The sequence below is a fragment of the Chelonoidis abingdonii genome, chromosome 4, assembly GCF_003597395.2.
Source record: "Chelonoidis abingdonii isolate Lonesome George chromosome 4, CheloAbing_2.0, whole genome shotgun sequence".
In the NCBI taxonomy this organism is placed as follows: Eukaryota; Metazoa; Chordata; order Testudines; family Testudinidae; genus Chelonoidis; species Chelonoidis abingdonii.
The window spans coordinates 41,906,292-42,024,901 of record NC_133772.1 but is presented as its reverse complement, the minus strand read 5'-3'; the positions used below and the strand labels follow the sequence as shown (position 1 = coordinate 42,024,901).

Sequence of the window (118,610 nt, the reverse complement as noted above, 5' to 3'; positions counted from 1 at the left end):
TTCTAACTACTGTACATTGTACCAGTGCAAAAATCCCTAAAGGAGACAAGATGCTGATTCAAACTGGGAACTAAAGGACCCATGAACATCTGGGTCAGACTCATCATCCCCAGGAGCAGGAAATCAAGGTACAACACGAATTCATGCCTGCATGATAGGTGCCCCAAGCCACTAATGGGATGGGTCTTTCTTCACTAATTGTTCAATCACATCAGCACAATGCCGGCACTGTGCTATTAAGACCTAAATGGCCAAACCAATAGACCATGAAAGGGTACCTCGCTGAAAACTTAATTAGACTTCACCTTCATTAGCCTTCCTCAGCAAGAGTGCTCTGTTATGCTCATAACAATGCCGTGTGCAATTGCTATAAAATGCATTCTGGTAGAATCCAGTAAGATTACCCATAGCCTTTGCATGAACGATCACACCAGAGCACCTTCCACACAGCTTCTTCCCAAACAATTCAGGATTCTAGTCTAAAGTGACTGTATCATTCTTAAAGGCAACAGATTGACCAAACTGGAGAATAAAGTCTAGTTACAGCTCAGCTTTTCCAACTTCTCTCTAATGCCCTGCCAATATGCTCCAGCTCTAGCCTGGGCAGCATTTGAATGGGTGACCTAGAGATGGAAGTCCATTAATAACCTGAGCCATCTGCCTTCCTGCTTGACAAGAAGAAATTGATGATACTGGATTAGACCACAGGTCCAGCGACACTCTTATCCTGTCTCTGATAGATCTTGACAGGGGCGGCTCCAGGCACCAGCACGCCAAGCGCGTGCCTGGGGCTGCAAGTGACGGGGTGCTCTGCCGGTTGCCACGAGGGCGGCAGGCAGGTTGCCTTCAGCAGCATGCCTGCGGAGGGTCCGCTGGTCCCGCTGCTTCAGCGGACCTCCCACAGGCGTACCACCAAATCTGTGGGACCGGGGACCTCACCCAGGCAAGCCGCAGAAAGCAGCTTGCCTGCCGTGCTTCGGGCGGCAAAATACCTAGAGCTGCCCCTGGAACTTGATGAACTTTTTCAACCCAAAACCTTTTTGGACCAAAACAATGCAGTTTGAGGTGAACCGAAACATTTCACTGATTCCTGTCAAATCTGCCAAATTGTTTCACACACCGAAAAAAAAAAAGAAAAAATCTGAAAACGACAGTGCATTTCATTTCAACATTTTCTAAACAAATCATTTGATTTTTTTCTATTTGAAATGGCTTTTTGTGTCAAAATTTACTTCAGGTGCGTTTTTTTATTTTAAACCCTTTAAAAATAGCTCAAAACCAAAACAACATTTCACTTTGGGTCGAACAAAATGTTGCATTGGACCCAATATGATTTTTTCTCTTTTTTTACTTTTTGGTTTGCCAAAAAATTGTCTTGTCTCCAGTCAATCCAAAATGCTTTTTTAAAACAATAGTCAAAACAGCCAGCAAAACTGAAAAGTGTGTTAGAGTCGGTTTACACTAGAACAGAGATTCTCCAACTTCATTGCACTGCTGTCCCCTTACTGCACGACCCCAGGAAGGGGGACCGAAGCCTGAGCTCAGCTGCCCCGGGTGGCAGGGCCAAAGCCTGAGCCCTACCATCCCAGCGAGGGGGTGGGGGCAAAGCTGAAGCCCAAGGGTTTCAGCCCCAGCAGGGGGCCTGTAACCTGAGACCCTGAAGTCCTTGGCCTTTGGCTTCGGTCCTGGGTGGTAGGGCTCAGGCTTTGGCTTTGGCCCTGGCCCCAGCAGGTCTGAGCCAGGATGCAGTGTGTGACAAAGATCCAAAATGAGGGGCATAAATAAATCATTCATGCAGGACACTGACAGCTGTGTCCTGCATGAACCCCTTCCTTTAATATAAATGACTATAACCTCAGAGTTTTGTATTCTGATATAATCCACTTGCCACAACAAAAGTGAGGAGACACCAAGTTGGTCTGGAATGTAGGTAACTGTGGGATTGAATGGAAGGAGGAACACTACTAGTAGATATGTGCTGTTATGATTTGTAGTGCCACAGATTGTACTGCAGGATGCTTTCCATTCAGAAATCACATCGCATTACAGTCTATGAACTCTTGCAGGCACAGTGCTACCTCCGCAGCTGTCTTCATCTTAAGGTCTGGGCTTTCGACACTGGGTGGCAGGCATACTCTGTATAGGGAATGAATGAAACAGTTCAGACAAAATAAGAGCTGACACAACATTGGAACTAACCCAAGCCAAGCTTTTCCTTCCATTTAACAAGTGCAGCAAATGCGTTATGATCATCTCTTTCTGTGATGGATCATCCCATCTAAAAGACGGTGTTTTAAGGAACAACAGCGAATATTGAACTGGCTTCACGTCTTTTCTCTATGTATATACTGTTGGGGACTGAGAGGGTGGAATAGTAGTAGTAGTTAATAAAACTTATTAGATTTGTTATTTGTTTGCAGTAACATCCACGCTGCATTTGGTGTTTTCCATACAAAGGATTTGTCAGCCTGGATCAGACCTGAGGTCCAGGCTCCAGCCATGCCAGTATCCTCACTCACACAGATGCCTCAGAGGAAGGTGTAAGAATCACAAAGTCGGTAGATCTAAAATAACCTTCTGCCCAGTTTAGGTCTTACCCTAGAGATCAGGTGAGATAATCACAATGGTCCCTTCTGGCCTTGAAATCTGTGACTCCTGATCTCTAATAGTTCTGGATTACTTTTAGCCCAGAAAAATGAGGTTTAATTATTATCCCTTCCAACATTTTTGTTAGCATTAATTATAACTCTGGTGTAACAGGGTGGTTGGCCCTTTAATGGCCAGGCAAGGGGGTGAGGAAGCCAGGGGCCTGCCAACTCTGGTAAATTATCGCCCAGCTGAGAAGGGATGGAATGATTACAAAAGCCAGCACCTTAGTAAGTAGCAAGTGCTGAAGTTGGTGCCAGTGATTTCCCTAGATACCTGCCCCAGAGTGAGTGTACACCCCTCCTGAATTCCCCCAACAACCCCCACCTAGTTTTGTGAGCTAGTTACATACCAATTTAGTGACTGTTTGGAAATCTGAATTTAAACTGAAACATTAATACACACTTTAAAAGCTTATACAGTGTATGATAAAATATGTGTATCTGAAAAAGTATACTAGATTTGAAAAGTATGAACATAGACTAGCTCCCTTGCTTCCTTATATAGCTGTTTTGGTTTTTTTTATGTCAGTGCATTCATGATGCTGGCCAACCTAATAATATCAAATGATGATTTGTAAGCAAAGTCTAAATGAGCTCTCCCTGACAGCTAGTGATGAGCTGGGGCTGCGGGGCCAGATTATATTTACATTCACACCTAATCTATCTAGGTATCCAGCAAACAGAGATGTGTTGTCCAAGCAGGGGCGGTGCAACCATTTAGGCGGACTAGGCGGTTGCCTAGGGCACCGAGATTCAAATTTTTTTTTAAATGGTTGAGCAGCCGCTGCTGCTGGGACACAGAGGGAGTCTGAGCTGCCAGCAGCAGCCAGCAGCCCAAGATGTCCCCTGGGTCAGGGCGCCACCATGGCAGCCCGCAGCCCAGGGCATCCCCTGGGTCAGAGTGCTGCTGCGGCAGCCCACAGCCCAGGGTGCCCCCTTGGTCAGGGCGCCGCCTTGGCAGCCAGCAGCCCAGGAGGTCCCCTGGCCCAGGGAAACCTCGGCCGCAGCCGGCAGCCCAGGGTGTCCCCTGGGTCAGGGCACTGCTGGAGGGGGCGGCAGGCAGCTCCCATGGAGCTGCCGCAGTGGTGCCTGCGGGCGGTCCGCTGGTCCGCGGCTTGGGTGGAGCTGCCGCAGTCGTACCTGCGGGCGGTCGGCTGCTCGCGCGGCTCCGGTGGACCTCCCGCAAGCATGACTGCGGCAGCTCCACCGTAACCGCGGAGCACGTGAGCAGCTGATAGGAAACAAGCAAGGTGCCTTTCTTGCCCCACCTGGGTAGGTGTGCTATCACGTGAAAGCACCTCTGAACTCTGAATCTCCACTGACCAAAGACAACACCGGTGGAGTGGGATGCAGGTGGAGAGAAGTGAGGGACGTGTTTAAAGAAACATTTGTTTTGTTGGACTATATTTTAGTGACTTTGCTCCAGAATGCTAGTATTAGTGACTGGGAATGGAAACTTATATAAATATGTTTCCTAGTCGGCAAGATTTTTTTAACATGCATTAATTGCCAAAGGTTGTTATCTCACATTGTTGCTATCTTGAGAGGTCATTATGTTGGGGAGATTTCTGTACTAAACCTTTTTATTATTATAATTTAATTTTCTTACATAAGAGAAGGTCATACTGGGTCAGACCAATGGTCCATAATAGCCCAGTATCCTGTCTTTACAACAGTGATCAAGGCCAGGCGCTTCAGAGCGGAATGAACAGGAACAGCTATTCATCTCAAGTGACCATCCCCTGTTGCCCTTTCCCAGCTTCTGTGAACAAACAGGCTAGGGACACTCAGAGCATTGGTCGATTGCATTCTTCCCATCCTGGCTAAAGTTGCCCCAGATGGACCTACTTCTCCAGGAATTTATCTAAGTTCCTTTTATATCCTGTTATGTAGTTTGTGTTTTCACCCCCCCTTGGTAAGGGTTTCCCGGTTGCATGACTTATATATTGTGTGAAGTACTTCCTTTTGTTTTTTAAACCTGCTGCCTATTAATTTCACTGGGTGGCTGCTTCAGTTTCTTAGTGTTAACTGTGAAGGATGTAAATAAGATTTCCTTATTCCACTTTCTTCGCACCAGTTAAGATTTTGTAGATCTCTATCATATCCCCATTAGTCCTCTCTTTTTGGCTAGGCTGAAAAATTCCCAATCTTTTTCATCTGGACCATCCTGATTTCATTACCCCTGATTATTATAGTTAGCCCATCTCTGTACCTTTTCCATTCAATATTACATATTTAAGGATGGGTAGCGTGGACCAGATCTGCACTCCAGTATTCAAGGTCGTGTGCATGTACCATCGATATATAGAGGCAATATGATATTTTCTGTCTTATTACTCTATTCCCTTTCTTAACTAGCCATTCCCAAACTTTGTTTGCTTTTTTGTGACTGCTGCCCCTGCACATTGAGTGGATGTTTTCAGAAAACTATCCACAATGACTTCCAAAATCTCTTTCATGAGTGTTAACAGGTAATTTAGACTCCATTCATTTTGTATGTTAGTTGAGATTTGCTTATCCAAGTGCATTACTTTGCATTTATCAACACTGAGCAATTTCATTGCATTTTGTTGCCCCAGTCACCCAGTTTTTGTGAGCTGAGTGGCCGTACCTTGGAGGCATTTATGTGCCCTAGGCGAGTATTATTAAACTATTGCCCCTGTGCCTGTCTTGCTCTTAGCAACACAAACATAAGCTTACAGTATTGGAAAACTTGCCACATGCATGTTAATTAAAACCAGTTTAACTTAATTAAGCACACTGTAATGCTAATGGACTAGCACTAAAGATAGTAGCACTATAGAAAAATTCTGATTTGACAGAATGATGCAAATAATATAATTTTTTTATAATTTGTCAACATTTTATTGGAAATTTATATGAAGAGGTATTGAAACAAGGATTAGTTTTTTTAATTAAAAGCAATCTTTTGGCTTTTTTGGCTGCAAATCAGTAATAATGTCATCGTATGACAAAGACAAAGTGATGTCTTGTTCGATTGCAAGAATAGCAAGACCAGTCAAGTGTTCCTGACTCATTGTAGAGCGGAGATAGTTTTTAATGAGCTTTAGTTTTGAGAAACTCCGTTTCTCCTGATGCTACTGTTACAGGAATTGTCAGTAGAATAGAGTAAATGTACACACTTAGGAATATGTCAACAAGTTTGCTGGTATGAATAAACTGTACAATGTCCATCATTGATTTTGCATGTGGCAACATTGATGACAGTGTCTCAATTCTTCATACAGTTCAAGTCCATTTAAATCAAAATGATCACTGTGCTTCAGGAGGCTCTCTCTAGTCAGGGGTCCCAACGGTGCCCGAGGGTGCATCATGGCACCCACAGGGGCCTCTCAGTGCACCTGCATGTACTGGCCGGAGACTGAGCATCTGCCAAATGCGCCGAAATTCAGCGGCATTTCAGGCAGCCAACGCCTCTGGATGACACTGCTTGCCGCCAACATTTCGAAAGGCATCACGCATTTCGGGCGGATGCTCATCCACCACACGGTCCTTCATCTGGCACCCGCCAGACGAAAAAGGTTGGGGACCACTGCTCTAGGTTCTTGCACTTTGTCATTAGTTGCTCTTGTTTTCCTATTTCATTGAATTTAGTCCCACTCAGCCCACTAGCTGCCAGCTGAGTGAATGGAACCCCAGGCAGACAGCGGGTTGAGTGGCTCAGCTGGGGTCTCAGCGTGCCGACCTGCTCAGCCTGCTGCCAGCCTGGGGTTCCTTGGGGTCTCCCAGGCCAGCAGCAGGTGCTGAGGTCGGGCTGGCAGCTGGGACCCTGAGTGGCAATGGGGCAGCAGCCGAACCCAAAGCAGCCCACCACTGGCTGCCATCAAAAATCAGGCTCGCGTGCACCTTTGGCACGTGTGCCATAGGTTGCTGACCCTGCTCTATACACTAGTAAGGAGATGAGCATATTACAGTTGTTGGAGGGCTCTATTTAGCAGTAACAGGGCTATAGGAAAGTCAGTCAACATTTTTTGTTTCTCTGATGAAAACTGGCCACTCCTTCCCCATACCAAACTTTGTCACAAATAATTGTCAACAACTTAATTTTCTGTTTTTGGCTAAGATATTGATTTTTTTAAAAAAATATTGAAATTGAATTCAGGATTGTTAGCAAGCATTTTTATTTGGGCAAACAAATTTGTCAATGACAATCTAAAATGGCAACACAGTACTGCTTTCATGCTTGGCTCACCCCCCCCAGCCTGCTGGTCAACAGCTGCAGTAGAAGAGGAGATAGGTGGAAAACTGCAGGACCCCAAAATCCACCTCTTGGGGTGCAGAGTGGCAACAGCAGCAGCAAACCCTCAGGTCCGATCACACACCAATGGGGCACCACCTGCCAGCTCCAACAGACCATAGTGAAGTTAGCACAGCATCTGATCTCAGGACGGGGCACCCATGGAGCCACAGCAGCTCATCCTGCCCTGTGCAGCTCCCCCCGGATGAGATGGATCACTGCCAGCCGGGGAGAGAGATGCACTCCCCAGCTAGGGTGACCAGATCCAGATGTCCTGATTTTATAGGGCCCAGTCTCAATATTTGGGGCTTTGACTTATATAGGCACCAACTACCCCACCTAGGGTGACCAGACAGCAAGTGTGTGAAAATCAGGATGGGAGGTGGGGGGGAATAGGAGCCTATATAAGAAAAAGACCCCAAAAATTGGGACTGTCCCTATAAAAGTGAGACATTCTGCTCACCCTACCCCTGTCTGATTTTTCACATGCTATCTGGCTATCCCCAGCCCATCGTGTGTGACCATTCCAATGCCTGGCTGCCTGCGAGGAGTGAGTTACTTTCACTGTCATTCCTCAGCAGGTAGGCAGTCAGCCTCACCTCCCCCACGCACCTCACCCAACACAGCCCTGACAGCCCTCCGTGCGCCAGGGAGAAACATGGGGGGGGGTGAGTGGGGCACAGGGAGAGAAGAAATGGATTTTGGGGGACAGGTAAGCATAGGCAGCAGGTTTGTATAATTTTTGGGGGCTGCCGTTCCCAAATGTTGCCCTCCCTCAGACTGTGCTGCATTCGGCTCTCTCTAGGACCCAGCAGCCCTGCTCTTACATGCTCCACTGCTTCCCTTCTGTCTGGGCTCCCGGCAAGTGGTGCCCTCAGCAGAGTGGGCCCTACTGCGGCTGGCCTATTCTGCCTATGGCTAAGGACGGCCCTGTTTGTGAGATCCCTTTGTAGCTCTTCGCAGTCTGCCTGGGACTTAACTATCTTGAATAGTTCTGTATCATCTGCAAATTTTGCCATCTCACTGTTTACCCATTTTTTCCAAATGAATATGTTGAACAGTGCTTGGTCCAGTACTGACCCCCTCAAGGATACCACTATTTATCTCTCTCCATTCTGAAAACTGATATTTTATTCCTACCCTTTGTTTCCCATCTTTTAACCAGTTACTGATCCATGAGAGGACTGCCCTCTTATTCCATGATGGCTTACTTTTCAAAAGTCAATTTAAATTAAATACTTTTTTTATTTTTTTATTTTTTTTAGAAAATCTAGATCTGTTACGTGTTTTGATGTAACTTGCATTATTCTTATGTTAAATTTGCATAATCCTAACAAAACATTTACTTTATTCTTTTTTTTTTATTTGTCTCATTGGTCCTGACACCCCCCCTGTAAATTCGAACACTCCCCCTAATTTCAATTCCTGGGGAAACCACTGGTTGGTGCCTTCCCTGCAGCACTGAGAGAAGTCAGGGGAAAAATCGTCTGGGAGCTATAGCATGTCGTGAGCAGAGGTTTGAGTAAATGACTTGTGCCTAGGGTGACTAGATGTCCTGATTTTATAGGGACAGTCCTGATTTTTGGGTCTTTTTCTTATATAGACTCCTATTACCCCCCCTTCTCCCCTACACCTGATTTTTCATGCTTGCTGTCTGGTCACCCTACTTGTGCCCAGAGGGAAGTGCCCAGAGGGAAGTGAGCCCCTCTCCCAGACTTGAGGAAGAGCTCTGTGTGGCTTGAAAGCTCGTCTGTCATCCACAGAAATTGGTCCAATCAAAGACATTACCTCACTCGCCTGGCCTATCTCATATACAGGCTTGCCAGTGGCAGGCAAGGCCCTGTTACTTCAGTCACAATGTGCTCTTGCCACACTGATTGCCGAAAGTGGTGTTCTCATTTCCCAGTTGGGCCTTTTGTGACATTCCAGCCCTGCACCAAACTCCCAAGAACACACAGCTGAGACCTCACTACTAACAGACTGGGGTAGAACTCACTGACACATCCTAACAAGCAGCAGGACAGCTGCCCCTACTGCCTCTTCCTGCAGGTAGGGTCACTTGACTCACTTCACACTACAAAGAAGAACTAAGGGACCACCTGCTATCCACCAAGTTACTCAATCTCTTCTTTCACCGTTTGATGCTACCTATTCTATTGCACATGACTTCCTCCCTCAAATTCTAGTTTGTTTTGTTGCTTCAGGAACAATCCTTGTCTGGTGTAATTGCTTATGGGAGTGCTATTTGGGGGAAGGGGATGAGGTTTACTGGGGTGTGTGTGGGATTCATAGCGAACTACTGACTATAGCAATGCTGCAGCCTTTTTTTTTTCATTTTATTCTGTTCTAAATGCACAATAAGCCATGCTAAGGTGTGGGTTACTAGGCCTAATACAGACTGTGAGTAAGATCCACCAGTGAAAATCACAGCTTTCCTTGTCTACTCCATGCATCTGCATGGGTGTGATGTTGTCCCATCAGTTGCTGGAATCTGGACAAATCCCCAGTATAGACATAGTCCTAGGCCACTTCCTGTTGGGTTGAAAGGCCTCAGACTTTGCCCTTGTGCCTCATGTGGCACCTGAGCCTAGTCATGCTCTCCTCCAACAGTGCCTCAACTGTCTGTTTTGGGGGTTTTGTTTTGTTTTTTATCCTAAAATAAATGCGAAACCTAACCCCATAGTGCCCAGGTAGATAGGAGCTGCTTCTCCCATACTTTTATTACTGATAGCTGCAGTAATTGCACTGCTTTGCGACTGTTGAGCACAGTGAGGGCAAAGGACCATTTTGAATTGTTTTGGACTTCTATAGAAGAGAGGAAGTTTTGCTTTATCCAGAGAGCCAAAGTCTAAAAGACCCAAACTGTCCCTGCCCCTAGAGGAAGAATGCAGATCAGAGGGGAAAGTGAGGCCAAGATGCACCTGATGACAGAAAAGTAGAACCCATTATGACTCTGTAGGTGATTTATGGCTGATGGAACAGACTGTGGCTCTTAAAGCCAGAGCCGTTGGGAGTGGTTTGAGGATATCTCATTCGTAATAGTAACTTGAGTCATTCTATCCAGGGTACTTATGTGTTCCCCATTAGTGTAGTATCTGAGCACTTCATAATTCTTACTGTATTTATCCTCACAACATGCCTGTGCTGTAGGCAGTGCTTTTGATCCCCATTTTACAGATAGGGAACTGAGGCACAGAGAGCGTATGCCCAAATCCTCAAAAGTATTTAGGCACCTAAATGTCACTGAAGTGACTTTCCCAAGAGCACAGAACTGAGCCCAGGTTTCTCAGGCCAGCACAGTAAGAGCTGAACCAGCCCTTCTTCTGGTTGTAGAGTACTGGGTCAGGCAAAATGCCTCTGTAGGAGCAATTCCGTCACCTTCATTTTGGACGTGCAGCATGCCCCCTCCATCCTCAGCTTTGGATCTCCAGCTGGTGTGTTGAGAGGCATGAGGTTCTGGCTGTACCAAAGCCTAGCCGGGTATTGTTGCTGTGTGACCAGCTTATGTTCAAGGGGTGACAGCCCAGAAGGCCAGAACAATACCTATGTATCCCTTCAGCCTTCATAATGGGGTTTCAGTGAGAGGGAAGTAGTGCATAGGCCTCTAGGGTCCTGGCTGCCCTATATACAGATGTGTGAGGGTTGGAAAGGACTTGCTACACACAGACACTCTGGTGGAAAGTGTGCCACTAGGGAGATCTGGAGCTCAGATTATCTGCCGGGGAACAGCTACATGACATAGGCATACATGTGTCCATTGTGGATTCCAGTATCTCTGCTCACAGGGCCATCTCTTTAGTGAGAAAAGTGATGTGATGTTAATGCAAAGGACCCCTCAGTGTAGAATTCATGCGTTTTGCATTAGCCATATGTCCCTGTCTCGGGGAACCCTAAATGAAGGTCATGCCCTTTAAACTGGCAGCACTACACTGCCTGAGTGTGCTGTTAAGAGAAGTAGAGAAGGGAAGTTGCTCTCCAGAGCTGTTTATGAGGCTTCATCCATGGTCTAAGTGTGAGGTAGAGGTGGCTAAGCCCCCACTCTCAGTGGAGGTGCTCAAGCTGCTTCCCCTCAATTTAAATGAGAGGCTGCTAACAGGGCCTTCTCGATGAAGCCATTTTGCCTTTGGAACTTGCTTCTGACCCTTGGTCTGCCGGAGCCTAGACTGGCTTCCCAGATTTGCTCTCTCTTTCTGGGTATGTCTACACTACGGGATTATTCTGATTTTACATAAACCGGTTTTTTAAAACAGATTGTATAAAGTGGCCGCGTGCACTCGACACTAAGCACATTAATTCGGTGGTGTGCGTCCATGTACCAGGGGTACCGTCGATTTCTGGAGCGTTGCACTGTGGATAGCTATCCCGTAGCTATCCCATAGTTCCTGCAGTCTCCCCCGCCCATTGGAATTCTGAGTTGAGATCCCAATGCATGATGGTGCAAAGATAGTGTCACAGGTGATTCTGGGTAAATGTCGTCACTCATTCCTTCCTCCGTGAAAGCAAATGGGCAATCATATTTGTGACCCTTTTTCCCTGGATTGCCTAGGGCAGAATGCCATTAGCATTTTGGCAACCATGGAGCCCGTTTTGCCTTTTGTCCTGTAGATATGTGTACTGGATCCGCTGACAGAGCGGTACTGCCGAGCGCTACCAGCAGCACCCTATCGATTTCTGCAAGTGTAGCTAGAGACGTGGTCCAGTTGTTCGTACTTTGCTGCCTGCCGAGTGGTGGAAATTGGCGATGAGATTGTAGTTATCAGTCGTGTGTACGTCTGCTGCTGTCATGGAGTGCTCCGGGTCAGCAGGGCAGCGCAAAGACATAGAATGGGAATGCCCCCTGTGGTGTCTTCCTGTTCCTTATGGTTGGTGGATCGGTGAGTAGGAAGGGAGGTGTCGTCGAGGGTCACCTAGAATATGGCGGAGTGTGCTGAGACCAGTGTACCAGAGGGCATGCTGCTCTGTGTCAGATCCTGCAAGAAATGATGAGCTGCATGTTTCTATGGGGCGTGCCACCTGCACAACCCAACTTGTTGCTTCCCTGCATCCCAACTCTGGGCAACCATAGGCAGTTGTTCCCCCAATTTGTGTGATTGAATGTATAAAGAATGAGGAATTAGAACATTGATCTTGTAGTGAGATAAAACTGAGGAGGAGGCAGACTCCAGGGCTGCTGATGTAGTCGAGGCGGACATTGAAAATGGTCAGTCGGGAGAGGAGCCCAGCAACCCAGCTGCTATGATAGATCCAGGCCGTACGTTAATCTTATCTTACACATGAAAGGAGGGGGCTGATGGAGTCAGCCCAGCTGCTAATGATGAAGATGGATACTAGCCCATTCATGTCATTACTGTGAATGACCGGAAGTCATTCCTTTTTTACCTAGGCGCCCCCGGCCGACCTCACCTGATGGCCCAGACCACTCACGGGTGATGATGACAATAGGTGCAGTCATATTTTACCATCTGTCCACCGGGGAGGGGAGCGCGAAGGTTTGCTGTGTTCGTCCCAGCACCGTATTCTCCAGCAGATGCAGTGAACATAGGGTTGACATATAAAAAGTCAATACCCCTGATCTTTGTTCCCTTATTCATTCACGGTGGGGTAATAGGGAGTAACATTGGCCTTTACGCAGCTATTACTCGAACGGCAGCGCGGGTGGCAATTGTGTCTTGCCCTACAGCTCATTGGAGCTCAGACAATAATTGCAAAAGCTTTTCGGAGACTGCGGGATGTGGAGCGATAACTGGGTCCACTCAGTACCCCTCCCTCCCTCCCACTGGACGTCCATTTGATTCTCTTGGCGTTCCTGTACGCATTAGTCACACAGCACTATGAGTCACTGCTTGGCCTCTGCTCTGACGAATTTTTTCACAATGCTTGGTCATTTCGTCTTCTGGAACGGAGCTCTGATAGAACAGATTTGCCTCCCACCATACGCGATCACGATTCCAGTAGTCCCTACCGGTCCTGCATGGATTCTGTTTTGGATTATTGGGACTGCATCTGCCACCCATGCTGGATCCAGAGCTCCATGCCTTTTGGCAAACAGGAATGAAATTCAAAGCTTTTGTGGAGTTTTCTGTCTAACTGGCCAGTGGCATCAAGTTCAGATTCTTTGCCAGAGCATCACAATGGGTGCACCTCTGGGATACCGCCCGGAGGCCAATACCGTCGATTTGCAGCCACACTAACCCTAATCCAATATGGTAATACCAATTTCAGTGCTACTCCTCTAGTCGGGGAGGAGTACATAAACCAGTTTAAAGAGCCCTTTATATCGATATAAAGGGCCTCATTGTGTGGATGGGTGCAGCATTAAACCGGTTTAACTCTGCTAAAATTGGTATAAACGCGTAATGTAGACCAGGCCTCTTACCAGGCCTGCTGCAGGAGAGTCCCATTCTGACTGGAGTGGAACTGTGTGGTTATTATATCTTAACCTGCATCCATGTGCCCAGAACTAAGGTGGGGGAGGGGGAGGGAAAGTCTATGCATTGAAAGAAATCATAATTCAAGCCCTCGTGCTTAAAAGGCAGTGTGCTCTAGTAGACAGGGCCTTAGAATAAAGGTTCTGGGTTCTCTTCCAGGTTCTGTCATTAACCTGCTAGGTGAATGGGCAAGTCACTTTACCCCTTTGTGCTTTTTCCCCTTTTGTCAGCTGAGATATGGTTCCCTTGGTTAACCCTTTACAGGTAAAAGAAACATTAACCCTTAGCTATCTGTTTATGACAGTCAGCTTAGATAGTAACTTTGTGGCAGGGACTCTCTTACAACGTGTTTACACAATGCCTAGCATAGTGGGGTCTGATATTTGCTGAGGCCTCTAGGTGCTACCCTTATAAATAATATGAACAGGCCTTATCATTGGTTTTGTACAGATGAAAATTGCTACCCAGTTATTAGAACTGGTTGAAAATTCCTTTTTTCGCCACAAAAAAAGTTAACCAAACATCTTTTTTTTCAACTTCTGTTTGTTTGCACAAAATGTTTCTAAATTTCAGAATTGTATCCCCTTCTTTTGCCACTGAATGCAACAGAATGAATGATTCCAAGGGCTGGGTCTCTGGTGTTTTTATCTTTCACTTTTTCCTTTTGCTACTCAAAACTTTTCAACTTTTTCTCTAAAAACTCTCCAAAAGTGGGGCAGGAAACAAAACAGCCAATCAACCCTTGGAATCATTCACTGGCTGTGTCTTCACTAGGAAATCAAGATGTGGTCTTAATTCAAGTTAGCTAACTGGAGTTAAACACCTCGCAAAAACAAAGTGGCTGAGGTAATGTTTTATTGCACCAGCTTCTGTTGGTGAAAGAGACAAGCTTTTGAGCTTCTCAGACCTGAAGAAGAGCACTGTGTGTCTTGAAAGCTTGTCTCTCTCACCAACAGAAGTTGGTCCAATAGAAGATATCACCTCACCCATCTTGCCTCTAATATCCTAAGACCGACACAGCTACAACACTGCTAAAAAAAACAAAGCGTTTTTAGTTTTTCTTAACCTGCTAACTCTTGTGAGAGCTACAGAATTTTCGCCTTGTCTTTGCTAGGATTTTAACATGAGTTAAACATACTTTTTTTCCTAGTGAAGACAAGCTCACTCTGGCTATGTCTTCACTGCCAAAAAAGGCATGTGTTCTACAGCAAGATAGTTAACTTGTGTTGTCTATCTTGCTGTAAAATCCTAGAGGAGACAAGACACAGGTAGTTCTTACCTTGATGTAGCTAGTCAAGGTCAACAGTATGCTCCCTCCACCGAGGGTTTATCTCAACTACCTGCATCAAGTAAGAGAGGACTCAAGGTGGTGATCTCTCTGTAAAAACTTGCCTTGTGTGGCAGTGAAGACATGGCCTCTATTGCATTCAGTGGCACAGATAATAGGGAGAGACCCAGAATTTCAAACCTTTGAAAGGCTTTTAGGTTTTTTATACACATTGTTTTGAAATTACCTGGAAGGGGGAGCAAGCGGAGGCACCTTTGAGGCACTTTGGCTGAGAAACTTTGGCCAGTTCCACCAGTTAAAAATGATATTCTGTTCCTGTTTTCAGTGGAGTGTTTTCTACTGTCAGTTGATTTCCACTGAGTTCCTGTGTGGACCTACCCCACTCTCACTGGCAGTATGGTGCCATAGAATGACCTGCGCGTTTCTCTGCAGAGACTGTCTTGCTGGGAGGATGAGGTTAGTACTCCAGTGTGGGCTTGTCACCACTGGAGACGCACCAACCAGACAGCTGTTCTCTGTCAAACAGACAGAGGGCCCCCTCAGCCTGTTCAATGTACATACGAGGAACAGAACCTGCTCTGCGCATACCTTGAAAGGCCACCAGTCTTGAGGAGCTCAGGGAAGAACATGCCATTGATTTTTGCTTACCTGGCACAGACTCAGAGTATAGCTCCAGCCTCCAGCATTTAACATTCTTTGCATCATTGTTTACATTACTCTGAGGAGCCCACACCCCCTTGTGCTGTTCACGTGTGATTCCTTCTCTTGTTCCTGCACCCTCAGTGTGCAGGGAAAGCACATGCCCTGAGCCAGAGAACAGGGAAAGCTTGTTGGCTGAGTGAAAGGCTTGTGTAACTGGCAGCTACTGGAATGGGGCGGTTCTCCTGTTGTGCAAACATCCAGGAGTTGGCTAATATGTGACTACTGCAGCCCCTTCCAAAGACACTGACTTCGCATGTTTGTACTGAACACATACATGTACGTATTGATGTTGTCATGCACCCGCTAGGGCAGTGTGTGGAATTACAGATTAACCCCTTTGATGCCTGGGCAGGGGGGGACTGCAGTCTCCAAGGCCAACTAGAGCACAGATATGTCAGGCATGTGCACAAATACACACACCGCTGTTATGCAATACTTGGCTTGGCCATTTTCCTGCTGGCTCTCTGCCTTCCTCCTCCCTCAAATGCTCAGTGCTTGATGATGCCACTGTTGCTGCAAATGCTGTCAAGCCAGCTCCAGACCCTGGGCCAAATTCTCTCAGCTAATATAAACTGGTTGAGCGTGGTTGGAGTCAACTGACACAGTCTGTGAATCTGGCCCATCGGCCTGTCCCATCGAGGTCCCATAGGGGGAGGGCAGTGCCTACCCTGGAGCTGGTCAGAGGTGGCATGTGTGCTGTAGTGCCAGGGCAAAGCTTGGTGAGTCAAGAGAGGGGCAGCAGCAGACTTAACCCTCAATGTCCTGAACTCTGCACAAGTTGAGGCTGGCCTGTCATAGTAACATAACTTGTGCATCTAATTCCTGTTTTCTGGGCCATAAATAAACAACACGACAGTCTCCCTGCATCATAACCGTACTGCCTCTCACTAAAACACAAAATTCCTCAGCTCCACCATTGCTCAGTGAAGGATGTTCTGAGAGACCCTTAGGCAGCAGCACTTAGAGGCCATGTGGTTAGATAGGCAGGGCTGGGGCCTGGGATACTGGAGCCCTGGAGTCTATTCCTGCTTTCCCACTGACCTGCTGTGTGACCTTGGGTAAGTCACTTCACCTCAGTTTCTCCTCTCCCACTTTGTCTTGTCAGATGAGACTGTAGGTTTCCTGGGGCAGGGGCTCTTTATTTAGAGGTCTGTACAACTCCTAGCACTGGACCCTTATCTTAATTGGGGTCTTTCAGTGTGACTGTAAAATTAATAATGGGAAATGAATGCAAGCATTGCAGCCAGCAACAATAGAAGTATTGGCAGAAACTGCTTCTCCCTATGCCTGGGCAATGTGGGGTGGGATTCCATATCCATTTTAGTGGCGTTTTGCAAATCCATCAGTATGTGCTGAGGACCAAGGCACCTTGTTGCATTTCTGTGGCTGTCTTGGAGAACGCAGAGCAGAGACAGGACAGGCTCTCAGGGCAGCAGGCACTTTCAGCATTGAAAATGACAAACCTGGGCTATTGAGGTTCACCCAGGGGTGCAAATGGGTGGGGAGATTTAAGGCCATTCTCAGACATTCATATGGTTAAACTGATTGCTTTTTTGGTGGGTGGTTGAGAGAGAAGCTTCCCCACCCCCAACTTGTACATGAGCAGAGACCCTGGTAAGTGAAGGGAGGAAGGATTTGCTTTGCTCTGCAACAGTGAACAGGGAGAATCCTATATTATGACTTGGGCATGGGGATCCTAAGGTTTTAGGGTCTTTTCCCCTTCCCACAACTTATTTAACAGGTCAGAATGTTCTCAGGTGGCCTTTATTTACAGGGAAAACAAATCACTCCTCTGATCCCCAACTGTCTCAGGCAAAGCTACCAAACTGACAACTAGCCCTTAAGCTAGGGCTGGGTACTCTTGAAAGATGAAGCTAGCATGGACACTCTAGCAAGCTAATTACTGCCATTGGGTTAGAGTGGTGCCCCTGTGTTGAATACAAATATTTTGGACCGGCATTCTGCAGATCAGCTGTGTGGCACATTCTGTGAAGCTCTTATGTAGACTTGTGATTCCATTCCAAGGCCTGCTGCTAAGCTGGAAAAGAGATAGCCCCATGTATCTGCAGACTGAAGTACACTGAAAACCTCCAGGTAAACCAGGGGGTCAGTTAACTGGGAGAGTTGGCTCTTCTACAGCCTAAGTCAAAGTCCATTGTAGTCAAGGAAGGTCTTTTCCCTGACTTCAGTGAGTTTTGATGTGGGCCCTTAAAGGTTGCCAGCCAGCCCTAAACAGGAGCGGCGCCAGAATTTCTGGCACCCTAGGCAGAATTCGGGGGGCGGCATTTTGTGCGCTCCCCACGGGCGCGTGGGAGCTTCCGGTTCCACTCCCATTGCGCCGCCGAAGAAGGACCCTCCGCCAAAATGCCTCAGGCGACAGCGGCAGTCATTGAGCTGCTCAATTGCCTGCCATTGTTTTCCGCGGCACGTCGGCAGAAGGTCCTTTCTTCGGCGGCACAACGGGAGCGGAACCGGAAGCTCCCGAGTGCCCTGTGGGGAGCGCACAAAATGCCGCCCCCCGAATCCTGGCGCCCTAGGCAACCGCCTGTGGTTGCCTAATGGAAGTGCCGGCCCTGGCCCTAAAGGGAACTGCACTCCAGTGGGGCCATTCCTGGCTGATCCGCCATGTGGGCTAGCATTCACTGAGCTAAGAACCCAGAGCACTCCTTACTCTGACACCTCCCCATGCTGGACTGGCCTGCTTTTCTAGGACGCTACATTACATCCATTCAAGTCAATGGCAACACTCCCTATTGACTGAAATGGTGCAAGGCCGGAGACTTCAGAACACAGTGAAGACTAAAGAACAACTTCAGGGGAACCGATGGAACTTTCTTTAACTTTGTTTACCCAGGGTTTACCCTGCTTTCAGCCCTAGTATAGCTGCAGTGACACAAACTAGTGTAGCTAAAATACAGTGAAATAAGCCCCAAATAGTGCTGGTTTCAAGCTGCAGACAACAGCTCTGCCTGGCAATTCTAAACCCTTGCACTGATGCAGCTACACTGCTGGCTGCAACTGTGGCCACTCCTCCATAGTTCAGGGGAACCACGGTTCAGGTTGAGAAGTAATTCCTTTAAATGGTTGAGGAATTCCTGGCAAACCAGCTTTCTCTCCCTAGCTTTCCAAATGATCAGGTTGAGGTTTTTATTAAACGTACAGATAATAGGTGACCCAGATTTCAAGCTGTACATTTGAACTGAGATTAAGTTGATAAAATGTATGGAATCACTGGAAGAAAAGGATCACACATATAAGTGCATAACCTGTATTCCAGACATACAGTTCAGACATGCCTGAAATTCGGGCAAGAGGAAAAATGGGGAAAAAATGGAAAAGTAAGGTGAGGTGCTGTTTGTTTTTTAGGGGGGAATTGTGTGTTTGGGTCTGTCTGAAACAAAACCCTGCCCCTGCTCTCAAACAACAAACAATCCAGCTAGTAAACTGTTTTGAACAATCTCCATATGAATATGTTGGGGGAAACAGAGTGAGGCTGGCATGGTGATTAAGATAATAGACAAGGATTTGAGAGTTCTGGGATCAACTCATGACACTGCTCCCTCATTCTTGTGGGACCTTGGCAATGTCACTTATTCTCTCTCTGCTTCCATTCCCCATGCTAAAACTTGTCTATTTAGATAGCAAGAGGCAAAAGGGGTCTAAAGTGTGTATGCAGTGTTGAGTGCAACGGTGCCCTCCTGCAGTTAGGACCTTAGGTACTAATGTAATACAAATAGTAACTATTACAGAGTCACCTGAATGACTTCCCAGGGTGCCATGGTCAAGGGGGCACCGTGCGGCAGTGCAGAGGTGGGCGCTACTGGTGTAGAGTCAAAAACTGCTCCCAGGTGGCGGGGTAGTGCCACGTAGAGAGGCACCCAGACACAAGTGCCAACTCTGTGGGTGCTCCAGCCCTGGAGCACCCATGGGGTAAAATTGGTGGGTGCTCTGCACCCACCAGCAGCTCCCTACCCAGCTCACCTCCACCTCCACTCCACCTCCTTCCCTAAGCGCGCCGCGTGCCCCTTTTTTCCCCCTAGCTCCCAGCGCTTGTGCTGCAAAACAGCTGTTTTGCGCAGCTGGGAGGGAGGGGGGAGGAGGGGTGCTGGGGAAAGTTGGTGCCTACGCACCCACATTTCTCTCTGCTTCCTCCCAGAGGAGGAACATGCCGGGGGAGGGGCAAGCGGTGACACACAGATACTGCTCACCCTCTCAATGTTCCTCTGTGCCCCCTTAGGAGCTGTAAGGGGCTGGGGGGAAGCAAGGATCAACAACAAGGGCTCCGAGCATCCAAGTAATTTCCCCCACATGGGCTGCTGCTCTCCTGTCCTCCCCTTACACAGCCCAGGTAGGGTTGCCAACTGTCTAATCACACAAACCCAAACACCCTGGCCCCGCCCCTTCTCCAAGGCCCTGCCCCATCCCTCCATCACTCACTCTCCCCTATCCTTAGTCACTTTTACCAGGCTGGGGCAGGGGAGTCGAGGTGCGGGAGGGGGTGAGGGCTCTGGGCTGAGCCTGGGCAGGGGGTTGGGGTGCAGGAGTGGCTGCAGGGTGCAAGCTGTGGGAGGGAGTTTGGGTGCAGGAGGAGGCTCAGGGCTGGGGCAGGGGGTTGGGGTGTAGGAAGGGGTGAGGACTTTGGCTAGGAGGCACTTACCTCAGGCGGCTCCCGGTTGGCGGTGCAGCGGGGCTAAGGCAGGCTTTCTGCCTGCCCTGGTCCTGCGCCACTCCCGGAAGCAGCTGTCATGTTCCTGCAGCCCCTGGGGAAGGGGCGGGGGACTCCATGTGCTTCTCCTGCCTGCAGGCAGTGCTCCCACAGCTCCCATTGGCCACAGTTCCCAGCCAGTGGGAGCTGTGGAGTTGGTGCTGGGGGTGGGGGCAGCACGTGGAGTTTCCAGGCCCTTCCCCCCCTCTCCACCCAGGGGCCACAGGGCCATACTGGCCACTTCCAGGAGTGGTGTAGGCCCAGGTCAGGCAGCGAGCCTGCCTTAGCCCCGCTGCAGCTTGGCTTCAGTAGCCTCCAGGATATTGAGCCCGATTCCGGGAGACTCCTGGCAAAACTGGGAGGGTTGGCATCCCTAATCCCAGGTAGGAAAAGTCATCTGGATGCAAGGAGCCCTGACACTGCTCCTCGCTCCCCTTCCTCACAACCACCTAGGGGGATGCGGAGGAGCAGTGTTGGAGGTTGGGAGCAAGCAACAATGCCAGCTGAGGAGCCCACGAGGGCTGGGGAAATGGGGGGATGCCATAGCCACAGAAGCCAGAAGCACCAAAATAGAAATTCGCTCAGGACGCTATTTTCCCTGCATGGGTCTGAATCCCCTGAACACGGGAGGTTCAGCTCTAGGCTGTCAAAGCCTCAGCTCGATTGACCAGGTTTCGCAAGCCCATGTCACCATCTGTCTGATACCTCAGAAGTCCTGAGTACAGGTTAACGTCTGTTAATCATTTGTATGGGACTCTCCCGAGGGTGGGGGTTTGTTTGTTTGTTTGTTTGTTTGTTTGTTTATTTATTTATTACTGCAGTGAAGTGGATGGGATCGTGAACCTCATTCTCCACTGCCTTGTGTGACAGCTGTATTGCCACTAATGAGCTTCCCCACCATTGCTCTGGCACTGGTAGAGCAGTGGTCAGGCATGCTAGTGCAGAGCATTGGCATGAAGATTTGGTAAAAGTACTTGTGATTGATCTATTCTATTCCACCCCCTGCTAGCACCAACTGAGCGCCAGCACTAGGCATATCTCATCTCCCAAGGGTTTGTCCTCTCTAGTGATTTAGCATGAGCTGAAGCATGAGTGTTCCTGTTACTCTAACCCCCCTCCAGACATGCCCACCAGTCATTTATGTGCAGGAGTGGCATCACCTGAGCGAGCTAATACATCTGGAGGCAGAAGGAAGACAATGAGTTACTTCCTCTCACTATGTCCAGTGCAGATGCAGCAAGCCAGTACCACAACAGAGGGCCACTAGGCCTGCAATGCCTTCCCACAATCCCCTAGGACCCCTTGCCCCATTGAACTTTTATTACCGTCTCCCTATTCCTTGTTTTCTGACCAGAAGTCACCTACCACTACAAATAGGATGCTCAGCATCCTCATCCCCAGCTCATGCAACTCTGGTTCAGAACATAGTGCCTGCCATGATGTCCTCATCTCAGCCAGCTGTATGGAGAATTCTGAGCTGGATAGCATCTTGCTAGAACTAATTGGAAATCATGTTTAATTTTTTTCTATAACATTTTTAAAATCATCTTCATCCGATTTCAGAAGTCAATTACTTTTAATCTATTTGAATTTTTCACACTTTTTAAATCTTAAATCTTTGATTTCAAACATTTTCAGATTGTTCGTCCTTCCTCTGTCCCTCCTTACCCTCCCCCGCCTTTTTTTTTTTTTTTTGACATTAAGTTTCACATCAACATGCACAACATTTTGAAATTCTGGGTACCGCCTTTTTTTTTTTTTTTTTAATTTACCAGTGGAAAAAGGTGTGGAAAAAGGAAAAAAGGTGTGTGGGGGGGAAGGGAGATGAAACCTGAACCATTTTATGACAAACTCATTTGGTTTAGATTTTCTGAGAACAACCTAAAAAACCTTCATGAATTTTCATTGAAGAGAGAAAGCCATTTTTGGTTTGAAACATTCAATCTGCAGTGTGCTGCGTGCACTTTGACCAGGTATAAAGGGCTGCCTTCACAATCGCAAGGCAGTACAGAATTAAACCCCATCACTTTGCTGCTGGAATGTGCTATGAGACTGAGACTAGGCTGAAGGGGAGAGAGAATATATACAAATCCCGTTTGAAATGAGGGTGTTGGTTATACTGGGGATTTTAGCTACCAGTATAACTATACCAGCACAAACCCCTAGTGCAGACAGTCAGGTCTGTTGTAAGCTATGATTTGCACCTTCATAGCAGCTCTGCCTATTGGTGCTAGGGGTCCATACCAGAAGTGTGACTACAATGGTCTGGCCTGCGATGGTTGTAATCCAGGCCAATCCCTGGTGTAACCAAAGCAGCAACTAGCACAGTTATGCATTTTAGGTGCATATAAAATGAACTTTCCTCAAAAACTTTGCCCCTGCTACTCCCAGTGATGGTTTCTCTGCCCAAGTGCCCTGGATGTATCTCCCAGGATCAATTTCCTGTGGCTGTAAAGGAGAACTTAGGGGGACCTCAGTTCTTCCCAGCTGCTGGTAGTGGTGGTTTGCATCATGGAAGCACCTAAAGGCCAGGGCTGCTAGCTGCTGTACAAATGTATAAACAAAGGGCCGATCCCCTACAATCTAAGTAACTGTAATAGCTTGAAATCCTGACTTGGCCAGCTGATCTGTACATGTTTGGAGAGGAAAAAGTTAAAAAAATAAAATACAAAAAAATCCTTCTCTGTCCTCGTAAGGAGGCAGGGAAGGGGAGGGAGTCTGTCCTTGATTTCATAAGTATTAGCAAAACCTCAGGTTTTAAAATGTAATCCCTCTTTAAGATGGAGGCTGTCAGGCCACATCCAACGGCACAAAGGAAATGACTGCTATTTTTGCAGATCTCTTGGCTGGCGGGTGGTTCTGTGCCCACTAGAGTGGCATGGGGGTGGGGCCTTCCATCACAGCATGACACCCCCTCTGCAACATCACATGATGATGTTAGCTCTCCAAGGGGCCCAAATGTGTGCTGACTCCGAGGGCTGGCTTTTGGGTTTGGTGAGCCCTTACAGAGGGCCTTGGGAATGGATATCTTGAATCTCATCTCTCTCCCAGCCTTGTCTTCATTTTCTCTTTCCCTCTCCCTTCTAAATCAATGCAGTCAAATGACAACAGGCAGGCCCCAGAGTCTGTTCCCCTCAGACGCTGGTTTCATGGTTCCTGTGTGGTGTGTTCACTATTTACATACAGAAAGTAAGTCATGGCATAAAAATAGTAACTTGTCCCTGAATCACACAAAGCCCAATCCTGCCTTCGCTTGAATGGGGTTGGCGCTGATGGACTTCCATGGAACTTGCACCATTGTAACTGAAGGCAGAATTTGGGCCATAGGGTCAGATCCTGCCCTAAGCTCCCTCTTATTCACACAAACGAGGCAGCTGGGGATTGTATCTCTGCCCCTGCACCCCTCCTGCCCAGGAGTAGAAGTCATTCCTGAGTTGATCAGAAGCATGACTGATGGGGGCAGGGGTCATGGACAGTGCATGCTGCACTTTAGTAATTCATATGGGACTTTTTCTAAGTGATATAATTTAGAGCAGCCAGGGGTCTGCTCTAAATTAATCTAGGTGGTGGTTCAGATCCAAGATCAGCAAAGCAGAAAGATAACAAGAGTAGAATTGATCAAAAAATTGAATTTCTGTCCTGTGGGAAAATCTGAGATTTAGAATTTTGGTTTTATCCCAAATTTGTCTATCTCAGAAATATTTACAAAACAAAACACTGCAAAACATGTCAACCTTATCAAAACATTTCTTTCAACTTTATTTATTTAACTCTTCTTATGTTATAAAATGGAAAAGTCAAAGCAATCAAGTTGAAACAAAATGTTTCAATTTTATCAAATTGGTCTTTTTGAAGAGACTGTTCTGTTGGAAAATTCTCAAATAGCTGTAATTGAGAGCCACCTTCCCTTCTCAACACTAATTCCTACAACAAGCACAGCTTGGCCAGGCCTGGGAAGTTGGTCTACAGTCTTCAGTGCTTGTAATTAGAGGTTTGTTTGGGCATATCTCCAGATTTGGGGGTTGTTCAGATCCAAACCCAAACTTTGCAGCTTGGACCCATCTCTCTGATGAATTTTCATTCTATATGGTAGTACCTAGGGGTCCCAATCAGGGAACAAAGCCTCATTGTCTAGGCATTATTGTGCACACCAGAGGAAAAAACAGTCCCTGCCCCAAATAACTTTAAATCAAAGTACATGATGAGAGAAAGCAAGTGGATCAAATAAATAGGAGGAGTAGAAAGTAGATGAGACAGTTTGTTCATTACACCAACCATAATGTGGTCACAGCACCTCAGCTGCCCAGCCACTGCAGTGTGTGTTTTAAGCATGCAGTACAGGAGAGTCTCTCCTGTGCATTTGGAGCAGTATGGGAGGAAGGTGAAGGTGCTTACTGGAAATTTCCCACAGCTGCAGATGGGGGAGTGATCAGAGCTATTTCTAAGGTGACCTGACCAGATGTCCTGATTTTTCAGTCTTTTTCTTGTATAGATTCCTATTACCCTCCACTCCCTGTCCTAATTTTTCATACTTGCTGTCTGGTCACCTTACGATCCTGTGTTTAGGGTGAGATGGAAATACCACCCTCTGCTTGGCCAGCATGCTGCTTGTTGTGGGGGAAAGCCTGTGAGGCGTGGGGGACAGAAGTGCTGTAAAGAAGGGGAGTTGGGGAAGCAAACACCAAATTGTCCTCTTGTCTTTTTAACACTGCCCAATGTTCCCAAGGCTGAAGCATGGCAGGTCAGAGAGCAGATTATCTGAGCTGAAGGGAGTACCTATCCCATAGTGAGCACTCAACCAGCCACGCTAGTGTTATAGCAGCACCACTGAAAGAATGAAACCTTATAGCTCCCTCCTGCGTGTGGCTGATCTGTTTAGTGGGCAATAAAAATAAATGTCAAGGAGAAAAACAACCCTGCCCTACAGGAAATAAAGATGATTGTAAGGGAAACTTAAAAAAAACAAACCCAAATGATCAGGCCTTTGTTTCAGGGGAATTCCAGGAGGCAGAAGCCTGGAATTCCTGTACAGAAAGAGATGGATAATCTCACATTCTAAATTACATTCCACCCACAAAACAGGGACTTGGAGGGCTCCTTGCTCCCCTTTCCTTTGCCATTTTAAGGGCTTATCATTTAGCTGTATTTTTTCTTTCCTCCCAGAGCACCATAAACTGAGCAGGCAGCTTTGAGTCACTCCCTGCATGCAAAAACAAAGACTCTGAGGGTGGTGGGATTTTTTTTTTTTTTTTAGGGTAAAATCCTATAGGACACTAGGTGCATCGTTCCAAAATGAAATCTGATTTGAAAACGTAAGGCTGCTGCATGGAAGGTTTAGTCAATAATATTCTCCCCTCCCTTTGGCATTGGAAAATGTTTCCCAGTTCCTATTTGTGAACAGCAGGGCATATCTAGGTGCTGATGACACAAGCCCGCACACCCTTCCCTTGTAACAATAAATGCTAACTTGATTTAGCATGAGTGGCTTGCTTTACACCGCTACCTCGTTCTCCCTGGACCGCTCTCCCATCTCCTTCAGTAGATGGTAAGACAGTGCATTTCCCTTTTAAGCGCTTACAGCCTGGGAGGGAATAAGTAAAAGGGGAGGAACTAGACCATTATCCCTTTTAAACTGCAGCTCTGCCTGCCTGTCTCCCTTTAATCTGCACCCAAAGCTCCAGGATCAGAGGCTGACGTCACCCTGCCCCTGAGCCTCCCTCTCTGATTGGCTGGGGGTGACGTCAGGTGCTTTTTTTTCAAGGCATGACCTCATCCTCAGTTCATTTTTAGTTCTAAAGTGCAACCTTCTGTCTTCCTGGATCCCTTCGGCCCTGTTAATGCTTATCTGTGCCATCCACCCCCACCACCCCCTTTGTGCAGGGACATGCCTGCCCCTCACTTACTGGGCTAGTATTATGACTACATTTCAGTGTGGGTGCCTGTATGTGTTTGCAAGGGGCTAGAACTTGCATCATCAGCGCTGGCACCAGCCTTGCAGGGCTTCTCATTTGATCATCCTGTAATTGCGTTTAATTATCCTGACGAATGTGCAGAAATTTGCAATCAGCTGGAGAACCTCAGGAGCTCTGATTTCCACGGCTGCAGAGGAAACACGGGAGGGTAAGTGTTTATATTGTTGTAAGGGAAGAAGAAGGGGTGGCCTAGGATTTCTAATCATGCTTTGTATTTGAGTGACCCTGCAGATTTCTGCAATAGATCCTAAGGGCTGGTGCTGGGGAGAAAATTCTCATGTAGAGGTGTATTTTTTTATATAGATGCGTACTGCCTCTTCCTGATCCTGACACCAATTATATATAATGCAACACACACGCAGATATGCTGTGCGTTTGTATTCACATGCGGGGGTAGGATCAGGAAGATGCAGTAAGTGGTGCATGAATTGGTGATTACAAGGTATGCGTTGGAGGGAATGGTTGGGGAGATGTAATTGTGAGTGTGTCATTACCCAGAGTTGATAGACGTTTTAAAAAACATTTCTTATTTTGCAAAATGGACTGGAAACACCTTGCGCACGTACACAAAAACATAAAAACCAAATCTCGTGCTGGATGATGTCATGCAGGGAGCTGCTGACAGGGAACTGCATGCTTATTTAGATAGAAGTTTAAACAAAATCCTGATCATGCTTGGTGCAAATAAAATGACACGATCCTCCCGCGTGAACTAAAAGCGTGTGTGTGTGCGGGGGCGGCTGCAGAGTAGGGGAACATATGTTTGCGGTTTGCTATTCTAATGCCGTGGGGTTTTACAGAAGATCTGGGAAATAGCCGGGCTCCAATGTGGCTGGGCTTTGCAGGCAGTGTCTCACCAGTATTCTCCGTCCTGGGCTCGGGCTCAGCGTTTGGGAGGCTGCTGGTGTTAACAGCCCTGTGGTTTCCCAATGGGGTGTCGCCTTATGTCCTTTCCGTTCCAAGGAACCCAAGAAAACGGGCGTTTGCGCAGCAGGGGGGGTTTCGCGGTGCTTCCCTGCCATCGCTCGAAGGGAGCTGCTAGCGAACAAGGAGTTAAACTTGCCACTTAAAATGATTCCCCCGCATGAGCACGGATGGAGCATCAGCCTGCAACCAATGTGGTGTTTGTGCAGTGATTCAGCACGGAGAGCTGATGTTCCGAAGAGTTTAGATGAAAGATTCTCAGGTTGTGTGGTTTTTTGTTTTTTTTTTTGGCTTCTTGGTTAATAAATCCCTTTTAAAAAAATGAATGCTTTGTCAATACTTAAAAGCTGACGTCAGTGCTTCAGCCTATATTAGGGGAGATGCAGGGCTGTAATCTGTGGGTTTTGTTGTAAGGAAGGAGGTGCTGCAGCCCTGTTTTCTGTTTAAGGACGTTTGCATCTGCTGGGTGCAGATGATGATGCATGTTTATTATTTGTATTCCAGTAAGTGGGATCTTGGTCCCATTGTCCTAGGAGGTGTGAACGTACAGGACAAAAATAAGATGTTCCCTCTTACAATCAGAAATACACTGCAAAGTTGTCACCAGCGAAGAGGTTTCGGGCATGTAGCTGCAATGATGACTGAATGAGCTTTTGTTAAGCATATAAAACCAGTGAGGTCTAAGTTCAGAATGCTAAAGATTTTGATTGGCCATCTGATACACCTTTGCAGCTGAATAACAAGAGAGGTCACTGCTGGAATGAGTTTGTGTCAATTGACTTATTTAAACCATACTTACTTTCATATAAAGTAGAAGCCTTGGAGGCATGGCTGTCTACACATTAAAACAAACCCAGCCCATAAACTGAGTACCCAGTAGCTCCCACTTAAAAGCTTGGCCTTTTCAACTCCAGAAGGGGTTTGCTGTTACAGCTGTAGCCCTCCTAGTGCAGATGCAGCTTATACCAGAACAGGAGTTCTTTTGCTGGTATGGGTTATACTAGTAACCCTGAATAAAATAAGCTATACTAGTAAACTTAGACTGAAAGCCCTTTGGAGCAGTGACTGTCTTTTTTTGTGTGTGCTATGTTAGTACAGGCACTATATCAATACAAGTAACGGATAGGATTTTTTTTGTTTGTTTTTTTGCTAATGTAAGGTGCATGTACACTAGGGCTTTTGCTGGTGTGGTTATGCTGGTTGGTGGTGTGATTATTTTTTCACACCCCTGCAGATGTAATCTGTGTTGGTAAAACTGTCTAGTTTATACCTGGCTTCAGTCTACACCTAAATTTCGACCTGGAGTTAAATCAAGGTGGCTAATGTTTGTAAAGAGTAGGCTGGACACTTCACCAGATGTTTATTCTAAGACGCCAACACTGAACACTGGTAGGCTTCAACTTACTGCACTTATCACATCTGACCGGCTTGTCTACACTGACACTTTACAGCGCTGCAACTTTCTCACTCGGGGGTGTGAAAAACAGGGCTGGCGGGGAGTGTGTGTGTGGCAATTTGCCCTGGGCCCCATAGGGCCCCCCACAAGAATATAGTTTTCTATAGTATTGCAACTTTTTTTAATGAAAAGGGCCCCCGAAATTACTTTGCCCCAGGTCCCATGAATCCTCTGGGTGGTACTGGTGAAAAAACACCCCTCACAAGTTTCAGTGCTGTAAAGTGCCAATGTAGACAGTGCACCAGCGCTGGGAGCTATGCCTCTCGTGGAGGTGGGTGTTTTGCTATGCTGCGACTACACAAGCCACTAACATAGCTAGTGAAGATGTGCCCTTAGATTGCTTTGTTTTTGCTAGCCTGCTAACTAACTCTAGTCATCTCCTCTAACAGCATGCCTTTAAACCCTAGCCTACAAAAGGCCATAGATATGTACATAAGTAGCCAGATTTTTCAAAAGCACTCTGCAAAGGGAGCCGCTAGGTGCTGAGCACACTAGAAAATATGGCCCTTAATGTTTATTTACATAGCACTCAACAAAGGGTGCTAGGTACCCTGCAGGCAAATAATACTTGGCGCCTGTCTTGAAAGAGTTTATGATGTACCTTTGGACATCTCACACAGTTACTGATGATAAAATACAATAGGCGTTAGGGTGAGACTTCTTAGTCATCCATCTCCCTTATTGCCAAACTACCTCTCGGTAAATTGGAGAGTCCTAGATTTAAAAAAACAAACCAACACACCCCGGGAGACTGAACATATTCCTCCCCGCAAACTGAAGAAGCTTCTCTTGGTATGAGTGGGAAGGAGCGATGTTCCATCTCATTTTTCCCCCCACCTCCATCAATAGACTGATATACACATATGGAATGGTTATAGGGGGCACCCACTGGGTTTTTTAGAAGGCTGTTTGAGTCAGATCCTCAGCTGCTGTAAAGCTGGGTAGCACCATTGAAGTCTGGCTCCAAAAGTGGTGAGTGGGCTGTGCTAAGGTGCGTGCGATAAAGTAGCAGATGTGTAATGAACTAAAGATCCTGAATGAAACTTGGAAAAAGGCAATTGTATTCTGACTCTAGATGCCTTTGATTGATGACATCCACTCCTAGGGCACCTATCACTATTGTATTTGAACAGCTATTGGAAACTGAAACCTGTTGAGAAGGCAGAGGTGATTGAGGAAGGGAGCTAGTAAATAATGGGTTATGCTGATGGGGGGTGGGGCGGTGGTGGATAAAAATAGTCTAAAGTCTTCATAGATCTTTTATCCTGAGCTGTGGGTTCAATGGCAACTGTAAAAGGTGATAGCAGAAATCAACAGCAATGAGAAGTTCTCTCGCTTCCTTTCTGTTTAGCAAAATGCTGCACACAAAATGCCCAGGTGTAGTAGTGGCTTTGAAACTGCTGAGTGCAAAACCTTTGTAGTGATTGCCTTTAATATTGAGGTCCTGGCAGGGAAGAGTATGCATTGCTTGAAAACGCTTTTTGCATCCTAATGGCTGCTGGGTTTTAAAACTTGTTTTTCAAGCTCAGAATTTCTTCTAAGATGCACTTGTCACACCTGATGCTAAGTGGGAAGAGATGCCTGCCCTAATCAAGGGAGGGTGGGAATGGGAGGTGAACAGGCCAAGATAATTCATTTGATAAGAAGCTAAATTAGCTCTTCCTTAGAGATTTTCTCAGGCACGCCTGGGACGTGCCACGTATTTAGGAATGTGGTAGTAACTTGTCTCAGAACTGTGGTTTTTAATCTGTAGGTCACAGACCCATCGGGGTTCGCAGGCTATGTCTAAGATTTCCAAAGGGGCCCCTCCATTTGCAGTTTTTTAGGGGGCTGCAAATGAGAAAAGGTTGAAAACCACAGGCTTACAGAACACCTACTTTGCAAAAGACATTGTACCAAGGCACTGTGTGATAATATGATAACATCATGACTCTGTCCTAACACAGCTTGTTCCTCCATGGGTGGAGAGAGCTAGAGTTGCGGTTGGGTTGCATACCATAGTTGTAATATAGTGCAGTTCCATGCATGCAGGTGAGACCAGATGCTCAGGCACAATTGTACTGTAATAACAGACCACTCCAGCATAGTAAACATTAACATGCTAATGGTCACGGAAACTAGAATGCTTTTCTGAGTGCTCTTCTATAATGGCTTTGGCCTGTCCACATGCTCGAACCACATTAGACACTAGTTTGGCTGGAGTGCAATGAACCTATATTGAAACTGGCTTTTTTGTTTAAACATGGCTGGCAAAGCCATTATAGAGCGGGGGGTGGGGGGGTGGCATTATTGAGCAATGGCTGAAGCACACAGTTTTGCCACCAATTCTTTTATTTAATATACAATTTTACAAGGGCTGACAGCTTATCCCTTTCTGCTCCAGGAGCTGCGTATAGGAGTTCACCTCCTGTGGAAAGTGTTGCGAATGAGGGTTCTCAGGCTTTCAAACCTCGAAGCCTCATGTGGATGAGAGGGACATAAACCAAACATAAGGACTTGTCTACCTGGAGAAATTGATCAGCATGGGTATAGCAGAATAGGAACAACTTTCCTGCCTAGACAAGCCCTAAGAGGAGGAGAAGTCTGAACTAATGTGGGGCTCCCTTCTTTACCACATGTGAAGTTTTCTGCAGCCTCGCTTTCAAGATTTTGCATTTGTGAGTCACAATTGTCAAAAGTGGCCAGAGGCTTTATGTGCCCAACCTGAGATGCCTTGAAGGAGTCTGATATTTCAGAAAGTGTGAGTACTCATCCTTTCAAACTCGAGTCCTATGAAGGTACCCCCAGTTGGGACAGGGGGTGCAGAAGCTCTAGTCACTTTTGAAAATCTTGCCCCGTTATGTCGACAGTCTTACAAAAATAAACAGCAAGAGATGGTGTTCAGATTAAAATGAGGGCTGTGTGGCATTGGGTCTGAAATAAGTAACGTAGGCTTTATCTACCCTAGCACTTCTGTCGATCAGGGGTGTGGAGAAAAAACCACTCCCCCGACCGACATAAGTTACACCAACAAAAGCGCTGGTGTGGATAGTGCTATGTCAGCGGGAGAGCGTCTCTCGCTGGCACAGAGCTGCTATACAGGAGACCTTACAATGGTGCAGCAGCAACAGTACAGCTGTGCTACTGTAAGGTCCGTAGTGTAGCTGTAGTATATTAGTCACTGGGATGGTGCTGGAAGCATTTCCTTGACACGCTCTTTGTTTCCTGTTCCCACTCCCATTGCATGTCTTCTTTCAAGTGCTCCCTAGCACAAAATGCCCGGATGGTTCCTGTTCGCCAAGTCACCACCCTCTCCTCACTCACATCCTTGCTATGTATTCGCTTCCTCCAGGTTACCTACCAGGAGAAGTTTGGGTCATACCCCGCCCACACTTGCATGGCTATTAAAATGTGCACCTGCCTAACCTAGGGATGCTGGGCTCCGATTGTAACTCATCTTTTCTCACCTTAGTGTGTCTGTCTGTCTGTCCTCACTCATTGTCTCATCTAAAATAAACCTATCCATTCCTTGGGGCTGAGACCTTTTGTTCTTTTGGAACGCCTTTAGAGCACTTTGCGGTCCTGTAACAGTAATTGGCAGGAGGAATTCTCTCCATTTCCATGTAATGAGCTCAAGGGATTTACTTCCTGAGTTCTAAAAGTAAAAAGGAAGTTGTGGAAAGACTATAAACTCTCATATTAGGGCATAAGCCAATCTCCAGCTGGAGGTTTGAAGGCAGCTTTACTGTAGGAACAGATTATTCCACAATTGTCTGCTGCAGCATTTCTTCTGCCCTCCCTAGAAACATCTGGTCTTGGCCAGAGCCAGTGATAGGGTACTGGATTAGATAAACCACCGGTCTGATCCAGTAAGATCTACTGTAACTCTTGACATCTGCCCTCCTTCCCAGACTTGCCCCTGAGCCCTGTTGGTGACCTTACCACATATTTCCTGTTAGCCTCTGACTAGCAGTGTGAGTCATCTGGCTAGTAGGGTTGTGGTATGCCTACATACACTGTTTATAATAAATCTTAAAAAAACTAATTCTTTGAGGAATATTGCTGCAAAAAGTTAGCAAATTATATTTCAATTGAGGTTACAGAGGCTCTGGCAGAAAATATGGTGAAACTATACCAAGCTTTCAATCCGCTTATCCAAGTGCTTGTGGCCCCTGTGTCAAAGCGAGTGAAACAAAAATGCATGTAAGGCTGGGATTTCATAAGCTGCTCAACTCCCATTGACTTCCAAACCCTGTTAGATAGCGCTGACACTTCACAGCTGAAGTGAAGAGGGTCTATCAGTCTCCAGAGCAGTAAATAACCACTGGAAGCAACGTTAGTGGATGGGCTGGATTTGAGCAGCCCTTGTTTCTGAACACCTCATTAATATGACTTGTTTTCTTTGAGTTGTAGCTGGAGTATGTATTTATTCCGATGTCATCTGTCTTGGCCAGCAGCCGTCCTTGGAATACAGTTGTCCGCATGCTGAACCCTCAAGCTGTTGGGTCAAGAGATGGTTCAGAGATGGTGCCAGCACTGCTGACTTCAGGCCACTAAACTAATGCATGAAAATATGTACTCGAAAACCAAAAATACTTCGCTAGTTTTTCTTTATTCAACTTTCCCCACCCGGATTGTGAGGAGAGGGTTGCACTAACCTGGCTAATGTCTAGCAAAGTTCAGGCATGTGCTGTGGACTTGGTCTTGTTTCCATTGACTTCAGCGGGACCACCACTGAGTCCTATACAGTAGCCTCCCACAGCTCTGTCAGTCCACCTTGGCTGAAACCCAGAACTCTAGCACAATATCTCAGTACTGCCAAAATGGACTGAGTTCTTATTTACTTGTTGCCTGCTGTTCAGCATATGCTGTGCTGATCCTGGTGGAATGCAGCAGCACAGGCAAATGGTCAAAAGGAGCTTGAGACTCTGGTGTCGACCTGTTTAGGCCCAAGAAGTCTCCCACAAATTGTTATACATTTTTGGGTGGAAGGCAGGAAAAGGGCAGAATAACCACCGAATCCTAAGTTACACTGAATATCCCACAAAACTAATCTATCCATTTTAGATGTCTGCATCTGGTTGCAGATTTTGCAGAACCTCACTGGATGTACATTCTCACAAAGCAGTTGTGCTGTACCACTAAATATGGATGGTGGTGCATATTCTGTTCGCTCGCTAAACAATGACACTTGTAATTTCATGTCTCTTTGCAATACGTATCTTTTTATTTTGGCTGCCTGTTTTTTCTTTCTCAATTTCCATGTGTCTGGTGCCAGGGCAATCCTTTCCCAGGCAGTAATTGACACAAAGGTGGGCTTGAGCTATGGCTAAATCTGGAAGGACTCTGGTAGAGAAGTGGGAAGGAAAGAGAACTGATCTTATTGGGGAGGCAGCAATGGGTCCTAAAGGACAAAACTTCGTAAATACTTTTCATTACACCCGCTGAAGCACTGATGTTGGAAGTGGCCGGATCATGATGTAGAATCAGGTCACTCTTCTATTGCACGCTATGTTGTCTGCAACAATATGTCAATCATGTGTGCCTTGAAAAGTAAACACCCCCTGGAATTGGGAGGGGAGAATAGAGGTGTGTAGCCCCCTCCTTCTTTTGCAGGTAAACCGGATAATGAATGAAACACATTTTGCCAGCTATTCCACTACTGGCTTCTCAGGAGAGGGTCTGTGCTGGAAAGTGTGCAATATCCAGCCCTCTTTCAAAGGGGCAAACAATGAGATTTCTTAGGGTATGTCTATGCTATCCGCCCGATCGGCGGGCAGCGATCAATCCAGCAGGGATCGACTTATCCCATCTAGTCTAGACACGATAAATTGACCCCGAGCGCTCTCCCGTCAACTCCTGTACTCCAGCACCACGAGAGGCGCAAGCGGAGTTGATGGGGGAGCGTCAATCTAAGTACATTGACTTCAGCTATGTTACTCAAGTAGCTGAAATTGCGTAACTTGGATCGACATGCCCCGCCCCCAGTGTCGACCAGGGCTTATTCAGGAAAGAGAGCCAGCATGACAAGAGCAAGTCCTGACTGTGTGTGGCCACTGCCCATAAATTGGTCTGGGATGGACGGAGGGATGGAAGAGATGAGAAGTCACTTGGCTTGACCTCCATGATCTCAGAGTGACCAAACAAAACCACCCTATAATAAATCACAAGCCCTAAGCAAAAAGGTGAGAGTGGGATATCGCTGCATACCAGATGTTCCTCATCCTACCGAGTGTATTCTTCTAAATATAGGTGAGCCACTCAAAATCTAGGAGTGGTGGCTTCCTTTTGTGGTTCTGACAGGAGGGAAGAGCATCCATTGACAAGTACTAGATTGTTCCCCAGCATTGGAGTAAACTTTCTTTTGGTCTACAAGGATTTGGGCAGGGTGTAAACAGAGCCAAACTTCTTACATGTAACTAGGTTTGTGGATCTGCAGTCCCTTGGAAGATTACTGTAGCATCTTTTTTTGGAGTTGAATTTAATTTCTGGATTTTAGGATACCTGGAAATGGAGGGCCAGATCCTCAGATGATATAAAATGGTGAAACTCCCTGGACTTCTGTGCTGACTTACACTAGCACAGAACCCAAGCTGGAGTCCATTCATATGCCATGGTTTGCAATGGGTGTCATTAGAAACTGTGTAAGACCTTTCAGGGAGCAAGGTTGTTAAACTGTTGTTTCTGCTAAACAGTGGATTCAATTTTTTATCTTTTTCCTCATAAATGTGAGGAACTAATGCCGCCGTACAGTGCATGTGGGCTATAAGTATCATTGCACCACAGCCTTAACCTGCTGCACTCCGCTCTGTTTTTTCCAGTCCCCAGGTTCACCAGTCACTCACTCATTCTCAATAGCTCTAATTTAGACAACATACATTTGGGACTTGGTTGAGACCCACAAACTCATTTCACCTGTAATTGTTCTTTAGTGGTGAAATGCTGAGGCACTTACTCACCTACATCACCCAACCCTGAAGAGGTTCCATCTTTGACTCCTGCAGCTCAGACTTGTGCATCATTACCTCTCGTACATAAACCTTGTGAGGGATATTCTTAGGAACAGCTATGAACAGAACATTGTGCTCTTCTTTTCCCAGGAGGCTGAACATTTATCCGGTGTACGTTTAGGGTGTTCAGGGCCCCCGACAAAGGGAGATAGCCCAGTCCCACCACAATACGTCAAACCATTCCCACTGTGAAATGATGATCAAGCCACTGAAACCCTCCAAGATCAACCCTGATATCGCCACCTCTGGTAACATGTGGGTACTCAAAGGAGATGCAGGGGGCTTGTTAAATATCAAGCATTGGGGAGCCAGTATAGCAGAAGTGAGCAGGTGTAAGTCTGAATTATCTTTGTCCCTCACAGTGATATATACAGGCACAGGACAAATACTGCAGTGTAGCCCATTCCCTTACCCCAGCTAAGGTGTGTAGCTAGTGGGTTGGAGTAGGAAGTGCTTTCATTTCTGAGACATGGGACTTGACTGTTCTGAGTGTGGGGAGAGTCTTGTGTTAGAAAATGTAACTAGCACAGTGTTTTAGGAAGCTTTGCCCTTAGTGTGGGCAAGGACAATTGTGGTTAAAACATGGTCCTGGCAACCCCCTAGGGTCTCCACTGTCACATGTTTTAAACATGAGTGTCCTGGTCACACGAAGGCCTTTTCTCATTCTAGAAGTGCAAGATCATTGCTTTCTTTTATGGCCACACATGGCAGGGGCATGTTATCTAGGCCCCTACTAAACACCCTGTTCTCCCTGCAGCGCCTGATCCCATACCCTTCTGATTTCAATGTGTACTCCACATTGGCCACTAAGGGGCACACATGGAAAATGTTCTTATAGCCTGACTGGAGAGGGATCATCCTCTTCCTCTCATTGCTCTCCTTGTCTGCTCAGTGGTATCTCAAGATTTTAACAGTGTGCAGCTCAGCTGATTTTTGAGGTGCTTGAGGCACATCTGAGATAGTCCATAAAAACTCCAGTCTCAGATCGAAAGCCTGTGCCTATGCAAGTATGTGGCCAGAGTTTTTGACAGGCCTCTGTGCTGCCACTTCTTTGTGGTGCTTGATGCACTATTATCACATTGAGCAGATTAGAACTCCTTAGTGCACGTGTAACGGTTCTGCCCCTCTGAGTTGGCAGCAACAAGGGCCGGGTTCAGTATCCAGGGGTTCCGTTTCAATAACACAATGCAAAACTGGCTCGAGCCCCCACCCAGTGACCTGGGACAATTACATACCACCCCCACCCCCAGGCGCCTCTAGAAGGCAATACTTTCCCACTCGCAAGCACGGAGTCTGAGTCTAGCAAAATCCTTTTAATAAAGGAGGGAAACAATGCAGCATCACATTGGAGAAACACCACAAACAGGATTATAACACAAACCATAAGCAAAAACCCACCTCCAAGTACGTTTGGCAATGTCCTTTCCCCCTTAGGGTCTTAAGTCCAATCACCCCAAAGTCCAACAACCCGAAAGTCTCTGGTCAGTGCCACCCCAGAGTTCAAAAGTTTATCTGCAGAGTTTTACCCCCCAGCCTGGGTGGAAATGGGGGGGGGCACACACAGGGAAAGGGGGGGGCACACACAGGTTGTTAGGGGGAACCTTAGATGGGCACCATGGAGTTCTGCTGCAGCCTTCACCACGACCAGCTCCACTCACCAGCTGACCTTTGAGCCACTCCAGCTGTCCCCACAAACTGTTCCATGGGCTGCTCCAACATGCTGCAGACTGCTCTGCTCTGCCAGCTGCTTAGCGATAGATCTTCAGGCTCCCCCACTAGTTAACACAGCACTCAGTGTTCTCAGCTCAGTAAGCTTAGCTCTTTTGGTGATTTCAGCTTGTAGTAGGGAAGCCCTGGTGCTGGTGCACCATTGGCCCAACACGAATTGAGCTCAGAAGCCTCTAGATGGATTCCTAATGGAATCAAAATTAGCTCTGCTCTTCAACAATGGAGAGAGGAGGATGTGCGATTGGTGTTCCAAGCCCTCAAAAGGGCCCATACCATCAGGTACACACACCAGCCCCCAACCTCTCTCGTTTCAATGGGTTTTGGCACCCATGTCCCTTGTCTAGCAAGTGCTACTTAATTGATGTTGAGACATCTCTGTCATAAAGCAGTCTCCTAGTTCCTCATTCACATAATCAGGGTGACAACACTTTATTCCTCCTGCCCAATAGCAAAGAATTTTGGGATCCCAGAGCTGTCAAAATAACCATCCCAGGCTGCCGTGGGCTGTGCTAGGTGGGGTGGGTGTGCCGCTGCACATACCTAAAATTCCTTTCCACACTCCCCATAATTCACCACCAGATGTCAGGGTAGAGCTCATCCTGACTCTGCTTGTACATGTAACATCCGATGACCAGAAATACCCTTGTGCCTTTGGACTTAAGGGTTCAATGAGACTCTTACAGAAAACCCAACGTCCAAGAATTCTGTTGTGTGTATCTTGGTGCACAATTCAAACTTTAGAAGTACAGATCTAGATGGACCTGATCCATTTGCAGCAGAGAGTGGCATATTTAAAACACAGGAGGCTTCTGTTTCCCATTATGCATCCCTGCCAGCATTAAAACACCAGAAAGAAATCATTATAAGACTTGGGGGTGGGAATTAAACTATAAAGCAAGAAGAAATGCAGCAGCCTGGGGAAACAGGAGAGGGGAAACGATCCAGCAAGCAGCTGGGCCTGTGTATGTTCAAGGGGTGTACCGACTGCCACTGAGCTGCCGTGCTGGGCCAAAAATGGAAGCTCCCCTTCCAGACTTCTTAAGGTGAGATTTGTTTGCACAGATGGTGTGCTTCAGTGCTCTCACAAGTTGTAGTGCTTGGCCTTGGTGACGATCTTAAGGTGAGGGTGGTCAGGCAGTACAAAGGACCAAGTGAAAGATAGTCTCAAGTGAGAGAGAGCGTGGTGGTTTCTCCTTTCTGTATTGGTTCCTGTGCTCGTCTGTCTGTCTGTCTTTCCTGGGAGAATCCTGTCCAAGGTTAGAAAGGGCATTGGACTGTGAGACATGGCTTCTTTTCTCAGATCTCTCTCTGATCTGCTGTGTGACCGTGGGCAGGTCGCCTTACCCTCACCCTTTGTCTGATCTGATCTATTTAGATTGTAAGCTCTTGCTGTATATATTGTACAGTGCTTAGCACTATGAGGCCCTGAGCTGGGCTGGGGTCTCTAGGTCCTACTGTAGTACCTACCTATCCCTGTATGAGGATTTGCTCTGTTGTAGTTATCCAAATGCTTGAGGTGGAAAGACAATTTCCTGCCATCAGGCTTTTTTTGAGGGATCCATCCCTTACGCAACCTAGATGCAAGTCATTTTATCTTGTTGGGAAAGTAAAATATCATTTGTGGGTTTTTAATGGCCATTTGTTTTCATTACCCACCTTTCCCTTGAAGAGGCTAAGTCGATTTTTGTGCCTGAGCTGACAGATCTTGGTGACAATGTTTCAAGGTTCTGCTAACGAGGATCCTCACCCAGGATATGTTAACTACAGGGAATTTCCCCTCAGAAGGGGAGAGTCATTTAAGTGATGCTGAATCTCCTTTTTAAAGGGCATCCCAAGTTGACTGCTGACAAATCGCCAAGGGCCATCCTAGCAGTGGTACTTGATGCTTCCTCCTCCCATCACCACCCCATAGTCCTAACATGCCCCATGCTGGCTGGGTGTTTGGGTGTCGTTCTCAGAAGCCACAGCTGCCATTTAACCTGGGTTGTACGTGTTAGCCTCAGTGGCAAAAAGGGGAATTGCAGATAGACAAAGGCGGTAGACTGATGTCTGACAAAGGGGGTGGAAGCAGCCTGTAGTCCTCTCTCTGAGTTCAAATCTGAGTCAGGGCATTCCTCTACCCGCCCGTGCACCCCCCCCCCCGACCCAAGCAGATTGTGAGGCGGTTGGAGTCACCCAGGCAGTGCCAGTGCAGTTAAGACAGGGCCAAGGCTTCTGCTGCTTGCTAGGTGTCTTTACTGCAGAGAAACCCAGTTAATGTCTCCACAGGGCTTGAGACGCAGCAGTTGCCTGGCAGCTACGTGGTTGCTGTGGAAACCAGAGGTGCTAACTTGTTAATGAGCCCCATGTCTCTGATTGCTGCTGCAAAATACTAATAATTAGTAATAGTCCCATGATTTCGGGATCCCTCAGGTAGTGTGAGCTGGCAGAGGGGGTTTGCTAAGTGCCCAAGTACTAGGAGGGATGTGTGGGGGAGCAGGAAGGGGGGGAATCCTTGGCAACGGTGCCAGAATTTACATCTTAATAAGCACCTGGAGAGCTCTGAAGCTTAAACGCTCCTGCCAGTGTTTCAGGCCATAAGCTGACAGTTACTTTCTCAGCAGTCCTTCCCACAGATAATCTCCTGCCGTCCCTGATGGCTGAGCCAAGAATTACTGACAAGTTCTGTAAACACCTGCCCTCTGCGCACCTTGAGAGGCTGCGTAGCCCATTGGGTGGGCATGGCACTGGTCAGAGGGTAAAAAGACCTGAGTTCTGTCACTGGGTGATAGGCAAATCACTTCAGCTCTTGGTTCTTCAGTTTTCCCAACAGGGATATAATGATGCTTTTCTCTCATTGTAAAGCACTTTGAGGTCATGGATGAAAAGAGCTAGGGGGTATTCTCCTTGCTCCTTTGCTTCCTTGTGTCCAGATATGCTCTGACCGTGTTTGAAACTATTTGCTCCATCACTTGTTTTCTGTCTAGTCCACCCAATGCAGGACTGTCGCCTATAGTATATTCTCCAGTATTTTCTCCAGCACTACATCCAGGCTGGAGTTATCACCTGTTGCCTCTTCTGCCTGAGCTGACAGCTTTAAAGTCATGTCCAATGTTTAGGCTTGATCCTGCCCCTATCAAAGTCAATGTGAGTTTTGCTTTTGATGGTTGGACCCATGGTAGTCAAGTCTCTGGCATTTCAATATGGTTCTGCGGCAAGGGAGATCTCTGGTAGAAGGCAGAAAGAAGCGTGTGGATGAGCCCTTTCCATAGATGGCCCTTCTGCTTGCTACTGGCTGGGAAGAGGGAAGAGAAAATAGAGGGAGAAACACGAGCTAGTTGTTGGCCTGGCGAGGGTATAGTTAACCTTCTTTCGGATTGTTTCCCTTTCCCTGAGCCTTGGCTGCTTCCATCTGTATTTAGGACTTACGGGAACAACAAAGGGGAGCAGAAAACACCAGGGAAGGGAGCAGGAGTGGATGAGGAAAGCAGCAACAAAAGGGCCAGAAACAGGCTGGGTCATGAACAATGTTGAACCCGCTACTTCTTGCAGTGCAGTTGATTTGCCAAAGGTAGCAAGAGCGGCAGTTCTGAGTTAGACCAGTGTACTAAAGGGAAGAGCCATCATGGAGGCACAAGTGCTAGCGCAAAGCAATTTGGTGACCTGAAACTGGCTGCCTGGGGTTAACGGTTGCTACTCAGTACATCTGCAGAGGTTCCCTCGTTAACATCCCCCAGTGTGAGACCCTCTGCAGGAGCCAGCTCAGCACCCTTCCTATGCACATGTCCCCAGTAGGAGGCCTAGTGCAGGGAGCATTCTGATGCAGCCAGCAGGAGTGAAGTATTGAGGGCAGGAGCAGCCAGGACATTGCTATACCAAGTGGGTTTTTTTTTTTTTCGTGCTGCTGCAATGGCCCATTGGTGTCTAATTGCAGCCAGGGTGCAAGATAGGATGGACCTGAGAGGCTGAGCTCTGTCTCTGCAACAGCACAGGGATGAATTCAGGCTCTGTTCTTCTCCAGAGGTTCCTATGTGCTTGCCGAGCATGCCAAAACAGGTGCGCATCTAGAGCGCATGAACCTTTGCATGGCTTCTCTAAGTGTGTAGTACTGTGTGTGTGAAATGGGTGCTATGCTATATTATACGCAGGGGGGTGTGAGATGTTGATTACTCCAATTGTGGGGAAATAATCTGATTTGGATGTTGGTGTGGAGGCCAATACTGTTTGAATGCAGCTGCCCATGCATTGCCCCTCCTCAGGGACATGCCTGAGGGCCTTTTATGGGAAGGGAAAAGGATGAGGACAGATGGCTGCCTGTTGGCCAGAGATCCTCACCCAACATGTTCTCTGGCATTCTTCAAGCTTTCCCACAGCTCTCATCTTGAGGCTTCCTGGCTAGGTGTCTCCACCAAGAAACCACCTGTAATTTGTGAAAGGTGTTCTCTGGGGGGGTCCTGCACCAGCAGCAGGAAAAAGAAGTAGTCTGAGTCCTAAAGTAGTGAGGGGATATGAGGGCAGATGGGGGAGTTGGAGACCTGAATGGGCAGCCGAAAACCCTGGGCCTGATTTCCATTTTTTCCCACCAGATATAGCCGCTTGTGCACCTCAGCAAATGAGCACCCAGGGCTCAGGGCAGCACAATTCAGGCCCAAGGAGCTGAGTGTTTCCAAGTTACTCTATAGAAATGTTTGGCCCCACTTTGGGCTTGCATTGCAGGGCATGCTCTACTGTGTGTAGTTAAACCCTTGGTGCTCACCCCTGCGCGATTCCACTGATGCGTATTTCAATTGAGTCACATGCCAGGGACGAGTCTGCCCCACTGTCTTGAGATGGGGGTTGCGTGGGGAGTGTAAGGCACACATGAAGCTGTCTTTTTGTCCCTGAGCGGCAGCATGGCGCCGCCTGCTTTGCTGTTCCCATTCAGCTAAACCTGTGGCCCATCTCCTCATTACAGGCACTTCAGGGAGAGGTGGGATTAAAGGATTATGGTAATGTTCTTCAGGAGTGCTCAAAACGATTAAGGCAGCTTTAATAGAGTGATAAGAGAGGGACACAGCTTTGTTTCTGAAACCCCAATTTAGGTTTCAGGTTAACCTTTTCCCCTCCTTTGGACTTGTGGTCTCCTGTCATGATGGTGAGGTAATGGGAGACCTCTCTGGACCTTGCTCAGCAGCATCCACCAGCCATTCCTGCTCCTTTACTTTGACCCAGTTGGCAAGAAGGAAGAAGAGACTTTCCTTATTTCTCCTCTCCTGGTATCTCTCCAGTTAACTTCGTGTTAAAGTTCGTTTGTACTCTTAAGAGAGACTGTAAAACACAGCACTGCAGGGTTTCCTGCTCAGTGTCTTTCAGTAACTGTAGAACAAATATCCTTGGTTTACAAGTAAAAATGTTTCTCTTCTTGCTGCCAGCCCGCCAAGCCAAGCCCAGCCTGTGATGTGAGGAGTCAAGCTGGGCTCTCTTGGCCTTGCCTCCACTAGCTTTCCCTGCATGCTTCTCTCACAATTTCCTGCGGTTGCTGTCCCCACTGGACGGTGTAGCTCCACTGGCTTTGTCAAGGTTGAGAGCAATAACATAGAGCAAATAGCAGCCATTGGTGTTTTTACCACCGTGTCACCGAGACACACTCTCACTGTGGCTGCACAGCGTAGTGGTAAAAGCACTGACCGCCCCTTCTGCTACTTCCTGGTGGACAGGGCAGGGCAGGGCAGGGCAGGAACTCTGTTTTGTGTGGACAGTGCCTAGCATGATGGGGCCTTGATTGCTGATCAGGGTTCCTAGGTGTTTCTGTAATGTTAATAACTAGTGCCAGGAGCTTATGTCTGTGCTAGCACTACTGCTGCTGTTACCATCTGTACAGCTGAACCAGGGTGGGAAGCTTGTAGGGGAGATTAGTGAAGGGATGCAGCATTTTCTGGTTCCTGCATCACCAGCAATAAAGATTCTGCAAATGGAACTTAGTGTGATGTTCCAGCAGTATCAGACTTTAGCTTACTCTCCCATAGCAATGCCGGCACTGCAGGGCTATCCGCAATAAAATAAAATAAAGCTGTCAAAATTTGCTGTAGTCCTATGAAGTCAGCAGACGTGATTCTGAATTCATATGGGAAGCAGACCTACTTCTGCATAGTCTTTCTCCAGAGCAGAACCTCACTTGAAAGAGGATGCAGCCCTGATGCCTGCCTGAGTGGATAGCTTCCTGGTGTTCGTTTCTGTGGGGAGACAGGGAATATGTGATCAGAGATCATGCCAGCATCTCTGTTTGGCACCTTGTTGGCACAACCAGGCATAATTCAATTTTTTATATTTCTTAGCACCCAGAGGCTACAGCTGAGATTGTGACCTCGTTGTGCTGGGCACCCTACAAACACGTAGTGAGAGAGTCCTTGCCCCAAAGAGCTTACAGTCAAAGACAAAGGGTGGGGGGCAGGAGGAGGCATGGAGAGGTGAGATGACTTGCCCCAGGTCAAACAGCAGGTCAGAGGTGGAACCCTCCTGAGTCCCATGTCCCATGTCCCAGTGTAGTGCTACCTTATCCAATAGACCCTTCTGCCTCCCATGATGCTGAGTGGGTGGGAGTGCCCTAGAATAAACAACTCTCTAGGTGTCAAGGGATGGTGAATTGTCTGGACTGAGCTTCTGGGCTGTCCTTGCAGCCTTTGTTTTGGAAGAGCTAGAGTGTGAGGAGAGCACACCACCTGTGTACACCAAGTCCTCTCTGGGGCAGTGGGGGTTATTGGTTGGGACTGGCTGCCTTTCCCTGCGTCATGTTCCCCGCCGTCTCTAGCTTTGTCCATCTAAACGCTTGCTCGCCTCTCAGAACTGACCACACACAACCTCTTCCAAACTGGCTTTTCTTGGAGCAATTAGGAGATAAAGGGGGTGTTATCTTCCCCAGGCCCCTCTGATTGTGTTTGAAAACCCCAAAGCTACCCCTTCTTCGCAGTCTGGAGAGTGAGAGGAATGGATCCTATTATCTCCTTGGATAATAAGCTATCTTTCTCTCCCTTTCTCGTCTCTGGTGGACACCTTTCCATCCCACTCCAGTGTTTCATACCTATCCCTCCGTCTGAACCTTACCTCCACCTCTTTGTCTGTCTCTCTCTTCCAATTCCTATTTTTCCTGGCTGGCGTTTGAGGAATCAGGTGGGGAATTGGCAGCTTGTATTCCTTGATGGATAAGGGAGAGGGGATAGGAGCAGAGAGAGGAAGAGAAACCTAGCAAAAGCTGGCTAATTTGCATCCTTTCCGATTGCCCATGCTCTATAGCCCAAGTGCAGCGGGGGGTCTCCAGCGAGGCTGTTACTGCATAATGAGGTGTGTCATATCACAGCAGGAGCCAGCCTTCCCTCCTCCCGCTCCCCCAGGCCTCTTAATTAGAACTGTTTCAATTTTTGAAACCCTCCCTAGAAGGAAAAAAATTCGAGTATGTGAATAGCTGTGGTGGGGAGGGATTGTGAGCTGTCCATGGGAAGGGGTAGCTGAGCTCTGATTGGAATCCTTGTGCTGAGATATAAAGCGATGCCAGTGCACAGTGGTACAGGGGACAATTGCACAAAGCTGTGAGAAGCTTTCTGTGCTGTAAGGGGGCCATAATCATCATTTCCTGATGGGTTTTAAGCTAAATTTAATATGGCGATGGGTGGCTGGGTGTGTTTCTGGGTATGTGGTTTTTCTGGTGTATCGTTTCTGTTGTGTCCCTAGACTGGGAGCATGAATCTTGGTACTGGAGGTTTGGGGGTATAGATCCTAGTGATCCTAGTGCTTTGGGGTGTGGATCTTTCTGTGCCCAGAAGAGGGAGTTTATTATTTTAGGTATCAGAGGAGTAGCCGTGTTAGTCTGGATCTGTGAAAGCAGCAGAGAATCCTGTGGCACCTTATAGACTAACAGAGGTTTTGGAGCGTGAGCTTTCGTGGGTGAATACCCACTTCGTCAGACGCAGGGTTGCTCATCAGCGGGGTTAAAAGAAGTCTTCAGATGCTGGGGAAAAAACACCCATATTCTGAGGATTTAGGTCTTTCTGGATGTTTGCTGTGTTCTCTAGAATCACTTACTTTTTAAAGAGTGGGATTTCTCTCTCGCTCCCCCTGGTTGAGGAAGGGCCTTCACCATATAAATAGATATGGTATTGAGCCTTTGTCCTGTCTGCTGAGATGGAAAGCTCCTTGGGGCAGAGATGCTCTCTCACCGTATGTTTTTAGTACAGTGCCTCGCATGATGGGGCCCTGTTTTCGCTTGGGACCACTGGATGCTGCAGCTAACATGATACAAATAAACAATAAAGACTGAAATAGTAGCAGCAGTGGAAGAGTGATTTTTTTCCCCCTCCTTTTGGCTTTGAGTGGGAGTTGACATCAAAGCTGGTTATTACTGTTAAAATGAGAGCAGAGTTAACTATTTCACATACTTCTCTTTGTGTGTCTGGACTCATGTACCAGTTGTCATTTGAAAGGTTCTTCTATAGGAATAATGCTATGCATGGGGAAAATGTGAATAGTCTGATGTTCTGTGGATTTCCAGCTTGGGGGTGGGAGTTGGGGGAACAGCAATGTAGGGACATAACAACCCTAGCTATGCCCTTTCTGAATTGCTACATGCAGGGGAGAGGAGAAGAGGGATCAGAATATGGAAACGGCTGAGAACAACCAGCATCCTTTGAGTGACTGAGATACCTGTTACTGTCTTTGCGACAAATCCTGGCTCCAAGAAAGTCAGTGGACCTGACATTGCCCTGAACTGGCCCCACTAGAAGTGATGTTCACTTTTCCCAGCTCAGACACATTGGGCTGCCCTGGTATGGCCTGTGGGTTTTCTATACAATGTGATCTGCACTGTAATAACCTGGTTACTATTTCTGAATGGCTCTCCTTGTGTCCTACAGTGATGCAGGGCATTAAAACTGAAGAGGCCTGAACCTTTCCCCTGTGCCTGCCAGGCAGACATCCTGCAGATGTGAGCAGATTGCTCCCAGGTGCTGAGTTTTGGGCTTTGTAGAGCACTTAGCAGTTCTACGAAGCTTCCATGGAGGATCTCTGAGCACGTCACTAACACTAATGAGTCCCTCTCAAAGACACCCCTGGGGGAGAGTGAAGTAGTATTCCCATTTCACAAACTGAAACACAGAGCAGCTAAGTGACCTGCCCAATGTTACACAGCATATCAGAGCCGGGAATAATGTTCAGAGTCCAATATTTTTCAGAAGCTGCTAGCGATTTGTGGGTGCACAAAGTTTAGACACCTGAAAGGACCCCATTTTTCAGCAGGTATTGAGCACCCACTCTCTGAAAAGGCCCCTTTTCAGGCACCTAGAATAGCTAATCAGTCTGGCACAAGTGCTGAGTTCAAACCCCCTTGATCTCCCGAGTTAACTTTTGTGTTAAAGTTTGCTGGGCTGCTGCTTCTTCCAACCCTGGGGCCCAGGGCTTAGGTAATGCAAAAGCTGCTCATGCTGTGTGCTGGCCTTCGGCTTATGCTGGCTGGTCACTGCAGGGGTGCTCCTGATGAGAGCTAGGCTGCTGGACTGAATAACTTCATTTCCTTGGAGGAAGGGAGAGCACTTGCCATGAACCCAGCACCCCCTTGCAGCCAGCAACAGGGTGTGGACGAGGGGGTCATGAGCTGGGCTTTACCGGTCCATGTCCCTCTAACTTCTTTGTTAATCTCACGGTGGTCGGGGCCCCATGGCTCCTGCCCTTCACACTGGCCCTGCCTCTGACAATGTGCTTCAGTGAGCTGGGTCAGGTGGGACCACCTCCAGGCTAGCAGTGATCGGGAGAACGGAAAGATTCTGGTTACAGAGTTTAATGAAACTGCCCCCAATATGCTGAATCCTGCTCCTTTGAGCTGCCTCCTTCTATACCCTGGACTGGGTTTCTGGGGTGGCGGGGGGAGGGATTGAGGTGGAAGTTCTGTGTGTTTGTGAGGGGAGAAGCTGTTGTGTGGTGGTAGGGCAGGCTGTGAGAGGGAACAGGCCCTGTGGAGGGATACACTCAGGTAGCGAGGGAGTGCCGCAGGTATTGCAGAGACCTAAAAGACCAGCACTCTTGGCTCCATTCTGCAGTCTCCATTTTCACCTTTCTGCCCAGTTGGCTGATCTGACAGGTGAATGTACCTTGACATTCCATGTAGAAAGTAGCACAGTCCATGCCAGTTTCTCTCCGTGGCTATCCTGGTGTAAATCAAGAGTAACCCCATTGGACTCAGCTGTTGGCCCATGTGGCCAAGATAGGATTTGGCTCTTGGAAACTTGTTTCCAGGCGAATTCTCAGGGCTGCTTATGCTGTCTTAACACCTGACTCTGGGTTTTCTCTTTCCTCAACAGGTTCGGCATGATGACTTGGCATCCTGGGCTTTAGCGGCGTGGCAAGATCAGGACAGGTGCTGCCTTGCTCGCGCTGTATCCCACTCCCTCTCTCCTCTGGGAGATCTGTGCTGGCTTCCCTGCCCCTGGCCTTCCCTCCCTTCCTCCCAGTCACTACGGAGGGGACGGGCCCGTTATGGCCGGGGACAGACTCCCACGCAAAGTGATGGATGCTAAGAAGCTGGCCAACCTCCTGAGGAACGGGGCCGAGGGCACCTTGGTCATTGACAGCCGCTCCTTCGTGGAGTATAACTCCTGGCACGTCCTCAGCTCCGTCAACATCTGCTGCTCCAAGCTGGTCAAGAGGCGGCTTCAGCAGGACAAAGTCTGCATCATGGAGCTCATCCAGCCAGCCTCCAAGACGAAGGTACTCAATCTGGCCCTTGCCTGCCTTTCCACTAGGGCCCCCCACCTAGCAGATAGGGACCTGGCCTGAGAGGGCACGTGACTGTCATGGAGCAACAGGATGGAAGTGCCTGCTGCTGGCTCGCTCTTCTGCTGCTCATTCCAGTCCCTTAGAGGGGAACTCAGCCACTGCCCTCTGGCCCTGCCATCTCACAGAGGCAGAGCAGTCATCCCCCCGCAACTCGCTATGTCCATGGCCCACAGAGGTGTCGCCTATTAATGTGGCAAGGAGGGGGGTTGAGCCGTTAAAGGAGGCTGCCCTTTTGTGATGCTCTACTGTCCCTCACCTGAGGCTGCCACCGGAGAGACTAATGGGTGTGTCGGCCTTGGGCAAGGGGCATTGCATTGGCAAACAAGCCCCACAGCCCTCTAGTAGCTAGTACTTAATCCCCACTAAAAACTCCTCCCTCTCCTCTTCAGGGACCCATATTCCTCCTCCCTTGGGGCTCCAGTGCTCCTATCCAGTGGCATTGCTTTTTCTTCACGTATTCCCCTTGTTGGGCTCAGCCCCGGAGTTTGGATCAGGCTCTGATCGCCCCCAGCTGTGTGGGTTCAGGTCCGACTCGATTTAAAATGGCACTGGTGCCCTGATGGCTGCTTCAGTGCTGGCAGGAGCAAGTCCTACCAGGGTGGACTTTGCCGTTAGGCTCGGAAGCACTGCTGTACGGGATCTCTGTTCATCTCCTCACTCCCCTGCAGCCAGTCAACTGGCTGCTGCACTTACCTTTTGTAAGCTCTCTTTGTTACACGACTCTAGTTTCTCGCACACTGAATGGTGCAAGCATCATTTGTTTCTCTTAGCTCCTTGCCTGATGGAACGGTCCCTGCAAAAGCAGCTGTGCAAAACCCACCTGCTAGCGGCTGTCCCTTTGGGAGTCCAGGGGCTAAGGGGGGGATAATCCTTTCAAATGGGATTTGTGTCAATGAGAGCTAATTGCGTGCAGGGTGAATGGCGGGGCTGGGCTGCTGATGAGGTGCCATACCAGTCTTCCGCTCCTTTTGTGTGCCCTGCATTGGGCTAAGGGGCAGGAGGGAGCCTCACCTCTGCCCACAGAAAGGTCGTCCCTACCATGCTGGCCCTATTGGTGGGGTTTGGTGCTGACCTTGCCCCTTCCACCCTCAGAGGTATTCTGGGGCGTGGGGAAAATCCAAACCGATTGGGTCCCATTTGTTACCCGTTTACCCCAGTACTAATATGCCCATTTCTAAAGGGGGTGCCCAGGGCCTGAGATCCGTGGGGTCTCCCGGCTGCTGCTAGCTGTGTCGGTGCTTCACGGGATCGGCCCCGGCTCCTTGCTCTGCCAGGCGTGGGGTTTGTTGGCCTGGAACCTCCAAGGCAGACAGGCAGTGTTCACGCTGATGCAGCTCCTTGTGGCGGGTAATGTGCCAGAGGCCCGCCTAAGGGTGCATCCTCCTGCAGGGTGGCCCTGGCATTGGCTTAAATCAACATGCAGCTAGAAACCTGTCCACACTGGGGGCACGTGATACCCTAGCAGCAGCAACTGTTCAACCACCCGGTGCCTCCCCTGTTCTCTCGCCCCTGTCTACGGGGCTGTTCCCTCCATGCTTTGCATTAACCCAGGTGGATGCTGGGCCATTTAACAATAAGCTCTCTCCCGAGGCCTCTCCATTTGTGGCTTGCTCTCTGCAGTTGCTCCTGCTTTTACTGTTCATTCTTCTCCTTTCTCTGTCTTCTTCCCCCCGCCCCCATTTTATGGCAAAGTGAGGGTAATTCAGGCGATTAATCAAATGCTAGGCCCAGCTGGAGCCATCTGTGGCATCCTCACACCCCCTCCCCATGCACGCGCGCACACGGGTTTCCTGATTGGCTGCCGGTGACATCACCCTGCCTGGATCAAGGAGGTTTGCACTGCGGGGTGGGTTGGGGAGCCTTGCCTCCAGTCTGCGTTACTGATGCTTCAGGCCGGGGGATTGGAGGGGATTGCAGAGAATTCCTCCTGCAGGGATTTAGCTGTTCTTAAATCCGCTAGTGAATAAGGCCGAATAAGCAGTTTTTACAAACTGAGAGAGGAAGAGAGAGAGGTATATCCACCTTCCCCTGGTCTGGGGTTACCTCTGCAGTGGGCATGGTCATGTGCAACAGCAGCAACGGAGCACTGATGCCCTGCATGTGTGCATGGGGGTGGTGAGCAGTGTTAGGCAAGGAAGAGCCTCACCTTCTATCTGCAAACCTGCAGCGCTTCAGGAGTACAGCGTCTCTGTAGCCAGGCCAAGGAAATCCCTACAGCAGTAGCCAAAGGGAGCTGGGCCAGCACCCCCCCTTGCTCCTCTCTTCCCGCCCCCACCCACCAATGGACGCTTTAAAGTCACCGGTGTCACCCAAACTTCAGACTGGTGCAGGCATGCATGGCCCTTTATTGCTGTCCAGCTCACATCAATAATCCATCTAGCCCAATATCCCGGCTCTAACAGTGGCTTCTTCAAAGGAAGGTGTGGGAGACCCCCAGTGGGTAATTACATAGCGATGCGGGCATTGACGAGAGACAGAATTATAATCTCCTGCGAATGACACTGCGGTGCTGGGAGAGGAGGCACTTGTTGGTTTAGCTTCTCTTCTTACCTCCTTTAAGGCTGAAATTTGTCATGGTGCTTCCCAGGCCAGACACGAACATTCTTCCGCTGTACTTGCGAGCGAGCCATTCGTTAATATCCTCTAGCATGCTGTACCTCCAGAGCACTGGAGTTAATCCTCAAGGCACCCTCGGGGAGTTAAGCCACTTGCCCCAGGAAGCCGAGGGTTCTTGTCAGATCCTCCGCTGGTATAAATCCGGTCTAAAGCTCTGTTGGCTCTATTTGTGCACCAGCGGCAGATGTGGCTGTGGGTTTCCTGATTCCAAGTCCTGTGATCAGGCTTCTGAACTGCACCACTCCTAAGGAAGTGTACTTTGGGCTGATGAAAGCAGCCCAGCTGCAGTAACTGATAAGTCAAGAATGCACTTTGCTCCCAGTAGTTTCAGTCAAAGTGATGTTTGCCATCGATTTAAATAGGAGCAGGACTGGGCCTTATAACCTGCTGATGTCCCTTTAAGAGCATATTTTAGACCCCACTTCTAAAATTCTTCCCTCCCCGCCTTCAAAAAACCTTAAATTTGTGTGCTGCTGACTGTCGTTTTTATTGGGCATCTCAGTTTTGTTGGTCAGTTTGGGAGCTGGGGAGGGTTGAATATTTCACCTGGTGGTTTATTGCACCACAGGAGGAGTGGGGCCTTATGGGATTTGTGGTTATTAATAACTGGCCCCTTGGGGAAAGAAGGAGCTTCTGTGTCTGCTTCCAGAGGGGCAGAAGAGGAGATGATTGCTCCTTTAGGGCTAAGGATGAAAATTCCTGAATCCCCCAGAGCAGGGCTGAGGGGAGGAGCTGCCAGCGCCCCTCTTCGCTCCTTCACATCAAAGCCGTTGGGATGATGGGAAGGGCTCGGGACTGTTGCCAGTTGGGGATAGAGCACTTGTCAGATGCTTGGGAAAGGGGAAGGGATGGGATAGCAGGGGACCATTTAAGAGGAGGTGTTTGAGGGAGGGAATGGGACTTGGATCAGGATCTTGGGGTTGCAAGGAAGGTATAGGGACTGGCTGCAGGCATGAGTGGGCAGAACGGGCAGCAGAAATTGAATATGGCTGCAAATTAGAAGCATAAAACTAGAACAGGAAACATACATACTCTTAAAAAAGGAAAAAACACGCTCTTACCCGCTCTAATTCCCTATGCAGGAGCATTATGCACTTAAGGCCAGTTCTCCTAAGGCCTCCGCACCCAGCAGCTCTCATTGAGAACAATAGGAGCTGCTGAGCACTGTGAAAATCTCAGTGTGAACAGAGCAAGCCCCAAGGAGGCCAAACAACCCACTTTCACTTCCAGAGAAGAAACTGTTGCCCGTCTGCATATGTAGTAACCCTGCTCACTATTCCTGTAGTGGTTTAGGACAGCTTAACTAGTGTTAAGACTGAGCCTGATACATTTATAATCAGGATTATAAGACAGGGTTGCCTGTGATAGCCGGGGATTGGACTCCATGACCCAGGAGGTCCCCTTCCAGTCTTATGTACGAGCCAGTGGTCCAGCCTGCTGGGTTAATGGTCCAGGAAAGCTGACTGTGCAGTGAAGCAGCCGGGAATCTGCCCGAGGAAGCTGGTTTTGGAATGTAACGTCAGAACGAAGTGCCTGGTCTGGGCCGATGAGTGGGACGGGGTTGTTGCCTGACAGCGGTGGTAACTCTGAACCCAAAGTTCAGCTCTGAATTCCGGGTCTTCTCTAATGAGTCAAACTCAGCCCCTAGATCTGAACCCTCCTGTGCAGAGGAAGGTTTAGAAACAGTTTGAATTCCCAGCGGGTAGGTTGTCTCTTACAGAGGGGCTTGACCTACGACCTCTGACCCACAGCTGGGTTTACAGCCAAGTATTTGGACAGGGTCGGGTTGACTTGTTCTCCCCTGTTGTCTGCAGCCACAGAATTACACCAGCCACTGGGCCTTGGTGGAACAGCAGCTCCCTTTGGTGGCTAGTTCAGGTAATGCACAGTGTGTGCTCCCTCTGGATCTCTGTTCAACCCAGGTCCCCCTCCTTGTCTATTTCAAGGTACAGGCTGCTGGTGGGTTTCTTCCCCCTACCCCCCCTTGGCAACCAAGGCAGCACCATTCCTGGCACTTTGAACAATATCAGTTTAGTGTGTTAAATACATGCTCCCCCCATCACCACTATTTCTTGGTCCCTGGAGCGGGGGGCGCCAGCTGAGTGGCTCACCCTCACGTGATCCAGTGTGTGTGTTTGGTGGGGGAGGGGGCTGGGACCAGCAAAGCTGCTGCTGAGTAGCAGATGGCAGGAAGGGTGACATCATAGGCTTGATTGTCCTACCCCATTATTTTTCCTGACAAGCCTCCCGCCTTCTTTGCTGGTTTCCTGCTGACAGAGTTTGGAGCTGGAGAGACAAAGGCAGCCAGGGATCCACACTAATTCTCCCCTTTACTTTTCTGGGCTTGTGGGTGCCCTGACACACACACACTCTCTCTCTCTCTCTCACTGTCCAGCTCATTGAGGGAGGAGGGGGATTGCTGTGCTACCTGTGTGATTCCCTGATTGGTGCTGGCCCCAGGGTTGGTATGGCCTTTGCCCTACCTCATTGGGCAGTAGGCGGAGGCACGGACTCCAAGAGCAGCAGCCCCTACCAGACCACGCTCTCCCATCTACTGCAGAACCCAGGGGGTAGGGCAAGTTCACCTTGGAAGCTGCGTGCTACTCCTCTCTTAGGTAGGCATGGGAGCTGGTGGAGAGGGGCATGTGTCCCTTTCTGTCCCTGTGACGGCAGTTCTCCTGCATTCAAACACCTGGTCCCCCCTTTAGCGTGGCTGCCCTGATGTTCCCACTCTGCTCTCACCACACCCTCTTTCTGTCCCTCCCTGCCTGCAGCAAGAAGGGTAATAATCTCTGCCATGTTATCTTGGCACCAGGAACGTTTCCTCCTCCCCTCCCACCATCCCTTACACACCCTTTCAGATGCCCTGCTTTGGCTCGTTGCCATGGATGAGTAATACTGACACCTGGCTTCCCTTGTTAAAATGTGAGGCAAAGGGGCACGTTGGCTGAGCAGTAGGTACTTGAAAGTTAAAATTGCTTTTTCCAGGGCTTGTATTGAAACGTGCATATGCTTCTCCTGACCTGCCTGAGTGAGTGCAAGAAGAAAGACCATATCTAAGCCAGAGGTTTCTAACCCCATGTGCTCAATGGACCCACCAACATGGCAGGAGCCTCTTGCCCAGGAAATAGGAGAAATATCAAAGATCTACAACCCCCTTGGCCTCTTAGCCAACATCAAGCTCTGCTACTAGAGCTGTGTGCAAAATTGGGGATGGAACCTTTTTTTCCCGTTAACAAATGGCCTTTACTTGAGATTAAAAGGTTACAAAATATTTGAACTTTTACAGCTTTTTCAACAACAAACAACATTTTATTATTTTTTTTTAAAGGAAAATTTCTGCAATTTTTTTTCTTGGATGGGGGGAAGGAGGAATGAGAATTCAATTGCTTTTGGAACTTTTCACAGGAAATGCTTAGTATTTTGCAGCCAGCTCCACCTGCTACCCAGTTCTGAAATGCAGCTGCCTCTGGGGTGGAGCTGCAGTAACAGTTAAACAACTGCCGCTCTTGTGTAATGTTGCTGTCATCTTTTTTTGAAGGGCTGCTGAGGAAGTAACTATTGTCTTAGAGATGATGTGTATAGGGAAACCAGGGGATCGTTCTATTGTTTGCGCTGCCTGCACGTCATGAAGTGATACGGAGCTACTGTTTACTTGGTACAATGAGTCACTGTGTTTTGAAATATTTTTGTGAGGTTTCTGACGTGTTTGGGTAATACTTAGCTTTCATGTAGCCCTTTTCATTTGTAGATCTCAGAGCACTTCATGAGAGGGAGAAGTATCATTATCTCCATTTTACAGATGGAAAAACCAAGGCAGAGAGAAATGAAGTGGCTTGTCCAAGGTCCCCCAGCAGGCCAGTTGGGAACAGCACCCAGGTCTGAAGCCCCAGTCCAATGCCATTCTGCAATCTAAATCAGTGTTTCCCAAACTTGGGATGCCACTTGTGCAGGGAAAGCCCTTGGCAGACCGGGCCGGTTTATTTACCTACCCCGTCCGCAGGTTCAGCCGATCGCAGCTCCCACTGGTCGCGGTTTGCTGCTTCTGGCCAATGGGAGCTGCTAGAAGCGGTGCGGGCCAAGGGATGCTCCCATTGGCCCGGAGCAGTGAACCATGGCCAGTGGGAGCTGTGATCAGCCAAGCCTGCGGACGGGGCAGGTAAACAAACTGGCCCGGCCCACCAGGGGATTTCCCTACACAAGCGGTGTCCCAAGTTTGGGAAACACTGATCTAAGTCAATGAATACTTAAAATTACACAACTGCTTGGGCTAGGAGCTGTACCCAACTGAAACTGCAGGGAGAGTTTAGGTTAGCAGGAATTCGGCTAAAGCTCTTGGACTCACACCCTGACACTTATGCTTCTTTACATACTCGATCTTATCTGAAATCTCCATTGCCTCCTGCCATAATGCTGTGTCACTGGCTCAGTACTGACTTGCAGGGAAGCACCAATGGTACCTGGATGTTGTATGAAAGTCTACTATCTAAGCACGGGGTCTGACCTCCCTCCAGGTAGCTTGTGAGAGCTGACAGGATTGTGCCAAAAGTGGCTGCAAAAATCTACACACCTTGGCAGCATTTGAAAAAGTGTCAACCTCCTGCTTGGGTGTGGAGAGCTATGAAAATCAAAAACGCTTTTATGAAAGTATAGTTTTCAGACTTTTTTTTATGGGGTAGGGATAGACCCCCATCCGCATAGGATCCCCTTATCTGGCCCCCACCCTCATAGGATCTGAGTGCTACACAATCTTTTAATGGATTTATTCCCACAACACCCCAGAGAGGTAGGCTGATGCTGTTATCCCCATTCCAGCTGGGAAGTGAGACACAGAGCAGCTAATCGACTTGCCTAAGGTCACACAGGGAGTCTGTGGCAGAGTAGAAAATGGAACCCCAGGTCTCCCAAGTCTTAGTCTGGCGCCCCAACTTCTGGACAATTCCACCTCTTACCTGAGTGCTGACTCTGCTAGAGAGTTCTCACAGCCAGGTGAGGAGGGATGTGAGGATTTCTCATGGGGCACTTCTGCACCCGTCTGTGCTCCCTCCCCCTCCCCCTTTAGAAGGCCGAGATTATTATATTGTTCGTTTAAATAATAATCCCTAGAGAAGGATGTCCCCAGGTGCCCTCCAAAGGCTGTATTCCCCCGCCCCCGCAAAGCACTGAACAGCATCCTGTAAGCTGGTTGAGAGAACTCTCCTAAGCCAGGCTGCAGCAGGCAGAACAGCCCATAGGGAAGAGCCCTGCAAGAGCCCCATCCTCAGCACCAGCAAGATGGAAGGGAATTCAGTTTTATTACAGTGAATTGTTTGACGTGGGGCAGCATCTGAGTCTTCATGCTGAGAAAAGGGGGCTTGAGCACAAGAAGCTTGAGAAGCATTGTCCTCACTGCCATGGCTTTATCCTCTGCTGAGCTGCAACTAGACTCTGAACGGGTGGGTTCGTTCAAAGCTGGAACGAAAAGGGACGTGAACTCTTCTTTGAACCAAAGCCACCGAGCTGGAGACCTTTTGAGTCACACTCAGAAATACAGCTGGTTGAGGGGGTGTTGGCTTTGTTTTGTTTTTGTTTCCTCCCTCTTCAAAGGCTTCAGCCCAGGAACCTGAATGGGATTATGGAACTGTGGGTGAAAGGTGTCTGGCTGCAAATGTCCATCGCTCCTGGTTCACTGAGAAGGTTCCAGCCTGGATCATTTAAAAGTCCTCCTCTGCCCCCTTGCAGGGGGCCCTGTAGATACAGTATAGCAGTCATGTGATCCTGAATTCCCAGTCCAGTAAGTGGCCTGCTGGACGTGCAGCTCCACAGCATCCTGCTTGCAAGGACGTGGGTTGCTGAGGCAGTCATGGCATACATATGAGTAGCTTGTACCAATGGTGTAGCAAGAGGAAACTCCCTGTCTCCATATCCCATCTGACTGGTGGGCCGATGACTGTATCCTTTTGTATCTGGAAATATCAGCGGGGCTGCCTGTGATATGTGGAACTGCATTAACTGGTTGGCTGTGCCAAATGTCTCCCAACCTCTGGGAAGTCTCCATTACCTGGGATTCCTCAGGCAGCTAAGACATGGTCTTGGGAGAGAGAAATAGGTTCCTCCTCCAGTTGAAAGGGGGCTTACCTTTGTCTTGAGCCAAGGCGTGTTGGGGAAGACTGTAGAGTACTGTCTGAGCTACTGAGTCAGCTCAGTTAGAAGAGAACAGGTGTCTAGTGGGGATCACACATCCATTGCCACAACTGGCACCTTGGACAGGACATCATGTCTGGTATCTGTCGATGACCCTTAAGCAAAAAGAATCACCTGTTGGAATCAGCAGTTGGTGTGGGGTGGGAAGGTTTGAAATCGCTGCTCTTGTTTGCAAGCTGGTGCTAGTCCTTGTCTTCCCGCAGTAATTCAGGATGCACTTGGGGTGTGATCACTTAACTCCTTTGACAGTGTCAAACAGGGCACTTTCTGGCAGCAGACTACCATGATGATGGGCATTTCAGAATCCTAGGGGTAGAGCATCCTTCCATTCGGATTGTAACTTTAGGCAGTCAGGACCCAGCTGGATGAGGATTGGTCCTTGGGGAGAGCAAGGTGTATCACTTGGCGTGAAATGGTTAATTAGCTCCAGTGCTTCCTGATCCCTCTGCAGCATTGGGTCATCTCCCAGGCAGGTGCAGCTTTCCCTGGAGAGTGTGCTAGGAGGAGTCACCTCCTCTTTAACTCTCTTGTAGAGTTTCCTCCAGGTTTATTCTTGCTCAAATAGTATCCATGTAGACACAGATCCTGGCTTCAACACCTGGCTTCCCTATCAACTTTCCCCTCTATGGTTAGGCCCAAAGGTGGCCTAGCTTGCCATAGAGTGTCAAAAGCGTGTTCTACTGTAGACACACTCATGCCCTGGCATGGCTAAGGATAGCCAAGATAATCCACTAACACTTTTCCATCTCACCTCTCCAAGTCTCTTCAGCCAAGAGTCCAGCACTTCTCTGCCAAACACTTGCACAATGCCAGCTAAGGCTCTGGTCTTGTGTTCTTCCTTATAGCTGTGCTAGGAGAGGTTCTGCCAGTATTGTGAGCTTCCCAACAGCAGTGCTGTGAGACGCTTTACAATTCCAGCAGCATGATCCAGCTTTGCATATCAGTCCAGCCCTGTCCCCTTGTCCATTGCAGCAGGGGACAGAACAAGGGCTGAGGTGGACCTATGTCCCAGGAGTTCTATAACCCTGCAAAGTCCTTTTGGGTTGGGCAATTAAGGCAGCAGTGCAGCCTGCTTGGGGGAGTACTGGAGCGAGCAGCTGCTGGTCAGGGCAGGCCCAAACTGTCTGTCCTCTGTTCCTTCAAAGCACCAGCTCAAGGTTGAATTTGTCCCTTGCTGTTTGTTCCAAAGGAAAATGGGGCGGCGGGGGGGATTTTTAATACATTTAAGGAAGCTGGCCCTTCCGTCAGCCTGTTTCTGAGCTCTCCCCAGCAAACGCAGTGTTTGTTTATTGCAGCTAGGCCATGCGAGGCCAGGGCTTGTTTGGCATTTATATTGCCCGAAAGCTTATAACTTTAATAAGATGTAAACTGTGTCACATCTATCTGCCGTTGCCCAGCAACCCTTCAGTAATGGGCAAAACAAAGCCTCTCCGTGTGGAGGAACACTAAATCCTTTTGTGGGATAATTTGGCTGGCAAGTGGTTATCTCCCCTGGGGGCCCCCTGCACTTGAGGGAGCACCCTGGTGTGCCTGGCTAAGGTATCTGTTCTCTGGTGGGGCGTGTCCCCACCCTGTTGAGAAAGGATCATTTGGTGCATTCCGATGCTGTGGTGTGCAGGGTTGATGGGCTCCTGACAAGATCAGGGTTATTTAATAACAATTGGAGATATATCTATCTCCTAGAACTGGAAGGGACCTTGAAAGGTCATCAAGTCCAGCCCCCTGCCATCACTAGGAGGACCAAGTACTGATTTTTGCCCCAGATTCCTAAGTGCCCCTCTCAAGGATTGAACTCCCAACCCTGGGTTTAAAAGGCCAATGCTCAAAGCACTTAGCTATCCCTCCCTCACTATTGATGTCCTGGGGAGTAGAGGACACTTAGGGTATGTCTACACTACGGGATTATTCCGATTTTATATAAACCAGTTTTGTAAAACAGATCGTATAAAGTCGAGTGCATGCGGCCACACTAAGCACATTAATTTGGCGGTGTGCCTCCATGGTCCGAGGCTGGCATTGATTTCTGGAGCGTTGCACTGTGGGTAGCTATTCCATAGCTATCCCATAGTTCCTCCAGTCTCCCCCACCCTTTGGAATTCTGGGTTGAGATCCCAGTGCCTGAAGGGGCAAAAATCATTGTCACGGGTGGTTCTGGGGTTATGTCGTCAGTCATATCCTTCCTCCGGGAAAAGCAACGACAAGACAATCATTTTTGTGCCCTTTTACTGATTGCCCTGGCAGACGCCATAAGCATGGCAACCATGGAGCCCGTTCAGCTTTTTTTATACTGCCGTATGTGTACTGGATCCGCTGACAGAGGCGATATGTGCGCTACACAGTAAGCATTCAATTTGCCTTTGCATGATAGCAGAAGATGGTTTTATCTGTCGTTCTGTACCATCCTGCTGCTGTAATGGGTGCCCCTGCGAGGTCGGGCCGGGGCCAAAGACAAAAAATGGAAAGATTCCCCAGTCAATCCTCCTTTATGGTACTAAAAAAAATAGAGGTCAGTCACTGCCTAGAAATTAGGGCAAGTGTACTAAGAACCAATTGTTACAGAGAACCAGAGAGCACAGCTGCTCATGTCCAGATCCGCAGAAATTGATGAGCTGCATGCCCCATTCCATGGGGGTCCCCTGCAAAACCCCACCCCATATTGCTCCCTCCTCCTCCCAGACCTTCCTGGCTACTGTTGCAGTGTCCCCCCCATTTGTGTGATGAAGTAATAAAGAAAGCAGGAATAAGAAACACTGACTAGTTAGCGAGATAAAAGAGGGGGAGGCAGCCTCCAACTGCTATAGTCCAGGCAGGACATAAGCGATGGGGGGAGAGGAGCCCACATCCCGCGCTATGATAGTCCGGAAACAGTACAGAATCTTTTCTTTACACAATGAAAGGAGGGGGCCTGATGGAGCTCAGCCCCCAGTTGCTATGAATGAAGACAGTTACTGGCTGTTCTGTACCATCTACTGGGAATGACTGGGAAGTCATTCCTATTTTTTTACTCAGGCACCCCCGGACCGGCCTCAACCTGAGGCCGGCAGGAGCATCAGCAAGATAGCAAAGCAATATTGTACCGTCTGCCACCGGGGAGGGAAGAGGAGCGATATTTCTCTTAACTGCCGCAAGCATCGCATCTCCAGCAGATCAGTAGACATAGGGTTGACATGAAAAAAGTCTGAGAAACCTATTTTTTTCCTTTTCTTCACGGTGGGGGAGGGGTAAATGATGAGCTATACCCTGACCACTACCGGCAAATGTGTTTGACCCTACAGGCCATTGGGAAGTCAGCCAAGAATGCAAATGCTTCGGAGACGCTGGGGGACTGTTGGGATAGGCGGGTCCTCAGTACCCCCCTCCTCCCTCCATGAGGTCCATTTGATTCTTTGCTTCTGTTACGATTTGTCACAACAGCACTGTGCTGTGGCTCTGTTCAGCGGATTCAGATAATTGGCGTTTCGTCGTCTGGAACGGAGCTCTGATAAGAACAGATTTGTCTCCCATACGCAGCATTTCAGATCTAGTATCCCCGTATGGTCCATGCTGGAGCTCTTTTTGGAATTTGGGACTGCATCGCCACCATGGCTATATCAGAGCCCACGCTGGGCAAAGGAAATGAAAATTCAAAGTTCGCGGGCTTTTCCTGTCTGGCTGGCCAGTGCATCAGTTCAATCCTTTCCAGAGCGGTCACAGTGGTGAAAACACTGCTTGGGATACTGCCCGGAGGCCAATACCATCAATTGCGGCCAGATTAACCCTAATCCAATATGGTAGTACCGATTTTAGCGCTACTCCTCTCGTTGGAGAGGAGTACAGAAACCGATTTAAAGAGCCCTTTATATCGATATAAAGGGCCTCATTGTGTGGACGGGTACAGCGTTAAATCGGTTTAACACTGCTAAAATCGGTTTAAACGCGTAGTGTAGACCAAGCCTTAGTGTCTATCCGGGATGTGGCGGGGAGGCGTTAGGAAATGGGTACACAGCCAAGCAGCCGCGTTGTCCCATGTAGTGCTTTTGTTTGCGTGCCCTCCCCCCACCCCCAAGTTTTGGTCCACAGTTATTCCTCCTCCCTGCTTCATGGAGCACTGGCAGTTGACCAGGATCTGAACAGGAGGTTCCACCTGCATGGGTTGTAGTGTTGTTGTTAGTGGCATGAGACTCTCAGCTGAGATCGGGGCCCTGTCATGCTAGGTGCTGTACAGACATTGAGCAATAAACAGTCCCTGTCCCTACTTACAGTCTACATAGACAAAACAGACAAAGGAATTATTATTATTCCCATTTTATAGATGGGGAAACTAAGGCACAGAGGAACTAAGATGTTTGCCCAGGGTCACACTGAGTCTGTGGCTGAGCTGGGGATTAAATTGAACCCACATCTCTTGAGTCCCAGTCCAGTGTGACTACGAGACCATCATTCCTTTCTTTCACTGCTAGCTATGCCAGACTGTCGATTTGTCCAACAGCCAGGGAAGGTGGGCAGCCTACGAGTCTGAGGTGAGACCTGAGAGTCAGGTGCCTGAGGTTCTAATCCCTGTCTTTGCTCCATACTTACTGTGTGACACTTAGAAAGTCACGTATCCTTTCTTTGCCTCTGTTTTCCCATCTGTGAAATGGGACCGTACTTCCCTACCTGAGCTGGATGTTATGAGACTTAATTAGCTTCTCTCCAATGCTTTGAGTGCCACACATGAGAGACCCTATAGGGAGCGCTGAGTATTAATGAGGCGGGAAGTTCTCTCTTCAAACCATTCCTGAAGGAGCTTGGAGTGTACTATTGTCTTAGCCCTGTGAGGGGCTGAGCTGCAGATATTGCAGAAGGCTCATCAGCACTTAGGCTCTGTTTGGATTTGGGTTATTCAACAGTGCCGCTAAAGGGATGTAGTTAACTTTAAAAGAAAAAAAATCAAAGAAAATCCTGGGCCAGATCCTTCGCTGGTGGAAATCAGTGTAGTTCCCTTGAAATCACTGGAGCTATTCCAGTCTGTCAGCTGAGGATCTGACCCTGTAATATGAATCTCTGAACCTATATTACGAATAGCATCTTAGATTATTAAAAGTGCAAAGAACATTAAAGCTCAGACCTCCAAAGGTGCCCATTTCCCATCTCAGCTAGAAAGCCCAGTTCCTTTTTGTCCCATTCATGCTGTTTTCTTACCTTTTTGCATTTCTCTGCACTGACTTTCCGGGTCCAAGCTAAGTCAGTTTCTCTTTCTCCTTCATAGTGCTGTGGTGTCTGGGGTTCAGGTTGTCACATTGTCTGTAGTGACTCATACCAAAGACTGGCTTGTTTTTGACAGTCTTCCCCGAGTTTGGCAGACACCTTAAACTGGTGATAAGTTCTATAATTACATTTCACTAATCCAGTAACAAATGTGAACTCGTGGATCACTGCAACAGTCTTACATAGAATCACGGGCAGTCCCTTTTGGTTCTCCAGTCTACCCGGCAACCCAGGCAAGCTGGACTTGGTGATAAATGGTCACTTACACCAAAAACCACAAAATATTCAGGTTGCTTCCCGTTCCAGGAGACGAGTCGCTTACCTTAGATCCATTTGTGCCTTAGATCTCATAGCAAAGATAATCCTATAGTAAACTAACTAAGGCTTTATTAACTACGAAATGGAAATGAGAGGTTATTTACAGGTTAAAGCAGGCAACATATTTGCAAAATGAGTTCAGTCTGTGGTTCCAAAAGATGTAGTAATCTGTCAACACTCCGTGTCTTCTTTGGGTGGACCCGGGGGATCTCTGCTTTTTGTTTCTTGGCGCCAGCTCTTGGAAGTCCAAACTGAACAGGAAAGAGATGAATAATTTTCATGCCTGCTATCTTTATTTCCCTCTTCCAGAATTCAAGCTGATGGGATGTGCTTTCTCACACTAGCACCTTCAAGTGTGTGAGAGGACCATTAAACTAGCCTTTGTGCTGTGATGTTCCAGGATGGCTCAGTCAGTCTTCATAGTTCTTCTGGGTGAGTGGGGGAGAGCCACTCATCCTAAGTTCACAAGCTGGCCTCCAGAGGCCTCCCACCTCATGTGTTCTTGCAGGCCTGGAGCCTGGCAGTGCAGGCAGCCCTTGATCTCTTTACTGTTCAGGACACTGGAGAGCAACAGTGCTCAGCCCCCTGCGCTGCAGAGCAGAACTGAAGAAGCTGGGTTTGGGGTGGAGGGCTGAGTGCTGTGCTGGAGGGAGTTGGTTTCACTCAGCAGCTCAGGGTGAGATGGGTTGAAGGGCACCAGACAGGGTGGCAGGGGAGGTGCTGAGGTGAAGTATGCCTGGCAACGCTGAAGGCAATGGTCATTTGGCACCAAGCCCTGCGTGTGGCAGCAAAGGCACGTGGAGTGGGGGCAGGACTGCAGAAGTCACTGCAAGCACAATGGCAAGAGCTACCACCCATCGGGCTCTGCTCTCAGCTCAGATGGCCGTTGCAGGTGATGGGCAGTGCTGGGGCAAGGTCACTGATGTCTCTGATGGCTGAGAATAGAGATGGGGCAGGATGTGCTTGGCGGTCCAGGGAAAGGCATCTTGGATCTTTGTACGCAGAGCAGTCAGTAGGTTGTCAGGCGATGCTGCTGACCAGGGACTTCTGGCAAGCGTGTCGTTCTGTGGCAGTTGCTGCCGAATCAAAGCTCTGAATGGTTAGTGAGTGTGGCACATGGCAGGCACCTCCCCCCACTTGCCCCAAAACTGGATTGGAGCAGGTGAGTGACAGCCCCAGCTCTCCATACTTGGGAACTGAGATTGCCAACACAAATACAAGCACAGAGAACAGCAAACTCGCTACACAGACAGCCCTAGACTGTAAACTCCTTGCCCAGCTGCACAGTATCTGCGCTAAACTGCTCTTTGGGCTGTACTGGAAAGGGTTGTTCATTCCCTGCCTCCCTCCCTCCACCTGCCAAGTCCTGCTGGCAGGTTTCATGCTGGCTCTGCTTCACAGCTGCTGCCTCCACCTACCGCAGAATGACAAATGTACCTCGCCCCACAGAGCAGGAGGCTGCTAACTCACAAGGCAGGTGTATGTCAGCCATCTGCTATTCAGCAGGTGCACTGAGCCGTGGCACTGCAAGGATTTTATCAGCCTTTAACGCGTTAACTTTTCATTAGACACAGCGTGCCTCCCGCTGTCTCTGTAATCTTGCCATTAACTGGACACCATATAACCTCTCATCAGAGAGCGATCTCTTCCTCCCCCAGCTCGCCCTCCTAAGAATGGCTGATACCCTGGGTGCAAGCCCTGAAAGCTGGCACGCCTCACTGGTGCTCCTGAATTCACCACGTCTTGGACTGGGTTCCTGAGGATCTGGGAACAGCAGCTGGCTCTGTAAATTGCTCACTGCACAGAAAGGTGCAGTGAGCGGGTCAGGCCAATCTTCTCCCACACACAGTGTTCTCTGCTGTGTGCAGTCCCTGTTGTTAGGAATGCCTAGGGAAAGGGGGCAATGAGAGCCCACATGGCAAAGAGCTGATGTGGGGATGTTCCCATCACTTCTAGTACTAGGGCCAAGCTTGGTCTGCAGGAGGCTTTGACTTGGTAATGCTCTCCTAACAGAGGAGACTCTGAGCGAGCAGATGGCAAATTGTAATTGATTTGCATTGTGGTAATACCTGGGCAGGAGTCCCATTGTGCTAGGTGCTGTACATGCACAAAGTGAGAGAGCCCCTGCCCCAGTGACTTAACATCTACATGGGCAAGGCAGGCAAAGGATGCGGGAAGGGAGTAACTTGCCCAAGGTGGCAGAGATGAAGGGACTTACCTGCAGTCATACAGTTGGTCAGTAGCAGAGCCAGGAATAAAACCCAGTCCAGTGCCCAATCCACTGGACGATGTCGTTTCACATATGAGCTGATGTGCTATCAAAACAAATGGATGTGACTCTTGGGGTTGGCTGTGCAGAGAGATTATAAGGTGGCAATTACAGCCCATGTCTCCCTCTCTCTGGCTGGCCCTGAGAGCATCCCTGCCATGCAGGATTCAGTTCCAGCTACCTTGATACCAGAATGAGAGAGGCAGATTGGAGAAGAGCAGTACAAGGGAAATGGAGGACTGGAGGATTTGATTGTGCGGAATTATTGAAAGAGCTGAACAGTTCAAAGCTGGCTAAACGGGGAAGTGAGTGTTTGTCATGTGGATCTGCAGGGGAGAAATGGTTTGTGTGGGGGTGTAACTGGGAGGATGGGGATGAAGTCAAGCAATGGAAAATATAGGCAGGGTATGTGAGAAGGTGGGCTTGAGAGTGGGATTTTCAGAAGTGCTCACAATTAGCCTGACTGCTCCCCTGGAGTCATGGCAAAATGCTCCATGACAGAGCTGGGTGCGAAGTGAGGCCTATGCTGAGCACCTTAAACACCCTACCATTCCTGTCTGTAAGAGTTGCTAGCCTGGGGAGTGGTGAGCGAAGCCTCCTCACTTGGGATAGGACAGAGTCCTGCACAGGCTGAGGTGGCAGGGTCAGGGCTGAGGTAAATGTCATTGTCATCTGATTGCTTGGCTTCACCTAGATAATGGTTCCCATCTCTCATCTGGGTTATAATGGAGGCCAGGGGGCTTCCCTCTCCATGTCCATTCAGCATAGGCTTTCTCCATCCAGCTGTCTCAGTAGATCCTGAGATCTGACCTACAGGAACCATCCTCTCCTGGGGAGTTCAGTTTCCATGTCCATTCAGCTCTTGGTTTCTGTCAGTAGACCCCAGACCTGTTCTGGCAGAGCCATCCTCCTCAGACGTGAGTGGGAGAGCCACATCTCCATGCTCCTTCAGTTTAGAGGAGCAAAATTAATGTGCTCCATAACCTTACTGTGGCCACCAGCTCCCCTTCTCCCTCCCTTTCTAGCTCCCCTGCTTGTTTCTTGCTTCATCCCTGATCTGAAGGGACCGTTGCCTCCTGGGGTGTGGGCAGCAGGAGGATTTGCTCCATCCTACCTCAGGCTGGGGACTCTTCTCCAGCACTGAAGTCAGAAAGCCTTGGCGACACAGAGAGCAGTGGAGAGCAGCAGAACTCCCCATATCCGACTCCTGCCCCCCCCCCCCCGCTATCTGCCCCCTACATGCAGTAATGCTCTGTTGTGGTGGTTCCCTCCCCCCCAGGTGGAGGCGGAAGAGCACCAGGACGTGGTGGTCTATGACCAGAGCACACGGGACGTGAGTGGCTTGGCTGCCGACAGTTTCCTCTTCATCCTCCTGGGCAAGCTGGACAGCTGCTTCCACAATGTCTCCATCCTCACAGGTAGGATCTGGCTGGGATGCCATAGAGAAGTGGGAGCTCTGCCCCTGAAAGGGGGCGGGGAGGATGTCTCCCTTGAGTACATGTGGTTGTGACTAGTGTTTCTATCTCCGGGCCAGACGCTGGGTCACCAGCACCTTAGGGTGCCCATGGGAGTGCCTCCATGCCTTCAAGTGACACGTCTGGATGAACTGTGCCATCTCCCAGAGATGGGACGTCCTTAGAGGGTTTTGTGGCACTAAGAATGCAGACTGTCTGCAGCAGCTATCTGGCGCATCACCAATCCTGCTCATCCGTACCGCTGTCTAAGCCAGCGTTGGGTCCCTCAACCTGTAGGCAGGTGCTATACTGGGGGACTGAGACGTGTAGAGTCTCTCATCCCAACACACTTCTCAGTCTATCTGTGAGAGGCTGCCTTTTCACCTTCCACTGGAAGGCATCCACTTCTGGGGTGGAACCCAGCAGCTGTTTAATACCACACTGAAAAATACCACAGTGCTTCTGAGACAGGAAGTGAAGAATTCTAGACCTGGGAATGAAGACTAACATCCCCACAGATGAAAATGTAGAGGAAGTTTGCGTTAGGCAGTATAATTACCTGAGCTGGAATGTGGCCTGAGCACTGGGATTAACACTCTTTCTCTTGTGCCAGGGGATCTGCAATGAGTGCTCAGCACTCCCACTTTAGATTCTCTCTTAAAGAGAGTGCTTTGGTTCAATGCTGGGAGCTCAGCAGCCTGAGAGAGGGAAGAAATTCCACACAGAACCCAGCCACACCCAGTGCTGCGCGTATCATGAGGAGGCACCTGTGTGCCATGGTGTGGATCTGCTGCCTGGGGTCTCGCTGACACAGCCCACAACTAGCAATGCAGGGCTGTCAAATGTTCGAGGGGGTGCATCCATTCTTGGCTCAGGAATGGAGGGTGAATAAAGACACAGTCTTCCGTGTCCTAAGGTGCTGAGTATTGATGGCGTGTCTGTTCTCTGATACCCTACGGTGCTGGCCCATGTCAAACCTACTACATGGCTCATGATCTCTGCATAGTGCCCAGGTGTTGGTAATGTGACCCTAAAGAGGGGACTCTCTAAAGGTCTTGTTGAGATACAGTTGGCCAGGGAGGGTGGGTGTGAGTGAGAGGAGGGAGCTGTGTGTAGCTCCAAAGGACCAAATTAACTTGGAACAAAACTCCTTGGGTATGTTTAGTGCCTGTATTTTGTTCCACACAGACAGAGGCCCCATCCAGAATGGGATCTGAACAATACTAGGCCAAGCATTGTTCATCCATGACTGTTACTGCTATGCCTTTAGCATGATTTCTCCAGAGAGACCTTTGCACTCAAAATAGAATACTTCATAATTGTAGAGTTTTTTGTTTTTTTTTCTTTCTTCTCAAACTCTGTTGTAAGTAAACCATGCTACACACTTCCCTGGTAAGTGTTCTGTCCAGGCCACAGGTTTATGTCCTGGTTCTAGCACAGCAGAGCCCTTGTCCACTTTGCTCAGGGAGAAAAAAAATGCTAGAATCCTGCTGGGAGTGAGCACGTCTAGGCCTGGGGGTAGCCAGCACCGTTCTACTCCCACAGAGAACCTTGCCATATTTGCAGCTGTGTTTCTTGTGAGCATGCCAGAAGTCTCCAGTATCTCTTGTAAATGGGTTTCAGGGCAGGGAACCCTCTTGAGGGATTTGCCAGCGCCGCTCAGTTGTGCCCTTCTTAACGCAGAGGAAACAAGTGAAGCTGGGCTGCCCCCTCAGCTTGCGTTTCTGCAGGCAGCTGTCACTTGGGAACAGATGTGGGCCAAAGGCTGCGCTCTCTTGGTTTGGCTGGTGGCATGTTGTGCAACCGCGGGGTTTAAGGCCGACTTTCGGGGGTGGGGGGTGCACGGCACATCCAGCCAATAGGCTGGTGAACTTGCTCTCTGTGGAAGGGCAGCATGGCAGCCTGTCATGTTTCCTGGGCACACGCAGACAGGGATGATACAGTCTTTCTCTAGACTATACGGGGGTTAGTCTGCCTCACTGTTGTCTACTGAGCTCAAGGACAGCTCCCCAAGCTCAGTCAATAAAGGAAACCCATTGATTAAACATTGGTGTCTTTTACATATGTTCCTCCCAGTAGAGGGCAGTGTTGTCCATCAACACAAAAGAGCTCCATCCAAGCTCCCCCAAGAAGAAGCACAAGGCTGCAGGGATAGGGGTTTGCTTGCTCTTCTGGCTCTTTTTCCTCTTGTGTCTTCTAGCTCCCTGTGATTTTAGGGGACGTTCTCCATCTGTCTCCTGCTTGGAGCCAGTCCCACAGTAGGAGCAGCCAGCCGGGCTGTTGTGTAACAGAATAGCTTTGCTGAGGAGGGAGCATGCATGGGAGGATGTGGATGGAGAGGGCAGGGAGGTGGTTGAAAGTATCCCGTTACCCTCTCCCAGATGAAATCATCCACCCCATGCTGCTTAATATTTAAAAATTGAATGAATTACGAGAGCTCCACTCGGTCTCGTGCCTATTAAAAAAAAAAAAAAAAAAAAACAACCGGAGGGGGGAGGGATTCTTCATTCAGAAAAGGAGGAGTGGGAGTGGAGGAGTTATCACTGGAATGAATCGGGGTCCCCTGGGTGTTATCCAAGAAGACAGAGCATATGAGAGCAAGTGAGCATGATGTTCTAATTATAGGCTTGCTGCAGAGCAAGCGTTGCCCTCCCGGTGCCGGGACAAAGCTCACGAAAAGCTGAGTAGGGAATGAATGAATGAATCTCTCTCTCACTCTGGCAGGAAAAAGAGCTGGTGAGCAGGTGTTGAGAGGGTGAAAGCTCCTGTTCATTCTGGCAGTAGGATGGCAGGGCTGCCTGGCTTGTTTCCCATCAGGTAGCCATCCTGTGCATTCTTTGCTGCATTGGACTCAGGCGGCCGGCTTCTGCCCTTGGACACAAGGCGTGTGTACACGTGCAGCAACTCAAGCTGTGTTAGCGCTGGTGGGCACCTCCATAGGTCACGCTCTGGGGGTTAAAGCAGGAGTTCCCTGGCTTCTCTTCCCTACTCTGCCAGTGGCGTGCCGTGTGTTTTGGCAACAACTGTGTTTCAGTTTTGCCCTCTGTGCAATGGGGATGAAATTTGTTAGTACCTATGAAAGAGTCTGGCTCAGTTCCATGCTGGCCAGGTACAAAGGCTGTGTCCAGTTGTGGAAACAACATAGCAGCCACGGGGCTTTTGTCACAAAGGACAAGTCTCTGATGAATATCTGACCTTAGTAATCTGAACTGCTCTGAGATCCATGGGGCTGTGTTTGTACAGTGCCTAGCACAAGGGGGCCTTGATTTTAGGTGGGCCTTCAAGGTGCTACTGTTGTATGCAGAAGAAAGGCTCAAGGAGAAGGCTTTGATTGTACCCAGGGCTTTAAAAACCAGCAAAGCCACCTTTGAAATCCCCCTCCTCACTTCAGAGGCAGCCAGTGTAGTAGGGCACAGGGTGGGAGTGATGTGAAAGAGGACCTCAGGCCAACAAGCAAGTATACTGCTGCCTCTTGAACAATCCACCAGTGCAGAGAAGCCTGGCTGAGAGGAGATACAGTAACCCAGGCTTGTGGTCGGCAGGGCCTGTTCTGCAGCTCCAAGGTCACTGTGGTGTCAGTAAGTGCAGAACCCTGCATAAATTGCACAATGAGGTGAAAAGAATCCTCTTTACCAACCTCCCCAGAAGCCAGCTCAGTCAATGGGGATGTGTCAGGAGCATCCTCCTTGCCATGACCCCTAATGCACCAGCAACACTTTTGCTTTCCCAAGGTTGAAGAAGAGGAGGTTCCAGTGCATTTAGCTGGCAAACTCGCCCAAGCCCTCCCTCCAGAGCAGAGACCCAGCTTCAGGTGTGGAGTGGTAATTATTGCTAATGCTGCCCCATTCCAGATGTGTAGTGATCTGCATGCCACTGGCTAGGCATTGAGCAACCCACGTGAGAGCAGAAAGGTGTGAGTCACTCCCATCATGCTGGATTTCATGCTGAGGTAGGTCACAGTGGCACAGAGCCTCAAAGGTGTCTAGGAGCCTAACTCCCATTGCAAATAATAGGAGTTGGGTGTCCTAAGCCCCTCTGAGGAGCTATGCTAATATGCGCCTCTCCTCTCTTTAGCTCACAGGTTACATAAGGTGAAGTACAAAAAGCAAACTCTCCTGTGCTGGAGGGCTGCGGGGAATTGCTAGCTGGGGGCAGAGTACTTCTCACAGTACCCTTTGCTGTACCGTTGGGAGAGCTCACGTAGCATCTTGTCAGCTACAGTGCAGCATTTCGGACTTTTATGCATCTCCCCTTTTTACCTGTATACAGAACTACCTATTACCCCCCTTTTTTCCCCTCTCTGGTGCCACACGCTATGGGCCTATCGGCACTGGCGCTGGTAGGTATCATTTCCAGCTTGAGGAGATTTGCCAGCACTCACTCTGATCCAGCTAGCGCACTAAAAAGAGCAGTGTAGCTGTGACTGCATGAGCGGCGGGAAGAGCTTGCTGCCCTGCGTATGTCCCTAGGGTGTCAGACGGGATTAGCATCAGGACCGTTAGCCATGGCTGCACGGGCTACACTGTTATTTTTAGCACGGTAGTTCCATCTCTCATGAGCATGGGTATCTCTGCCCAAGCTGGAAATTTACACCTTTAGCTCCAGCGTAGACATAACCTCTGAGTGACGGCGTGGTTGGCTGGGAGGGTGGAGCAAAGAAATAATGGGAATAAAATTAAGCCTTGTGCTGATGGGCCGCTTCCGTTATCCTGGGTCTTGTCTGTGACTCCTAAAGCTGGCCTCCTCCCTCCAGTGTCAATTACTTGTGTGTGTCTCACTCTTTCCCCCCCCTTACTACAGCTGCTCCTTTTGCCCACGCTGTCTATAAATTAAAACTCCCCCCATTCGTTGACAGCGAGCGTTCGGTCCTGTGCTGCAATAGGTCTGTTCAGTTGCATGGGCCAAGTCTAGCCCTATGCATTTCCAGCTCCAAAACAATAGCTATGTACAAGAAACCCTGGAAGAGAAATTACAGCCAGCGGGGAGTGTGGGGGTGAATGTGTTCCCAGAAGTGGCTGGTAATTGCCTTGCTGAGGTTTTGGCAAAGCCTCTCATGCTCCTTTTGCTGTGGCATTTGTAAGCTGCACACCCTGGAGCCTGCCGGTTCGCTAATGGGAAGCGCAAACCACTAATGTGTGGAAAAAAGGAATCAAAATGTAGAACACTGGGTCATGGCTGCTGAGTTTTATATGGAAATCGTGACTCAAAAATACTGCTGAAAATATTCAGGAGGTGGGGGGTCTGAGCACGTGCGCACACTCATGCAGTTTTCTCCTTCCTGTAATGTGGGCAGCAGCCAGTTATTTTAGACACACGTTAGCAGCACTTGGGAGGTCTGAGGGGGATGTGTGGTGGGACTGATGCTGATTTCATCCCAATGGCAAGGCACTTCACCAAAAGTAGTGGCATCACCCACTTGCAAATCTGGCATAAGGGAGACCAGAATGAAGCCCTCTCTCCTGCTTGTATATAAGGTTTGGGGATTTGCTCAGGAATGCAGCCTCCAATGGCGATTTGCAGCCAGATTCTCATCTTGCTTATGCCAGTGTCAATCCAAAATAACCCCACTGACTTCAGTGGCTGCACTCTGGATTTACACTCGAACGAGTGAAATCGGATACAAGCTGTTAGTCTCTCCAGTGGAAGTGTCTTAGGGGCATACTTTGCTGCTCATGACTAACCCTTTGTCCACAACCTATTGCTCATTCTCAGTGAAGGTTTTGGAGTGTCTGCTCTTAGAGGTTTTAGGCTGAAACTCTTCCTGCAAAGGCTGGCCTCGTTGCTGAGGTATCGGACTTGGACTCAGGAAATCTGTGTTTCAGTTCCGCCACATATGTCCTGTGTTTGACCGTGCACAAGTCACTTCATCCTCTGCCTCCATTCTCCATCTGTAAAATGGGATTAGTCATCCTGTCTTGTCTGTTTGGACTGAAAGCTTGTTAGGACATAGATTGTGTCTTACTGTGTCTCTTAGCACAGTGGGGTCCTCATCCTAGTTGAGGCCACTTGGCAGTACTATAATATTAATAATAATTAATAATGACTTATCTCTGACCAGCCAATCTCACTTGCCAAAACACCCGCCTTCAAGAAACTGCAAAAGAAGAATGCCAGAGAGACTGAATAGGCTGAAGGGGGATGGGGAGAGAGAATAATGAAAGCATCCTCTGATCCCTTCTTGTAACTGGTGTTCTTGGTCCTGGCTTCTTCTTGTTTAATGCCATCGCATGCATGGATCTTTGCAGAGGGGTAAAGGACATGGGCCAAGATTTTCCAAAGTGACTCGTGATTCCAGATGTCTCCATTTTGGGGCGAGTGAAACACCTTTTAAAGGGGCCTGGTTTTCCGAGGGCGGGCGCTCCACACTTCCTGGAAATTGGGCCCCTCTAAGGTGTCTGAACAAAGGGACCCAAAATCACTAGTCACTCTTGAAAAATGGTAGCTCGTGAACCTGCTCAGCAACACTCCCAGTCAAAGTCAGAAAGGGCCCAGAGAATGCCAGTGCTGTGATTGTAGCTTAGGGGCTGCAGTATTTTTCCGCTGCTAGGTGAAAGAAGAAATAGTCCCCCTTTCCCAGGATCGCTTGGTAGCATGTTGTGCTTGGGCGCAGAGTGGGTATTTGCTGTTTTTTTCAGAGTGTGACTCTGAGCCATTATATAATGATGGCTAAACTGAGCACGCGTTGGCACTGACAGAAGCTCTGTGACCTTAGCCAGACCTTACCATCTGTTTATCAAAGCCGCCACTGCTGCTCTTCCAAGGCAGGTGAAATCATTGTTTAAAATGGAGGCAAGAAAGCTAATCTCATCCCAGGCATTTGGTCAAATGCCAGGGAACCCAACCTATGTCCCAGACGCAGGATCCCAGTGGGGAAGACTCACCCAGATGGTCTGATTTATCCTTTGCATTTAGATCAAAACTACAAATTCTGATATTAAAAACCAATCTCCCCACCCCTAATCTCAGCATTGGTCCCTTCCTGTACATGATGTATTAACGCCTGCATCGTGCCGGGGTGTTCTCCTGCATCCCCTTGGAGCGTAATGGTGCGTTTTCTCCCACTGCTTTTTGGAGATGATGGGAACTTTGGGCCTCAGTTCCCAAAGAATGACACTTCAGTCTGTGCTGAGGCCTTGTCTGCACTGTGCGTGTTGGTGATTGGTAGCTGGACCCAGCATAGCTGCACGGGTATAAGTCCCTAGTGCAGCTTGCCCTGGTTTCAAGCAGGCATTGGCTCCACCAGTACAAATGGCAGCTTTGCCTGTCTGCTTTAGGAGTTTGTGCTGATGCGGCTGGAGACTGAAGGCAGGGTAAATCCTCAGTGTAGACAACACCTCCACCCCGTGCAATTTTACAGGCTCAGGGGTGCTGAGGTGAAACAGAAAACCTAAGTCAAATTGCATCTGGTTTATTTTCTGGTTTAATCGGCACAGATGAGACCGCTAAACTCATTGCTCTTGTGACCTCCATGGAGAAGGTGTATCGAGAGCAGTTCTTGATAAGGACTAAAATCTTTGTGTCCTGTTCTCCCACCAATGATTTACTCCCAGTGGCAGCAGTATCTGTCTGGAATTTCCCTGTGGCTGATGCTAGTGAAACATGGTGGCTAATGAAACTTGCAGTAGTGTCCTGAACAGAAAAGAATTCCCCCGTTATAGACAAAGGCCTTTTATTTTCCCAGCATGGTCTAATAGCTTGAGCAAGGTTGGAGATGCCTGGCTTCTGTTCCTCATTGTGATGCTTTGGGCCAGTCACTTCCCCTTTCTGTGCCTGGGAGTATATCTACACTGCAATCAAAAACCCGCAGCACCAAGTCTTGGAACCCAGGTTAGGTGACTCGGGCTTGCACGGCTTGGGCTCAGGGGCTAAAAATTGCAGTTTAGATGTTTGGGATGAGATGGTGCCAGAGCTCTGAGAGCCTTCTTCCTCACAAGTTTTAGACCCTAGGCTCCACCCCAACCCTGAATATTTTATAGGTCCTCTGCCCGAGGCCTGTGATTCTGAGTCAACTGACCTGGGCCTGGGGTGGCCGTGCCACACAGGGGAGGCTCTATGTATTTTGGTGCCGCACAGGGGAGGTTCTATGTATTTGGTCCCACACCTTCGGTCCCCATGTATTTGGTCCCATGCCTTCGGTGTACGTGCCGCCAAATTGCCGCTGAAACTGCGGGACCAGTGGACCTCCCGTAGGCGTGCCACCGAAGGCCACCTGACTGCCGCCCTCACAGCAACCGGCAGGTTGCTCCAGGCACGCGCTTGGTGCACTGGTGCCTGGAGCTGCCCCTGGTGCCGCAAGCATTTTATTGCATTGTAGCCATACAGTTACCATATGATTCCTCAGCAGGGCCACCCTGGGGGGGCAAGTGGGGAAATTACCCCTGACCCCACAGGGGCCCCCATGAGAGTTTTTCGGGGCCCCTAGAGCAGGGTCCTTCACTCGCTCTGGGGGCCGCAGAAAACTCTCGCGGGGCCTGGGCCCCCAGAGCTTCTTCTGCTCTGGGTCTTCAGCGGAAATTTGGCAGCAGGGGGTCCTTCCGTCCTGGTACCTGCCGCTGAAGTGCTGGGTCTTTGGTGACAATTCGGCAGCAGGAGCTCCCTGCCACTGGTCTTTGGGGCACTTTGGTGGCAGGTCCCGGAGCGGAAGGACCCCCCGCTGCCGAATTACTGCCGAAGCAGGGCCCCCGCCGCAGACCCCAGGCCCCCTGAATCCTCTGGGCAGCCCTGCTCCTTAGCTCCAGTCTTCTGCATAAGAGTGCCATGCTGTGCGTGAAAGCAGCAGCAGTCACAGCCGCAGATGGGCCTGAAAGGAAGAGGGGAGGGGGTGATGGGATAGAGGGCGGGAGCCCCTAAAGAGTTAACAAACCAGAAGGCATGATGATTCCAAAGAGGCTAGGGGGGTGGAACCTTAGAGTCCATTATTCCCAGTCTTGGAAATCATCTCCCTGTTGCTTTCTTTTTTTTTTTTTTTTCTTCTTAGTATAAATAGTGCTGCTCACTGCCCTCCATCCGTGGGAGCAGAAAGCCTATTGATTTATATGATTTTCCTGACATCACATGAAGTGGTGGAAAACTGAATGGAGCCAGCATTTTTCCTGCATTACGTAATGCCCCCTTTTCCTCCCCTCCGAACTGTGCTATTCCAGCAGGAGCCTGACTGTTCTTTAACCTCTGTTTAGTTCAGCACAAACTCTTGCTTTTTTGCAAACTCTCTGTTTTTTGTTGATGGCTGTTTGTTTGTTCAGCAGAAGCTCTTGATGGCCTCGGTCAGTGCTGCAGGCTCTTGTATTGGAGGACTTGACACCAGCCATGGTATTATTTGGGGCTGAGCCACCATGGTGTGTCACCTGCTCCTCTCCTCCCTTTGTGTTCACTTGAGAAGGATGGGTGGGACTAAGGAGGTCCCTGGCAGGCTCCCATGTAAGTGTTCTCCCATTTTACAATTGGCATCTGCAATTCAGTGCTTGGGAAGCTTCCCCAGCTGGTTGCATCTGCATGGCACTTTGCACGCCTGGCCAACGCTGCCGTACAGCCTATTCCAGTTTGTTGTAGCGCCTCCCCCTCCCCAAACCCCAGAGCTAAGAGCTTTGTTCCTAGCTGGCCTCAGACATCCCTCTGAAAATCAAATCTGAAGCCACTCACCTACTAATAAGACAGGTGTACAGCCAGATGGGCGGGCAACACAGTGACCCCTTCCCAGTTACCGTGTAAAGGGGACCTTATGGATTGACACCAAGGCTGCTGCACCAGTATAAACCCCTGGCATGGACATGCTGCGTACAAAGCAAGTTGTACCTCTGTGGTTTACACTATGTGCAAAAGAGAGAACAGCCCCTGATGCTCGACAGATCATGGAGTCAGTGAAGTTACTCTAAATGTACATGAGATGACTGCGAGCCTTGCCCCTATAGGGTAGAAGAGGGAAACAGCCGCGGTGGAGGTGTGATTTTTAATTTGGGGGAGGTGTTTGGTGCCTATGAAGAAGAATCTAGGCCTTGTCTATGCTGAGAGGTTGCCCTGCTTCCAGCTGCTGGTGTATGTGCTGGTGCAAACCCTTGTAATCACCATAAGCCATAATTGGTGCCGGCATTAAGCAAAGGGGACTCTTTGCCCATTCAAATAGTATCTTTGCCTACCTGCACTAGGGGTATGGCGTGATGGCTGCCCCCAGGGCCCTCTGCCATGGTAGACTGGGTAGAACTGGGACCCCCTGGGATTAGAGGGGTTAGATGGGGGGGGGGGGGAGGAAGCTGTTCTTTCCCATCTTGTGCACTAACCTGAAACAGGCCCCTCGCTTGCTTTCTGAACTTCAGTCATGAGCTTTTCATTTGGCTCGGATGTACATGTGAGATCATCCCCAGTCCCCAGCTCCCTCCGTTTGTCCCAGGTCTGCAAGGAATTTTTTAAAACTTTCCAGTCCTGTTCTTGCTAAATTTGGAGCGTCTGTTTACTCCCAGGATTCGGAAAGAATGTAACAATATCAGCAGTGAGAAATCTCCCCTCCCCCTTTGGCAAGCAGATTGGCCCTGACAGAGCTGGCAAGGGGCCCAATGATACAGGAGCAAGCCTGCATCTTCCACAGAAGCAGCTTAAATGTCGACTCGCCCTCTCATTTGCTTCCTGCAAGAATATAAATATTAGGGGAAGGCTGCAGGCGTCCACGTGGCACGTTAAGAGCATCTCATGCTGGTTTGATGAGCTAGCTGCCAATATTTGGTTGGTCTATTTAATTGTTCCCTTTTTAGCCAGAGTGCTCAGCAGGAGTTTGCCTTCCAGCTTGGTGCAAAACAAACTGTCTGGGCCCTATTTTTGTTGAGTAGGTGTCAGTGACATAGTGGATGTGGGAGAAATAGTCAGTATGATTTATTGGGACTTTCCAAAGGCCTTTTTGATGAAGCCCCTCCCAAGAGGCTATTAAGGAAGTTAAGTAGCCATGGAGTGAGAGCTGAAGTTCTGTCCTGGACTGAGAGCTGGCTGAGACGCAGCAAACAATGTAGGAATGAAGGGCCGATCATCACCATGGCAGAAAGTTAACAGTGTGGAGTGGTCTCAAGGTTGTGATGGTGCTTAAATATGCTCTTCGGTGACTTGAAAAATGAGATGAACAGGGAGGGTTTGGCCACATTTGCAGAAAGCACACAATTGTGTAGGATAGTCAAGATTAGAGAGGACTAAAGAACTCCAGCAGGACCAGGGTGGATTTGATTTAAATCCAATTGATTTAAATCACTAGTCAGGAAGACTCAATTTAATCATGGATTTCTACATAAAAGTGCATTCTTGTTGGTTGTTATAACCTTCATACATATTCTTCACAACTCATAGGTGTAGGTTTCATTTTTAGAAGATACAAGCTATGCATTTTTAAGTGATTTATTTTGAAAACTTTTCAGATTAGTTTTACAGCTATATCAGAAAATGAATAATTTGGTTATTTCATTTACCAAAGGTAATTGAAGCAGATATTTATGAAGTCATTGGGAGGTGACCTATCTCCAATTCAACAGGTTAATCATTAATATTTGGAGGATTTTCTTGCCATGCTATATTAGGAGGAGAACATCACCAGACAGACATTTAAATTGTTTTATTTAACTAAAACAAGTGTTATGTATTCTGGATTTTTTTCTTCAACAGCAAACATATAATAATTTAACAAAACAAGCATATAAATTTTTGAATTTAGTTAAACATTCAGGTTTTTAAAATCAGGTTTGTTTTTGTTAAAATTGTTTTTAACTAAAATAGTTAAATGAAATATTTTTAAAAAACAAAAATTAAATCGACTGTCAGCCAGGTCAACATGAGAAACTTAAAATATTGGCTTCTGCAGCTGACTCAGTCATCTTCACCTTCATTTTCCTGTTTGTTCATAATCTGGAAATGAAGAACAAGCTTTTGTGCTTTTTCAGGTCCCAAACTATTTCTCAATTTGTAATGAATTAGTCCAAAGGACTAATATTCTTTCTACACTCGCAGCAGAAGCTACTGCTGTTAAAAGTGAGATTATCACTTCAACAGTGTCTGAAACTAAGTGCTTAAGTGACTTCCACCAGTTCACCGGAGTGACTGTCTTTAAAATATGATCAGCAAACATATATTTCTTGAATGGTTCTGATTCCCAAACAGGGTCTCTTTTATGGCCTGCTGCCATTATAGGTTTTCCCTTCTATTGAGAGAATGGTATGGTAAATTTCAAATCAATGAAGGCTACCCTCAAAGACCTCAAGATTTCTGGAATATGCTGCTCAAACAGTTTCACTTTTGTTTCTAGTGCCTGTCGCTCCCTTCTCCTTGCCCAGATCTATTCCATCCCCAACAATCTTCTGTTCATTGAACTTTTTGAAACTTTGCACTTGAGAGACGTAAGGGATTGACTCTGTGTACACACATTTGCAGAGGGACAATAGAGTTGCGATCTGTTATTTCTCACCTCTATATATCATTTATGTATTTAAAAACATTTTTGCTGTTAACAAGCATGTTATCTCTGGAGACACAAATCCACAATTTGAGAACTGCAAAACTAAGCATCTCTGATGATATCTTCTAGACTGAGCACTGAGTCCCATTGGGTAGATAGAAATGTTATTTAGGTTAATCTATACAGAAGCCCCTGGAACCTCATAAAATTGAGTCCCTAATCCATGAACTGTTGGAACTCATTTACAAAACTTTTCTTAAACATTACATTAATATATTGTCTCATACTATAGAATTAGAATTTATAATCCCTATTCCATGATGAGAGATCTTTGAGCTATAATATATCTTAATTAAAACTATCTTTAGGTAAAAGGTTTTTTGAGGAGAAAAACTTTTATCAAAAATGTCCTATTTAAATTTAAAAAATCTGTTTGTTTTTTTTTAATTATTTTTTAAAGAGTCATTGATTTTTATCCACCCTGAGAGCGATCCAGCCAAGCTAGGCGAATGGACAATGTGCTGGCAGATGAAATTCACTAGTAATGGATAAAAGAGCATTTGAACTGCCCATACATTTGCTGGGTTCTACATTAACTGTACACACTCAGGGGGAATGAGCTGTGTGTCAGTGTGAACAGCTCCATGAAAACCTCAGCTCAGTGGGTTTGGATGGGCAAAAAGGCAAACGAGCCATTAGTCTAACTGAAGATGTTCTCTGGGCTAATATACTGAAATTATTATCATGTTGTTATATAAGTCAATGGGATGCCCTCAGTTGGCATATAGTGTTCAGTGCTGGTCACCCTGTTTCAAAAAAGACAGGGCCAGGATAGGAGTCCAGAAGCAGGCGACGGAGATGGAGAGAGGCTGCCGTGTGAAGAGAGACTAGAACTGTGTAGTTTAGAGGGGAAATGGATAAGGGACATGCTGTATGTGTCAGAATAACCAATGGGGTAGAGATCGGAAATCAGGCGTGTCTATTTACCCTTTCTCATAGAACAAGAAAAAGGGTGCAGCCAATGGATTTGAAAAGCAGCAAGTTTAAAACAGAAAAATACACTTTTTTCACACAGAACTTAAGCAACTGTGATAGATATAGTTGAAGTTAAGTGCCTAGCAGGATTGAAGATCAGGGTCAGGGCACTACTGTGGATAATGAGAGCATCCACACTGACATTAGATAAGATAAAAAATATAAACCCTCCTGCTTCAAGTCATAAACCAGAAATTAACTAATGGGGGTGGGGGCACTGGGATGGAAACTGCTGTCTGGGCAGGTTATTCCATCATTGTCCAGAGCACTTTCCTCTGAAGCGTTTGGTATTTGCCACCAAGAGAGCCAGGTTTCCAGACTAGTTGGGGCCTTACTGGTCTGATCTGGTATGGTAGAGTCTAGGTGTAGCAGCCTGAGTTTCTTTTTTTATTCTGTGAGCCCAAGTGTGCGCTAAGCAGTGTCTGTCTAGTCTGTGCCATACCCCCCAAGTGTTTTTTCAGTTTCCCCAGGCAGTTCCCTTTGTCAGGTCACTGTCCAGGGAACTGAAGTGTCTTGCCATAAAGTGTCTTATGTAGCAGGAGTTCTCTACCTTTTTCTTTCTGAGGCCCCCCAACATACTATAAAAACTCCATGGCCCACAACAACTGGTTTTCTGCATATAAAAGCCAGGGCCAGCATTAAGGGGTAGCAAGGAGGGCAGTTGCCTAGGGCTCCATGCCACAGAGGACCCTGCAAAGCTACATTGCTCAGGCTTTGGCTTCAGCCCTGGGTGGTGGGGCTTGGGTCACTGGGCTTCAGCCCCATGCAGTGGGGCTTCAGATTTATGCCTTTGCCCCCACAAGTCTAATGTCAGCCCTGCTTGGCGGACCCCCTGAAAACTGCTCATAGCCCCAGCAGTGGGCCCTGGACCCCTGGTTGAGAACCATTGCTCTGTAGCATTGGTGCACATACACAAACCTGTGCTTGCTAACAGCTGGGCTGGCACTGGCCTGAGACTGGGGAAGCCCTGTGAGTGACCTGGATAAGCAGATGGTGATGTGATTGGGGGGGGCTAAATAATTATGCAATTTCAGTGCTGTTCTTCCTGCTGTGCTGCTCTCTTCTCGGTAACCTGAAAAGACCTGAAAAGCAGCACAGGTAATAACACAGAAGTGTCTCTCTTGCACAGATTTTACAGAGGGAGTCTCTTAGGCAAATGTTCTGAGAAGTTTAGAGCACTGGAATTCTAATTTTAACCCTATCCTGCCTGTTAATTAGTTGACATGTATGCCTGTAGGTGTAGTAGCCTGCATCCGTGCCACCTAGGATCATGTGATATCAGATCTCCAAGCTGAGCAAGGATCAGCCTTGTTGGGCATATGGATGGGAGATCTCCAAGGTAAATCCAGACTGATTTTGTAGGTGGCACTCTCTGCTCTGTGTCATTATCCAGAGAGTGCCCCAGGATAGTGCTGGAGGACATTGTACGACTGGGGGCCAGGGGATTCCATTTGTGGTCACTAAAGGTCCCACGGCAATTTGTCACAAAAAGATTTAAAATCTGATTTCATGGACAAATTCCAACTTCAGTATCTCCATTCTGCCAGCCTTCTCCCGCCTCTCCCCCCAATATTTCTTGTTCTAAACTATTGTAGTGCTGTTTGGCTGCTGAAATTGCTTGGCTGCAGTATTCCACGCCAGCTGCATCCCAGTGGTGCGTGACACTTCTGTAGATATGGTCTGCAAGGTTCTTGGAAACCCTTCAGTATTGTCTCTGTTGGGGACCATGGGTTCCTATTATTATTATTATTTTTGTAGAGCCAAGGAGACCCAGGAATGGACCAGGACCCCACTGCGCTAGACATAGAACGAAAAGATGATTCTGGCCCCAAAGAGCTGATCAATTACTTCACATGCAGATGTTAAATAATAATAGGGACGGGCTGACCGTGACTCCTCATCTGCTCTCTGAAGATGGAACTAAGGCCAGTGACCCAAAGCCTACAAACTCCATATTAATTCCATGGCATCTTTTCTCAGCCTGGTTCGCTCCGCCTCACACCGTAGCTTGGCAATGATGCTCCAGGACAGAGCCATAGTGTTATTTTCTGTAGGGAGGAGACTGTACAGTCCGTCCTCGAGGAGAATAAAGAAATTGTTCAGACCACTCGGTGAGCACCCCCCTTTTACCAAGCTGTCCATTTAAGCACGCTGGGCCAGATCCTTAGCTGGTGTAAATGAGCATACCTCCACCAGTGCGAAGTGGAATGCCACACGTTATGTTCTGACTTAGTAGTATTCTACGCCCCTTCTGCACTGATGGAAATCACACCCCAGGTGCCAAGGCAGTGGTGAGCCTGGCCCTTGGCAGGCACCTGTTCCAAGGAGTAGTGAGGTGTATTTAGACAAGTACAGTTCTCCCTGAGGGCTATGCTCCCTGCTCTTATCGTTGCTCTCTCCACTTGGAGTGAGGTCATCCTGTGTTTTTCATTGCAGAAGGGACTGGTCAAAAATAAGTGGGGACGGACTTTGTAAGAAAAAGATTTTCCAATTTGTATTTTTGCCAAGTAAGAAATTGCAGAGAAACTAGAAACGTTCCGGCCAAGGTTGTTGGTCAAAGAAAAGAGGCAGGGAGATTTTTTTTCCCAAAACTTTCTCAAAATATCAGATTTTCATCAAATTTTTAAACATGTTACTGAGTTATATTTGCAGATTGTCTGGTGGGTGAGTGAAGGACTGCTCTGGAAGGCATGTTGGTGTGGAGACTCACTGCCTGATATCTAGTGGCAGGGAGTTCCACAGCTGAGAGTCTACTGCAGGGAATACTTTCTGTCCTGAGCTCACAAGAGTTTTCTCTGAGCTCTTTTGGTTGTTCCCATTGCTGTTGCAGGAGGTCATAGAACGTGGTGTTGTCTGGGAGAAGCGGGACGTATCCTATCCAAGGCTCGGTAGATGCAACGCTAGGGAGCTGCCAGCGAAAAGACAACATTAGGAGTTGTCAGGAGCCCACAGGGCTCTGCTGGTTTATTTAATGAAATGCTCTGGACACGGAATAACTTTGCCCAATATTTATTATCATCTCATCCGCCTTGAAGGGGGAAGTGTGAGCAGTTTGGCTGAATGGAAACCTGCCAGCACTGTGCTAAGTGGATTGAGAGGTCACCTAGTTCCAGGGTAGCTTCTGTAAATATCTTTATATCCTCTGCTGAAATGTCCTTGTGTGACTAGCTACTGTTGTGCTCCTTCAGGAATCACAACAGATATTCCTGCTCCTTCAGGAATCACAACAGGGACTGTATTTCCTTTCTCCAGCAGTGGGAGAATGCTACTATCATAAATGCTGCTAAATCAGGGCAGTGGCCCTTTCTGCTCTGTTACGAATAGGGTCTGCACTTAATATAGGGACCTGAAAATACATGACCACACGTTAAGCCTAGTCCTGATGATTTAATACGCCACAGTGCAATTACTGTAGAGTATGTTTTCTGTCCAAGTCATTTACAGTTACTGGGCCAAATTCTGCCCTCTTTCACCCATGCAGCCCCCTTTCAAGTCGAACTAGTGCCTTTGAACCTGTTCAGAAATGTGCCTCCCCCTCATATGTGTACGTCTGTGCAAGTCTTTTAATGGATAATTACTGGGAGACTTCTAGCCCAACTAATTTGCTCACATCAGCCTTAGGACCCTGCTCTTCAGCTGCCTATAAAAAGAGAGCAAGAATATACCACTCAATACTGCAAGAAGTTTAGCTTTCAATCAGGCATCTTAATAGAACATCTAACTCCCACCTTAGGGTGCCAGTTTTAGACCCCCTTATGGCTGCATGGGTGTCTAGATGTGGAATGTCACTGGCCAGGGCAATTGCACCAATATTTTCCTCAGTGGTCCAGCAAGGGCATGTACAGTCAGGCTTCACCACCCACTGTTTCCAGGTGAAGACCCGCAGCTCTCTCCCTTCTGACGGGGGTATTTCCAGGCTGCCAGTTCCCTCCCTTCACAGTATTTCCCAGGACAAACAGGCTGCCCAGGACACTGGTTGGTGTCTGTTCGGTGTCAGTTAAAGGTGTAATTGCTACACTCAAGATTCCACACAGCATTTCCTAAGCAAACCTAATTTATTCTTAAGGTGAAAAAACATTACAGCTAAACCTCATTTAAAAACAATAAAAGAACCTACATTCATGCTAATAAGCTCAGCAGAATTCACCCCAACCTTAACATGGATTCTGGCAGGAACAGTCCTTCAGATCCCCACCCAAGGGGATTCCTTGTGGTTATAAGTTCATCACATCTTCAAGCTCAAAGCAAGCACTCATTCTTATGTGGCCTCTAGAGGCCCAGTCCTTCCAATCCTATCCTAAAGCTGGGGTCCTCTGTGGCTTGAGGGTCCTGTCCACTTGCTGAATCAGGAGGAAGGCCCTGAGCTTGCTTAAAACTAGACTATTTCTCCAAAAACCCGTTCTTTGTCGCTGGTCACTGGAGAGTCTAGTCTGAACCAGTATATATGTACCTGTCCACCTCAGTAGTTTACCCTTCCTATGGAAATACATAGTACCCCAATAACAAATATACAATTGTCTTTTTAATGCAATGGATCCCAAAGGTATTAACCTAATTCAATAAAGTTCATTCAGGATATTGCAGGAAAATGTCCTGTGACAATGCCTATGTTCGGTGGAGTGGTAACTGTCTGATGTATGTTTTTCCTCTTGCTTTTCCCCAAGCACCTGATTTTTCAGAGGGACTGAGAACAGCTGAACACAGTAGGAGATGCTGGGAGCTGGCACTTAAAAGAAAAAGAATCAAATCACTAGTTTGTGTCTAAATATGGGCTTAGAATCCTAACTGTGGGCACTACTTTTTTTCCGGTTGTGGCCCCATTGATTGACTAACTCTGTCACATGGCTGTTCTCTGTTTCAAAAGAACAGAGGAGCTGCTTTCTTTACTGCAGCAAAACCCTGTAAAACTGCTTAGATTGGGCCAGGCCAAAGATGCTGTGGCACTGAATGCTGTGCCTGCTGGGTGAGCCCAGGCTGTTAGGAAATGGAACCTTTCTAGGCTAGTGTTCATGAAGGATTCTACCTTGTGCTACTCCACAACCACTGCTCTGGTAGATACCTAAATCCAGCGGTGGTCGCTTGTTGTCAAAGCAAAGTGAGTGGGGACTGGCGCATAATATCCAAATCCCCTTCTGTGTGCTAGGAGGGAGTGGTTTCTCCAGGCTGAGGTGTAGCATCCTGGTAAGCTCTCACCCCTTCCCATCACACCCTACCCTTGCATTTGAACTTATGGATATCTTTGCCTGTTTTCTTCCCAGGGGAAGCAGCGGCTGCATTTCTGGGATGGGTTAAGCCAGGTCACATATGTATGAGCTGATTGTATTCCTGGCCTGTGTTCTAAACATCCCTGTTTAGTAACACTGTCGTCAGAGGACTTGTTTTCCTGATTCTATAATTACTTCTTGGAGCTACCCCCCCACCCCCAGCTGCATGTTTAACAATTGGACGAAGAAGGGGAAACAAGGGTGGGTGGGGGAAGAGGATGGGACTAGGAGAACAAGTTGCCAAGAGTTGCAAAACCATGTCATTTCATATCTCATTTCTGGAAAGCTGAAGTGGGGGAAGGAAACTTTTCCCAGTAAATGAGCCTGGCAGACAGGAACCTGTGCCCAGTTATGATTTCCTTCCTTTTGAGCAACCTAGTGCCCCCTCCCTTCCCCTATCATCCCCTTTTCCTGAGGCCCATGTGAAAGGTTTTGAAATTGCCATGATTATAAGTGCTCTGTGATGGAAGGGGGAGGGAAAAGCTGGCCACTAACCAGCCGGGTTATCGCTAATCCTTGCATGTGTATGTAAGTGCTTGCTCCTCAGTGTGGCAGACGCTTCATGCCAGTTTCCTCCCAAGTATAATGCTGCTGACTTCAGTCGAGTTACAGCCAGGATGACTCTGACCCTCATTAGCATTTATGATGATTATATGCTGCAGGAGTACCTAGGTGACCCAGCTGGGATAGGCAGCAGCAGGGCCAGCTCTAGTATTTTTGCCGCGCCAAGCAAAAAATGTTTTGGCCATTCCCCCCCCCTTTTTTTTTCAAGCCCCCGGCCCCTCCCCAACTCTACCTTTTCTGAACCCCTTCCCCAAATCCCCAGCCCCACCTCCTCCCCCAGGTTTGCAGCATTTCCCTCCCCATTGCTTCCTGGGGGCCCCCACGACCTCCCATCCTAGCTCCCCTCCGCTCTGCCTGATCCCTTGTCTGCGCCGCTGCTCCGCTTCTCCCCACTCCCTCTCAGGCAAGGGAGGGCGGAGAAGCAGAGCAGCGGCGCATTCAGGGGAGCAGGTGAAGCGGAGGTGAGCTAGGGTGGTGGGGCGTAGGAAATAACAGGGGGTAGAGGAACCACTCCCCGTTTCAGCTCACCTCCACTCCACCGCCTTCCCCAAGTGCCCGCCACTCGGCTTCTCCTCCCTCCCAGACTCAGGGCGGCTCTAGGTATTTTGCCGCCGCAGGCAGGCTGCTTTTGGGGACATGCCTGCGGGAGGTCCTCCGGTTCCATAGCTCGGCATACCCGCTGCTGAATTGCTGCCAAAACTACGGGACCGGTGGACCTCCTGCAGGCAAGCTACCAAAGGCAGCCTGCCTGCCCCCCTCACAGCAACCGGCAGGGTGCCCCCTGCGGCTTGCCACCCCAGGCACACCCTTGGCGTGCTGGTGCATGGAGCCACCCCTGGGCAGTGGGCACACACCAAGGGGGGGAGAGTTCCTACTGCAAGGAACCTACAGTCTAAATAGACAAGAGAGATAAGAAGGAAGCACTGTTCCCATTTTACAGATGGGGGAACTGAGACACAGAGAGTCTTACCCGAGGTCACACAAGAAGTTTGGGGCAGAGGTAGGACTTGAACCTGGATCTTCTGCGTCCCAGTGGCTTACTTACAAGACCATGCTTTCTCTCTGATCATCATTTTAATGTGTTACCTCCTTTGATGATGGTTGATTTTATCTTTCCCCCTTCTCTTCTTGAAGAGCCCCCTTGTCCCAACGCTGCATTCCTGCCCTTGCCATTATGTAGTTAACAAACAGGAGAGGCTTGTATGTAGGAAGTCCTATCCCTAGAGCCACTAAAAACTAGATGGAACCACCCACTGAGGCATACACCAGAGGGGCCAGTCCTGCAGTGGCCACCTCAAGAGAGAGCCTTCAGCAGGGTGAGGGATTCTTTTCATCTCTCATGTCTATGCAGAATGATCTAAAAGGAATGGTAAATATGAGAAAGGATGTCTCTGGCACTGAGGAAATTTCTCTTCCTCCCCCACATTAGCCCCCAAACAGCACCTGGTGAAGGAAAGGGGTGGAGGTTCAGGAGCAGAGCAGGGGAGAGGCAACTCTAAAGGAATGTCAACACTGCCGCTGAAAGCATGCTTCCCGGCTGGGGTAGGCAGATGCCCCAGCCACCGCCCATCTTATCCCATTTATACTGCTATGTTTAGCACACTAGCTCTGCTTGAGGTAGTGTGTATCTATCTACCCACACCTCCCAGCTGCAGTGTAGAGCTACTCTGAGGAGGGTGGGCTAGAGATGTTATTTCCAGGGAGAAATTTGCAGTTGGAATTGGATTAATTACTGCTTCCCGTGAAGATGGGTTCTGTTGCCTGTGAGCGCATTTGTCTTTTAGGAGGGTGGGCGGGGATGCAGAGCATAGGCCAACCTTTCATAAGAAGGGTTCTGCTAAAGCATCCTGCATTACAGATCTCAGCCAGAGATGCCCCAGCCGTGATGGGCAGAGCCAAAAAACAAGTCCAAACCCTTCCTGAAGGAACCTGCAGCTCCAAAATAACTTAGCTTTAGGATCTCTCAGCCATGAGGGAGTTAGTCCCTCCTGTTACTAGAGGCTAGCAAAGGAAGACAATATATTCATAGATTTCAAGGCCCACAGGGACAATTATTATCACGTAGCATAGGACAGACCATAGGATTTCACACACAATTCCTGCTTGGAGTCCATAATTAGATCTCATGGGAAATGGGGTTTCCAGTGCTGTCATCTGGATGTAATTTCACTCCCATCCATACTGCAAATGCAACTGAGTTGGAGGAACTGGTTGTAGCAGAGTTGTCCTCCAACATGGTTGCAGCATAGATGGGACCATGCAGTGTAGACAGGACTATGAAATTTCCCCATGATTCATCTGCCCGCCTGGGTAGACAGGAGAATCTACACTACATGATGGAAGCATGTTTTATGCTTCCTCCATCATCTTGTCAAGTGTAGCATAAACAGGACCACTATGAAGTGCAAAGGCATTTGTTGTCCCCATCCTCTCTGCTAGTCAATGTCGTGCTTGTTGGGAAGAGACCCTGGGTTGTGGGAACAACTTCCCAGGTTCCCAAGCGTTGCTTTTGGTTGAACACTGATCCTTTTTTCCAACCTGGTTTGAATGTGCTTTGAATGTTATGCAACCTCGGGCTCTGACCCACATCTGACAATAATAAAACTCACAATAACAAGCCTCATTAAAACACTGGCTCCATAAGCTGGTGGGTGGAATGGGGGAAAAGGGAGGTTCATTTAGTGCTGGTGACCTCATCTCACGTGATGTCACTTCTAAGGAAAAACATTGACTCGCCCATGTATAACCCAGCCTTGCGTTTCTCAGCCTATAAATCTTCAGAGTTTAAAGATACAATGTGTCCCATCTGCCTAGTCTAATCCTGAGCAATTTTCTGGAGGTTTGGGAAGAATTCAGAACAAGTAACCTTTTAAGGAACTATGATGAGATGTTTTAAAGAGTTCCAAGGGTTTGTGGAAGCCAGGGAAGGAGAACGAATGCGTCTCTCGCAAAAGGGGAAGAGGGTCTGCTCATGAGGTCATAATTCATGAATCAAGCCACATTGTGAATGAGAACAGACCATTCACGTATGTAACTTTTCACTGTATCTTACACCTGAAAAGAAGCATGGGCAATGTGTGCGTCTCCTCCAGTATACACGAGGGTGTACGTACAAAGGAATGCCTCAAACAGAGAAGAGGCAATGGCTTAGAAGAATGCAGATGGGATTTGGAGCCATTTGCATCTAGCCTGCAGGTTTGACTCCCCTGCAGATTGGGCGTTATTGGAAGTTGTCTTCTCATGAGTGTTTGGCCTGTGTGAGTTCTGAGGTTTCAATCCAGATCTTAATGAACGAGTGACCGTGTCACAAAATCTACCGCTGTTACAGGGCCACATTGATGCCTTTGTGGGGATGGCCTGCGTCACCACTCAGTATAGAGACCAAGAAGCACTTGGGAGAGAGAGTAAAGATGGCCTCATGGTTAGAGCATTGACTCAGGGCTTGGGAGAGTGGGTTCAAGTCCTTGCCCCACCACAGAACTATGTGACCCTGGGCAAGTCATTCAGAGCAGGTCTATACATAAAATGCGTGCTGCTGGAGCACTCCTCTGAAGGTGCTATTAGGGCCACTGGGAGAGCTCCCGTTGGTGTACTTAATCCACCTGTGTGAGAGGCAGTAGCTCTGGCAACAGGAGGGCTTCTCCCATCAACATCACACTGTCTACAGCGGGGATTAGGTTGCTATAACTGTATCATACAGGGGTGTGAAAAATCCACAGCCTGGAGCAATGTGGTTATACCAATGTACGTTATAGTGTATATTTGGCTTTTGAGCTCCACAGAGCTCTTCTTCGGGTCTGGGAAACATACTCGGTGTCCCAGCTCCATACAAGGTGGAGCAGAGTGTTGAGCATAAGCAGTTAACACATGTTTTAAGAGGCCATTCATTAACGCCAATAAAAGATGTTCCCTCATCAGCGGTGTCTCTTGTATCCTGGGACCAGTACAGCTACAACAACACTGCCCACAGAATCATTTAGACTCTGTTCCTGCTGATTTCGCTGACACTTAGGGCTTTCTGACAGAGGAAGCAGGTAGAACTCTGTGTTTAGTGGTAAGCAGTTACACCAAGTGCTGAGGTTAGGGGTGCAGTAACACTGAACTGGACTCAGATCCACCAAATCCTCAAACTCCAGCCCCACCTCCTGTCCTTCCTCTGCAAAATCAGTCAGGGTGTCCTGACTCGCCACTTAAATCCAGTGTAGCCACAAATCCCAGATCAACCCCTTCTCCATGCTCTTTCTACGGTACTTATATGGCCCACCTCACTGCAGTATTTGAGCACCTCCCAATCTTTACTGGATTTATCCTCATAACGCCCCTGTGAAGTAGGGTTGTGCTGTTATCCCCATTTTGCAGATGGGGAGCTGAGACACAGAGAGACTAAGTGACTTCCCCAAGGTCACACAGGCAGTCCATGGCAGAACTTGGACTCAGACCCAGGTTTCCCAAATCCTAGGCAAGTGCACTAACTGCTGGACCATTCTTCCCTTCTCATTATTGATGGGCGTCCCAGCAACCCTCACCTGCAGCCTACGTCTCTGCCAGATTATTCCTCCCATCCCTCCAGTTCCTTTTCTCAAGCTAAACCTTCTGCTCTCAGGCCTCAGTGAAAAAGAACATCAACGAGTTAAAAAGAAACAAGCCAGTCTCCTCGTTGTATCTACCCCTGAAAACACCGGGTGATGGGGAAGGGTTTGCTGTGCTCCATCCGGAATCATAAAATCACTATGCTTAGTAAGTGTGTTGGTGCTTAGGTACCATGGTGATGGACCCTGGATAATTGCATTAGATAGACAGTACAGAGCTTTCTACCTTCAACTCACTGTACAACTATTAACTCGCCAAAGTAAATCACGCTCACTTCAGGTGGAACAAAGGTCTGTTTGCTGCAGCTCCTCTTGCCTTCAGGGAGCTGGCCGTCCTCTGCAGGCTTTCAGGGAGCAATTATTTCAGAGAGCAAGCAAGGTCAATGGGAAAAAATGGGATGTTGCCCCTTTAAGCAGCTGAGGGAAGCATGTGTCAGTGGTGTAGCCTGTGAGTTAAACTGCGTGTCTGTGTGCTGAGTAAGGAATGCGGTTGCATGCCTGACCCCTTAGCTATGATCAGCAGGGTTGTTGCTCATGTGCTGAGCTCATTCAGGCTTGGGGGAGCTGGAGTTGCGGACACACACGCAGGGAGAGAGAGGAGAGAAAAGAAGCTGTAGTGCTGGAAAAAGGGTGTTAGGGTCTCTCTCTTCCTCATTTCTCCCCCCCCCCCTTTTATTTTAACTCCTGCTGGACGCTGGATTTTGGGGGGGGAGTTCGGGCTTTTTTTTTTTTTTTTTTTTCCGCCTGGCAGCTGTTGTTTTGCAAAGGCAAGCAGTGCCTCTGTGAGACTGCAGCCCAGCTGCCTGGATGCCTCTAGATGTTATGATTGCGCCCTCCGAGGACCAGTTCTGGATGGACATGCATGAGGGGCAGATGAAGCTGAAAATCAGGGTGCGGAGGATGAAGGAGAGCAGGGACATGCGAGGTTTGTTGGCCAGCTCCTTTCCTTTGGGTGCCGGGGGTGCTGTTTGTTGAGCCTGACCCATGCGGTAAGAGGCTGTCTTTGCAGAGCTGCTGATGTGCAGGCAATGTAAGGGTGTTAGACAGCTGGCATCTTGCAAGCATGAGGATCGAGGGATCCAGGGAGCATTTTTGGATGGGGGGAAATACCAGGAATTTTCAACCTTTGCAATTTCAGGAAGCTTTTTGCGGGGCATTTGGCCTGTCCCTCCAGGGGACGCGGGGGGTGGCAAAGGAAGAAATGAGATATTTCGCTGCAGAGCATGGCAGGTGAGGTTCTGCTGTTGACTGCAAGGGGAGAGGGAAGGATGAGACTGACATTAGGAGGTGGTGTCAGCTGGGTTTCCCCCTATGACTTGCTTGGGCTCCCATCTAGAAACCAGGAGTAATGCTTGTTTAGTGGGACTAGCTGGTGTTCAAAGAGACAATATTAAGAAAGTGACACTGCTTCAGCCCACCTCCAACCAACCAAATAGCCCCTGCTTCTGTTTCACTTCTCCCCACTGAGATGATCACTAAATTCCCCTCTTGCAAGTGCCTTTTTCAAAAATGGATTTTGCAATGTCTTAGCTCCACAGCACTAGAGTGAGAGGAGGAAAGGGTGAAATTAAATAGAGCGGCTTAAAATATGCCCAGCCTCGAATGACCTAGTTTACCAAATGGTTTAATCAAGCAATTCTCCCCCCTCCCTCCCCCACCATCGTCATCCCTTAAAATGGGAATCTGCTAAATGAGCTTGGCATGTTTTTGTGGCGTGAGCCACATAACCCAGTGATGGTGTAATTAGTAATAGGTCAGTCGTGGAAATGACACATTCTTCTTTACTTAGAACAAGTAAATCTGGTCCAGAGCAGGCGCAGTCACCAGAGGAAAATCAAGACAAGCAACTTTTGGGGGCTGGAGCTGTGGGTTTCTTTTTTTTTCTTTTTTAAGGAAGTACCAAAAACCCAGTTGGCAAGACTAGGGGAGGAGCAGGCAAGGCTTACCCGGTCTTCAGGCCTGTAGGATGAATCTACAAGGTCAGCAACTACTGGCATAAAATCAAGAATAAGTATTGGCCAGGACAGCCAAAGGAGGCTCAAGGTTGGTGGGTGGAAGCAGTTCGGGAGGGAAGGAAGTGACTAGTGGGGAATGTGCATGGATCAGTAATAGAGCGCTAGTTCATCTGCTTCTCATACTAATAGGCTGGAAGAAAGAACCTGCAGTGGGGGGTTGAAATCTCCTGATTGTGCCAAACTAAGGGAGAGGGAGGGTATAAAGACAGAGGTCAATCGATACAATACTGTGAGGTTCAGCATGACTAGGAGCAGAGAGGGTAGATGTATGTTTCTCTCCACTGTGATTAGGTTGGAGGGAATGGAAGAACCTGAATAGAGAATATATTCTCATAGGCTATAAAACACAGAGCAGAAGGAGGGTCCAGGAAGCCAGCAAACCCAGCTGAGGGGACCTTCTAATCTAGCCCCTGTATAAGGAATCAGTGAGGCCACATCTGGAATGCTCTGGGAGTTCTAGTGATGTCTCGTACAAAAAGGAATATTGGAAACGTATGTAGGCATTGTCCAGCAGAGGGCGAGTTGACCTGACTGAGAGGAGGGCAGGATCTTTAGTTAGTTGGGAAGAAGGGAAACCAGAACTCATTTCTTAATTACAGAGAAGATGACAGAAAGCCACAAATTTCCCACGCAGGTGCCTATACACTTCAGTCCTGACCTGCAGCGTCCCCTGCTATTGCAGTGCTGGGTCCTGACCAGCACTGATACTTGCTCCCCCAGCTAGGGTGACCAGATGTCCCGATTTTATAGGGACAGTCCCAATTTTTGGGTCTTTTTCTTATATAGGCTCCTGTTACTCCCCACCCCCATCCTGATTTTTTCACACTTGCTTCTGGTCACCCTACCCCCAGCTCTTGAGACCCAGCAGTAGCTGTAACACTTATTTCAGCAGGAAGCTTGGTGGGGTGGGGGTCGTTCTTATGCATTGAGACGGTCATTGTGCAAAATCAAAAGGGCTAAACATGGGACCTCGTCCAATGGAGAAATGATGAGGATGGCAGGGCGAAGGGGAAACCTAAAACTTCTCAGAGAGTAGGAAGCCCTGACTCACACCAAGAAACTTTCCAAAGGGTGATGAGTAAGGGTGTTCGTAAAGGCCCTTTCATCATCTCACTCAGCAGCTAGCAGGAATGGGCCACCACCAAAAAAAAAATGAGGTGGGAGCCAGGGGAGGTGATGCTGCAGTGAGGGATTTTCCCAGAGGCCAAGGAAATGATGCTACTTTAGTACTGAAGGCAGCTGTCCTGGTCCAAGCCCTCTGGTCTATGTGTTTTTCTCCCTTTTTCTGCCCTGATTCGAAGGAATCCTGGCCAGCGAGTTCAGCCATGTCACTGTCTAGGAGAACAGGGTAGGTTTAGCTGAGACTGAATGAGAGACAAAGGGCTGGTATTTTTTTAGGGGCCAGATCCTGCAGTTCTCAATTCTTTACTCTCTCGTTGACTTGCTGCCCAAGTAAGGACTGCAGCCTTTGTGCCCCAATTCAGCAAGGTACTTAAGCACATGCCTAACTTTAAGCATCTCTCATTGACTTCAGTGGGACTCGTCCTTTCACTTAGGCATGTGTTCAAATATCTTGCTGAATTGAGGCCTTGACCCTTAAGGAGGAAAGTGACATCTCTGTTACTCAGAGACGAGAATGCTTCCAGCTGTTTGAAAGCCTGTAATGAATATCCCTCGGCACAGCGGAGGCTGTAGATTCACTGCTGGCGCTGCCAAGCAGCTTGGGAACCCCAGGCAAAGTTACTAGCACAAGGCGATATCACAGAGGGACCAGCATGAAGAGCTGTTTACTATCGAGGGACAGGAGATCTGGAAGCACATGGCTTTATGTAATCCAGGAGGCAGAGCCAGCTCTGGCTGGGCTGTGCGGGAGCAACATGAGACTAAGTGTTCATAAGGCCGTACCTGACTTGTGTGAAACTGCATGCACTGCTGCACCTTTCCCACATCAGGGAGCATCTCTGAATCCTAAGCCCACTGCCTGCATTTACTGACACCAAGGCCCAGGGAGGGAGGAGTCTACTGTGACTCTCCCCCTCAAAGGCACAGAGATGTTGGGGGGCAGGGACTGTCTCACCCTAGAGCGGATGCGCTTTAGCACCTCCAGGTGGAAGCACGTTTTGTCTCCCTGGCATAGGTCCTGTGCCGCTCCAGGTCATACCAGAAGGTGGGGTTTCAGGCTGCAGTGCAGGCTCAGATACCCAACATCAGAGCCATACCAGGAAGGCTATTACAGCAGCCACTGCCGTTAAACAGCAGTTATTGGAAAGATGGGGACCAGCTGCTCCTATGCTGCCCCCAGAGAGAGAGGAAGATGAGGCAGAATGGCCCATGAGCCAGCTAGCTTAAATGGAGGCTGTCCCTCTGTGGCTGTGCCTCCATCCCCCTCCTCTTCTCAGCTAAGGACAGCTCTGCTTTTGCTGGTGTGAAAGTGCAACCCTCCTTCCCAGGCCCGTTCCAGAGGGCCTGTGTTGCATGCACAAAAGAAAGGGAGGGATGAGTACATGGGACATTTTTCTGCTATCCAGTATGGCTTACCACAGACAGCCCTTATGCTCTCCGGGAAAAGGGGTGTTTGTGGAAAGCATGTGCACCAGTGCTTCAGAGGCACCCGTGGGAGCTGGAGACTGCCAGAGAGCACCTCCAGGAGCAAAGCGCTGTCTCTGCACTAGAGCATCGCTTCAGTGTTTGTTACTGCACGGGGGCGGGTGTTGTTTTATATCAAGCTTAATCCTTCCCCATTGAAGTCAGTGGGAGTTTTCCGATTTATTCCAATGGGAGAAGGACCAAGGCCTCAGTGGCACAGTTAGGCATGAGGTTTCAGTGGAGACTTCGAGGTGTGAGCCCACATGGCTAGAAAAATAGGGGGAGCCCGGGGCCCTCAAAACAACAGATTAACAGGTTTTCAAGCCAAGATGACCCTGTTTCTCTTTCTGTGTGCTCCATGGCATCGGGTGTTGTTACCAGCCTGCAAGGAGACCTGACTGGGAGTAGCAAAGCATCACAGCTGGCTAGACGCAACACAGTCCCATAAGCCTGAGTGGAATGTCCGCCTGGTTCTAACAGTGGGGAATGTGGATGGCCCTGTTTAACGTGCCACATATCCCTTTTGATCTCACTTCAGCGCTTCCCCTCATTTCCCTGCCTTGCCTTCATATCTCAAAGGGTTTTCCAAGCCCTTTAATCCCTAGAGGAGAATGAGGATTACATTTCCCTCTCTCTCCGTCCTCCCTTGTGAAGTCAGACACTGGTATCTTTTGATTCTGAGTGCATACCTTTTATCAAAGTCCCCTTCCCCCTGCCCTAGCAGCTGCTTTCACAACTGCTGGCTTTTCCTGTGATCATAGTGAGAGCGGCAATGGAGTGGGTCTGTGCTGCCTGGCTGAGTGTGAATGAGGACAGCAGGGGATGTCTCTTGTTCTGCTGCACTGGAGTCTATTACTGTTCTCAATACTCAACAATACTCTTCCCTTTATGGATGTATATACCCACAAAGCTGGGGTTTACCACCCAGGAGGCGAAACAATGGGACTCTGCTCTTACCTTCACCTAGAATTTGTTACAGTTTGCACAGGGTCATATAGAACACACCATCAGGAGCAGTCCTGCCCTGGCAGAGAGATGGATTTGATGGCCCAATCAGTTTGTACTGTCCCAAAATTATTGGACATAATCTAGAATGCCGTGGGCATTGTTGATGTGTGGCGTTGTCTAGAGAAAAGTCCTCTGACTGTTTTATTTCTGTGACTGTTCAAATCATGGGCCAGATCTTCAGCTGGTGTAAATCAACTCCTTTGACTTCAGGAGAGTAACACCAGTTTGTGCCGGCTGAGGATAGTGGCTAGACCACTTGTGAAGCTTAAGTCTGCAACTGTCTCCTAATGCAGGCAATGGAGGCAGCTTCTTCTTTCAAATCCAGAGATCTGACGTTTGATAATTATTCAGCAGTGATTATGGAGACCCTCACCTATATTTATCTCTTTCCTAGGCCATGTCTGTGGGTGCATTTTCTTCCCCTGTGATGGTGGCACAAAGCGGCTAAGCACCATTACGAGTGTTCCTCTATTTTTGTCTTGGTGTTTGCTGAGATGTGCTTTGTACATTGGCTCTTAATTATCCAGGCGTGTAGTGAGATGATTGTACAGGGCTTCTTGTTCTCTTTGTAACCCTCTGACTGTTTTTATTTATCACCGGCCTGTCGTCCCAGGAGGGAAGCTCTCATGATTCTCCACAATCTGCCAGCAGGCTAGGTGGTATGAGAAGATGTTACAGCTCAAAGGGAATGGCAGCTGCTTTCTCTGACAAATGTCTGGGCTTTTAAAGAACTCCAAGGCCCACTGCCTTCACCCTTGAACTTTCACAGTTTTCCCAGTGAAAGTTGTTTGTGATGGGTGGTTGTCACTGATATCCTCTGTGACAGTCTGGGGCTGGAGTAAGTGGCAGGGGGATGGGGTTGAGAGTCTGGGATGTAGGGTAGAGGAAGAGGAGAGGGGGTGGAAGTAAGGAATAGCTTCTTTCCTTTCAGTGTACAGTAGGCAAACGCTCCATGCTGCTTCCCAAAGTGATTATGACTCCTGCCCCCAGCAGCAAAGTGTCTAGAGCATTGAGAAAAGCCTCTTACAGGGACGCTTGGGTAGTTTTACACAGGGAGGGAGGCAGCGGGGCCTAGTAGTGAAAGCACAGGACTGGGAGGCAGGGGGCCAGAGTTCTGTTCCCAGACTTGCTGTGTGACCTTGAGCAAGTCACTTAGGCACTCTGTGCCTCTGTTTCCCCATCTGCTAAATGGGAACAATAACAATTACATGTATGCCAGGGGTGCTACATTCCTTGCTGTCTGTAAAGTTCTTTGAGAGTCTCAGGTAGAAGGCACTAAGGGTTTTTCTTACTTCAAAGAAACTGACTGATCCATGAAGCTTAGGACAGGTGCGGAGTCCCACCAGCGTCTTGATCCTTTGATGCGCTCACCTCTTGTAATTTTCTCTCCTCCACTTCAGTGGGAGTAGCAGGTGTCAGCACTTCTCCTAGCCTCGGGCCCCACATCCACACACATCTCTCTGTTCGCTTGGGCTCCATCCTCGCATGATGTAGGTAACTCTAGAAGCCAGGACAACACTGGATTTAGTAGGGAATGTTTTCTAAAGCCCTCAGGAATGCTGGAGTCCAGGCCAAGGATAAGGTTCTGTGCATTGCAAGGCACCAGCTCCTTATCCAAGAGCCTCAGCCAGTGCTCCTGCTTGAGGGAGCATCTAGAAGAAACCCGAGATCTCTTTCTACCCACTCCACCCAAAATACAGATTCTCACCCCCACTCTTAGTTCCATGCGTGCCAGGAGAATCCCACTGCCAGCCCCAGGGAGTGTTAGCATTACAAATAAAAGACTAGAACGGCCCCTTCTTGTCCTGAATTAACACAAAAACGTGGAGTATTGTGTAGGTAAGGGAAAGCCCAAGTATTGCTTGGAATGCTTCCAGGGACAGTTACTGCCTTTGGGGTGATTTTTAAGAAGCTGCTTTGCTTTCCAAAAATGTAAGACTTGCTGTAGCTGCACGTTCTAGGGCTGGGTTTTGTATCCCTGAAAGTTCGGAGGTGTTGGGGCCTGATGTCCTCAGCTCAAGGCTATCTCCCAGATCCCTTTCAAACCCTGGGATTGCTCAATAGCTGTGAGCATTGATGTTTGGGAGGAAATAAGGTTTATGTGGAAAGAAGTTTATGAAGGGACAGAGCAGAAAATGGTAAAAGCTTTGCTCAGCTAGGACCCTGTCAAGCAAAGCACATAAGCATGATGTTAAAGTGAAGCACAAGAGTAGTTTAAATGACTTCAACGGGACGACTCGCATGCTTAAAGTTAAGCATGTGCTTAAGTGCTTTGTTGTGGGCCATATAGAGAGCATGTCTCCTCCCTAGAGGTGGTTGGGACATACAAACTTGAGGCAAGGGTGACTCTGTCCCTTTCAGTGAATCTCCCCCTGCACACTTCCCAGCCCCCTGTGCCACTAGTCTATGCTTTCCCCAGCAGAGCCAGCAAAGGATCTACAGGCAGGCAAGTGCTGGCGGGGGCAAGAGGAGGGGGAACATTGTTAGGAGAGTCGCCGCATGTGCCAGCCTGCTTTAGCTATGATGTCACCTCGAACGCTTCTGGCTCCTAAAGAGCGTTTCGAGTTGTATAGGCCAATAAGGAACATGAGCAAAGTAGAGGGGCCGGGGGCCGGGAGGCAGGCATTGATTTCCAGCCTGTACTCCAGGGGGAATGGCGCACACCTTGCTCCAGGATGAAAAACACCCGTTTTTGTGCTGTTAAGGCTTCCTAAGCCTTTTGAGAGAACAAAGCATTGTGGACCCAAGCCTGGCCCTGGTACGGCCATGCATTCATTGCAAGACTAGACCTCCCCACACATACACCCTCCAAATGAAAATACAGGAGATCGGTTTTTTCCTTCCTTTGGCACCGATACATAATAGAAGGAAAGGTCTCTCTGGGAGGGAGCAGCAGGTCGCCCTTCTGCCTGGCTGCCCATTGTGCTGCATTGTCCACTGAACCTCTTCTGCAGTCTCCAGATGTGGGCTCTTTGCACTCAAATCCTCATGTGCACATCCCACTCTGCCTCATGATTTATGCTTTCCGGTGAGATTGATGTGGCCGAGGAGGGAGCGGGAGTAACCAGAGCTTGTGTACACCTGTGTCCAGCATCTTTCTTTCACTCTGATTTAATATCCCAATTGAGGGGGGTGATGTCATGTTGGAAAGAACCGGGGATGAGGAAGTGTTGGAAGGTGTTTTAACTCTTCATATCCCAAGTCTCCAAAGTCTTGGTAGCTGTTCTTGGTGATAAGTGCCAGCAACACAGGGAAGCTTAAGCGGCCAGAGGAGACACATTGCAGGTTGGAGATCAATTTCTCTTCTAATATGTTGGCTTCCTTGGGCAAGTACAGCTGGGCTGCCTGCTGTGTGGCTGTGTTGGGAAAAGGCATTGTTTTTCAAAGGACTCAAAGTGAGGGCCAATGGCAAGGAGGTTGGTGTCCGTCCAAAGCAGCTTGGGGTTCCCGTGGCATGGAAGATGAGGCATCTCCCTTGTTTGGAGGACTGAGGACCTCTTCCCCATCTGAGCAGAGATAGGACCCAGGACTTGGGTATTCAGTCTATGAGGCCTGGCTGCTGCTGCTCTCAGACACTGTATGCTCGAGGGCTAAGCACCGCAGAGCCCATTGTGTCAACCCCTCCCCCACTTCACTCCAGAGCACTGGAGGTTTGGTTTCAGCACTAGTCAGGACTCATCAGAGCCTCACACGGGATCCAGTAAGGTAAGGATGGGGACTTTCAGAGGGGTTGCTGGGAAGTTGGCAGGACCCTGCTGAGTATGACCTGGGGGAGGGGGGACACGTTTCAGCCTCTTCCATCCCCCTAGATGGGGAGGGATTGGGTGGAAGGTCTTTAAGTGAACTTCAGTAGACGTTTTAGTTCAGTTATGGAGATGGGCTGCGTTCAAGGGCAGGGATTCTTATTTTAACTGAACTCGTCTCTACAGAAACAGAAACAGTCCCTATAGAAACAATGGCTGGGAGTTTCAATGGGATCTAATGGATTTAGACTAGGGTGACCAGACAGCAAGTGTTAAAAATCAGGACAGGGGGTGGAGGCTAATAGGTGCCTATATAAGAAAAAGCCCCCCAAATAAGGACTATCCCTATAAAATCAGACATCTGGTCACCCTATGTTAGACATCCAGATCTCTGTGAAAGTCAGTGGGAGTCAGGAACTTTGTTCAGCCTCTGTGAAACTCCCAGTCTGTATTACAGTAGCTATAATCCCTAGTATCAAAAGCAGAGAGTGGGGGCGTACACCACTCGGGACCCTTCGTATTGACACCAGCGCTCGGCTTGGTAACCTAGACCAGATGTAGTTCTCGCTAGGGGTTGCTAGGCCTAACTCTGTGTGTGGAGAAAGGAGTTGGTGTATGTTAAGAAACTCCCTCAAGAATGCAGGTCTCTTGCATATATAACAAGTTAAAGCAGTGCAAGGAGGGACCATGTTGTGTGTTCCTTTCGGTAAATCCTGCATTTGGCTATGCTGTGGCCTAGCAGAGGTGTAGAGGCAGGAAACCTGAGTTCCCATTCCCGGCTCTGCCACTGGTCTAGGGCATGTCGCTTCACCTCTCTGACCCTCAGCGTCCCCATCTACAAAACGAACTAATGCTGTTACCTAATCGCATGGGGAGGTGAGGATTTGTACAGGTTCATACTGCGCTTGGAGATCCCTGGCTGGAAAGTGCGACAAGATTCTCTGCTCTGTTTCCCCATTCCTGCTAGGTGAGCATGGCTATAATTTTCAGACTTGGAAGAGCTGCTCTGTGTTTGGACTAGAGTTCTCAGAATTCTAGCTTCACTTGTCATCCTCTGCCTGCTTCTGCCACCCCATAGCTGTTCCTCTGAATCTGGTGTTCGGGGCCGTCTGAGCAAAACTGACACAAACAGGGTTGCAGCCTGCGCTGGCGCAGTGAATCAGACACTACTTGCTATCACGTTTAGCAACATCTGACCATGAAAAATTGCTCAGGAATCTGTTTAAAAAAAGTCAGATTCCACCCTCTCTGTCCAAATACTTTCGGCATCCCAGCCGCCCACCTCCCTCCTCCTCTGTGTGCGGACTCATTTTTCTAATTATGCAGCCCTGTGTACAGTGCTAATCAGGCAGGCATTCATTTAGGAAAAAGACAGGAGCTGTGTGTTTGGGGCGGGGGGGTAAATGCCACTTAAAACACTGCTTGACTCTGACGCTGATCCTGCTCAAGTACAAAGGCCTGCAGCTGTTTGTGCTCTGATCCTGTCAAAAACCGCAAGCTAAGCAGGGTCCGACTCGTTAGATTGAAGATTGCCAAAGAACACCTAAGTCCTGCAGCGAGCAGATGCCATGTTCCCTAGCTGACCCTTTTCCCTTGAGCCACTGCCCAGCACAGTACTAGCAAACCACTGCGCTGCTAGGGTTGTTGTCATTTGGATCAGATCTAAAATCTTGGCACTGACCGCTTGTAGCCACTAAAAATCCCATGGACGTATTTATATGAGAAAGGATTAGCCATGGGGTCCTGGCGAAATTCTAACATAGGTTATTTAGTTCTGCCTCCCCCCAGCCCCTCCCTGCACTTTCAGTATATTTTATTTATCTGTAAGTTGACACTGATGCCCATCATTAAGCTACTTGGTTGCCTACAATCAGTTTAACACCAGGTCTCTTATGGGGCTGGCTTGATTATAATTGACTGTCGGTATCTTCTTCCAGTTTTATTCTAGCACCAAGAAACCCTGACCATGATCAGGACCCCATTGTGCCAGGCACTTTACAGACACCCAATGAGAGACCTGCTCTGTCCTGGAGAGTTTACATAGTCTAAATTTCCTCCTTCTGTCTGCAGGGGGCTTTGCCACCTTCTCCTCTTGCTTCCCAGGACTCTGCGAAGGGAAACCAGCTGCCATCTTGCCAATGAGCATCTCCCAGCCGTGCTTGCCAGTAGCCAATGTTGGCCCTACCCGCATCCTGCCTCATCTCTACCTGGGCTCCCAGAAAGATGTCCTAAACAAGGTACGGTCTTGCTGGTGGGGAGACACGCCTGCCCCACACTGCTGTTGCCCCTTACCAATTGGAACAGGCCTATCTGATCAAGGTGGCACATGGGGGAAGCTCGTTGTACATTTCGCATTTTAGGACAATGCATATGTAACATTCAATGGTTTGTCCTGCCCAATTTGGAGTGAATAAGGAGCTAAGGACATGGACCATACATACAAAGGCCTCGGGGGGTGGAGAGCATCCACAGGAGGAGCCTTGCATAGTTCTTGGCTGGCAGGGATGTTGTCCTGCTGTGGTTTGATTCAGTCCTGAAGGGATGTGTGAGGAAGGACCGGCCATCCCTCTGCAACTTCAGGGGAGCTGCCCGATTCCCCTGACTGCCATGCTCTGTGGTGGCAGAGGGTGAGGGAGCATGGGCAAGAATATGCACGTAGAAAAGATTTAAGCTCTTTGGGCTTGGTAAGTGGCATCCAATCCAGGAAGGGCAGAGAGGAGCAGTGGGGAAGAGACAGAAGGGGCACAATGGAGCTGGGAATGGGGGAAGAAGAAAAAGGAGCTGCCAGGGTGCCTCGCCCCAAGGGAGCCCCTGCGAGATTCACACCAAGGGAGCCAGCTTTTCCTCACTAATCCGCCCCTGCCAGCTGGGCTGCCAAAGCTGACTTCAGCTGCTGCAGGCCCAGCTTGGCAGCCAGAGGGAGAGGAGGGGTTAAGCTGAGATGTTTAATCCTGAGGGGGGAGTGGGGAAGGGGCCAGCAGCCACAGTCCAAGGCAAAAAGCTCTTTAAGGAGGCCTGGAAATAGACAAAGATTTGCTTCGGGAAGAAAAGGGCGGAGGGAAAAGAGGGGTACTGTCCTTTTAAAGGTGCCGGAATGCTTGGGCAGTGATGTCACCTCGGGGAAGAAATTTTGTTTTAAGAGAAGAAAAAAATAAATGAGAGAAGAAAGAAACAGAAATTGTAGTTAAAATTCCGCTGGGCGCCTACTGTGGGCAGGAGGGAGCCAGTCAGATGTTCTCGCCTGGGGAGAGGGCCAGGGGAGAAGCATCTGACAGGAGCATGGGGGTGGACCAGAAAGAGGAGAGAGAAATTTTTATATACAGGGAGTAGAAGGAAATGAAAGAGAAAAATGCCAAGAATGTGAGCTCAGGAGCTGGGCTGGCTCCTAGGAGCTGAGGTTAGGCTTCTAGGGAGCCTGCTGAGGAAGAGACTCTTACGTAAGCTTAGTTAGCATAGGAACCGCGGGGTGAATTACATGGAATTCAAGGAGGAAATCTTGTCCGTGTCCCCTGAGAGCTCTACATCAGGCGTCGGACTGACTAGGATTCAACTCTGCCCCCCACCCATCTCAGCATGACCTTTTGCTCACCCCTTTGTTCTGAGAGGTGTTTGTTTCCCTCTCTGCGCAGTGGTCATTACTGAGGACAAGAATCACTCCCTCCTCATAATCTAGGACATTAGAGAGCAGAGCTGGCAGAGAACAGTACTCTGTGATGGGATAGCAGGATCCCTTGTGAGCACGCAAACTTAGTGTGTCCATATTTCCCAAAAAGAGAACGGGACACCCCCAACCACTTGCCCAAGTCTGTCCCCCCCGCCCAACCCCCATGCTGTTGCCGGTCATGGGAAACCCACACACACACATACACACCAGGCTGTTGCCCAGTTGCTGGAACCCAGTGGGTTCCCCCGCATGCTGGAATGCTGCTCCCCCCAGCCTGCCTCCTCCCTCTCTGCTCACCCCCTCTGCACCGCAACCCACTTTTTTGACAAATGTGGACATTTGTCCTGTTTGCTCTTGCCAGCTGATCAAGTCAGCAAGAGCAAGATTAAAAGGGACAAATGTCTCCTTTTGGGGAAAAAAAAGTCAGGATGGCCGGGACAGAGCTTAGAAAAGGGACTGTTCGGCCAAAATAGGACTTATGGTCACCCTAGGCAAACCTCATATGGGAGCTCTGGACCTCACTGCTGCCATGGCACAGGGCTCAGCCTGGGGCAGGAGGGAGGTTTCTTTTCTCTCTCTCCATTTCCCTTATCATTGTCAATTTTATGGCACCTTTATTTCTTTCTCAGCTGCTTCCTTCCATTCAATTCTGTGTTCCTCTTCCTTACCCCGACATAGCACAGAACAGGCGTTCGTAGAACTAGAGCTATTGGATCTTTGGTATGGATGATCTCCTTTGTTTTGGATGATTTGGCTTGGATTTCAGCTTTCAGGGGGGAACGGGTCATATTCACCACTACACTCTGGCTGTTTTATGCTGCTCTGGGCATGCACACTGGTGAATCTAGCCTTGTCTCTGGGAAGGATGAGAGCTCACATACATGTGCCCAGTGAGCAGAACATGGCAAGAAACGATCCATGAACACTGACTTGACATTGTGAACTAGCCCTCTGACTTTTTCATTCACTTTTCATAAGCATGCAGGCGAATCAGGTTACTGGCAGAACGTTGGGAAGAAGTGGTGACTAGTAATGACTATGGCAGAACACTCATGGAAAGCTACTTCTCAGTTGGCTATTCCAAATAGTTCACTCCAGAGCCATGATTACATTCATCCCAAAAGGAAATCACATGACCTAAATGTGTCCCAAACAAAACATCTCATGTTCTGAATTGCCAGTCTCCTGTGCTAGGAATGATACCAGCAGCAAACCGTTTACAGGTCTCTTATAGACTGAAACTGGCTCCGGTAAACCATGGAGAGGAGAGTTGCAAACAGTGAACAAATCTGTAGGAAATCATGACTTGTTCCCAGGTGATTTGGAAACAGAAAAGAGGACTACATTCAATGAATACTAGCTCTGCTAGTAAGATGTTCTCTTCCCCTGAATCTGGCCCCTAAGCTTTCTTCTACAGCAGGTGTAACCCTTAGACTATTTTGTTTTTCTTCCTTAAAATTTCCCACCATTGTTCTAGCTCAGCGGTTCTCAGCCTTTCCCCTACCAGGAGCCCATCAAGCACACTCCCTGCTTTCTACCCAGGACCCACTTCTCTTTACTAGTACGGGAAGGGCAAGGTGGTCAGCACCCCCAACTCCTGATCAGGACCCCAAATGTGAGAACCTCATGCAATGTGGAAGCAATGGTGGAAGAACTAGTGCAGAGAGACTGCAGACAGCTTACCCATGCTCAGAGCAGGTCCGTATGACAATGGTTTACTCCTCATTGGCTCACCTGTGCTGGTGCTCCCCATGTTGCTTCTTTGAACAGCACTGGAGTTAGTGTGGGGAACTGCAAGGCGAGAACGCTGGAATGCGTGAGGCCTATGAGAGTGTAGATGGGAAGGTCCAGGTTTGTACTGACTGAGCCCACGTCGCTTGTATCTTCTCTGTCACCAGGACCTGATGACTCAGAATGGAATAAGCTATGTCCTCAACGCCAGCAACTCCTGCCCCAAGCCAGACTTCATCTGTGACAGTCACTTCATGCGCATTCCTGTCAATGACAACTACTGTGAGAAGCTGCTTCCCTGGCTGGACAAGTCCATTGAGTTCATTGGTGAGGCATCTCCCTGGCTCTCTGGGCCTTTATTTACTTCTTCCAGCTCCAGTCTTGATTTTGCTGTGGTGGCCCCAGACATTGAGAGCTGGACTCTTCACTCCTTGCCTATCCTACCCAACAAAACCCAGGCATTTCTTCCCCCAACTCCTCTCTTCGTCCAGAGAGCCCTTGTCCCTTCACCCGCAGTGAAACATGCACACTCAGCCACTAGGAGAAGCCTTTCCTCCCCTAGAAAACCTGGCACCTCAACCAGCATCAAAGTCATTTGAAAGTGTGACCTTTGCCACAGCCAACTCGTTGTGCAAATGATAATACTTTGCACTCCTGTAAGGCAGCCTTTTATCTGAGGGTCTCAGTGAGAAACAAAGGCCATTGTCCTTATGTCCATGTTATACATGGGGAAATGGGGACACTGAGAGGCGCAGAGGCTAGCCCAGGTCACATAACAAGTCATTGGCAAAGCCAGGGGGAGACACAGGAGTCCTGCCTCCAACTCCTTCGCGCTGGCCATTAGACATACAGCGTCACAAAGATATTCCACAGGGACAGAGGATGAAATGACTCTGTCCAACCTCTAGGAGCACCCCTCTGAAAGCTGTTCTTTCTGTACCATGCTGCAGACAAGGCCAAGGTATCCAGCTGCCAAGTGATAGTGCACTGCTTGGCAGGGATCTCCCGATCAGCCACCATTGCCATCGCCTACATCATGAAGACTATGGGCATGTCTTCAGATGACGCCTACAGGTAGGTGCAACTGGATGAGCAGAATGAGGAAGTACGTGAAAGTACCCCTGCTCTAGTAAAGGGAAGCAGGCTGGTGCAGGCAGAGAGAAGCTGTCAAAAAGGGTTTCAAAGCACTGCTTTGAATGAATTTTCTGAGTGCTAGTGGATTACACACTGCTAGGCTGACACTGGGTCCCGGGTGGGGTATATGCTTTGTGCTCTGCTACAGAGCAGTGCCCGTGCACACCCCTCATTGCTGCCCCAGTCAAAGGAAATGAAGGGCTCAGCTTCAAGAAGCAAAACCCTTGACTAGGTTGAAATCTGGAGTAGGCTGGCCTAGCAGCAGGTTGGTGCTGCCCTACATTCATGGGAGGCAGAGGGCTGTCCTTCGGGAGTAGTTTTGAAATATCACAATGGGACTACATGCCATGGGAGGTGGGGGGCTGCCCATGGGAAAGTAGAGTGAGGTGGTAAATTTCCTAGAGCCTGAGCAGTCCTGGCTTTTCTCTGCAGCAGGGCCAGCTCCAGGCACCAGATGAGAAAGCATGTGCCTGGGGCAGCACATTGTAAGGGGTGGCAATCCGGCCAATCTTGGGGCGGCCAGCCCAGCGCTGCAGGGACACAGACCCTGGCCGGGGGAGCGGCAGGAACTAGCAATCCCCGCCGCTCATTGTGCCGCCGGGCTCCTTGGGACGCGCCACTCCCCGCCTCCTGCACCGGCCTCCGCCTCCTGCGCCAGTCGGAGCCCAGCCTGGCCTAGCCGCCTTTAAAGGAGTGGCTGAGCCACCACTTCCTGTAGCACCCCAAGGCCGGAGGAGGGAGCCCCTCTCGCCCGGCTGTGAGCGGGCTGCAGCCCCTGGCTGCCCACGGGCAGAGGGAGCAGGCGGGTGCTGCCCTTCACCCCCCTGAGAGCCACCTTGACCGCCCTCCATGAGCTGCGGCTGCTGTTTTTTTGCTTCAGCAGTCCGACCGCCTTTTTTGTTTTTTTTGCTTCAGCAGTCCGACCGCCTTTTTTTTTTTTTTTTTTTTTGCCTGGGGCTGCAAAAATGCTAGAGCCAGCCCTGCTCTGCAGACTGCCCTGTGGCATTGTGGATAGCCCATCACCTGTTTGTTTCTGAGCTTTTGGTAGAATGCACTAACTTCTCCTGCTGAGGAGACCGGCAGAGCTAAGGTAGCCTAGCTGGTGGGCCAAAGACCAAGTGATGACCCCATCTGTTTGTCTACCCTTGCAGGTTTGTCAAAGACCGGCGCCCATCCATATCGCCCAACTTCAACTTCCTGGGCCAGCTCCTGGAGTATGAGAGGAGCCTGAAGCTCCTCAAGGCCTTGAAGGCCCAAGGTGATAGGAGTGAGGGGGATGCCCAACCAGACCCAGCTGAAGTGCCTGAGAGCAACAGGCACCTGAAGCTTTCTACCTCAGAAAAGGTCGAGGACATATCGAAAAGCACAAGCTTGGCATCCTCCCGCAGTGAGCCAGCAGGAGCTCCCAAAATTGTCTCACCCACTGCACTACAGCAAGGACTCAACGGCCTACACCTGTCCTCGGAGCGCATTCAAGACACCAACCGGCTAAAGCGCTCCTTCTCCCTGGACATCAAATCAGCCTACTCCCCCGGTCTGAGGCAGGACACCCCAGGCCCTGCTGACACCGGGGAAGCCCCCAAGCTTTGCAAGCTGGACAGCCCTTCTGGACCTAACGGCTTGTGCCAGTTCTCGCCCGTGCCAGATAGTCCCGACTGGCCCAGTGGGCCGGACTTCCTGCTAGAAGCCAAGGTGAGGCAGAGGCGGAAACACAGGCATCAGGCGGGCTCCCCTGCCCATGGGATGAGCCTCAATTTCAGCGGGGTGTGTGCCATGCACAAAAGCACCAGCGTGGAGGACAATCTCAAGCAGACACTGCGCTTGAGCCTCCCTGGCGTGGGACAGCAGCCTACACAGCCAGCTGTGGCACCAAACTCTGCCGGCGGAGGGGGGGTAGGTGCCTGGGGTGTGCATTTGGAATCACCCAGCACCCCATTGTCAGAGAACCCCTGGTACTTTAGCACAGACTCAGCAGTGGGCAGCGGCAGCGGCGGAGGGAGCGGGGCCTTGTTTGCCAGTGCTGCCTCGTATTCCTCCTTCAGCTGCAGCACCCTGCAGGGCAGCTGTGAGATCAGGTTGAGGGACAAGCAGAGGGCGGAACAGAGGGATGGGCGGCACAGCTGGCACGAGGATGCTGCCGCGGAGAAGCAGTTCAAGAGGAGGAGCTGCCAGATGGAGTTCGAGGAGACCATGTCAGAGGGCAGGTCCCGGGAAGACCTGGGCAAAATAGGCAAACAGTCTAGCTTTTCGGGCAGCATGGAGATCATTGAGGTGTCCTGACATTCATCCTGGGGCATTGGAGAGTGAGGGGTGGATATTTAACTGGGAAGAGGCCAGGTGGGGTTGGGGTGGGGACAGTATTTATACCCGTGTGTGTATTCGCAGGTGCACACACGCCAAAATGAAACAAAGATGAATGAATCCAAAGTCAGGAAACCTGACTGTGCATGCTTAGTGCCCCTCCCCCTTCCCCACCTTGGCTGCATTCCCTTTTGGGAGGGATGAGCCTATTAACCCTTTCACCCCTGGATTCTTTGCCCCTTGGGCAGAAAGTGACTCACTGGGGTGATGGAAGAGCGGATCTTTGACCTGAAGTGGAGGAGATGCTCATCATGTCTGAGCACCCCAGCGGTGTCATTCTCAGCTTAAAATTCTGAGCAGGGTTTAATATTTTCTCTGCAGATGTGCAGTCAAAAAGTAGGAGTGTCTTCATTTAGAAGAGAGCGTTATCCTGACCAATGGGAAATGGCAGAGGCTTTGCTCACTCCAGCTCTCTGTCCTTTTGTATCAGAGTGGGGGACGGAATGTAGGTGGCTCCCTCCCAAGGGTGGGGTGGGGATATTTGCATTAGCTCCTCCCCCTAAGCCTTTTTCTCATCCTGGTGCACTAAGCATGCTCTGCCTGTGTTTTTTCTGGCTAAGTATCTTAATAATGCTGCACTACCGCAGCCCTATACATATATAAATATATATTATATATAATATAAAAAAACCCACACAAAGAAAAAGGTAAATGGTTTTACTGCAATTTTTATTGAGACGTAAATAATATTTCAATGGTTTTGTTTTTAATTTATTGAAGCTGTTCATTCTGGCAATGATTTGCAGACATTGTGGGGCGGTACTTTCAGCTCTATTTTTACTGTCTATGGTATTTAAATCTGAAACACGAGTTTCTAAGCAATATCCGCGGCCTGTGACTCCTTCTGTAGCGCACATCAGCGACACGGACTCCCCATTCCCTGTGCGCAAAGCAAAAACTGGGCAGGAAAAATCTTTCATGCACTTTTTAAAAATGACAACAAAACAAAACAAAATATCTTCTTTCAACACAAACTGAGCAGGAAATTCTCTCCTGAAAGCTGCTGCTTTACCTTTTGGTTCCTATTTGATTCTCTCTTGTCTCCATCAAAACCATAGAATCTTTCCCTCTCCCAGTTTTGGGATAGAAGGTCTGGCATTGGTCTATGGAAAAACCAGGGGGGAAGGGAGAGACTATGTAAAAAACAGAGGATGGGATGTGGGGAATGAGGGAGGAGAGGAGGCTTTTCATTAAAGGGGCAGCAACCCATACTGGGTTGTGTTGGAGAATTTGGGGGTTACTAAGTCCTTTTGGAGAAAAAATCACTCCCTAGATAATGCTCGAGTGGTTCTGGGTGGGCTGGACTATCATGAGCAACTGCCTTGCCACTTGCTCAGGGTGCTTCTGGGGAGGAGGTGGGGGCGATAGTGTCCTGGAGAAATAGGGAACACTTCTCACCCTTGTGCATGGGTGAGATTGTAATGAAAAACCCTGGAGGCCCTGCTTTCCCCCTTCCAGTGTTACTCCACATGGCTGTCCAGAGGGGCTGCACCCTGGCGGAAAATACAGGCCTCATCCTTAGGAACAAATGGAGTTATTTATTGTAGTACCAGAATGAACCCCAGGGGGTCCTGAGAACAGCGACAGGTTTGCCACTGCAAGATAGTTAGACAGTTACCTCTGAGTGCTTAGCATAAAGTATTGCTCAGTACTCCAGCACCAGTTCTCTACACGTGTGTGTGTGTGTAAGCATGATCATGGAGCGTATCCAGCACTGGGGCTCCAGTGGGCGTGCAGGTGACATGGGGCAGAGGAAAAACAGTCCAAAGACACAGGTGAAGCCAATGAAAGACCAAACTGAATGGCCACTTCAGGAAGGAAAAGAGAGAGAGGAAACGCCAGGAAATGTATTGAAAGGCTAAGAGCCAAACCCAATATTTGGGATATTAGTATGAGGACAAGCCACTCCCTCCTTACCCCACCCCCATCTCCTGTCTCCAAACCCACCCACCCTCCTGCAGCAGCATCCTCCCACCCTCAGGTGTGTTGCTAAGAAGATTGGTTTCACTGTTTTTCTTTTCCTGTTTTTTTTTCTTTTCCTGGGATTTTGCTTCGGAGAGTTTCTGTTAATTGACCTTTTCAGAGTAACTGAAGCGAATAATGGTTCGTTCTTACCCAGCAGAAGGCAGGGTGCCAACCTCCAAGGGAATCTCTGCCAAAAACCCGTCTCCCTCTGGGAGTTCGGATGGGTAAAGGGTGAGGATTTCCTAGGGAAGGCCTCCTGCGTGGGGTTCTTCTCTTGATTTATTTTTTTAGAAGTGGCGTCGGGCCCAGGTGGGACCTTTACGATAACACAGGTGTTGAGGAAGGGCCAGGTCCTGCTATTACTGAAGCCAAGGGTACAAGAGAGAGCCCTCAAGGAGGCCAATGAGCACAGTGCAGAAAGCTTCCATAAGTTAGCAAGCGCAGTCAAGAGAAAAATGACAAAGGGGCACAAGTGGCTTCTGTTCTGATTCTCAGACACTTTTGGCTGCTTCTCCTCTTTATGAAAGCCCCTGTTTTAAAGGGGAGCAAAGCCCTCGCCCCCAAAACTGTGTTTCTCCCACGCAGCGGGATGCTTAGACCTTGCTGCTGAGACACTGCTTGGTGTTATGGGCACAGATCTATCTCTGCTGCAAAGCACATTTCGCTCTCTGTAGCTTTCCTCCTTTTAGTATCATGCTGGTTTCCAAGCCAATACCTCAGGGGTTTTTGTTCATGTGTGTGTTGTGTGTGATTTTAGACCCCCCCCCCCAGCTCTTTTTTTTTTCACCTTCCCTTCTTTTTCTTTTGTGTTTGTTTGTGTTTATTTTCAAAACAAACTACACAAGACAAAAATAATGATCTCAGGTTTAAAACATAACCACAGACCGAAGCCGTGAGGAGCTGCAATAATAATTATAATGTTCTGGTGGCATCAGATTGTCACTTTCCTTATGATCATTGTCTGTCTCTGCTGATGTGCGTGTGTCCTTGGCGGATGGGAGAGGGGAATCTCCAAGGAGCCTTATGACTGGCATTAGGCTTCTTGATTATTTTTTTTTAAAGGAGTTAAGTGAGAAGCATGGAAACCTCAAATAATCCCTTCTGGTACCCCGAAATATGCTGGAGTTGGTAGTGGGGAAGGGGAAAGTTGGGTGATTAAATTCGTTTGATTTACCATATTGAAGTATTAATAAAATGCAAGTTTTGATGATGGTTGGATCCCTCTGCCTATCCCATCCCTCTTTCTCCTACAGCTATTTTGAAAGGGGGAGTAGATACTCATTTTAACGCTCTCTCTTAAAAAAAAAACCACAGCATCCATATTTCTAGTGAGCACCTCAAATCAGCATCAGTGTTGCCGACTACTATGTTTTTAGGAAGCAGGCAGAACCCTTCCCCTTTCTTTCTTGCATTCCCGTCCAGCGTAGAGATTTGGTGTGTGGGGACAACGGGGAGGCGGTGATTCTAAGGGAACTGGTGTATTACATAGCACCCTGGCTCGATCGGGAGGCTTATGACAAAGAAAAGCTTTCAAAGGGCTTCTTGAGCTTTTAACCACTGAGACCCCACTAACCACTGGCTGCAATATGACCTGTCTCAGGTTTTAACCCTTTTGGGGCTGCCAGTCTTCTTCTCTCTCACTCTGTGCTGCATTTTCGGTGAAATTTGAAAAATTCTAGCCAGCCCTAGAGCTAGTCACAAAAAAGAGAACAAATGGTTGTCTACATTTTTTCCCCCCTTTTTAAATTTCAACATATAAATTCAGAGATTCTCAGCCAAGCCAGGTCATTTGGCTGGTCATTCCCAGACAGCAAGAGGTTACACTGTGAAATATGTTAGCAAGACAGCGTTTCCATGTTCACATCTTACCGATGTTCTATAAGCCTAGTACAGGATCATGCACCACAAATGGAGAATCTCCATTTGTATCCTTGTTGCATTCCACCTGACCTGAAAGCAGGGCTGACATATACAGAAGTGTCTCCATAGAGAACACACAGCTTCTTTGACCATTTCAACAGTATTGATCAGCAGTCCTAAAGGATACTTGCCTTATGACAAGGAGAAGAGCCATCCGGCTGCTTAGCAGCAGTAAATGACTCACTCTTGTTCTGCAAGTCACACGGACATTTGTTTGTGTAAGATCTGCCCTTGATCTTCCAAGGGTTGGTGCACTAGAACTGGAGTTAGAGTTCGTGATAGTTTCCCCTCCATGACATGTGACCCAGCTGCATTGCAGTGCAGAGGGAGGAGCTAATGAGGGTGCCTCCGTTCATATATTATTAGTTGAAGCTTGGGAGAAGTATGAGCCACAGCAGTCGCAAAGCACCCCAAAGCCACAGTCTCCTCCCTGGATCTCTGCTAGCCTCTGTATTGTAAGGCGTTTTCCCCTTCCACCACAGCTGGCATTCCATAGCTGCCAGCACCAGCTCGGCCCGGAGTTGCTGTCTCCCCTCTTTTAACCCTACAGCGTTAGAGAGAATTAAGAGTTTCCTTTTCCTGTTGCAGTGGGTCTTACCACCACTGCTAGCACTGGTCCAGCTCCACCCATGGTAGCTATAGTGGAGTTCTAGAGTAGATAAGGCATTGGCATTTTTACCACTATGACCTCAAGACTTGGATGGACTTGGATGACATGGTGGTACACAGGATCCTACTCTACATTATTACCCCCTAGCACTAATACTGCTATTAGAGCTGCAACGGTAGGAAATTTGGGGGTTAAAAATCTAGTGTAGATGCAACCTAATGACTGACATGACATGAGATGTGATGGGGCTCAGCCCCTTAATCCTGCATGAAGTCACTGCAGAGTGTGCTCTGGGACACATCCGGGCCATCCTCAGCCTGACACTGCAACCTCAACCTTTATAAATACAAACAACAAGCAGACAGGGCCAGTGAAGAACGACATGAGCAGCTGCCTGCTCAGAAATAGCAGCAGGGCTCTGAACAGCTGCCATCTTGTGGCATTTTAGAGAAACAGCTACTGTGGTGCGTGCAAAAATGGGGGTCTCGTTTTTTGTCTTGTCTCCCTCAACCCTAGACTGTCAGCAAAGCCCTTCAGCAGCTCTGTGTCTGCACACACTGAGGTGACATCTACTCTCCTGTCCATTCTGCAACCAAGCCAAGGATTTTAAGAACCATGGCGCGTTTATAACCCATCTCATCAGTGTTGTGAATATGCTTGCATGTGCCCTGCCCTTTCTGATGGTCCTTGTGAGAGGAGTTGCTCTCACTTGGAGCATTTTAAAGCTAAAACTCTAGAAAAATATCCTCTAAGGGAAGATTCCTGCACTAACCTCGAGTGGTAGGACTGATCCAAAGCCATTGAACTCAATAGGAGTCTTCCCATTGTCTTCACTGGGCTTTGGATCAAGCCCTACATGGCTGAATAGATCTTTTCTGTCTCTTGTATCAAGGTTAGTTACCTTGGAGGATTTTATCTGTTGCCTAATTGGTCCCCATCCCTTACGGTGTTTCTTTAATGAACTCTGTCAGCCAGAATCTCTGATCCACAGAGTCATTGGGCTTGATTTTGATCTCACTTGGGTCTGGTTCACAGTGATGTATCACCCTTGCCTTCAGTGGAGTTACTTCTGATTTACAGCAGGGTAAGTGAGATCAGACTCTGTCCCATTGATTTAAATTGGAGCAGGATTGGCCCTAAGGAAAGTAAATGAGCCCCCCATTGGACAATTGGATGAATTTATAAAGCATCTGATTGGTGCCCTACTGCTTAGAACATCCAATCATTTCCTGCTATAGCTGCATTGCTTGGAGTGCAGCTGCAAATTGGTAGATTTTCAACCTTCTTAAGGGCAGACAGTAAAGCTACCCCGATGACCTTCCTCTAGAATGCTCCATATCTCCCAGCTTCTAAAGGAGTGCAAGGCTGAGCCACACTCAGTCAGGCAAAACTGGCTAACTCTTTGACACCCTGCAGCATCCCCATTTCTTTTGTAGCTTCAGAGGACTGGCAAGGGAGGGATCCTGGGAGGAAAGGAGTCGGCAACACTGAAGCCCAAAGGTATTTTCCTAGCTTGTGCAGTGTTCTCAATCTCTCATCTTTCTGTGTTTGTTTCTTTTTCTGGCCATGCATTCCTGTCATGTCTCTGCTATAGGAAGCCTACACCCAAAAGAAACCCCTTCTGCCTTCCCTCTTAAACTACCAATAATAAGCTATCAGTGTTGTAATTGCAATCTACGAATTATAGATTTAAGTATTTATTAATTATTATTATTAATTATTATTACTATTATGTAATTTTTTCTTCTTAATCTTTGTATGTTGCTCTTTTGGTTCTCTGTTGTGAATAAGTGAAGACCCCCAGCCACCTCTCCATTCCCCACCTGCCTCAACCCTGTACCTGCTCCACCAGTCTGGGGCTGGCTGTGCTATACTGTGCCAGGCCTAGCTCATTAGCTGTCCTGGAGAAGGCACACACACTGGTAGGCCCGTGTGAGTGGATTTGAAAGGGTGAAACCTCCAGAGGTTCTGAAACCACCAAAGCCCAGGGCAATGTCTTTCTCTCCCCTACACCCAAACCCACACGCCTTGGAGTCTACTCAAGTTTGTAGGGAGCAGAAATGGAGAATTCAAAGGCGCAAGCTTAAAACTAAAGGAAAATTGACCAGGTTTCCAGGAACCAGTCAATGCACACATGCTTTCAGGGTCCCCCACTCTGGTGTCTGAATCCAGGAAGTTGATCTTTACCAGGAATGGTTTAATGGCCTGGCATCACCAGCTATTTTGGCAGCATTCTCCCTGCTGCCCAAAGCCATCACACTTTTCTTTGGCGAGCAATCCTGGGCTTTCTTGGGTTCAGTCTCCCTGCCACCTGATGATCTTTCTTTGTCCAAGGAGCCACACCTTCTGGGGAATGAGGATGTTCAATTTTAGAGCAGCAGAGCTCCAGGCTGCCCAGAAGGGGCTTAGTGGAAGACCAGCCCATGGGCAAAGAGAGATCTGATCAGATTGGCCTCTAAGAATGATAGGGATGCAAGAAGAGAGGGGGAACGGCCCCATAAGTCCATGCATTGCTGGCAGAAATAACTGTGGTTTTCCAGCATTAAGAATTCACAGGAAGCAGAGTTAAGATTTCCAAGTAACTGTGGTGGCCAGAACCTGGCACATGCTTCTCGTACCATAGTCTGGACTCATCCTGAAGCCTACAAATACCCAGTCAACAGAGTCGGGAGGAGGCCTGAGAGAAAGTATCAGTGCAATAGGGAGGGAATTCTCTGTGTGCCACAGTATCAAATATTATCTTTTTAACTAGCCAGTCCAGTTAGAAGTCATTTCAAATCAAAGGGATTAATGTTGCCCTTCCAAGAGCAGCCATGCAATGGCCTATCGTCTCTAACATGAGTGTGGTTTATATAGATAGAAGTCGTCTTTTCCTTGTGCTGTGTTGAATTTATTTTGTCACTCAAAATCATTCTAGAGGAGCAGAGAAATCCAGTTCTGGCTTTATCCTCTTCTCAGGAGCCATATGTAGAATCCATTCCAGCTCTTCTAGAAATCCAGTTTGGGCTCCATTCTTCCCCTCTCAAATGCATTTCCAGGCAGCAATGGCTAGGGGGTTAAATGAGGATCACCTGCTCTGCAGACAATGCTGTGGATTTGGGGCTTGAGGGGGCTGAGCACTCCTAGCCCCCAAGGATGTTGCTCAGAAGGTGTGCAATACTATACAGGAGAGCACCAGGCCTTTCAGTAGCACACACACAGCAGAGAGATTGGGTCCAGAACGGACAGGGGCACTTGCAATGCATCCTAAGTGCTAGGTGGGGAGACAGTATCTTGCAACCAGCCCACAGTGTTCCATTCCCTTCTCAGTCACTGAAACCAAACTCATCTCCTGCCTGTTACACCAATGCTGAAGTCGGATGGCACCTGGCAGGACCGAGAGACAAGCTCTGCCCTGCCCCGTCTTTATTTATTTATTACCAGAGGCTGTAAACAGCAGTGCTTTTTTACTCTCTTTCTTTTCCTTTCTTTTGTACTTTGGAACAACGTGTTGTAATAAATGCCCACATAGATGTTTTAACAGCCGGTGTTGGCTTTGTTCTTTGACGGTGAGACCATTGTGCAGGGGGTGCCATGGAATCCTATCCTGAACAGTCGCTCTTGGGAGAATGGGCTCAACTCATGGCTTTTGCGCATGGAAATGGGTTTGCATGGGATCCATCGGCACTGGTAAGCCCTGCTGGAATATCTGTCCACCTATGGTCCACTGGCTGGAAGCTCCAGCTAGAGAAATTCAGACTGGAGATTGGGGCATGTTTTTAATAGAGAGGGTGATTCGCCATTGGAACAACTTACCAAGGAATGTGGTTTATTCTCCATCACCTGACATCTTTACAAGAAGACTGGATTCTTGCACTAGCTCAGCCGCAAGTTAGGCTTCGATGCAGCAATTACAGAGTGAGAGTCTATGGCCTGTGCTATGCAGGAGGTCAAACTAGACGACCATAAAGTTCCCTTTAAAATGCATGATCTGGGCATGCCCATAGACCGTCAACGCCCACCCACAGAATGTGAAAAACTGGCCAGTCTCTACTTTGTACTGGACCCGTGGAGGGGTGGGGGTGTCCCTAGTCATGACTGAGGCAGAACGGACTACACTCCAAATGGCCACAGGAACACAAGAGGTTTAGTGGTATCTGTTTACATTTTTGTAATGCAACCCAACTATGCCCCATCCAAACGAGAAGGGGAGGAGTTGTTTATCTAACACACCCAGTTTCCTCTTGATCTGGCAATGCCTGATATTGTAACAGCCTGCCCTGGTCATTGTGAGCATAAATTAGTTGGTGTTTGCAAAGTAATTCAGTAATTGCTAAGTATGATAGTTATAGTGTAGACGCCCACGTAGATCCAGCCAGGACTGACACAATACTGAGTCAGCCTGGAACTTATCCCTTCCTTTGCTGAATACCTGTTGTCACTTCATTTCAGACCCCTGGGATGTGTAGATCAGTGACCAGTTCTGAAGAACTTTATTAAACTGAAACAAAATGCCTCCATTCTCAGCAGCCTTAACATGGGGGAAAGGGCATGAGCGGGCACTGTATCAATCAGGCTCCAGCAAACCGAAGCGCTAATTGACTTTAACACACTTCGTAACATCTGGCGCTACCGCCCATTGCCAAGTGGTAACGGCAGGCACAGCTAAATCTTGATGTCTTGTACAAATCAAACCTTGTCAAACCAGGAGACTGTTAATCCTGATGCAGTCCCACAGTCCTCAGGCAGATTACATGGAATGGCTACCACCTTTCTCAGTTAATCATTCTGAAGCAACAGTGGGATTCCCCCACCCTTGTACTTTGCAACAACTGGACCTAGGTAGGATACTTGTTCCATTTTCTGGGCAGTTAGAGGACAGACCTAGAGTGGAAGGAGATTTTTAAACAATGTAGCCAGCTCAGAAGCAAGGAGCAAAACTTTGCCCCACTGCTTGGCTAATTTCACTAGTTATACCTTTAGAGGGGCCAGATGCATTCTTTCTCCCATGCAGCAAAGTCCAGCCCATGGCCAAGGGAGGCGGGAGTTTTTTAGGCAGGGGCAGGAGCTCTCTCTCATGTACATGCATCTTTCCAAGTGAGGGAGCTCCAGAAAGGAGCCCCCCACAAGTGCAATGTGACTAAGAGCGGGTGTGACTCAGGGAGCACAAAGGAGAAGTGCTCCAAGCCCTTATTCGTGCCATGTGTCTTGTATGAGTATTCACCCAGCAGTGGTGAGCATGTACCTATTACATAAGTGGCCTGGCAGAGCTGAGAGGAGACTCACCAGCACCACAGAGGGGAGTGTGTCAGATCTGGATGGCAGTGCATTAGTAGAGCCATGTGGGACATTGCACGGTGCTTGCTTACAAGATCTCTGGCGTTATCCGGTGCTGTGAGCATCTTGCCTTCATGACCACTAACCTCTTCTAATGTAGACATGTGCACATGGGCATTTCCCTTGTGCCTTGCAGACTTCACCTTTGGGTAACTGGGAGGCTCCCTGCCACTGCATATAGAACACCTGCCATCCCGCCCAGAAGTTCCTGTGTGTTTGGGATCCCACAAGTCCATGTGGCTGCCTCACACAAGGTCTATGACAAGGTCTTTGCTCAGTAGGCTGCCAAAGGAGATGGCTGATCTCCATAGGCTTGGGGGAACACAATAATTTATGGATGGTTCTGTCCATCATTGTAAGACCCACACATCACCTCAGATGAGAATCAAATCTGTGCCCTTGTGCTCAGAAGGCAGCAGCTCCATCAGCTGCAAGGCAGGGACATCTGGCCCTGGCTGAGCCAGTGGCTGAGGTGTAAGCTGGTCAGTTGGAAGTTTCTCTCCCTTGCATCACAGGTACTGACAGTCTGTCAGGCAGCCACAGAGCCTGGCACTATGAAAGAGCTGGTAGCTCTCCCTTCTCACTTATAGCTACCCTTTGTTGCAGGGTATGTACCATAAATGTGAGGTACCTGTACTCATTGAACGGGGGAAATGAGCAGTCCCCACAAGGTATCATGCCCGGTAAACATCCGTCCTTCCCAGGGTCTACCCTGTATTATTAGTAATCATAGAATCATAGAAT

At 48.6% G+C, this 118,610-nt stretch overlaps 1 protein-coding gene across 2 annotated transcripts; it reads left to right on the top strand.

The window, feature by feature from the left end:
• Positions 1-25,827: 25,827 nt before the first annotated feature.
• DUSP8 (dual specificity phosphatase 8) lies at positions 25,828-112,204 on the top strand. 2 transcript variants are annotated; one of them, XM_032770753.1, is made up of 7 exons: positions 25,828-26,149; positions 47,400-47,805; positions 65,766-65,904; positions 101,236-101,402; positions 104,728-104,887; positions 105,511-105,634; positions 106,846-112,204. In XM_032770753.1, the coding sequence occupies exons 2-7, from the start codon at positions 47,575-47,577 to the stop codon at positions 107,972-107,974; spliced, it is 1,950 nt and encodes a 649-aa protein (XP_032626644.1). In that variant the 5' UTR covers positions 25,828-26,149; positions 47,400-47,574; the 3' UTR covers positions 107,975-112,204. The 2 variants fall into 2 exon arrangements, with proteins under 2 accessions (XP_032626644.1, XP_032626650.1); XM_032770759.2 differs by lacking the exons at positions 25,828-26,149; positions 47,400-47,805; positions 65,766-65,904 and adding an exon at positions 90,610-90,738.
• The last annotated feature ends 6,406 nt before the right edge of the window (positions 112,205-118,610 follow it).

What these genes read in the sequence shown, in the direction of transcription:
- DUSP8 (XM_032770753.1), top strand. Translation starts at nt 47,575, where the DNA reads ATGGCCGGGGACAGACTCCCACGCAAAGTGATGGATGCTAAGAAGCTG. An exon ending in AGCCAGCCTCCAAGACGAAG is followed by an intron (nt 47,806 to 65,765) that starts GTACTCAATCTG and finishes CCTCCCCCCCAG; the next exon opens with GTGGAGGCGGAAGAGCACCA. An exon ending in AGAAAGATGTCCTAAACAAG is followed by an intron (nt 101,403 to 104,727) that starts GTACGGTCTTGC and finishes CTCTGTCACCAG; the next exon opens with GACCTGATGACTCAGAATGG.